A 102,231-nucleotide genomic window follows, 5' to 3' on the forward strand; every position below is an offset into this window, starting at 1 on the left:
ATAAATCCAGGTAGACTAGAGGAAATACCCTAAGCCCCCAGAGGGGAACCTGGGTAGGCAGCTCCTTCCACAACTGAGTACCAGCAGGTATGGCAGTAGTGGTGGGAGATGCCAAGGCCCTACCTGAGAGGGGCTCTGGAGGTCAGAGGGTGAGGCCTGCCCAGGAAGCACAGGGCAGAGAAGGCAAAACACAGAGGCTGAGACCAAAAAGGCTGGTGTTTTAATGGCAGCTGGGATAAAGAGGAGCAAAAATAGTAATTCTGGGGGGCACAGGGAACAGGCAGCCAGGTCCAGCCTGGCCCAACCCAGGCCAGCTGGGCCGAGGATGCTGGCTTCTTGCCCACGGGGCAGGGGTGTGTGGGAGGTGGCTGGAGCCCCAGGGACGGAGGCCCCTTGGAGAGAAAGAGGGATGACAGCCAGCTCAGAAGTCCATGGAGCTGTGGGCCAGGTAGTCCTTGCGGCCGATGTTGCTAACCTGCTTCGTCTGCATAGCCTCGAGTTTGGGGCAGTCGGTGATCCGATGGCCCAGGCCCCCACAGAAGGCACAGCCACGCTCTCCTGGGGGAATGGGGTAGCGGTGGGTGGGGGAGGAGGGTCAGCACGGTGATGGGGCCAGGCTCTGTGCCCCAGACCCTGGGCCCCCATCAGACCCCCAGGCCACTGAGGGGCAGAATGGACTTGTTCCGTGGTGTTCCCGTCACGCCCCCATTGGACTAGTGTCTCCCACCCCGTGTCACCTCCAATGTCCAGCATGGACTCGTCCCCGCAGTGCAGTACTTGCAGCACGGGTGGAACCTTCTGCTTGGCCTCCAGCAGCAGGGCTTTGAGATCCATCAGCACCGACTCATCTGTGGGGGTGGCGGGGAACCATCAGATCCAGCCCTGGGCCCTGTAGCCAGGACCTGGCTGGTCATAGGTGGAGGACCCAGGGGACAGCCAAAGGTGGCCCTGGTGGCAGACTCACCACAGGCCTTGTTGATGAAGGTAGTGGCAATGCCTGTGTTTCCTGAGCGCCCAGTGCGGCCGATACGGTGCACTGCAGAGAGAGGGAACAGAGCATCTGGCCCACTGCCCAGGGGCTGGGACCTAGGCCGCAACCCCAGCCCCCCGAACAGCCCACCATAGTTCTCGATCTCCTCAGGCATGTCATAATTGATGACGTGCTGGATGGCAGGGAAGTCCAAGCCCTTGGAGGCTACGTCTGTGGCCACTAGGACATCCTTCTTGCCCTCCCGGAATGCCTCAATGGCCTTGGTTCGTTCCTCTTGGTCTGGGAAGGGTCAGGTAGGAGCTATTAGAGCGACAGCAAGAGTCTGGGGAGTAGTGGCAGGCCGGCCAGGTAGGGGAAGGGATAAGATGAGGGGCTGCTATGGCAGCGGGGTCCATGCCTATGCACGTGCCACGCTAACCTTTGCCCCCATGGATGGCCACAGCCTCAACCCCCTTGAGGAGCAGGTACTCATGGATGGCGTCCACATCTGCTTTCTTCTCTGCAAAGATGAGCACCTGTCCAGGAAAGCCAACTCCAGTCACAGGGGCTGACTCCTGGGCACCCCCGCAACCTTCCGCCAGCATGCTGCCCCTGGGCTAGCCTGGCTGGCAGCACTCACGGGCGGCGGTGTCTTCTGCAGGCACTCAAGCAGGTACACCATCTTGGCTTCCTCCTTCACATATTCCACTTCCTGCCACCACCAGGATCAGGTTAGGTGGTCCTGAGAACAGGCTCACCAGCCATGGCCCTGCCACAGAGGATGGGCCCCCAGTCCTGGCTAGGAGGTGACCAGAGAGCCTCTTGCCAAGGGCTGGGTACCATGAGAAGGCTTCCTGCTAAGGGCTGTGGCTGTGAATGAAACCCCTAGTGCCCACAAGGTGGCCCCCCACCCGGCTCCGATCAGCTAAGGGAGCCTCGCCAGATCCAGCCCTCACAGGTGAGACTGCCCATCAGGAGTGCTTGCCCACCTGGATGACATCCAGGCTGGCAGCCCCGGCACGCCCCACATTGATCGTGACAGGCTTTACCAGGGCGCTCTTGGCAAAGTTCTGAATCTTCTTAGGCATGGTGGCACTAAAGAGTAGAGTCTGTCGCTGGCCCTAAGGAAGAAGAAGGCTGGGGCTGAGGGCACGTGGGGCCTGGGGAGCCTGAGGGGCTGGGACAGTGGGTGGGCAGCACAGGGCCTTAGGGCCCTCCAGAGTTGAATGTGGTGTGTAGGGGGAAGGTGGCAGGAGCGTCCCGGCCAGGTGGGGAAGGGCACCTTGAAGTAGGAGAAGATGGTACGGATGTCACCCTCGAAACCCATGTCGATCATGCGGTCAGCCTCGTCCAGGGCCAGGTAACGACAGATATCCAGGCTGACCATCTTCTTCTGTAGCAGATCCATGAGGCGCCCAGGGGTGGCCACCATCATGTGCACACCACTGGGGACCAAGGAGGGACACTGACAGCAGGGCCACCTGCTAAGCCCTACCTAGAGGCCGGCACTCCACCTTGTTCTGCCCTCCAGCCTCTTTCCTATCTCTCCTCACCTGACGCTCCTTGTCACTGCCACCACCTTGCTCTATGGACGGCACAAGGCTCTCCTGGAGAGCGCTGCAACCTTCTCGACCACCACTCTGTTCCACTGCTCTACCCGAGCCATGTGGTCACCTCGGCCCCACACACCCTTCCCCCAGGTCACTCCTCTTGCCCCCAGGAGGACGGTCCTAAATCTTCAGATAGGGCTCAGCCTGTGCTCCCACAGCTCCCTTTGTAGACCTCAAAGGCTCACTTTCGTAGTACAATGAGCTCATCTTTTCCATGTCTGCAACCTCCCTGACTAGCAATGCCTATGAAACAGGAACTGGGTTTGGTCTGTTTGTAACCCTGGACATCTAGTGATGTCTGTTGGGAACTGCACTGTGTGGAAAGGGCACAGGTCCAGCCATGCCCCAGAGCCTCAGCCTCCTCAATGGGTCACACTGAACAACCCTGACCTTCCTGGACACCCCGGGGCCCCCACCTCTTTGCCTTCTGCCTGGAATGCTCCGGCTCTTTGACCTCCCAGATGCCCCCGTTCCATCTGCTGTGTTCCCACAGTACCTCACCACATCCCTCTGTCCCACCCCAACCAACCTCCCCATTAGACTGGGGCTCATTGAGGGCTGGGCCCATGAGAGGCCTCTGCAAGGATCTGTCGAGTGGCTAAAGCAAAGGGTCCTTTAGCTTGTCTAGGCAGCGACTTTGGGGAAGCCCTTGGGGCGGGGGTGCCTATACTCACTGTCGGATGGTCTCCATCTGCTCTTTGACAGACATGCCCCCGATGCAGAGAGCACAGCGCAGGAGTGGAGAGCTGTCCTCCTGCAGCAGGCGGCAGTAATACTCCAGGATGCCGTGGGTCTGCCGGGCCAGCTCCCGCTGCAGGTACAGGGGCAGTGGCTGGCACCAGAAGGTGGCCCCATCTGCACCCTGTCCTCCAGGCCAGGCTTTCTTACCGAGGGGCAGATAATGAGTCCATAGGGCCCTTCACGCTTAGAGAAAGGTAACCTCTTCTCTTGCTCCAGGCAGAACATGATGACCGGCAAAGTGAACACCAGTGTCTTGCCTGAACCCGTGAAGGCTATGCCTATCATGTCACGGCCAGACAGACTGGTGAGAGAAGAGAGGCCTGAGGGTCAGGTTCACTGGAATACAGGGACTACTTGTCATCTAGCAACCACTCCTCCCCAGGGCCACCAGGTTCACACTCACATGGTGGGAATTCCCTGGATCTGAATGGGTGTTGGGTGGTGGATGCCCTTCTTCTTCAGGCCTCTCAGGATGGCTACAGAAAACAACACTGGCATCATCCTTGTGTCTCATAGGTACTCCAACAAGCCCCCAAAGCCAAAAAGTTGGCACTATGTCCTTCACGTTACAAATGATGAAACTAAGACCCAGAAAGAAAAAAAGAAAGAAAAACAAACACGCAGACTTGTCCAAGGCCTCTAGGTTAAGCAGAGGCAGGATTCACACCCAGGTCTGTTTAAGGCCGTCATCACTTGCCCACCAAAGCTCCCTAATGACAGAAATTGGTAAATATGAACAGTTACAACAACTGAAAAAGGAGAATAAAGACAAATCTCTCCTTCCCAAATCCCTCATCCCCACTGACTAGACCCAGTGCTGCAGTTGCTGGGCTTGGTGAGGGCTAGGCTGCAACCTTGCAGATATTTCCCTATCAAGATGTGGTGTTGCTCCCAGCTCCCAGGCACCTGCAGGAAATTTCATTTCCTTGAAGCTCTTGATGGGTGGTGGGATACCATCTCCTTCCACCAAGATGTGGTACTTCTTCCGTACACGCTCATGCCGCTCTTCAGACATGCTCAGGACGTAACGGGGTGGTGTCCAACTGTGGGTGGGTGGCAAGAGTCAAGAGAGCCCCTGGGCACAGCTGGCTTTGGGGTGTTCCCGCCAGTCTCCACCACATACTGTCTGAAGTAAGTGTGACTGACTTTCCAGACTGGAAAGACATACCTAGTTTTGATTGGATCGTCATACGTGATTCCCTTAGCCATCTCCTTCACTGACATCAAGGCTGAGGAAACAGATGTGGCTCAGGGCTGGTTCCTGCTTCCCAGAGGCCAGGCCCTTTGAAATATAACATGCCTAGGACTGGGGGAGGAGGCTCAGTCCACCTCCTCTCTGCCCTAGCTACAGCCATACCTCGACCCTCAGCCACACTCTCCAGGATCTTCTCCTCTTCCTTCAGTTGCTTCTCTTTGGCAGACTCCTTGCGGGCTGACCAAACAAGCAGAAGATGTCAGAGAGACACAAAAGCAGTGCACCAAGCTGAGCCTCCCGCCTGCTGCCCAGCCCACCTTCAGCCTTCTCTTTGAGGTGCTGGTGCTGATCCAGGAGGCTGACGTTGGACTGAGGGCCCAACGGGATGTCGTCCTCATCTCCCCGCGCCTCGCTGCCGCTGTCCTGCTGCTCCTCTTCCGCAGCTCCCTTGCGTCTTCGCTGCAGCAGCTTCTGGAGCTGAGGTTCCACCAGCGCCCCACAGAGCCGAGCCCAACGCACAGTGGGGCATCGGGCCCAGGGGCCTGAGTCAGGATCCTGGCTTTTGGGACTGGGTTCTGTGCCCCGAGGCGCACAGCTGCCCCACCCCTCAGATCAGGTCGCCAGTTCCTCGTTTGCCTGGGGACCACGCTCCCGTGTACTTGACACTTTACTCCGCAGACCGGGGACCACCCCCCATCCCACCGCCAAACCCCCATCTCCTGCCCTCGTTCCACCCTCGAGCCGGGGCCCTCACCAGCAGTTGCCGGCGCTGTCGCAACGGCACGTACGGCACGTAGTCCTCGTCGTCCTCATCGTCTGCCTCGGAGCGGCTTCCTGTGGCAGTCGCCTCGTCGGTGCGAGCCCGCTGCAGATACACACGAGTCAGACCCGGACCCCCGCCCCCCACTTCACGATCGCTCGCCACCCGCGCGGACCCCCACCTGGCTCCCACCTTCCGCTCGGGTTCCGATTCCTCCATCCTCTGCTGCACGCATGCGCACCGCGGTAAAACCCCCGCCTCGCCTATGATGAGATCCAATCAGATGTGAAGAAACGGACGTCGGCGCCTAGCAACGACCTCTAAGTGCCGGATCGCGCAGAGGGACAAATTTTCTCCTGAGCCCCTGTCTTGCGGTGTGGCGTCTCCGCCCCCTGTGGGCGGCTACGCAGCTGTTGCCAGGGCTGAGGGCGAAAGCGTCAGGCAAGGCATTGTGGGACGCTGGAGGACTTGCAGCACGCGCTGAAGGCGCAAAGCGAATCGGGTTGAGTCGTGGGGACCGCTGATCCCGAAGACGGCGGTGTGCTGGGTCCCCAGCCTCGCCCAGGGCGTGACGTCACCCGGCACGCCCCCGCCAGCGGACACTGCGCCCTCTCGTGGCCGGGGTGCGGTGGGACCCAGCCAGCTGGGATCCCGACCCGCTCTCTATCCCGCCCCCATTAACCGGCGCGGGCCAAGGAGGGCAGGGCGGGGCTTGAAGAGAAAGTGACTCAACACACGCTGCCGCTCTGACTGGTGTTCTCATCTGTGTGAGACGCCTATGTTCAGAGTGGTGAGGGATAAACAAAATGATGACGGTGGGTTTTAACTGAGGGCCTGTGTATGTATGTAAACGATTATTTAATGTAAATGCTGTAACAGAACTCAGAGTGTGACTGGGGAACCAGAGAAGGCTTCGAGGAGACCTGCATCTGAAGTTACAAGGAAGTGTGGAATCTCAGAGCTGGGAATTCAAGAGAGGGAGAGGCTTCCTGATAGAGGGTCTAGCAGGAATGAAGTTCTGGCCATGTGCAAGTTCCCAGGGAACAAAGTGATCACGTGGCCCGTGTGGGGTTGGGTAGTCAGAGCTAAGGCTTTAAGGTAGACCCAGAGCATGCAGGGCCAAGACTGTCAGGGTGATTTCAACTTCACTGGGAACTTTTAAAGACGAGTGATGGGTCAGTGCTGTTTTCTTCCTTCATATATTAAACATGAGTATGTGCTGGGCATTGTGCGTAGTGTCGAAGCAGATAAAAGATGAACAAGACACAAACCTGGCTTGTGAGGACCTTACAGATTAGGTGAGGAGACAAACACAGATAACTGGTTTTGAGATTAAGAAATCTCTAAGACACAAAAGGTACCACTTTTGGAATTAGCATAAACGCAGGGCAAACTTGATTCTCACAGTAAAAGTGGCTTCTCAGTTGAAAGAAAGGGATGTGAAAGTTACGGTGGAATTCATGAACAAAGTGTTAACTGGGAAGAGGGAAACAAGTGAGCAAAAGTCAGAAGCCCCAAGGGTGCCAGGCCTAGCTGGAGACTGAGGTCATCAGGTGTGGAGAGAGTGTGCCAGAGGCAGGGGCCGGGCTTAGAGGGCCCTCAATGCCATTCTCAAAAGTCTTCTTTCTCTGTATGTAAAGTGGCTGCTTGATCAGACCTGCAACTTTGAAATGATGAAGCAGAATTTTAGATAGTTGTGAGAATTCAATTGCAAGGCAGGAGCCTAGTGTAAGAGCTGAAGGGAGAGAGGAGCACAGGTAATAAATACACAGAGAAAAGTTTCACAGAAGTGTCCACACTTCCTTGGGGATTGGCCAAGGGACCAGGAACTGTGAGCCCATGGTTAATGCTGTTTTACCTCTTTGGAAAAGGAAGCGCTTGTATTGGGGCGGGGCGGGGGGGGGAGAGAGAGAGACAGACAGACAGAGAGACAGAGACAGAGAGAGAGAGAGAGAGAGAGAGAGAGGGAGAGAGAGAGAGAATATATGTGTCCAACCTTGGAGGAGGGAGGGACTGGTTTCCGATTCTGCTCCCAACACTCCACAAAGGGCTCTTAGTGACTGCGTCGCCACTACCACTGTCGCTCCACACATTGAGCTCAGGCTAAGAGTTGGTTATAGTAGGAAAATGGAGAGGATTCGGGACAAAAGTGTGTGTGAGGCATTTCTAGCAAACTATTATATTAAAATCTGAATTCACTAACCAGATCCACGGTGGGGAGGGGGGGATGAGATAGTTCATTACTCTCCTAACTCTCAACTACTTAGGCTGCACGTCCATTCCCATTGTAAAGTCAAATCCAATTTATAAAAACTCCATTTACCACCAACTTCCCCTGACAACTCCAATCGTCCAGGCTATAGATGCACAGTTCACAAAGTCCTCAAGGCTTCCCCTGATACCTTCTCAAATCAGCTGCACAGAGATCAAGTTGCACCCCTCCAACTCATCCATCTTGAAGGGAGGGAAACTAAGACAGTGTGGGGAAGGGGTTGCTCAGGGTTTCCATACCAGAGTCCTCCCAATGGGTGAAATGGCACAGATGCTGCTGGCATACAGGCCTATGCTCTAATCCTAGTTGGTCAAACTGAACTCAGTAGAGTCACCTTCTTGTCTGAGCTTTAATTTCCACATCTGTAAAATGGAATAACAGTCCCACTTAGCATTGCTTCGAGAATTAAGCAGAAACGATGCCAACCTGTTGACAGGTAGCACATGCTCAAGAAGGTTAATGACTAAGAAGGACTCCAATGCTTCTGAGTACATCCTTCACCCTCACTCCCCACCCAGACAAGCGAACCACCAACATACCAACTCTGTGTCCAAATGTTGCTTTATCTTTCGGCAGGAAAGATCTTCACAGTATCAAAAAGAATTGAAAAAACAAGTAAAACAAAATACCAAACACAAAGAAAGCAGTGTTGGGCCAGCAGTACCATCAGCCCCCAAACCCAAAGGCCAGCCCAGCCCCCGGGCTCTGAATGTGGAGGCTGCGTAGCACCAGGAAGCGGTTCTGCAGAGGTCCTGAGGGGCCCCAGCACACACGGCATCAATTCAGCTTTTGGTTGGTCCGGGATGGCAGGGAGGGTCTTGGGCAGGTGGGTGGCGATGTGAAGGAAAAAGGTGTAGACCTTCAGCTGGCAGTCAGGGTCTCAGGACACCCTGAAGAAGCTTGATCTGGCAGGGGCTGAGAAAACAGAAGAGCATGGCCACACGGTGAGCAATGGCTCCCACCCTAGCCTCCTCATGCTGGCTCTGAGTCTCCACAGGTGCCCATGGAGGCAGGAACAGCTGCCTACTATTTTTGTCCCCTGGGCTGAAAACACTGAACAGACGATCACCTCCAGCAGGGGATGAAGGTTAAGTCACAGTTGGGGGACAGAGCCCCGGCCCCAGTGAACATCATCCTAAATCTCAAGGAAAGTGGACAACACTCGAGGAGCCCACAATGCTCTGCTGTAGGCCAGGGTGGAATAAGAGGCCAGCCTCTGGCATTGCGCTCCTGTTGACAGTGAAGAGGCCACCTATGCACTCAGGCTCCTGCCTCAGGCTCCAGGTACATGGCCCGGGCTGGGTCCCGAGTCTGTGCCAGCACTGCTTTCTTAACGCACTTGGGGCTCACAATCACGCTATGAGGAGGGTGGAGAAGGTCAGAGGAGAGCATTCACTGGAGGGGAGCATCCCCTGTCTTGAGAAAGAGATCAGCCAAGAGGGAGTGGGAGAAAATTATGGCTGGATGAGGTTTCCTAGATGACAGGGGCATTGGGCTGTAGGAGGAGGTGTGACCCGTTTTCTCTCATGAAGGGCAACAGATGAAGGTGCCTGGGGTCCTTGTAGCTCCTGGTTCTTGTAGAAGTGGTGAAGAAAGGCAGGAGGGCAACCCAGCCCTAGCAGAAGCTCCTGGGGGCATGGATGTATCAGTCTGGCAAAGGATCAGGAAGCCCAGGCCCACAGAGCAGAGGGGATGAGGTGAGTCTGAGGACAGTCCTGACTCTGGGGTAGTACAAAGGTGCCATAGGGAGCCCAGCCCTGAAGGCTGCCCCTGGGAAGCTGAGGTCAGTGTCAAGGGTGGGGGGATCCTCACCCAAAACGGGACTCGGGGACTCAGCCCAGGGTCCAGAAGTCTGTTTCCCTGGCACTGGAAAGAGGAGGAAGAGGACAGGTGAGGACATCCTCCTGGGGGGTTACTGAGCTCAGCCCACTTGCCCCAGCTTCCTGTTGCCTTGAAGGCAGCTGTGTGGTTGCCAGCCAGAAAAGGCCTGACCCCAGGGACGCATCTTAGGGTGAACTATGGCACTGCATAGCCATTAAGCCCCAAGCCCAGGACCAAGGCCTGCCAGACAGCCATCTCTTTTGCCCTTGGTTCCCAGCCCACCACTGCCTTCTCAGTTTTCAGCCTGGAACATCATCTGATATGTCAATATTTCAGACAAAAGGACCCTTGCAGGTGACTGGGAGAGGAGGCCAGAGCCCAGGTTGGGGCCAAGCTCTTCTTCCAGGAGGCGGTTTCACTACCAATTTCCTCGTGGAATCTGTCCTGTTTGGGGAAGAGGGCCCACCTATTCCTCTATGCCTAAATGACTTCCAAGGCCTTGGTCTAGCGTCGCTGCCCTGTCACTGTTCCCTTGGGGCTGTGTCCTTTTCGCATGGCTTCAACTCGGAAGCACCTTGGTAGCCTGCGTGGAGAAGCCAGGCCAGGCAAACGAGATTCAACCCTCAGGCTGATAATGTCAGGCATGGGGGCAGCCCTCTGAGGCCCATGGCCTCCTGGACACTTTGGGAGGCAGCTGGTGAGGGAAGTAGAGGCCTGGCAGTGATACCCCAGGAGATGGCAGGGCTGGAAGGGCCCTTCAGGAACACAAGCAGGAGGGCTCTCAGGAGAAGAGATGTGGCCAGCCGAGCACCTAGTCCAACTCTCTATGCCCCAGAGCATGAAATGGCCTGGCAGGGGCACAAAAGGTGGCACAGCATGGGAAGAGAGGGTGCATGCAACACTTGAAGGGGGTCTCTATACCTCACTGAGCTGTGCTGGGAGTGGTTTTCTTGAGGCTGAAGTTGGTCCAGTTCACGGCAACTTTCTGACGCGTTTGCTTTGCAGAATCCAAACAGAACCTGTTAGGTTCGGGAGATGCCAGAGAAGCACAATCAGAGGTTCCCTCCTCTCTCCATTGGACCCTCTTCTAGACCTGTGTGTCATGGTCACTAAAGAAACCAGGTCAGCTCTGCACAACCCCTCTGGCTCCCAGGTGTTGGGGTCTAGCAGTATGGGGCTTCCTGGATGAGATGCCCACAGGCCCAGGGGACAATGTGTAAAGAGAGTGACAATGCCTTAGGATACAGCCTCCCTCCTCACCCTGTATTTTACTCTAGCTATACTGAGATGCCTTCTGTTCCTTCAAGGATGATGTGTTTCTTCTGCCCTCAAACTCTTTTCATTTTACTTGGCCCACTCATTCCTATTCCTCAGGTTTCAGCCTGGTTACCACCTTTTTTGGGAGGGCTGCCCTGGCCACCCCACCTCTCAGCTTGGCCATTCCTAGGCCCTAGCCCCATGCCCTTACTCCTCGGACAGCACTTATCACTGGATTGTATGTTTATGGCTCTCTCTCCCCACCTAGATGGACTGTGTTTGATTTGCCTCTGCCCCTCAAACTCATCCCCGGCAGAGCAGAGGAAGTGCAGGTGAATAAAACTGGAGAAAGCCCTTGTTCTTGGGGTCTGACATGCCTCCTGTTCCCTGACCCTTGCACCTTCCCAGATGACCTGTCCTGCCAAATCATCCTGGCTACCTGTGTCCCAGCAGATAGGCTGGTGGGAGAGAGCCAGGAGGGGCTGGACAAGTTCTCCCTCCAAGGGCACATGGCTGAGGGTGAGGCCTTTCCGAGGCTTGAGTGTGTATGTGTGTCGGGGGGGCCCTGGAGTCCACCGTGAGCGGGAAAGCAGGCAGCCTCATACCTACCTCTTGAAATACTCCACCTCCCGGTCAGTCTCATCCATCTCCACCCCATCCATGTCCTTGGGCAGGAACACATCGTCTAGGAAGACACAGCCAGGAGGGCTCAGTGCTCACAGCCAGGCGTCTGGGTCATGCTTTTGGGGCAATGCTGCTCACATGTGAGGACTGCCCTCCACCCCATGGCCTGGCTGGGTGGGGGGGTCAGCCACTCAGTTCCTGGTGCACTCACCCAAGGAGGAGGCTGACTTCTCCTGCTTGTTGCGGCTCCGGCGGCTGCGGGCCTTGCCCTGTGGCAAGCTCTGTGGCCTTGCTGGGCCTGGGGGCTGCACAGACTCCTGCTCCAGAGGCTGTGCCTTGGCTTCACCTGGCCAGTTTTGCCAGGAGCTGCCCTTCTCCTTGTCAGCTTTGGGGCTGCTAGCCCAGCCTGGTCCTGGTCGGGTCCCCTGGCTCCCTTCTCCAGCCTCGGCACAGCTGTCCACTCTGGGAGGCTCTGGGGCCTTGCTTGGCTGCTTGGGGCTGGGGGTCTGGCCCTTGGCACTGGGAGTCTCAAGGCAGGCTGGGGACTGGGGAGCTGGGCTCACCTTGCTCTTCTTGGCCTGACTACCCTGTCTCTTGCCCTTCCGTGGCTTGCCACCTGAGGCCACAGGCTCAGGCAGCTCCTGCTTGCAACCAGGGACCTCCTTTACACTTAGCTCCTCAGAGCTAGGGTTACCTGGCTTGGGTGTCTTGACCCAGATCACCCGGGACAGGTTGGGCACGGTGTTGAGTCTCCTCACTAGCCCATTCTCAGGGATGATACCAGGAGGGGGGCCCCTCACCTCTGTCCATGGTGGGTGGAGACTTCTCATTTCTGCCCATGGTGGGGCTGGCTCGCCTGGAGCATGTAACATATGGTTCTGAGGGGAGCCCAAAGTCAAAGGGGACAGGTCAAGGTTAACGTCAGGCCGTTGCTCTGAGGAGCCATTGAGGTTTGAGGGGGCTAGACTCTGAGGCTCTGGCTCAGCAGCCCCCTCTTTAGTGAAGCCATTGCTGTTCATGCTGAGCTCACACACACTGAAGCTGGCGCAGATGGAGTCCTTGACAGTGTTCTTGATCTCCTGTAGACGGCTGCTCAGAAAGCTGTTGACCCGATCCAGCTCCTGATCGGGCCACTCCAAGAGCCTCTCCCTGGTAGGCCTCAGCTCCCGGCTTCCAGAAACACTACGATTTGCCTGCTTTAGAGCTTCTGCTGCCAACTGGGCCTTCTCCTTTTCCTGCCAATACAAGAGGCAGTTTCCGCAGGGCCTTGGCAGCTGCCAGGCACAATGCGACACCTGACATGTCTGCCTCTGGCCCAGCTTTGCCACTAACTGGCTAGAGGCAGGGCCTGGCAATCCTGGCCTGCTCACCCTGCAGTAATGAGGATGAAATGCAATCAGATAGGTACATATCCTGGGGATGGAGGCAGTTATACCCACAGAGGATAGGGTTTTTACATCTTGTTCATCCAGGGCCCCAGTAGCAGTTCTAGGGCCTAAAAAAGCTAAGGCGGCTAGGACTCAAAAGGGATAGGATCTGCCTCCCAGGCATAAGCTTAAACAACTCACTCACTTGCTGAGTCTCAGTGGACTCATCTGCAAAATGGGGACAATAATTCTGGAGTGAAGACCAACGTGGGGATGCATTAAGGAAGATGGCTGCTACAGAGGCATTCTCTCCAATTCTGCAGGTGGTAGGGGAAAAAAAGCCATGACATCAGGTAGGTCTTTCAAGAAGAAAGATGTGGGGTTGTGAGACTACCATGGTAGATCAGACTGCTCTGGGTGGCTGGGAATGTGTGTGCCCTCCTGATGGCGCATAAGGGAGGCTATTGGAGAGGGCCAAGTTCCCACAGGAAGGCCACTCAGTGCTTAGTTGGCCTCGGGCAATCAAGGCCATGCCTAAAGCATGCCCAGTGGCATACAACAGACAGCTACATGTGGCCCCTACAGCAAGATGTAAAAGCAGCCCCTTTGCCCAGGTGAGGACCAGGAGGCTGAGGAAGGCTGGACCCTGCCATTCAGCATTGACAGAGTCAGATCTGGAGAGCGAAAACATGTCTGTGGGCTCTGAGTCAGCTCACCCCTCTGCCTAACCTCAAGGCACCAGCAGGCTAAGGAGGCCTTTAGAGGGAGATGGGAGACAGTTGTCAAAAGCCAACGGGGGGCTTCCCTGGTGGCGCAGTGGTTGAGAGTCCACCTGCCGATGCAGGGGACACGGGTTCGTGTCCCGGTCCGGGAAGATCCCACTTGCCGCGGAGCGGCTGGGCCTGTGAGCCATGGCCACTGAGCCTGCGCGTCCGGAGCCTGTGCTCCGCAACGGGAGAGGCCACAACAGTGAGAGGCCTGCGTACCGCAAAAAAAAAAAAAAAAAAAGCCAACGGGGACAAAGTGGTAGTCATGTGCTAGGAGCCAGATGATTTCACCATTTCACCTATTTCAGGCTGATTTGGGAATGGAGAGGGAGAAACAGGATGAGTGAAGTGAGAAAAGAGGTCTTGCGACCACCTCAATGTCAACTTAACAGGTGACCCTGTGCCCCAGGGTTATTTATTCTCTTAAAATACTAGCTCCACAACTGTGGGACCTTGGACAAATCACTTATTCTCCCTGAACCTTAAAATCTCCATTTGCAAATTTGGGAGAAAAACTGCCAACCTATATACGTCAGAGGGTCATTATGAGGACACCTGAGTGGGTGTGTGCCCCTTTCCCTGGGCACTAATAAGGCTGTGCCTTGGCAATGTGGTACTCAGGTGAGGAAGAGAAACAGTCTAGAGCAGCTGTGTGCCGTGGAGTTCAATGCTACAGAGCTCTGAGGCCATGGGGATGGACAAAGGACTGGAAGGCCCTTCACACTGCTCCTCCTCTGCACCAGAACAGCTTTGCTTTTATTTGTTAGGAATTGAGGTTCCATGGAAGATTTCAATTGCAGAAAAGAGTTTTGCTGCTCTACAAAAGACTGAAAACTACTGGTGTAGAGGGAGTGACGTGGAATCATGTATAATTTGGTAGTGAGAGAAGGAGAAAGCACAGAACCACGCATTTTCTGCTATGTACCATGAGCCTGGTACTTCCCCATGTTGTCTCACTTAATCCTCACAACTGCCCTTGCTGTGTCGTTATCCTCAATTTACAGATGAGGAAACTCATCTTTGGAAAGAATAAGGAACTGGCCCTAGATTACATGCTAATTAAGAGGCAGAGTTGGGAAAGCACACCCAGGGGTGATCTTCAGAAGTTCTTATGTTTTTCAATATCCTTTGACAATCATTTTTTGACTTGTGATTCTATGAGGCACTGGGAATTCAGCCATGCGTGAGACAGTCTCTGCTCACTGACTTGAATCTGCCAGGGGAGACGGACATGCAAACAGGCTGTTTAATTCTGAGTGCCAGTGACAAGAGGTACAGGGAAAAAAGCACAGAGTGCTCTGGGAACCCAGACTGGGCCATCAGGAGGTGGTTGCCAGAGAAGGCAGGATCTCACTGAGCACTGAAGGGTGAACAGGATTATCCTGGGAAGTGTGAGACAAGCACTTTCTAGACAAAAGGAAATAGAAAGGCTGGGAAATGGGAACAGGCGAAATATTTAGGGAATGCAAACATTCAGAGGGACAGCTGGAGCACAGATTTCTTCTGGTGGGGGGGAGTGGGCAGGAAGGCAATAGGGGCAGACTGAGAGATGAAGCTGGAAAGCTAAGCAGGGGCTGGATCCTCAAGAGCCCTGCAGGCCATGCTTGAGCCTGGATTTGACCCTAAGGGCAATGTTCAGCCACGGAAGGCTTTTTAAGCAGTGGCAGTAGGGTGTGAGCTACTTGGGAGGTAGCACAGCCAGGACTTTTGGTTACGGGGCGGGGAGAGAGAATGAGATGAGTCATGAAATCAACATCAACAACCACTACTGCTGCTGCAGCAGCTACACTGACCAAGCGTTCACTCTGCCCAACCTTTCTGTGCATCACTCCATTTTATTCTTGCAAAAGCCTTGAATTAGGTTCTACGGTTATTCTCATTTTATGGAGGAAGAAACTGAGGCTTAGAAGTTAAGTGATTTGCCCAAGGTCATACAGCAAACATGGCAGAGCCAGGTTTCAAACTGGGGTCCAATTCCAAGGCCCACTGCTCTCCATCACCATGATGTAGTCCTCCCAGATGGCACCTGGGGTTCTGGTTCAGGCAACTGGGTGGATGGTAGTGCCGTTAACTAGACAGACAACGGAGAAGGAAAAGCGGGCTCTTTGGACAAAGATGACAAGCTCAGTTTGGTATATGCTGAGTTTGGGTGCCTGCAGGACATGTGTGAGGAGGTGCCCAGCAGCAGGAGATGTCACCATGAAGCACAGGGAGGAAATAGGTGGACATAATGACCTGGGAGGCAACACTATCTAGATGGCTCTTTCCCAGGGACCTGTCCTCAAGGGGGAGGGCCAGGCAGAGGAAGAGGCGCTCACAAAGGAGGCAGGACAGAGGGCAGAGAAGAAGAGAGAAATGTGGAGAATGTGGCCTCCCCATTGCCCTTTCCCCACCCCCACTTGGCTGAAGTTGGAGGAGCCAAAGAAAACAGTGTTTGAAAAGGAGAACAAAGTGTGAGATGTTGCCTAGTGGAAAAGAAGATGGAACAGGAGAGAATGATTTGGCAACAAAGAACTCATTGGTGGCTCTGTGGAGCAGTGGAGGTGGAAGACAATTTGCAGTGAGCTGACAATTGCAGAGTAAATGCAGATGACGTTTTTCTGTGAAGAGGAAAGAGACTGGGGTAGTGTGAGGTTGTATGCTCAAAGGACAGTCTTCTTTCAAAAAAGAGAGTACTGGGCACAGTGAACTGCTGACGGGAAACAGCCCAGAGAGGCTGGAGCCACACAGCAGGAAGCCGGTGTTAGACTGAGGAGGAGGAAGGACTGCACAGGCCTTAGGTAGGAAAAGGGCTAACTCTTCCCTCATGACAAGGAAGTCTGCAGGTGGGGTGGTAAGACATTGAAAGAGTGCCTGTCCACTTGGCTTTTAATCCTTGTTGAAACAGTAAGTAAGGTTATCTGCCAAAAAATAAGGTGGGGGTGGGGAGAGCCTGGCAGTTGGAGCAGAATGGAGGTCTGACAAAGGGACTGGGGAGAATGGAAGTGACGAGGAGCCAGAAGACTAGAGAGCAGCAAAGTGGGGGCTCAGGCACTCGGGAGACCACTCGGCCTGGGTGCCACAGATAGATTCAATCCAGTGCCTTCCTCAAGGTGTAGAAGGGGAGAGGCAGGCTGGGGTCGAACCCAGGACTGGTTTTTCTGAGCGGGTGTAAAGGAAGGGCAACGGCGCAAGGAACTAAGAGGACTGGTAGGAGAGTGAATGAATGATGGTCAAGGTAAGGGAAGGACAGGTGACAGTCTTCAGTGGATGAAGAGGAGTGGTGGTGGGAGGTTGCAGATGACACAGCCAGGGGTTGGTTTCAAAGGAGCAAGGGTTAGGACATGAGAGAGAGAGAGAGTCATGGTCCAGAAATTGTATGAGGGAGCAAAAAAATACCCAGCTTTACCTGTCTCCCCAGGTGGGTAGTGGGTGGATGGTTCTTGGTGGAAGCTGTGTTTTTGATGGACTGTAGTTAAGTCTGGGAGGTGGAGGAGGGGTACTGGGGAGGAGGTTGATGTATAAACAGATAATGACCATGATCGCTAGTTATAGGATATCAGAACTACCCGCTTCTGTGTTTGTGTTGTATCTTGGCCTCTAGACTGGGCAGGGCAGACAGTAGCTGTGCAGGAAGTTTCTGAACGAGTAGAGAATGATAAAAGGCAGACTAGAGAGACGTGCGAGGTGCAGCCGTAGCACAGCGGAAGATATTACCTGAGGAAGACTGCAAAGAAGGAAACACGTGAATTGGGCTTGGGAGGAGGTTTTCAGAAGGAAAACGAGGGGGCAGACATGAAGGAGAAAGGATATCCAGGCATAGCGATTTATGAAAAGCACACCAGGCCTGGGAACTGTGAAGCGTACTTGCTGGGACCTAACTAGGAACCACTGCCTTGGGAGGCCAGGAAAGGCCAAAGAGACCACTGTTGCCCACTGCACACTTCTGGCCAGGCAATGCTGGCCAGGAGACAGAAAATGCTGACCATTTTCTGAAGGCAGTGGTGGGACCCTTTGGCTTACTACTTCAGGCTGCAGAGAAGGGGTCCTGGTTTGTCCTTTGGTTTGGAAAAAGATGGAGAATCATTGCTGCTTTCCAGAGCACCAGGGCTGTTTGACCACCCAGGACCTGGAGCTAGCTAGTTGTCAAACCCATTCTCTTCGGCTGAGCTCCTGAGTGTGGCACTGTGCAGACAAAGCTGAGGGCAGGCAGGCCAAGAGGTGATGGGGTGGCAGGGGTTGAGCCATCAAACTGTGGTGCTTGCCTGGCAGCAGGGTTGCCCAGGAATAGCTCCCCTGGTTCTATCCTCAGCCTTCTGGGAGGAGCTCACTCAGCCCTCAGGCTGGGTCATTCCCATAGCTTCAATTACATCCCCATGCCAGCAACTCCCAGACCCACACCTCCATCTCCGCTTGGACGTCTCATGAGAATCTCTGAGTCACCGTGTCCCAACTGAATTCCCAGTCTTCTGCCAATTCCACCCTTGCTCATTAAAGGTACGCCATCCTGACAGTCACCCTAGCAAACACCTGGAAGATAATCCCAAACTCCATCATCTCCTTGTCCTGCAATCAGATCACCTGCCTCCTCTGAAAAACCCATCTCTCTTGCTCCAGGCCCATTATCAATCATTCCTCTCCTGGTTCTTGGTTCTCCAGCCTGGAGTATTACCCCTCCAGGCTACCTTCCATACTGTCACACCGTAATCTTGGGATGCAGATCTGGCGAGTGCATTCTGTGATTAAAGCCCTCCAGCGACCACCCCACCCCCCTGCAGCTGCAGGATCAAGTCAAAGCCCAAGAGGCCCTTCCCTCACCTCCACTATCTCTCCTACCTCTCTTGGGTTTGAGCTCTGGCTTCACAAAGGTGCTGTGGACGTGCTATTCCTGCTGCCAGGAGGGCCCTCCTGATGAATCCGTACTCACCCCCTACAACTCAGCTCCCAAGGCAGCCTCGTTGTACAGCCATTTCCAGCACGCCCAGGCAGGACGGGGGGCTTCCCTCATCCCAGCACTTGTCACACACTAACGTGCTTGTCCAGTTTTGTGTCAGTCTCTCCACTGGACTGAGTTTCTCCAGGGTGAGAACTTAACTGCATCATATTTTAGCGCCCAGTATTTGCAGAAGTGTTTGCTGAATGAATACCTGACTGAAGCAAGTCCTGGGGCTTTGAGGAATCCAGCAAGCGGCTTCTGACGCTATGACTTGTTTTTCCTCCAATCACTGGCCCCCAGGCTCCCTCACCCTGATGCCTCCCAAACTTATTCAGACCTTCCCAGAGCAGAGAGCCGCCAGCACCATTCATGCCCCAAAAGTTCTGGGGGTTGGGGCGAGGGATTCCTCGGGGAGAAGAGGTGGTAGAGCTGGGCTCCCGCCACACCCACCTTCTTTTTCAGTTTGTGCCGGGCCCGCTTGGCGGCCCTGGCGCTGTTGGGGACTTTGGGCTCCGTGCTGTTGATGAATTCCAGCAGCTCATCCACATCTCGGTGGTCCACGGCAGGCTCCCCAGGGATCCCGCCCAGGGCGCCCCCCTTCATGGGCAGCTCCTCTTTCCGCCTGGTCAGCCTTGAGCGGAGCTTCTCTCGGATCTCGGTATAATTCCGACTCGTCGGGGCAGCGGGTGGCTGGGGGAGGGGGAGGTGCTGACGTTACACCCTGGGCCTGTGAAGCCCGTAGCACTCCCACCCGCCGGCACCAAACGTGGTGAGAAGCGAGACAACTGTTCTTTCTACCACAGCCACTAAGGCCAAATGGCTTCACCCTCAGCCAGGCCCGGAGCCAAGGCAGTGGTGGGTGGAGGGAGTGAGAGGTACGCAGCAGTGTTGGGAGCACAGTAACTTGGGAGCCAAGAAAGCAGGTTTGAGCCCAGGCTTTGTCACTCAGAAGCTGTATGACCTTGGGCAGGTTCACTGAGCCTTTGTGAGCCTCAATTTTGTCATCTCTAAAATGAGGATAACAACCGCTAGCTCAAAGGTGACTAGCCATGTAATTACTTTCATTTCTTCTGTCCTCAACTGCTCTCCCTTAGCCAGCAGCCCTTCCCTCTTCACCTTATGAGACTTCTGAACTGCTTTCTCCCCGTCCAGAGACAGCATGTACTCTGCTCTGAGCCTCCTTCCTGGCACCACCTGTGTTCACTACCTGTCCCTCGGCTGGCTCTCACACTGGGGACTGAGAGCTTTTGCTTCCACTCTGCCTTCATCATGCACAAGCCTTCACTTCTCTGTGATTACACACGTATACATACTCATCAGAATCATAGCTTTCCTCTGCCACCTCCTTTCTTTTTGCCTAAGGAACAAAAGTGAATCTTAAGAGAAACCATGAGAAGAGCAAAGGCAGCAAAATGTTGAGAAATCTCTACCTCACCAATGTGCTGTGAGGATCAAGCGAGTGGACGCTGGTGGGAGGACTCACAGGGTCCAAGCACAATTATTAGCCCCATGAGCAAGGGGGCCTTGGGGAGAGCAGGGTGCTCCTCTGGCTCCCTTCGGCTGGCCACAAGCCAGCTCTGGCCTGGGCGGGGCGCACTCACCGCATTGTGGCCGAAGAACTCACAGTAGCAGCAGTCACAGAACTTCCCATCTCTCTGGTGGGTGGAGGATGAGGTGCAGGAGCTACGCTCTGAGCTGCTGTCCTCTTCCTCGCCCAGCCCCTCGTCTGCCTCGCAGGGCTGGGGTAGCTGGCAGGTCAGGCCACTATGGGTAAACTTGTGCCCCTTGCACCCAGGGTCCCTGCTGATGGGGAAGAAAGACAGGCCCAAAGGTGAGGAAGGGAAGGACAGGAGCAGGCCACGAGGAGCCCAGGAAGCATCCCCACCATCACCTTCAACTGCCTCATCCCACAAAAGCCAAGGCAGTCAGACCAAATCAGAACCTCACAAAAACAGGGCAAACACTCTCTCTGTCCCTCAGGGCCCAGCTCAATGGCGCTATTCTGGAAAGGTTCCCTGTGCCTCCTACCCACGCCTACCATGTGAGCCTCCTGGACTCTGAGGACACCAGGTATACCTCTATCCTACAATCACGCTTTATAGCAATGGTCTGTTTACCCATCTTTCTTTCAGATCAGATTGTGTATTCCTCAAGAATAGGGACTATGCCACTTCTATTTTTGGGCCCCGGTGTGTAGCATAACAACCTTGTACACAGTAGGTGCTCAGTAAGTATGTGTCTGAACAGATTAGTGGACTGATGGCTCCCTGGAACATCCAAAGGAGGTCAATGTCCTTTTACTAAGGCCCTTTTTTCCCCATTTTGTTTGTTTTTGGCCATGCCACGCGGCTTGTGGGATCTTAGTTCCCTGACCAGGAACTGAACCTGGGACCCTGGCAGTGCAAGTGCCGAGTCCTAACCACTGGACCACCAGGGAATTCCCTCTAAGGTTCTTATGATTGAGTCTGAATCACTGGACAGAGCTGCCTTAGCCATGGGGCCTTGAAGTTAAGAAAGCAAATGTGCCTTGTGGGCCACAGACTCTAAGAGCTACTATTTGCGCCAGATACTGTATACAGCATATTATTTCTAACAATCCCCCAAATCCTGCAAAACAGGTGCTGCCATCCCCACATTGCAGTGGAGGAGGTCGAGGCTCAGAGTGCTTCACTGCTTTGCCCAAGGATCAGCTAGGACTCAGTCTGTGTACACAGCTCATGCTCTCTCACTGCACTGCTCTGCCTGTGGATTTCTGGAAGCACCCTGTAATATAGACTATTTTCCCAGGGTAAGGAAGAGACAGGCCTGCAAGGTCCCAGAATTGGAGCCAGAAGAGTCAGAGCCCTGGGTTGGCCATCAGCAGTAGGAGTGCCCCAGGGCTAGGGCCAAGGGAGGCAGGAGGAAGGGTGGGGCAAGGAGCAGGGGTGGGCCAACAGTCCTACTCAGCCTTGAAGCAGTTACAGAAGACAGACCAACCATTGCCCTTCTGCTTCCCATAAGAATGTGGGAGTAAAATCTTTGAGGGGGGGGATGAAACAGGAGGGAAAGGGGCAGGGCACAGCCTTTGAAAGAATGACATAGCCCAAGGACATGACATAAACTGATTAGAATCAAATGGGTCCAAGATGGCACACTAGTTAACTTCCACTAGACCTTGAGCCTCTGTATATGCTTACTGTAACACATCAGCAAGCTAAATGACATACCCACAGGCACCATAACAGTTCCAAGATGGACCAAAAGGATCAAAAAGTGGGCTCTGGCCCAATTCCTGGAAATCCCCGCCCCTTCCCAGAAGAGCTGGAACACTCCTCCCACTCATTAGCCTATGAAATTACCCACCCCTATAAAAACTGACAACCCCCATACTCTGGGGCCTTTCTCACCTTCTGAGATGGGAGAAGGTGAGGGAGGTTCCACGGGGAAGGAATCATTATCAAGGTGCTTAGAGGACTTTCCTGGCAGTCCTGTGCTTAAGACCCGAGCTTCCACTACAGGGGGCATGGGTTCAATCCCTAGTAAGGGAATTAAGATCCCACATGCCACCAGGCATGGCCAAAAATCACACACATGTGATTTACAATATAAAAAGATAAATCTATCTTCTCCAAAAAATTGTATCTTTCATATATATATTAATATAAACTTTCTCAGTACTTAAGAGTTACTTCTAGGAATCTATCTTAAGGACAGAACTCCTGACTCAAACAGATTTGTGTGCAAGGATGCTTATTACAGCCTAGTCTATAACAGTTAAAAACTAGAAATGCCTAAATATCCAGGAATAGGGGAATGATAAACTATGCGAGAGCTGTACAATTAGACACTATATGGCCACTGAAAAGTTTTCTGAAGAATTTTAACTGGGGAAGTGATCATGGTATACTGTTAAAAAATAAACACACAAAAATATATAGAATGTGGACCTCGTTTTGTTATTTATATATATTATTTATATATAGAAATATCACGGGACTTCCCTAGTGGTCCAGTAGCTAAGACTCCGCACTCCCAATGCAGGGGGCCTGGGTTCGAATCCTGGTCAGGGAACTAGATCCCACATGCCACAACTAAGAGTTCACATGCTGCAATTAAAGACCCTGCATGCCACAACTAAAGATCTCGCATGCTGCAACTAAGACTCAGCGAAGCCAAATACATAAAAAAATATTAAAAAAAAAAAAGAACATCAAGAAAAAATGTACTGCAGTGTTAAAGTTTAGGTTGCCAGGAATTTTATACATTTCTAAATTTTTCCAAGTTTTTAAATAATAAACACATATTTCTTTTATAATTGAACAAACTATGGAAAAAACATAAACACATTAATTTCTATCCCAAAGGTACCCTTTGCAAAGTTTCCCAAAACTCTTTTAAGTTCAAGCTGTCAGGGAGTTTGCTCTTTGCGCCACTCACCTGTGAGTGCTAGTGAGCTGCTGAGAGCTGGGCGGTGGGAGGAGGGGCCCGCTGCAGTGCCCGCTGCAATGCCCACTACAGGGGTGGCTGCAACCCGAGAATGGTGGAGGCATCTTCAGGAGCGGCATGCTAGTGGAGGGAAGGTGGGGGCTCTGACATGGCCCTGGGGTGTGGGGGGCAGCAGCCATGGCAATAGGGCATTCTGAAACCTGGGCAGGGAAAGGTGCTGCCGGGGTGGTGGGCAGCAGGTGCGGGTGGGGTGGTGAGCCAAAGGATCCGGGGTGAGATGGGATCAGCAGCGCTGGCTGGGGGTGGTGGCCGGTGGGGCTGTTAGGTGGAGCAGTGAGGTCTGAGTGCCGGTGGTGCTCCGAGATGGGGAAAACCTCACCTGTGGGCGGACGGGGGAGAGAGGTGTCAGTGGGAGCCCAGATCTTGGGAAGGAAGCCCAATGACTCGTTGCTGCAGCATCCTGCTTACTGTGACCATAGGGAACATGCCTGGGAACAGCCTTTCAGCATGGTGGACTTGTGAGCTTTCGGAAAAGCCCAGCAGTAGCTTGGGCTGGAGAGATTTCTCTTTAGGCAGCAGCTAGACAGGCTGAAGTCCAGGCCTGAGAGAGAAGGCACCAGGAATGCCAGCCCCATGCAAGGCCACAACACCTCTGCTGGCATAAACAGGGGATACATGTTCTGTCTCTCAGTACCTCTTTAGGACCTGCCTGTCAACAGGCATTCCTCAGGCCCAGGGCAGGATCTACAGAAGCCAGTGGAGCAGCAGGTTGAGGCTCTGCCTCTGGGCCATGTGGACTGAGGCAGCCAGGGTATGCCAGACTCCCGGGTGGCCCCAGATTTCAGAGGACAAGTGGGAAAAGGCTTTGATGACTCTCTCTGGCTTATGCACCAAAATAACTGGAATTATGCATTACTCAACTCACAATTCTGGGGGCAGCACCCCTTTGAAGAATTCAGGTCCTCCATTTAGAAGCAGACAGTAATTCATATTTACACAGTACATCAAAAACCCAAGATTTTTTCTTTGGGTCACTAAGTGTTATCTCAGAGTCTAGAAAAGGCTTACATAGCTGCAAAACTGGCTAATAATCAAGGCAGCTCACACTGCCTATCTCTTGTGGATGGAAGTGCAGTGCTTTTATAAAAGCACCCATGCCCTAGATGGAGAAAAGGAGGCACCCAGGCCCTCTGTGCTGCTGCAGGAGTCAGGTGATCTGATTCCTAATTCCCTAAAGGCCCTTTCAGACTTCACTTTCTGTTCAGCCAGTGCTTACCAGGTCCCCTCTTGGATCCAATGGGAACAGCTATCAGAGCCAGTCCTGGGGAAAGGATTCCCACCAAGACAGTCAAGGGCTAGATTCCCTGCTTGGCTTCCACCAGAACAGCTCCACTTTTACTTATTGGGTTGGCCAAAAGAGTTTGTTCAGGTTTTTCCATAAGATGTTATGGAAAAACCCAAACGAACTTTTCGGCCAGCTCAATATTTTAATAACCGATCTTCTGATTGTTTGAACAAGCAGTTAGGAAAACAGAGCTCTCTCCACTTATGGGGCCTGGCTGTCTTCCGAGCTTGAAGACTCACCAGGGATGGAAGGAGGACTCCCGAGAGAGCTGCCTGGCATGGCCCCACTGGAGTGCGGGGAGTTCCAGAGGCCCGAGAGCTTATGTGCTGACAGGAACGAGCTGGGATCCCAGTCCCCTGAGTTCCCATGGCAGGAGGACGACGAGGATGAGGACGATGAAGAGGAGGACGAAGAGGAATGAGAGTCACCCCCACAAGACTGCGATTCGCAGGATGTGTGTGACAAGGAGATCTGGGGAAGGGGGAAGAAAAAGGCTCATGGTAAAAGGGGAAACATCAGAGCTAACCCTCTGCTGCCTCAGCTTCCCCAGGGACACCTCCTCCTCCAGGCCCCCATGCCATGGCCAAAGCACAGTTCCCACAACTAAAGGTTCAAGGGCAAATGCGGGCCAGGCCTTTGCCAAGAGGGGCTGTGGTGCTCCCAGTGAAGTATGTGGATATGATGAGAGAGATTCTGGTAATGGCAGAGACTGCCTGTTAACTGTGGGCCTTTGGGGAGTCCTGAGAGCTGGCAAGGAGAGGAACAGTCTTTAAATTAGGAGTCCTGAAGCTGAACTGATTCTGGGTAAAAGGGGAATAAGAAACAAGGAGTCGGACCTCTGTGATTCAGGAGATAGCACTTGGACAGCTTCTAGGCATCTTGGAAGCCTTCTAATGGAGGCACATTGCAGACCCTCAAACTGACCTTTGCCCTCCATATCATATTGGTTGGCTTTTGAGCTGCCAGAGAGCTGAAGGCAGCACAGTCACAGGGAAGGGTCAGGATCTCAATCTACCAGTACATCTGAGCCGGCCCTCACACTGTGCACTGTCCTCAGGGGCTGGTGGGCTGCCTGAAACCTCTCTTTTCTTCCCCCAAATGTGAACCCAAGCTGCTAATGCTGTGTGGATGCAGCCCAGCAGCCTCTTGGCACTTGGGCATAGGTGCTGCCTGAGGAGAGCCACCTGAGAGGACAAGGCAGCAACGGCTCAGCAGCCTGACTTCTTTGGGCAGGCAGCGCTCCTGCATTCAGGGACCCCTTCTCAGCGGTTACCTACCGCCACTGCATGTTCTCGACCTGTCTGCCTTTCATCTTCCTCCATGCTCTTTCGGCAACTCTGGCAGACCCATAGAGGCATCTCGCCTAGGAGATTCTTGACGAGCTTTGGCATGAAGTCAGGGGGCAGCTTCTCACCCTGCAACACCAGTCCATTTTGGGAAGGGCCTTCTTCCCAGCCTTTGCGTTCCCGGTGACACAGCAGGCAGCAAGTCTGCACAGACTGGCTGGAGGTGGGGGGAACCTGTCCAACAGACAGAAACAGGGTTTCCCAGAAGGGGAAGGGCTCTGCTTAGAAATAATATTAACAATACTAATGACATCACTTATTACGTGCCAGGCACTGGGTTAGGCACTTTATTTACCAAATTTTAGTCCTTGTAACAGCTCTGCAAACTAGGTGTTATCATTCTTCTCTTTTTTTTAAAAGAAGAAACAAATTTCAAGAAGTTAAATAAGTTGCCCAAGGTTATAGAGTTAGTGAGTGGTTGAACTAGGATTTGAACCCTAGTGAGGCTGACTCCAAAGCTCATGCTCAAATGCCCTAATGCCCCGATGTCCCCAAATCTTGAAGGTTAATGAGAAGATGGCCCTTCCTTCTCTGGCATGTCTGGGAGACGCCACAAACCTTGGGAGTCTGTGAAGTCTACAGACCAATCCCCACCTGAAAGAAAAAATGTTTCAGTTAATGCAGTTTGGGGGAACATGTGGGTTTCCTGAAGAGCTGCACAATTCCATTAGGATCACAGCAGCATTTTGGAGGAGCCAGTCAAAGAGTTATCAACTCAGTTGAAAACTGAGTTGGAGGGTAAGGCAAATCCTGGTGCTTCTGAGAGGCAGTGAGGTATGGTGAAAAAAACCCTGGGCTTCGGGGGTCAGACTGACACACATTCTAATCCTTCCCTGACCACAAATTAGCTGGGTGACCTTGAGCAAGTTATTGAACTTCCTGAGCTCTGACTTCCTACCTACCTTGCAGAGTTGTGAGGGTTCGTGCCTAGATAGGGAAAGTGCCTAGCCCTGTGTGTGCCGATAGCATGGTCCCAGTACACGGTAATTATTATTTGGATTTTGTTTTTCCCTTCTAGGACAAACTTTACCTAGAAATATAAGTCTACAGGTTTTCTGTCACATTGAGGGGTACTGACTGGGAGACTGATTGTGTCTAATGACCCCAATTAATGGCTTTCCTATATCCTGCAACTTTGTACTATAGTCCCTTCTCACTCTGACAGTCACGTCACTTTCTTCAGCCAACGGGATGTTAGCAAACATGCTGCCAGCATAAGCTTGAAAAGTGTGTATGCATTTCTACTTGCCTCCTTGCATGGCTGGGCTTGCTCGCTCTCGCACCCGTCATGCCATGTAAGCATGACCAGGCTAGCTGCTGGAGGGATGTGAGAGACATGTGGGGAAAACTGAGTCTTCCCAGCTGATTGGCCAGCAGATCAGATACACGAGTGAGCACAGCTGAGATCAGCCAAGTAGGCCGCGATCAGCAGAAACACCCAGTCAACCCAGAGACTCATGACAAATAATAAATAGTATTGTTTTAACCCACTAAGTTTTGGGGTGGTTTGTCACACACAGTAGTTAACTGATATACCTTCCAAACTTACCCACCACTAGGTAACAGGTATTTGCAGAGGCCTAAGCAAAGGAATTAATAAGAGTATTATTTTCATCCTACCAATAAAATAAATGGCATCATGTTTTTCGAATAAAATCACCTTCTCACAATAAGTTGGCATCAGGGTATCCTTAAATCTGTAATGTTACAATTACACTGACCTGGGTCCCTGGTTTCTAGAAAAAGAAAGGAATCAAACAGTAGTACCAGAAGCATACTGAAACATTTACAGAAGTACAAGGACCTTGGAAAAGAGTACCAGAGAGAGAGAGAAAGAAAGGAATCTTACATATGGAACTCATGTGAGATGCTGCCTAAACAGTCCGTGCCAAGGGGACATTTCAGTGAGCAAGTCGGCTGCTTAATGGCAGTTGCAAAAGAATATAGGCTTCTAGAACCCACTGGTGATGAGTATCTCATGGAAAGAGTGGAAGGCTGATGGAGAAGGATGGTGTTCAGATAAGTTATGGCAAGAGAAGCCTTTCTGAGATGTGTACCCAGGAAACTTTCCATAGCTACAAAATGCCACAGTAACTCCAGAAGGAGGAGATGAGGTCAATGCCCAAGTCCCTTTCCCTGTGAGAAACAGAAAAGTAACCATATTTTTAAGGCAAACACCAGGACATGTAATTTTACTACAATGGAGTTTCATTTCATTTCAGTGTTAGGTTCTATAGTTATTACATAAGATGAAAATCTTGTATGAGTAAAATTATTCTCGAAATTTTTTATATGGCCTGTAAGGTACAGTATATATGGTTTTGTAGGTACAACCAAGAATTCAAATGTATAATGTAAATGACAAGGTGTAATAAGTGATTTTTTCTGTTTTCTTTTAAAAGTGAAAACAGAATTCTTATAAATTAAATATGTAATCAATGTGACTGTACTTAGTGCCAAAGTACTTGTGGGAGGTGCTGGGGTGTAGCAGAAACAACACTCACTTTGGCATTAATCCTGGGCCTCCATCACTTACCAGCTGTATAATGCTGGGCAAGTTCTACTTATTCTACGTCTCTCCATCTATAAAATGGGATTAAGTCCTGACTTGCAGAGTTGGCTGTGAGCATTGTGATAAAGCACCTAGTGCCAGGCATATATGTTGCTCAACATATGGCACTAATTATGAACATGATGGGGGCAATGGGAAACAGTATTTAAAATCAGGATTACGATTGAAAATATAGAATATACAATCACTGTATTTTAAGAGAATGCAAGAGTCTCTCACATGCAATGAACTGAAGGTGATTTTTAGGCATCTTAATCTGTCCTCACTCCATGAAGTCATTCCTTAAGTTCCCCAAATACTCCCTGTACTCTTATGTCATGTCTTTGCTAAAGGGGATCCTCTGCCTAAAACCCCCTTCCTCCCCACATTTACCACTAAGTAGAAGGGCAAGGCTTAAATAAGGCCCAGCTTAGATCCAATCTCACCCAAGCTTTCCTAGAGACTCCCTCTTATAATTCACCTCTCCTTCCCATATCCCCACAGCACATTGTGCCTTTGTTACAACATCTGTGCCTTCCACTTAACTTATTTATCTGTCCCTTCTACTAGATTGTGCTCTTAGAAGGCAAGTACCAGATCTGATTCTTGTCTGGATCCCTCACAGTACAGCACAGGGCACAGGCTCAGCTGGGCACATAGTGGCTAAATCAGATTTGTTAAGTGTCCCCATGGCAATACAGCTGGCAGGCAGTTTGGTGAGACATTGCTTGAAATTACTGTTTCCCACAGAAAAAGGCCATCTCCCCACCCTGGACCTCCACCCAAATGGTTACAATCTCAAGTGTGGAAGAGTGGAAGATTGCATTCCTTGGGGATTACAATGAGATTCCACATTCATGGAAATAACATGACTTTCCCTAGAGCCAAAATGGTACACATGATAAATAAGAATAGCCATCAATGGAAGTGAATTTACAGGGCAGGCTCTTTCTGGTTAAAGGAAGAAACACAGGGCCTGGAAAGCTAATTAAGTACAATCTGAAGCAGGGATATACCACCTACATTGCATAAGGTTGCCCAGAGGATTAAGTGACATTAGAGATGCAAAGCACTTAGCTCAAGGGATCCATACAGGAGGTATTCAATCTATCATCTATGCCCCTTGGCTGGTCTGTTCTTAATAAGTCTACACTGGAAACTAGCTTATCCACTGTCTTGAGTTTGGTATACTAGATTCTTTCTTTCTAGGCCCAGGTAGTTCTGGGGGCCACCCTCAGAGCTGTCTTAACTCTAATCTTTGGTGCCTGCCCCTGGGTAAAACTCCCAGTGGAGCCTGGGGACTTTTCCCTCTGACATTTTCATCTCTACTTTAATTGCCAGAGGGTTGTTTGAATTCCAATCCCTGGAGATATTATATACAGTTAATACTACCAGATTTTTCAAATTTTTGCTTTGGCAGAGAAAAGCTCTTGGTTCACAGTTCCCTTTGACTGCAATCTCCTGCCATTTTCCAAATTCCTGGCAATCATGACTTCTTATCCTCTGTAGTCAATTCAGGCTTTCAACTAGCTGTTCTCAAGCTGTACTTTTCAGCACCTGGCACAGTATTCCCACATGAATAACATAATCAATAAATGTTTATCGAATGAATGAAAATTCCAACCATGTTTCTTCATCATAAAGGCTGATGGAACTGATTCTTAAATCCAGAAACCCTGGGCAACAGCTAACTATTACTTCTTACCTCAGTTTAAATTCAGAGCCTCTCCAGATTCCAGTCTAGCCTTAGGTAAAACATGGAGGAGAAAAAGGAAAGGTTCTAGTGGTTCTCTAGATTTGGGATCTGCTCAAAAAAGCTCCAAGATAATTCTGCTTCATTCTCTGAGCAAACCCCAAATCTCTGGACAGTGTGGGGTTACTCACACAGGGGATCAGTGTTGTAGCACGCACAACCCCAGAGCAGTCAATGAGCCAGGGGAACCCTAGACTGTGGCCACTCTCAGCCCAGGAGGCTGGCATGTGCAGCCATTAAAACCAGTGCCTGCTCCCTCGCCTGGCCAGGCCCAAGACTTTTCTTCTTTGTCTGAGAAGCATTATGCTAAGACATTCTAGTTTTCCTGTGAAAAAAGAGATAAAATCAAAGAAAGGGGAAGACAGTTTTTTCATGGAACACCATTTTTACTTCAAAGAATGACTGACAAACTATGGTTATTCAAACCTGGGTTACTGGCAGACATTTTCTCAAAAAATGACCAAAACGAGCGTGTCACTTCAAGGAAAACAACTCTGTATTTATGGTCAATGATAAAATTCAAGTTTTAGGAGAAAATTAGAATTTTGGAAAAGTTGTATCCACAACAATGAGCTTGACAGCTTCCCAATACTTAAAGACTTTATGATGAAATTGATGGTGATATTAACAAATGTTATCTTTTGATATTATAAAATGAAACAGGAAAACATTTGGAAGATCTACATAACTCAGTGAACCTACTTTCCAAATGATCAAAGCATAATGTTACAGAATCATGCACTGGTATAAAGTCCACTCAAAGTGTCAGGTGAACCAACAGATTTTTTTTTTTTTTTGGAACCAACCGATTTTAATGTAAATGAGTATAAAGACTTTATTGATATGGTCTCAGATTCCATATTGCAAAGAAGAATACCAACAATCGTCTGGACAGGCTATCAAAATACTTTTCTCTTTCCAACTATGTATCTGTGTGAGGTTGAATTTTTTTTTTTAACATACTTCAATCAAAATGTATTGCAACAGACTGAATACAGAAGCATATATGAGAATCTAACTTCTTTCTATTAAGGTAGACATAAATTTGCAAAAGTGAAAACAAGACCATTTTTCTAATTTGTTTGGAAAATTATTATTTTTAATTTAGAAGTTGTTATTTATGTTAATGTGATAGGTTTAATATTGTTATTCTGCAATGAATTAGTAACTAAATATTTTTAAACTTTCTCAGTTTTAATACTTAATTTGGTAAATATCAACAGTTTAACCAACAAAAGCTCTTTCGGGTCCTCAAAATGTAAAAGGGTCCCAAGACCAAACCCTTTCAGAACTGCTGATGTAAAGCATCTAACAGTGCCTGTCACCCAGTGAGTACACTATAAGCAATAGTGATTATTAACAATCATATAGCAGTTCATGGCATATCTGGATAGCTCTTTGGGGGCATGAGTAAACTTTGCACTTCAGACTTTCTGGCCACAACTTGGGAATTATGTGTCACTAGGCCAGATGGCTGTCAAGGACTGCTCTTGAAGCTGGATCTAATTTCCAGAACCAAACCTGCTCTCATTCCTTTCATGGATTCTTTTTACTCCCAAGAGTTTGTGTATGTTTGAGACGATTCCCCCAAGACACATGCTGTATCTAACCAGCAGCCCTGCAATAGTTTCCAAATTCTATTCTGAAATGGCCCAGTAGAGCACTCTACTCTCAAGTCACCCAACTCCAAAAGCCTCCTTGTCACTGAGGCAGGGAGAGGACAACAGTTAAAATTCCCTTCCAAAAGCAGAGAAAATGATTAATCCCCAGCCTAGAAAAACTTATCAGCCCAGTCATTACCACTCACTCTTCCGTTCACCCATTCATTCCCTCATTCAACAAACATTCTCAGGGCCCCTACCTGGTGCCAACCATTGTGCTAGGTGCTGTGAACCATAGAGTTCCTGCCTTAAGAACACATGCATAAACCAGGCAGGTTCATGCACGGGGTTGTCAATGCTCCCAAACTCCCAGGATGCCTCATATTCATTTTGGAGAATCAGGCAGGAACACATTAAAATAACATACAATTATAATAAACAAAATAATACATAAATTAAAAACTGATTAGGACATTGGGCTTCTCTACTTAATATTAGCTTATTATGTGCCTTCTCACATACCTATCCAGTTTGAGGATCTCTTTCCTTTACCTCCTCTTTCCTACCTTAGTCTCTCTTTGATCTCTAGGCTCCTTTCTGGTGGAGCTCGCTACCAGGGCACCCTTTGGCCCCTGGCATTTATAACTTGGCCCCAGCTGACCTCTCCATACTCCATTTCCACGCTTAACACCTGAGAGCCATAGGTTCTATTCATACTGTTCCCCAGATACACCTTGCCCCTTCAAACCCCAGCACCTCAGCTTTACTCCTCAGGAAATTCCTACTTATCCCCTAAAATCTTGGTCAAAGGTCGTTGAAGCTTTTGCTGGACCAGGCTGAGTAGAATTATTTCAGTATAGCACCTATCACATTGTGCCATAGACATATCTTCTGCCTACTCCAAATCCTGGTAGAATGGGAGCTCTTTGGGGGCAGGGAGTAGACTGCGGCCATTTAAGTGTATCCAGGAACTAGGCTTGGCTTGGGTCTGGCACATAGTAGGCATTCACTGAATAAATGAACGAATCCTTAAAGCCCATCTGGCTCATGTCTCAGCTGCTCTACACAAAGGATAGAAACTAAAACACAGCCAAACCAGCCCCTTTCCCGACATACCATGTTGAAAAGGCATGGCTGCGTCACTCCAGGCCACTAATGGGTAAGAATCTCAGACCATTCTACTGCTGGCCATCAGAGGTGTAGTTAATTCTTAGGGAGCTGATACAACCTCAGTGCCCTGGAGCTTTCACCCGAACTCCCACTCAGGCTGTTGGCTCAGGTCCTTCCAAGAGGTAGGACAATAGTTTCACAACATAAAGCCATTTTGTGGAGAATTCTCTTCGGTTGTACAAGCTGAGTCAAGGATAGGGCAGTGAGTCTTTCTGACCCCAGGGGCCCTCTACCCGCCAAGGCTAGTTCATCTGTCAAACCTGCCTCCTGGGTGTAATCAGCCACAGGAAGGCCTAAGCTGCTTCTTATTTACCTGGAACCTTGGGCAAACCTTATTACCGACTACTCTGTAATGGCAACACAGAGTTCTCATGGGTGGAAGAGTATGAACTTTGGAGACAGACTGTTGTGAGTTCAAATCCCAGTTCTGCCATTTTCAGTATGATCTTGGATTATTACTGAATTTCTTTGAGCCTCAATTTCCTCATTTATGAAATGAGAATAAAACCATACTTCACAGAGTGGTGAGGACAGAAGGAAATAAATTATATAAAGTACCTGGCCTGGGCCTGGCACACAGTAGGTGCTCAATACCCGTTAGTTTCTTTCCTCTTCTGTCCTGGAAGAAATGACAGGGAAACTTACTAAGTGAGACTTGCCCAATCCAAAGTTATTACTTGAAGCACAGGACAGAAGACTAGACAGGTGACCTTCAAGGTCTCTTTGACCCCCGCCACCCCCCCCCACCCAGCCCACATTCTCTGGCTGCAACTTCCTAATAAGAACCTTCAATATTTCCGGGCCCTTCTTTCTGCCTTAGTTTCCCTATATCTATTCACTTCAGAATGGAGGGGGAAACCACAAAGGGATCTGGATAGCTAAGAGCCTTGGGTAGGAAATAAAGGACAGGTGGCCTATAGGACTGTACCATGTTCATCCACCTAGAGTCTGAAGGATGAGGGTGGGAACATGGGCACAGAACTGAAGGGTGCAAACACTGGGCCTTTCCCGGGACACAAGCATGCCTCTCCTCAGTCCTTCTCTGCTCTGCATATTCTGCCACGAAGAACCATTAACCACTCCTTCCCACAATATCCATTCCCCTTCTCCAATACATAAGCACTCACATCTTCACTCACACTGTTCCCTCTACCTCTTCCTTTTTAGGCTCAATTTGGGTGTTACATTCTCCTAAGTCCACAGGCAAAATAAACTGTGCTTTGCTCTGGGATGCCCTAACACTTTTTTACATGTCTCTTGTAGAGAGCTTATCACGTGTATCATGATTATTAAAATCTGTCTTCTCCACAGAAGACAGCTTTTCAAGGGCAGGGCCTGTGTCTCATGAATCAGTGCATCCCAATCATTCAGTAGAGGTGGCAGCACGTGTTTCCATACACGAAGAAAGATTAGCAGTTGGAGAATATGGGCAACAACTGGAGAACTAGGAAAAGTTTGTTTTTTTAAAAAAACTAAGGCTGTTTCTTCTCCTGCTTATGGAAAAGCTCTCTTCTCCCCCAGGAAGCCCCATTCTTTAAAGAATAGCCTAGGCCTCCGCAAAGATCCCCATGGCACCCTCAGTTCAGCAATTCCCAGACCCAGCCACACATCAGAATCACCTGGGGCAATTTAATAACAATAGATGCTGGGCTTCAGACCTAAAGACTCTAGGTCTGGGATACGGTCCAGCAAAGCACAAGGGATCTGATTATTAGTTAGGCTGGGGTGAGGGAGAGGTAGAGGTAGAATCAAGCAATCACAGCTGCCTCTCCCACTGAGAATTACTTCCATGCTATCAGAGAGAATTTAATGAAGCACATCACATTCACTTTCCTACTTAAAACCTTTCATTGATTCCTCATTGCCTACAGGATAAAGCCCAAACCTTTTGGTTTTCAAGAACCTGCTAAACTCTCCAGCCAGACCTCTCACCACTCTCCATAAGCTGGGCAGTTCTGGCCTCTGGGTCTTTGTCTATGCTGTTTGCTTTGGTTAGACACTTTCTCTCACCTTCTCTGGAGGACCTTCTACTTGACCTTGAAGCCTCAGCTCTGAGAAGCTTTTTCTAGGCTATCACGTCTGTGCATCCTCAGAACAAAGCATCTATAATAATCACAGCTACCACTTGTGCTCAGTGCTTGACATGCAGTACTTGCTGAACCCTAGTGTGAGCCCAGCATCACTGTCATTTTATACATAAAAAAAACCTAAAAGGCTGAAATACTTCTAAAAGCATGTACTAGGATCTAGGATTTGACTCAACTCAGAGGAAGCAATGCTCTTCTAGCCTAACTGCAATTATTATATGTATGTTCTTTAGACCATGAGCCCCTGTGGGCAGGGACCATGTCTGATTCACTTCTGCATTCCCAGCTAGCCCAGGGCCTGGCACAGATCAGGTGTCCATTAGTGTTGGTAGAATAAATGAACGCCAGGTCAGGTGAGAGGAAGGCTGGGCATGGTGTGTGTGCAATGTGCCTGAATGAATGACTGCCAGCCTGGCCTAGCAGTGCGGGCAGATAAGAAAAAAGTGCTAGAAACCTAACATCTCTTTTATTATAATTTAGTTTAACAGCCATTCATTGAACACATAAGGACCATGCGTAATAAATACACCAGAAATGAATTAAAACATAGCCCATGCTCTCAAAAATTCTAGGTTTAGTAAGTAAAGGTGTTAGGACCTTAATAGTACATCTGATATCATTTATTAAGCTTATAGCTCTGGGACATTTTAAGGAAATTTTAAATTTTAATTATTATTATTATTATTTTTTGCGCTGTACCGCATGGCATGTGGGATCTTAGTTCCCTGACCGGGAATTGAACCCATGCTCCCTGCATTGGAAGCTCGGAATCTTAACTGCTGGACCAACCAGGGAAGTCCGGAAATTTAAAATTTTAAAATCTTAGTAGGTAAGTCTTCATCTTCAAAAGACTTTTGGCATTTCTACATAGTGAATCTCTACTGGCTTACAAAGAACCAGAGGAGACAAGGATCTCTCCTCAGTACCATTTCTTCCTACCTGCAATGAAAATGGCTGGGTGGGCAGTGATTTTAAGGGGGAAGTCCCAGGGTATAGGGATTATCTCATTCATCTGTGTGCCCCGAATAAAGGCCTTGGCACAGAGATCGTTAATACTTGCTGAGTGGATTAAACATAATGAGATGATTTTAATAAAGATACTGGCTGATCATCTGCTCCAGTCCCATGAGGGAGCAGGTTTAACTCTGAGCAGTGGGGGAGCCAGGTCTCTAGAGTTCCTTTAAACTAGGCTGGGCAAAGTCCCAGGTGATGCTGTAGAGATGAGAAATGGGAAGGGCAGGATGAGCTCAACCCCCACCAAATGCCAGTTTACAGTCTAGCAAGTCTCCTGGGGGTTTACTGAGTGTGCACCTGGACTACAAGCTGAGTGGTCCAAGAGAACTAGAGACAGCCAGCAGAGCTGGCAGGTGAGAACACTCAGGCTTTGGATGGCCAAATGGCTCCCTGCCACACGTCACGTCCAATTCTAGCTCTGGCGTGAGGAGCACTAGGTGCTATGTGGGTTGCTCCACATTCTCTGGTGAAGCTCTAGAAGAGGCTTAAAGAAGAGAAGAAACATGCCCACAGCAACAAAGCTAAGAGAATGAGCAGGAAGCTCACCCCAAGTCTGCAACATTAAATACTATGTCTCACTGCCTCCTCCAGCTGCTTTGTAAGTTGGGTGTTTTTTTTTTTCTTTGCTAAGAAGGCTGTAACTGTTTTAGTCTTCTTGTGAAATAAATGAGGATTTGGGTTTTTAGTGAATGTATCAATGTAGTTTAGTGGCCTAATCAATTAGAAGTAAGGACTTTTGGGATTCCAATTAAGCTCAAAGTCCTGCATTTAAATGTGTACAGGTTATGAAAATGAGCAAAGGAAACTGGATGCAACCAGTGGCCTATAAGCCTTAACTCAGAGGAAGTAATGATCTTCTAAGCCTTACCGCAAACTACTATAAACCAAACTCATTTACTCATTTGGTCTCTAGACCAAATAAGCCCCTTGTGAGGAGGGACCACGGCTGATTCACTTCTGCATTTCCAGCTGGTCCAGGGCCTGGCACAGATCAGGTGTCCTTCATATGATAAAGAGGGCAGACACTTCTCAGAGACTGCAGATTACTGCCTCCTGGAAATGTGGGCCCAGGAGCACCAGATTTTAAGAGATGGCACAAATCCAGTTTTGCAGGAAACCTTTGATTTTTAAAAATACTGGCTCAAATCAAAACAAAAACAGAAACAAAACTACATGTGACTTGAGGCATTTAAACCTGTACTGAAAGTACAGGTACTGAAACCTGGACTGAAAGTGATCTCATTTGCCATCTTTGGCTTCAGTTTGGCATATGACACTGAATTTCACCTTACTTACCCACTCTAAGTATTTAAGATAGGGTTCTAAGTGGTGGTGGGAGCCAGTGATCCTCACCAAAGGTATGCCTGTGGGTAGAGCAATGACTGATCCCAATTCTTTCAGCAGGTGCTTTTCACCAAGGCACAAAGGCCTGCTTCTGGCACACAGAACCCCCTTCCCCAACAAAAATGGGGCACAATCAGAGGAGTTTGTCAGTTTGTTTCACCTATTGTGGCTAGAGTAAAAAAATGCCTTGTTAAATACCCCACAGTACACAGAGTGTCCTGTTTTTGGTGGTAGTGGGGGCACCTATAGTAGGAGTTATTTGGGCAAATATTTAGTTTCTCTGAGTTTCTGTTTCTTCATCTGAAAAACGGGGTTAATAGTATTTATATCCTTCAGTTCATTCATTAAAATTTGTTAACCACCAGGCATAGGGGTACAATGGTGACTGACTTGGTTCCTGCACTCTCAGAGTTTACATAGCAAAAGCAGACCAATAATTACACCAATAGCTAACTCATCACATTTGTGCTAAATGCTGAGAGAACACGGGTGGTGGGAAGGTATGTAAAGTGCCTAGTATGAATAAATGAATGAATTGGCAGGTCAAGCAGTGCAGTAGGTAGGAACCTACATGTTAAAGTTGTGTCCTATATAAAAACTAAATGGTTAAGCCATCAACCAAACTTTCTGGCCATGAATACTATAGGCTGGTTAAGTGGCAGGGGACCCTGAATGGGAAAGAGAGAAGACAACAGCTTCCTGGTTCTCTCCTCCCCCACTATCCCCTTCTGGAGAACAGCACTCCCAGGGGGCCCAGAGAAGGGAAAGAGAAAGCTAGAGGAGAAAGCAGCTTCAGGGTGGGATGTCAGACCAGGCAAGGGTGGGGTCCAACCTGAGGAGTCAAATCCTTTGGAACCAGTCTCAGCCCAGGGTAGGGGTGAGGATGAAGGTGGGGCTTCTGACACTCAATAAGTGGTGACATCTTCATTAATTAAAAATCTGATTGTGATCTGAGACACAAAGGAGACCAGTGTCAAAACTGGGTTACAATAAGTACAGCTTCTCAACGGATTCATTCTCTCTCATTCACCTAGTTATTCCTACTCTGTGTCAGCAAGGCCCAGGGCTAGGTGTGGAGGACCAGAGATAGATGGCATGATCTGTGCCCTGGTGGAGTTCAAAGTTCGGGGGGGGGGGCACAGACACATCAACAGACTATCTCATTGTAGAATGGGGAGTGCTACCAGAGGGGAGCACAGGGGGCTGTGGGACAGAGGGGGCACCTCACGCAACTGGGGAGGTTAGGGAAGGCTTTCTGGGAATGGTACCCCAAACAGCATCCCCACTCACATGCACAATTCCAGAGATTCTACTAGAAGGCTGTCAAGAGCCATGCCTTCTGGCTGCACCAGCCTCCCAGAGTCCCCTGCTGCCCGATGCAGTGTCTGCAGAGCCAAACGCATCTTCTGCCACGCCTCATCCTCATCCGGCGCTGCATCCGACCCTCCAAGACTCCTGCAGGAGCCTGCCTTCCTTGGCAGGCTCATCCAAAAAACCAACTCAAAACTCTTTTGTCAGAGCAAGCTTAGGGCGAGCCACCCAGCCCCAGGTGCCATAACCCTCCCAGAGCAACTGTGGCTCATGCCACCCCAGCTTCGCAGTGAACACCGGCAGGGTACCTCCTATTATCTCCTTTGCTCAAATGAAAGTGACCTTCTCCCAGGTGGCAAACTGGAAGCTTTGGAGAGTCCTTCTACTGCTCACTCTCAGCAAGATTCGCCAAACCCAGGGATTTGAGGGTCTGGGTGGGCCGCCTTGTAGGTCGGGGGTATACAGGGGAGAAAGAGCAGGCTTTGCTGGGTTTCCACCTCGGTGCAGGAGACCCACCAAATAGTTTTCTGGGCAGCCTGGCTGTCTGCTGCAACTGCTCCGCTGGGCAAGGAGAGGAGGGAGGCCCCGGGAGACATATGCTGGGGGCACAGCTGCTGAGGGGGCAGCGAGGGGAAGGGGTGGAGCCGCTCCCGGGGGGAGAGAGAAGAGGCTGCAGCCTTCCAGGCCCCAGCGCCCCGAGGTGGCCTATGGGTGGGTGGGGAAGCAGGTGGGCCCAGGGGAGGTAAAGGGCACAGACCTAAGCTGTAGCCTCAAGATTGGTGCGCGGTCCCAGTGTGGGTGTGCGACCAGAACGTTTCCCGGAGGCGGCGGGAGAGGGCAGGAAGCCTGGTCTCAGGAGAACCGGACGTGCCGTGCCTCGGCTTTGGACCAAAGGATCCAGACTCCACTCCCGCCTTGGGGGAGAAAGCCTCAGCCCTGGCCCAGGGGGTAAGGCTCTGGCCCCAGCCGGGGGAGGATGGTCCATCCCCAAACCCGTCCCGGCCCCGCTCCGGGGAGGTAAAAGAGCCCGAGCAGCCAGACTTGCCTCGCTCGCTCCTACCTGGGGACCGGGAGCCAGACTGGGGTCGTCCTCCTCCCTGGGGCCGTCGCGGTAGGGCTCCGCCGGCGCCTCCGGGGGCCCTGCACCCGCTCCTGCTTCCAGGCTCGGCGGCAGCGGGGGCTCCGGCGCCTGGGGCTTCTGCGGCCCCGCGGCCCGCGCCCGCTCGCGCCGGCCCGCGCCGCCACTCGGCCTGCTCCGCCTCCGAGTCATGCTGCTGCTCGCGCCGCTCCCTCGCTTCACTCGCGCCGCCGCCTCCGCCTCCGCCGCCGCAGCCGCCGCTCCCCTCGCAGGACAACAGCCAATATGGCGGCGCCCGGCTCCCCCTCTGTCGCTGCCAGCAGGTCAGAGGGCACGCGGAGTCCGCGCCGCCGCACTAGCCCCCGAGGCTGCCTGCGCCATTTTGAGTAAGGTCACCACCCGGAGTTCCGCGGAAGAGTGAACCTGGTGAGGAAACGCCCTCCCCATCCTAGGATCCAAGGGATGAGACCTGCGCGAGGGGAGGGTGTGCGCTGTAGTAATCGTGCTGCACGGCCCTGGGCGCTTAATAACTGTTAAATGGATGCGTGAATTCGTAATTTCTGTAGTGCTACGCTACTTTCACAGCCATGACCTGACTCCTTGTACCTACACTGAGTGGCAGGTACAGTAGTTCCCATTTTGCAGCGGAGAAAACCGAGGCTGCAAAAGGCGAAATGGTTGCTCAACATCAGCCAGCCAGAACTCATGGGCTCGTGGACAGCCTGAGCTGAAAGGCACAAAGGGATTGTCTAGATTCGTATTTTCAGTGTATGGTACACGGGGGGTCTAGCGTTTGGTGCTTGGGAAAGCGAGACTCACCGTCTCAGTCTGGTGGGGAGAGTGGACACTTAAATACACAATTACAAGTGTGATAAAGATGAGATGACTGGGGCATGTACTAGGTCAGTGTCCAAAAAAGTGGTATGTGTGCGAGAGGATTTTGAGTGGTACACAAAGGAACATTTAAAAAATGTAATGATTATGTATTTCATTGTTAAAACTGGGATATTTTCCCTCCCTTTCTTTTTTGAATATATGACATGCGTATAGTACAAATTTTTAAAAATAGTTTTGAGTGCAACTTGTGTCATGCCAGGGCCAGTGGTGTCCTGAAACCATATGGTGGTTATATGTAGAGTTGCTGTTGATCCATCAACAAGGGCAGAATTCTGACATTGGCCCAACCCAAGGGAGCAAGGACTATTTTGAGAGGAAGGGCTAAATGGAAGGCCCTGGAGCTCTCCCTAACTGCCAAATGAAAAAATAATACTTCATCTCATTACAGGGATTAGCACCGCCATCAAAGATTTGAAAGATTCAGGGTGATTCCCACTATATCAACATTACCTCTTCAGTTTGTCCAGAACAGAGGATAGATGGTATTTTTTCCCATTCATTTATTTTCTTTGTGGTAAAATTTGAGTAACATAAAACTTATTGTCTTAACCATTTCTAAGTGTACAGTTCATTGGTATTAAGTACATTCATATTGTTGTGCAACCATCACCACCATCTATCTCCAGAACACTTTTCTTCTTGTAAAACTGAAACTCTGTACTCATTAAATAACAACTCCCCATTCTCCTGTCCCTTCAGCCCTTTGCAACCACCATTCTACTTAAGAAAACCTCCCCCTTTTCCCTACACCCCAGCCTCTGGTAGCCACTATTCTACTCTCTGTTATTATGAGTTTACCTTTTTTATTTTAATATTCCACATATAAGTGAGATCATGCAATATTTATCTTTTTGCGACTGGCTTGTTTCACTTAAAATGTCCTCTAGTTTCATCCATGTTGTTGCAAATGGCAGGATTTCCTTCTTTTTTAAAGCTGAATAATATTCATTTATATTTTATATATATATACTTTTTGTATATTCCTCATATATATTCCTATATATATTGTAGATATTTATATATTCCTTTATATACATATACACATATACAGATATCTATCCATCTATATCACATTTTCTTTATCCATTCATACATCAACAGAGAAGATCTATCTATCTATCCATCTATCTATCTGTCTATATCACATTTTCTTTATCCATTCATACATCAACAGAGAAGATAGGGCTTCCCCGGTGGCACAGTGGTTAAGAATCCACCTGCCAATGCAGGGGACACAGGTTTGAGCCCTGGTCCGGGAAGATCCCACATGCTGTGTAGCAACTAAGCCCATGCACCACAACTACTGAGCCTGTGTTCTAGTGCCCACAAGCCACAACTACTGTGCCGGCGTGCAACAACTACTGAAGCCCTCGCGCCTAGAGCCCGTGCTTCGCAGCAAGAGAAGACACTGCAATGAGAAGCCCGTGCACCGCAACAAAGAGTAGCCCGTGCTCGCTGCAACTAGAGAAAGCCTGCGTGCTGCAACGAAGACCCAATGCAGCCAAAAATAAATAAATAAAATAAATAAATTTATAAAGGCAATAGTAAAAAAACCCCAAAAAACAAAACCAAAGAAGATGGATGGTCTTAAATCATGACCGAGCATTATGATAAACTCATTCTGGTAGGCCAGTGCAATTGTTGGCCCACAATTATAGGTCTGATCAATGCTTTTTTTTTTTTTTTACGGTACGTGGGCCTCTCACTGTTGTGGCCTCTCCCGTTGCAGAGCATAGGCTTCGGACGCGCAGGCTCAGCGGCCATGGCTCACAGGCCCAGCCGCTCCGCGGCATGTGGCATCTTCCCGGACCGGGGCACGAACCCGTGTCCCCTGCATCAGCAGGCGGACTCTCAACCACTGCTCCACCAGGGAAGCCCTGATCAATGCTTTTTTAAAAAAATATATTTATTTGTTTATTTGGCTATGCCAGGTCTTAGCTGCGGCACGTGGGATCTTTGTTGCAGCATGTGGGATCTAGTTCCCTGACAAGAGATTGAACCTGGGCACCCTGCATTGGGAGCATGGAGTCTTAACCACTGGACCACCAGGGAAGACCCTAGTCAATGCTATTTATTCTATACCAAACCTCAGAAAAAGTTTGTGTTCCTCTGGCAGGGGCAGCAGTAGACCTTTACTGTCTTGCTTCAGGGGTATGTCACTCTCTGGACATACCCAGTTTATCGGAATTTTTGACCAAATCACCATTTCAGTGGATATCAGGCTAATCTACTGTGATGCTGATGACAATATCCTGAAGGACCTTGAGAACAGGAAGTAGCAGATACCCTAGATGATTTGGTAAGCATGATGTGTGTGCCAGAGAGCAGATAATAAATCCCACGAATATATAGTGGCCTATCTACTCAGTGAACTATCTAGGGTTCTGGGGTGTGTTTTGATATTCTGCACCAAATAAAGGACAAGCTGCTGAACATCACACTCCTGACCACTAAGAAAGCAGTACTGTACTTGGTGGGCTTCTTTACTTGGTTATAAAATATACCATATTTAGGTATATTATTTTTACCTATTACTGGGTCACATGAAAGCTATCAACTTTAAGGGGGACCATACAAGGAGAGAAGGTTTTCTTACTGGATCAGGCTGCAAAGTAGGTAGTTCTGCCTTTGGCCCTTATATTCAGGCATTGGCTTTTGGAGCAAAGTTATGACCTTGTTCAGCAGTTGTTTTCCTTCTGAGAAACATCTCCTGGCTTGCTTCCCGGGTATGTGGAAATTGGATGCCTGACCATGGCATAGCAGGTGACCACGTGACCTGAGCTACCATGTTATCTGATCTACCTAGTCATAGAATTAGGGGTAGCCAGCAGTACTCCATCATGAAGAAGAAGTGACATATATGGCCTCGGTCCAGCAGGCCCTAAAAGCACAAGTAGGTTGCCTGAGCAAGTTGTTTACATTCCTCTCCTACTGATGTTCATGGTCTCCTGGAGAGTTGTTTGTGATGGGTTGACTAAGGAAGAATAATCTAAAGCCCTGTTTATAAACGGCTTTGCACATTATGTTGGCTCCAGCCGGCAATGGATTGTTGGGGTCTTCCAGTCTTCCTCCGAGAAGGCCTGAGGGACCTGGAAAAGGGAAGTGTGCCCAGAGGCCCCAAAGTAAAGATGCACTGATTCCTAGCCGTTGGATAATGGTTTAGTCTGTTGGTCAGGGACTTGGAAGGAACCAGACTGAAGGCTTAGTGACAAGAAGTTTTGAGGAAGATAAATGTGGATAGACTGCCCAGAATGGCTTCAGAGCATAGAGTTATTAGTGTGCCAGATGAACATTCACCAAAGGGTCTCACTACAGAAGAACTTCTTAAGAGCCTGGTGGGCAGCTTGACTCCTTCTGTGGCTATCAGGCAGTCTCCTTCCCTAGCCATCTCAGGACTTGCTCCGTGGGTTTATGTGAAAACTGGCCCAGTATTACGGACTGCTCCCTCCCACGGCTGGCCTACTCTTTGTGCTGAACCCAATTTGCAAGCCTCAGGGAACCAGCCTGAGCCCCCAGGTGGAGCCTTACTTTGAGGGAAACAGCCAGCTATCTCATGGCAGGGAGATTACATTGGGCTCTGTATTAGTCAGGGTTGGCTAACTGCTGTAACAACTGACCCCGACATGTCAGGGGGTTAAAACCATAATAGTTTAGTTCTTGTTCATGTCACAATTCAATGCTGGATGAAGGGGACTTTACTTCATGCAGTCATTCAGAGGTCCACTCCCTCTCTGTCTTGTGGCTCTGCCCTCATCCAGGTTCTCTCCATTCAACGAGAGGATGGTAAAGATAGAGCGAGGGTTGCCTGGGCTGTTTTTATGAGCAATACCTAGTAATGACTATACATCACTTTCACTCACATTCTGTTGGGGAGATTTCAGCCACATGGCTCCACCTGACTGTAATCTTTCCTTCCCACTCCTTCCCCTCTCCCCAGGCAAACACTGATCTGCTTTCTGTCTCTATGAATGTTCTATATTTTCATACAGTATGCACTCTGTTTTGCCTGACTTCTTTCCCTCAGCATAATTACTTTGCAATTTATCCATTTCGTAGTGTGTATCCATAGCTCATTCCTTCTTAGTACCGAGTGGTATTCCATTGTATGGAAGTACCACAGTTTGTTTATCCATTCAATATTGATGAATAGTCATGACAGACCTTTCTCATACATTTAATTAACTTATTATACTGCTCTGAGGACTGGAAGAAAATATTTTTAAAGCATGTATGCAAGGTACTAAAATCACATCTTTTGCCACTGCTTACATTTATATATTTTTTTAATATGCTAACCTTAAAATGTGTGAGAGCAGGGCCAGCTTCATGGATGTACAACCTGCACAGCCACTCAGGGTCCCTTATTCGGAAGGGCTCTGAGCTTGGCTTAACTTTCTGCCATCACCTTCTTGAAATTCTCTCTCTCTTTTTTTTTTTGGCCATGCTGTGCAGCATGGAGGATCGACCCTGTGCCCCCTGCAGTGGAAGCGCAGAGTCTTAACCACTGGACCGCCAGGGAAGTCCTTTGTAATTCTTTATAATGTTTGAACAAGGGACTCACATTCTCATTTTGTACCAGGCACTCCAGTTTATGTAGCTGGTCCTGAATGAGAGGGTGTGTAGTTTTTGAAACTGTTTTTTGGGGGCATGAAGCAAAAGTTTGAAGGCCACTGGCCTTGACTGTCAAGTCTGTAAGAGCTTGGGCTTTTGAAACACAGCATCCAGGATGGTTTGCAAGTTCTCCTACCTTCCACTCTGTGATCTACCTTACTCCTACTGCAAGGCAACAGTTACAGAACTAACTGCTTGAGTGGTGAGGAGGGAAGGGGAAACTATAAGGGTGATGCAAACCACATTACCAGATCAGCATAGTGTCCCATCTGCACAGGTGTGGTTGGGCACCATGGGCCTCACACAGCTAACTGAGGGTTTTACCCTTTCCCTGGGGTTGTGTTTAAGGCCCTGGAGTCTTATCTAGTACTCAGCTGTGAGTGTGTGTGTATGTGTGTGTGAGAGAGAGACAGTGAGAGTGAGTGTGTGTGTGTACAGGTGTATCTAGTTCTCAAGGTCATCCATCCACACAGGCATTCATGGAGATGTCATTTGTCCCCAGTGGCTGCTGCTGAGAACTGGCTGTTCTCACTCACATGTCTACTAGAGACCCCAGCTCTCTTCCTGCCTCATGAGAATCTTGGTGAGGTTACCTAAGGTTCTTTTTGCCTAGATGTGCCCCAGAGCCATCTCCATGCCCGGTTTTGCTGTTTCCCCAGGCAACCTTCCCCTCTATTCTTGGATTCTTTGCTTTTCCTCCGGCCTCTCTCTGTGCTCTCATCGCTTCCCTCCATCCTCCTCTTCTTTACTTCTGTGACGGGGGAGAGCCAAATCTGACTACATGTTGGATCTGTTTCTTTTACTTTAACCTTTGCTTTCCACTGCTTTTGTTCACTAAAAGGATACTGTCTATACGTAATGGCCTAATAATGCCTCGGGGAACCCTGCCCCTCTGCCTGAATGCTAAACTAAAGTGCCTTTGTTCAGGGAAGCATCCTCACCCTGTCCACCTGTGGATGGCTGCAAGTAAGAAGAAATTAACACATCCCCTCCCAGAGGCTGGCCATTCCAGGGGATATTTACAAAACGTATAGCGTTTTTACTTTACTTCCTCATCTCCTCCCCCAGCCCCACCCCACGCCCGCACCCCTACCTCGTTCTATAAAAGAAATGGGCATCCAAACCCCGATAAGATGGTTTTTTGGAGAATTTAGTTGGCCATCTTCTCAGTCTGCCGGCTTTCCGAATAAAGTTGTACTCCTTGCCTCAACACCTTGTCTCCCGATTTATTGGCCTGTCTTCTGTCATGCGGCGAGCAGAGTGAGCTTGGACTCGGTAACACTTCCATTTCTCCAGACCCCTGAAGTCCTCCTTTTGGAGTATCTGGAGGAAGCCCCAGTAGATAACACTGTCTTCTTCTTTTTTTTAAAATATGTATTTATTTATTTATTTGGTTGCACCGGGTCTTAGTTGTGGCAGGCGGGCTCCTTAGTTGCGGCTCTCCGGCTCCTTAGTTGTGACTTGCAGGCCCCTTAGTTGTGGCACATGGGCTCCTTAATTGCAGCAGACAGGCTCCTTAGTTGTGGCATGCATGTGGGATCTAGCTCTCTGACCAGGGATCGAACCCGGGCCCTCTGCATTGGGAGTGTGGAGTCTTAACCACTGCACCACCAGGGAAGTCCCAATGGCACTGTCTTCTTGACTAGAGTTCTCTACATACTGGAAAATGAAGCAAAGGAGAGGCAGGTGGAGGCTGAATATTACCATATTACTGACAAAGACCAGGGCAGAGCATTTGCTCAATGTGGGCAACTGAACCCCCAGCCCCCAGTCATGGCAGTGCTAGAATGGGTGGACCTCCCTTCCAGAGCCCCTGGAGGGGTGGTGGATGTGGCAGATCCTAAGAGGAAGAAGGGCAGAACTGAGCAGAGCATGTACCATGTTCTTCCCAAGTACACAAGTACACTAATCAGATGAGTTCTCTCTCCTAAGAGCAGAAGTTTCCTGTCAGTGGAACCTCTTCACCCTGGGCCAGTTCTTCCTCCCCTCCCCTCCCCTCCCCTCCCCTCCCCTCCCCTCCCCTCCCCTCCCCTCCCCTCCCCTCCCCTCCCCTCTCCCTCATGAAGTTTCTTAAAACTTTTCAGGGACTTCCCTGGTGGTGCAGTGGTTAAGAATCCTCCTGCCAATGCAGGGGACACGGGTTCGATCCCTGGTCCAGGAAGATTCCACATGCTGCGGAGCAACTAAGCCCATGCGCCACAACTACTGAGCCTGAGCTCTAGAGCCCGCGAGCCACAACTACTGAGCCCGTGTGCCACAACTACTGAAGCCCGTGTGCCTAGAGCCCATGCTCCGCAACAAGAGAAGCCACCGCCATGAGAAACCCACGCACCACAACGAAGAGTATTTCCCGCTCACCGCAACTAGAGAAAAGCCTGCGCACAGAAACGAAGACCCAATGCAGTCAAATATAAATTAATTAATTAATTAAAAAAAAAACTTTTCAGCTGTGGCTGACACTTCTCTCCTTTGCCCTGAGTCCTTGTTGAAACCGAATCCAGAAATACTTAAAAAAAATCTTTTTAGGGCTTCCCTGGTGGCGCAGTGGTTGAGAGTCCGCCTGCCGATGCAGGGGACACGGGTTCGTGCCCCGGTCCGGGAGGATCCCACATGCTGTGGAGCGGCTGGGCCCGTGAGCCATGGCTGCTGAGCCTGCGCGTCCGGAGCCTGTGCTCCACAATGGGAGAGGCCACAACAGTGAGAGGCCCGCGTACCGCAAAAAAAAAGAGAAAAATCTTTTTAAAATAAAAATTTAAAACATAGACAAATGTAGACAGAATTCTATAATGAGTCCCCTTGCAGTCATCACCCAGCTTCCACAATAATCAACTCATGGCCAATCTTGATTTATCTATAAATTTTACCTTCTCCCCCCCATCCCAACTCCTGTGTTGTTTGAAACAAGTCCAACGTATCACACTGAAAAGACTCTTATTCTCTGCCCTGTCACATTCCACCCATGAGGAGCAATGAGCACAGAATGGACTAGCTGTTGGAAACGGGGTTGGAGTGAATTACTAGGGGAAAAAAAGTGGTAACATTATAAAGATATTATCCTGCCATAGTAGTTAGGCTGTTTCCATTTTCCTTGCCACAGTTGAGGTTCAAGGACTTATCATTTGTCTCTGGCAACAACCTTGTTCTTAGTTTCCTTGCTTTTCTCCCTCTGGATTACTAGTGTTTCTTCATGTGACCACCTGCATCAGAATCCCTCGGAAAACTTGTTAAAATGCAGACCCTGGGCCCCTCTCCAGCCCTGCTGAATCAGATTTTTTTTTTTTTTTTTTTTTAATTTATTTTTGGCTGTGTCGGATCTTCATTGCTGCGCACAGGCTTTCTCTAGTTGCAGCGAGCGGGGGCTACTCTTCCTTGTGGTGTGCCGGCTTCTCATTGCGGTGGCTTCTCTTGTTGCAGAGCACGGGCTCTAGGCGGGTGGGCTTCAGTAGTTGTGTCACGCGGGCTCTGTAGTTGTGACTCACGGGCTCTAGAGCACAGGTCAGTAGTTGTGGCGCACGAGCTTAGTTGCTCCGCAGCATGTGGCATCTTCCTGGAGCAGGGATCGAGCCTGTGTCCCCTGCATTGGCAGGCGGATTCTCAACCACTGTGCCATGAGGGAAGTCCCTGAATCAGACTTTTGAGTGTGGTTCCAGATGTTTTTTACAGGGAGCCCAGAATGATTCTGATGCACACTGATGTTGAGAACTGCTGTCCCAATCTAGCCTCCATGCTGTCCCCAGATAGTCTTCAAACACCAAATCTGACCATGTCACCCCCCACTTTGGACAACCAGGAGGCCCCCCAGACACACAGGATAAGTTCCAGGTTAAGGCCTGGTACTTAGGGCCCTTCAAGAGCTGGCCTTTGCGTGCAGCAGCCTCGCTCCCCACCACTCTCTCCCTTGAACCCTGGGTTTCAGCCCTATCATAAAACCTTGATGCGCTCAACACTGCATTCTCTCCCTTACCCCTCCAGGGTTTAATAAACGTGTTCTGATTATTCAAGGGCTGGGCCAGGCCAGTGTCTCTTCTTCTTGGAAGCCATCTGTGACTCATTCCTATGTACATTGTGGTAGAAAAGCTGGGGGTTCAGATAGACTCAGGTGTCCATCTAAGCTCTACCACTTTATGGCTATGTGACCTTAGGAATGTCCTCGATTGCTTTGGGTCTCAGTCTCACCATCTAGAGAATGGGGATGAAAGCAGTATCTCATGGGACTGTGAGACATAAATGGAGACCTTGGCACAGTAGGGAGGTAAAACTTAACCTCTGTCCTCTTAGAATCTCTGGCTGGTTCCAAGAATTAAATTGACATGGGACAGATTAAAAGAAGAAAATCATATAGATCTTTACATGGGAGCCCCCACAGGAAAAACAAAGATCCAGAGAAGTGGCCAGGCCTAAGTGTTTATATAGTAGGCTGGACAAAGAGAGACAGTTGTGGAAAAGTAACTAAAATACATGGAGAGGGACTTCCCTGGCGGTCAAGTGGTTAAGACTCCACACTTCCACTGCAGGGGGCAAGGGTTTGATCCCTGGTTGGGAAACTAAGATCCTGCATGCCGTATGGCGTGGCCAAAAAAGAAAAAATGGGGAGACTAAAGATGAATTATTTTAATAAGGTCTGTTTGTGCAGATTTCTCTTGGTCTCAACTTCCCATCTCTGGTGATAAGAATCTTTCCTCCTGGTACAGAGAGAGCATCTTTCACAAATTTTGTCTCCTGTTTTCAGGAAGAAAAGCGGAGGTCAGAGTACCCTTCACATACCTGCTATTTCTTCAAGAGCCTTTAGCTCAATAATTCTTATGCCAAAGTGGCATATTTGGGATGGCATATTCTGCCACTTTTCAGCACAGTGCCTGGCACATACAGTAGGGTGTTCATAAACAAGAGCTCCCAAACAAGGCCCTGGCCAAGAGAGAGTTAAAGGCCAGAGCATCTCAGATCACTCTGCTATCTAATGGAGCCCATGCTGTCAGAATTCACCTAATACAATGATTTATCATGACAATAACTATGAGGGCATCATAACAATGAGATCAGCACTGCTCATTGGCCAATATTAGCTCCATCACAGGGCACTCTGACTCCAGTTTTGTCCCCTTTGGCCCCCTGCCACCTTAGAGTGACTTTTCTAGTAAGTGTTATAATGTTGTAACCCAGGGTTTTAGTAATTTCCCATTCCAAAATAGCATTCCAGATCTGTCCTTAGACTTACACCCTTTTCCAGTTTTCCCCAAAATAGTCAAACAGAAGTAATAGGAAAAATTTTTCTATATCACTGGAAATTAGGAAGGGTCTCACGTATACCCTGAGAATATATAGTCATGGCAGAGTATGGATGGGGAGTCTGCTGGTGACACCCCACTCCCCCACTTCCCAGTCCCACTGATATCTCTTGGTTTTAAGTGGGGCCAGGAGATGAGAGCTCTAGTAGTCTGCAAAGGACGTGAACTCCAATGGACTTGGAGCCCACACCCAGGGACCCAAGTCTGTGGGCAGTGGGGATCTTGCACTGCTCACATCCAGAATGCCATTATGGGGATGGGGGCGTTCTGGACGAAGGTGAGGAGGTGGCTTCTTGAAGAGTAGTAAACTGGGGAGGTGGACTGTTTTAGCAACAAATTATACCAAAACTTAGTAGCTTAAAACAAAAATAGACATATATTCCTTAGTTTCTGGGGGTCAGGAATTTGGGAGCAGCTTAGGTGGGTGGTTCTGGCTCAGGGTCTCTCACAAAGTCAAGATGTTACTCAAGGCTGCATCATCTGAAGGCTTGGTGGGACTGGAGGATCTCTTCCCAAGGTGGCTCACTCACATGGCTATTGGCAGGAGGCCTCAGTTCCTCACCACAAGGGCCTCTCCACAGGGGGACTGGAGTGTCCTTGTGCACTGGTGGCTGGCTTCCCTCAAGTGAGAGAATCAAGAGAGCAAGGTGGAAGCATAATGCCTTTATGACTCAGCCTTAGAAGCCACATGTTGTCATTTCTGCAGCATCCTATTGGTTACATAGGTCAATACCATTCAGTGTGAGAGGGGACCACATAGGACCATGGATACCTGTAAAGAAAAATCATTAGGGACTGTCTGGGATGCTGACTACCACAGGGATGCTGTCTCAGACATACTTGTGTTGCCAAGACGTGGGGGAGGAGGAGAGGTCCCCCCACTCTCAGCATAAAATATTACACAAAATTTAGATACATTGTTCAGCTAGAAAAGAAGGAAGGGGCATTTTCAGAGCTAGGAGAAAGAGGAACACTGCAGTGAGTGAGCCTTGAAGGCCTGTGGCCAATGATGAGTGAATAAACCTTAGGGGTTGGGGTTCTCTGGCTCTAGGCAAGTCAGTGCACAGCAACCTTGACCTACAGGACATCATGTTGGTCTACTGCATGGATGATATCATGCTGACAGGAACAGCTTGGATTCCCCCTCATCAAAAAAAAAAAAGTTACATGTCTTTTAATATTCCTATTAATTGGCTTGGGGCCCTACTCACATTCCCAAGGATGTCCTCCTTCCTGTGGTAGGTCTGCAACTCAGTTGCCCTGGCTAGTTTGGCGTGCAGATGTTTATTGGATAGGACCCCAGAAAGCTTGGGGCATCTCCAGAAGCACCCCATTTTCTCTGGCTACTGTTGCTGCCAAGCCCCACTCTGTAGCCAGAGGTCCAGCAGGGGTGGGGTACCCTGTTCTGGTGCAGCTGGAGTGTCCTTAGGAAGCTGGGGTTCTGCTCCCATCCGTCTGCCAGTTACCACTTCTGCCACCATCAGTGGCTCCAGGAGAGAGAAAGTGATGGAAGGTTCAGGTTCTGGCTCACCCTGGCCATCTTTTCGAAGAAAGAAGCAGTTCTGCTGCTTTAGAGCCTCCAGAGACTCTCTGATGTTGGGCTGGACCACACTGGTAGCCTTAAATTTGGGAGGAGACTTCCTTTCCTCTATTCCAAAGCCTACCCTCATTTCCTATCCCAGAAGAGGGACATCACTTGGGGAGATGGGAGGAAACTAACCTGGCTATTTTCTCCTCTGCAGGTAAACCTTCGCAGTTAGTTACATGGGTGATGACCTCCCTCCAAAAGTCCTTTCTTGGAGGTCACCTTGTGGTAGAGATGTCTTGTACTTCTAGCCTGGTCCTCCAGGGCTGAAGATTTCCGCATACAAAATACCCCTTCACAGAGCTTGTGCATGGGATCAGTAGTTGTGCCTCGCGGGCTGTAGGGCGCAGTCTCAGTAGTTGTAGCGCACGGGCTTAGTTGCTCCACGGCATGTGGGATCTTCCCAGCCCAGAGCTCCAACCCGTGTCCCCTGCATTGGCAGGCGGATTCTTAACCACTGCGCCACCAGGAAAGTCCCAATGACCTAATGATTTTAAAGACAGAGAAATAGAATTTGAGTTACTTCATTTCTGTCATTCTACATGTGACCACATTTATTTCTGTTTAACATGTAAAACAGTGAGAGAGGAAAAAATGCAAACTGTGAGGTGTAATAATCTTGTTAGATTTTCGTTCATATATGAAGTATTTTATTAAGTTTGACCCATATCATTACAATTGATAGTTGTTTTAAATTGTTAATTTTTTTACTAAAAAATGAATCAAGAAGATAAAATATTTCATCAGTGGTATGATTTAGTAGTTGCCTCAAACCTTTTGTAGATGTTTTTATTTATTTAATATTTAAAATTGTGGCAAAATATAAATAACACAATTTACCATTTAGACCACTTTAAAGTGTACAGTTCAGTGGCATAAAGTACGTTCATAGTGTTGTGCAACCATCACCATTATCCATCTCCAGAACTCTGTTCATCTTGCAAAACTGAAAGTCTGTACTCACTAAACAATAACCTCCCCCTTCCCTCTCCCCCTAGCCATTGGGAACCACCATTCTACTTTCTGTCTCTATGAATTTGACTGCTATAAGTGGAATTGTACAACAGAGATTTTGGGTTTGTTCAAATTCATGTATCAGTTAATTTACTAACTAGTCATAGTAATAACTAGACATTTATTTACATATGATATTACTAAATCAGACTACAAGAAAGAGGAATACCGCCCCTGACATCTAGGGCTGGCCTGGCACTCACAAGTAGGCCTTGGTGTTCTGTTGAACATGACCAATTTCATAGGACCTCAACATCAGATGAGGTCACTATGTGACTGTGATGGATCAAGAAACAGGATTCCACTCAATAATCAGGTCTAACCACAGACAAAAACTTGACCATTGTCCCAACCTCCCAGAATGACCAGGCATCCTCTGGTCCTGGCACGTACGAGGGCTGCTTCTTTACCAATCACACCTTTAGCCTTCATTCATTCCTCCTGCCTTACAGATTGGATTTATTATACATCCTCTGGTCGTAAAATTACCCCCACTTCTTGACAGCATCCAATCCAGAGGAAAACCCACTGCCTTGAGCCCTCCTCCAAAATGCCTACAGGAGCCCTAATCCCATAACAAATTCTTTCCAACACCCTCTTGCTGAGTTGCCTCAGGGTTCCCCTGTGATGTGCATCCAACTTTGCTGAAATGAAAAACAAACCCCACTTGTTCAGTTGCGGGTGAGCTCTTGCTGGTCTTTGGCTGGAGGATGTTGACAGAATTGGAGGTTCACCAAGATTCAGCAGAAGCCCTCCCAACCTTGGACCAGGACCCTTGAATCAGTAATACTGTGTGCATCTGATACTCCTCCCAGTCTCTACCTATTTGAGGTGTCCATGGTCAGGAGACAAGCTCATGCTGAACTGAGATCTGATGTTTTGTTGAAATCCCTCAGCACTGAGTTTCTTTTTTTTTTTTTCCAGGAATAAGGCCTCTTGAGGTTGTTTTGGTTACTTGTTTCTAGCCTTCTAACACTTGTTCTATGGTCTATCTGCCTGCCCAGTGTCTTGAGCATTTTTTTATAAGATGAAAACTGTGTTTTTTTAATTGAGATGTAATTGACATATAACATCGTATTTGTTTTTTTTTAATATTTATTTATTTGGTTGCACCAGGTCTTAGTTGCGGCAGGCGGGCTCCTTAGTTGTGGCTTGCTGGCTCCTTAGTTTTAGCATGTGGGCTCCTTAGTTGTGGCATGTGAGCTCTTAGTTGCGGCATGCATGTGGGATCTAGTTCCCTGACCAGAGATTGAACCCGGGCTCCCTGCACTGGGAGCGTGGAGTCTTATCCACTGTGCCACCAGGGAAGTCCCAACATTGTATTAGTTTTAGGTGTACAACATAATGATTTGAAATATGTATATATTGAGAAATGATCATCACACGCCAGGATAAATTTAATAAACATCCATCACCACATATAGTTACATAATGTTTTTCTTGTGAAGAGAACTTTAAGATCTACTCTTTTGGCAACTTTCAAATATACAATACAGTATTATTAACTATAGTCCTCATTGTTGTACATTACATCCCCAGAGCTTATTTATCTTGTAACAGGAAGTTTATGCCCTTTTACCACCTTCACTCATTTTGCCACTCCTATCCTGCCGCCTCTGGCAGCCACGAATCTGTTCTCTGTATTTATGAGTTTGTTTGTTTGTTTAGAATCCACATGTAAATGAGATAATATGGTATTTGTCTTCTCTGACTTATTTCACTTAGCATAATGTCCCCTAGGTCCACCCATGTTGTCACTATTGGCAGGATCTCCTTCTTTTTTATGGCTGAAAAATGCTCCTCTGTGTGTGTGTGTGTGTGCATGTGTGTGTGTGTGTGTTTGTTACCATGTCCTGGATTTACTGTAAATAATGCTGCAATAAACATGGGGGGTGCAGATATCTTTTTAAGATAGTGATCTTGTTTGCTTCGGATGAATACCTAGAAGTGGGATTGCTGGATCATATGGTAATTCTATTTTTAATTTTCTGAGGAACCTCCATGATGTTTTCTGTAGTGGGTGCACCAACTTACATTCCCACCAACAATGCACAAGGGTTTCCTTTTCTCCACATCCTCTCCAGCATTTGCTGCTTCTTGAGAATGAAAATTCTATGGGAGAGATGGGCATAACCCTGATAAGTTCATTCTCTAGTTGGACATTCTTTGTCTTGGGTCATCATTTCAAAACCTTGTAAAGATTTCCTCCTTGATCTTGTCCTTGTATCCCTGAGAACTATTTTGTTTAGCTTAGTTTGCCTAGAATTAGGAGGTTGTATCTGGCTCTGATGGGTGCTGATTGATTGGCCTTTGGCCAAGCTTCAGAGAAATAAAGTTACACATGAACCATCCTTATGGACCATTCGGTTCCATGGGCTCTTTTAAAAAAGGACTTCTTCCTGGTCGAACACTTACCTGCTGCATGCTTTCTAACCACAACACCACCAACTTGTACTTAGTTTTCTGACTGCTCCAATTTCACCAGTGACAATTTGGAATTGCAGTAGCCACTTTGGGGGGCTTTTAAAAAATTTTTAATTTTATTTATTTATTTATTGCGGTACGCGGGCCTCTCACTGTTGTGGCCTCTCCCGTTGCGGAGCACAGGCTCCGGACGCGCAGGCTCAGCTGCCATGGCTCACGGGCCCAGCCGCTCCGTGGCATGTGGGATCTTCCCGGACCGGGGCACGAACCTGTGCCGCCTGCATCGGCAGGCGGACTCTCAACCACTGTGCCACCAGGGAAGCCCACTTTGGGGGGCTTTTGACATTGAAAAGATTGTTCATTTAAGAGACACCTTCAAGCAAAAAACAAACTCTCATGAAGAGATTGTCTTGTTTGTTGAAAAGAGAGATCATTTTATTTAATGTAGGATGAACTCCATGCCTCCATTTCCATACCTCGGGGATTAGTAAATGTGGGCTTTCTAATTGTAAGGCTTGAGAAATTTGTCAAAGGCCCAAGTTACTCTCTAAACCAGCTGTAATGTGGTTTCTTCTGTTTTTCTGTTTCTAAAGTTCTTCCCTTCCCTTGCAGAGGAAACATAAGTAGTCTTTTAAAATAACAATTTCAGATTGGTCTAAAGCCAGCTGCTTCTCACTTTTTCTGTTCCTCTCTCTTATGCTCTCAGTAAACTTAAAGATTACCATTAAAATGGAAAACAAAACAAGACATTCGGTTGTTATGTGCACACTCTAGAACTATCTAGTCCAAATAAATAGTAAAAGTTGTCTAAAACAAAATTATTCAACTGTGTTTTTTATGTGTGTAGACACTCGAAAGTCTATGTGCATAATAGCCTTTGTTAAAAGACAAGAAGAAGCTTTAATTCCAAGATAAAAGAGCTTTGGGCATGGTTGAGAGTCTTGGAAAAGTAGTTTACCATATAAAAATAATGTCAACACAATATTCTGGTTTGTACATGACCAGGGTTAAATTTCTCATGATTTAAACTTTCTAAATTTCCTGATTCATTTTATGAGGTACGTAAGTTACCACTGTTTCCATAACCTGTTTAAAATGAAAGATATGTATATAGTTTTATGTCACTAAATGAAATTATAATGTTGGATGTCTTTTTTTATTGTGGTAAAATATACATAACATAAAATTTTACCACTGTAACCATTTTTAAGTGTACAGTTTCGTGGTACTTAGTACATTCACATTGTTGTGCAATCATCACCACCATCCATCTCCAGAACTTTTCTTCATCCCAAACTGAAACTCTGTACCCATTAAACACTAACTCATCATTCTCCCCTTCCCCCAGCCCCTGGGAATCATTGTCCTACCTTCTGTCTCTATGAATTTGGCTATTCTAGGTACCTCATGTAAGTGGAATTATACAATATTTGTCCTTTTGTGTCTGGCTTATTTCACTGAGCATAATGTCCTCAAGGTTCATCCATGTTGCAGTGAATGTCAGAATTTTCTTGGTTTTGAGGCTGAATAATATTCCATTGTATGTATATGCTACAGTTTGTATATTCATTCATCCACTGATGGACATTTGGGTTTTTTCCACCTTTTGGCTATTGTGAGTAATGCTGCTATGAACATTGGTGTACAAATATCTGCTCAAGTCCCTGCTTTCATTTCTTTTGTGTATATACCCAGAAGCAGAATTGTTGGGTCATAACGGTAATTCTACATTTAATTTTTTGAAGAACTGCCATACCATTTTCCACAGCAGTTGCATACATTCCCACCAGCAAAGCACAATAGTTCCAATTTCTCCGCTTATTGGCCATTTGTATATCTTCTTTGGAGAAATGTATATTCAAGTTCTTTGTATATTTAAAAATCAGGTTGTTTGTTTTTTTGTCATTGATTTGTAGGAGTTCCTTATATATTCTGGATGTTAATCCATTATCAGATATATATAATTTTAAAGTATTTTCTCCCATTCCATGACTTGCCTCTTTACTCTGTTGATTTTGTCTATTGATGAAAAAAAAATTTTTAATTTTCAAGTAGTTCTATTTATATAGTTTTTCCTTTGTTGACTGTGCTTTTGGTGTCACATCAAGAAATCATTGCCAAATCCAAAGTTGTGAAGCTTTTCCCCAATGTTTTGTTCTAAGAGTTTTATGGTTTTAGCTCTTATATTTAGGTCTTTGATCCACTAAAAAATAATTAGCTTCGTTAATTTACGTTATTAAAATTTTACTTTATTTAGTTTTTAGTCATGATAAAAAAACATAAAATTTACCATCTTAATGATTTTTTAAAATATATCATTTTATTTTATTTTTTATTTTTTTGGCCATGACGTGCAGCTGTGAGATCTTAGTTCCCCCACCAGGAATTGAACCCACGCCTTCAGCAGTGAAAGCGTGGAGTCCTAACCATGGGACTGCCAGGGAATTCCCCATCTTAATGATTTTTTTTAAAAAGATTTATTTATTTAATTTATTAGTTTTGGCTGCGTCAGGACTTAGTTGCAGCTCATGGGCATTTCGTTTTGGTGCGCGGGCTTCTCTTTAGTTGTGGCGTGTGGGTTTTCTCTCCCCTAGTTGTGGCACGCAGGCTCCAGGGCATGTGGACTCTGTAGTTTGTGGCCCGCAGGCTTTCTAGTTGAGGCGCACAAGCTCAGTAGTCGTGGCACGTGGGCTTCGCTGCCCAGCGGCATGTGGGATCTTAGTTCCCTGACCAGGGATCGAAGCTGCGTCCCCTGCATTGTAAGGCAGATTCTTTACCACTGGACCACCAGGGAAGTCCCTCTTGATGATTTTTAAGTGTACTGTTTAGTAGTGTGAAGTACAGTGTATTCACATTGCTGTGCAACTGATCTCTAGAATTTTTCATCTTGCAAAACTGAAGCGCTATACCCATTAAACAGTAACTCCCCATTTTCTCCTCCCCACCAGCCCCTGGCAACTACCATTCTACTTTCTGCACCTATGAATTTGACTACTCTAGATATCTCACACAAGTGGCATCACACAGTATTTGTCTTTTTGCAACTGGCTTATTTCACTTAGCACAATGTCTTTAAGCTTCACCCATGTTGTAAGCATGTGATATGATTTCCTTCCTTTTTTAAGGCTGAATAATATTCCATGGTATGTATACATTGTATTTTACTTATCCATCCATTCAATGAACACTTGTGTTGCTTCCACCCCTTGGCTATAGTGAATAACGCTGCTATTTTGAACATGGGTATGCAAATATCTCTTTGAGATTCTGCTTTCAATTATTTTTAATATACAGCAGTAGGATTGCCAAATCAATATGGTAATTCTATTTTTAGTTTTTGAGGAGCTGCCATACCATTTTCCATAGTGTTGTGCTGTTTTACATTCCCACCAACAATGCACAAGAGTTCTAATTTCTCCACATCCTTGTCAACACTTGTTTTCTGTTTTGTTTTGATTGTAGCCATTCCAGTGGGTGTGAGATGATGTCTCATTATGGGTTTTTTTCCTTTTAAACAGACTTTATTTTTTAGAGGAGTTTTAGGTTCACACCAAAATTGAGCAGAAAATGCACTGAGTTCCTGTAAACCCTCTGTCCCCACACAGAGCAGCCTCATCCACTTTCAACATTCTGCACCAAAGTGGTACATTTGTGACAATCGATGAATCTTACATAATTATCACCCAAAGTCTATAGTTTCATTAGTGTTCATTCTTGGTGTTGTACATTGTATGGGTTTTGATAAATGTAGAATGACATGTATCTATCATTATATTATCATACAGAATAATTTCACTGCCCTGAATATCCTCTATGCTCAGCCTATTCATCCCTCCTACCCTCCCCTCCTAACCCCTGTAGTCACTAACCTTTTTACTGTTTCCATAGTTTTGCCTTTTTTAGAATGTCATATAGTTGGAATTGGAGAGCAGATTAGGCCACCCCAAGAAATCATCCTTATTGTCAGGGATAGGGAATTCAAGGCTGAGAAGGCTCTATAAACAAATTTTGTTTCTTTTCATTAATTTGCTACCCCAAGTCCAAACCCCCTTGTTTTGTCAGATCTTCACAAGTAATTGTTTCTTTGTCTAAAAGGTTAAGAAGCAACCTGCTTTGGTAACTTCTCTGAGTCTCACATTCCTTCAAGCACTCATATGTACAAATTAAATTTTTCTCCTGTTAATGTCTTACGTCTAATTATTAAACCAGCCACGAAACCTAGAAGGGAAGAAAGGAAAAGTTTTCCTCCCCTAAAGAATAATACAGTATGCAGCCTTTTAAGATTGGCTTCTTTCACTTAGTAATACACTTTTAGAAAAAAAATTTTATTTATTTATTTTGGTTGCTCTGGGTCTTAGTTGCGGCATGCGGGATCTTCGTTGCGGCATGCACATGGGATCTAGTTCCCCAACCAGGGATTGAACCCAGGCCCTCTGCATTGGGAGTGCGGAGTCTTACCCACTGGACCACCAGGGAAGTCTCTTAGTAATATACTTTTAAGGATCCTCCATGTCTTTTCACGGCTTGATAGTTCTTTTTTTTAGTGCTGAATAATATTCCATAGTTTAGATATACCGCAGTTTTTTTTATTCATTCACCTACTGAAGGACATCTTGATTGCTTCCAAGTTTTGGTAATTATGAATAAGTCTGCTATAAACATTCATGTGCATGTTTTTGTGTGGACATAAGTTTTCAACTCATTTGTGTAAATATTAAAGAGCATGATTGCTGAATTATATGCTAAGAGTATGTTTAGTTTCATAAGAAGCTGCCAGTCTTCCAAAGTGACTGCATCATTTTGAATTTTCACCACCAATGAATGAGAACTCCTGTTGCTCTACATCCTCACCAGCATTTGGTGTTGTCAGTGTTCTGGATTTTGGCCAATCTAATAGGTGTGTAGTGGTATCTCATTGTTGCTTTAATTTGCATTTCCCTATGACATGATGTGGAACATCTTTTCATATGTGTGTTTACCATCTGTATATCTTTGGCAAATTGTCTATTCAGGTCTTTGGCCCATTTTTAAGTTGGATTGTTAGTTTTCTGTTGTTGACTTTTAAGAATTCTTTGTATATTTTGGATAACAATCCTTTATCAATATGTCTTTTGCAAATATTCTCTCCCTGTCTGTGGCCTGTCTTTCCATTCTGACAGTGTCTTTTGCAGAGCAGAGGTTTTTAATATTAATTAAAATGAAATTATTATCTATTATTTATTTCATGGATCATGACTTTAGTGTTGTTTCTTATAAGTCATTGCCATATCCAAGGTCATCTAGTTTGTCTCCTGTGTTACCCTCTAGGAGTTTTATAGCTTTGTTGTTTTACATTTAGGTCTGTGATCCATTTTGAGTAAATTTTTTTTTTTTGCAGTACGCGGGCCTCTCACTGTTGTGGCCTCTCCCATTGTGGAGCACAGGCTCCGGACGCACAGGCTTAGCGGCCATGGCTCATGGGCCCAGCCGTTCCACGGCATGTGGGATCTTCCCGGACCAGGGCACGAACCCGTGCCCCCTGCATCGGCAGGCGGACTCTCAACCACTGCACCACCAGGGAAGCCCCCCCCATTTTGAGTAAATTTTTGTGGAGGGTGTAAAGTCTGTGTCTAGATTCATTTTTTTAAAATTTAATTTTACTTTTGGTTGCGTTGGGTCTTCGTTGCTGTGTGCAGACTTTCTCTAGTTGCAGCAAGCGGGGGTTACTCTTCGTTGCAGTGCATGGGCTTCTCATTGTGGTGGCGCATGGGCTCAGTAGTTGTGGCTCACAGGGTCTAGAGCACAGACTCAGTAGTTGTGGCGCACGGGCTTAGTTGCTCCGCAGCATGTGGGATCTTCCTGGACCAGGTATCGAACCTGTGTACCCTGCACTGGCAGGTGGATTCTTAACCACTGCACCACCAAGGAAGTCCCTAGATTCATTTATTTTGCATATGATGTCCAGCTGTTCCAGCACCATTTGTTGAAAAGACTCTTTTCTCCATTGTATTGTCTTTGCTCCTTTGTCAAAGATCAGTTGACTACATTTATGTGGGTCTATTTCTGGGCTTTCTACTCTCTTCCATTACTCTATTTGTCTATTCTTCCACCAATACCACACTGTCTTGATGACTGTAGCTTTGTAGTAAATCTTGAAGTTGGGTAGTGTCAATCCTCTAACTTTATTCTCTTCCTTCAATATTGTGTTGGCTATTTTTCTTCCAGTTACTTCATTTTTACTAGTTCACATTTTCAGCAGACAAATCAAGGTGCAAACAGGGTCTTTTACCCTTCCATAGAAACTTTAGAATCAGTTTATTAAAGTCCATAAATTAATTTGTTGGGATTTTTATTGGGATTGTGTTGAATCACAATCCAGTTTGGAAGAACTGACATTGTGACAGTATTGTGTCTTCCTACCCATGAATATGGAATATCTTTCCATTTATTTAGTTCTTCTTTGATTTCTTTCATCAGAGTTTTGTAGATTTTTCTCATATAAATCTCGTACATATTTTGTTAGATTCATACCTATTTCATTTTTGGGGGTGCTAATGTAAATGATACTAGATTTTTTCTTTTCTTTTTATCGAACTATAGTTGATTTACAATGTTGTGTTAATTTCTGCTGTATGGCAAAGTGATTCAGTTATACATATAAATACATTCTTTTTTATATTCTTTTTCATTATGGTTTATCACAGGATATTGAATATAGTGCCCTGTGCTATAAAGTAAGACGTTGTTGTTTATCCATTCTATAAATACTAGTTTGTAGCTGCTAACCTGGAACTTCCACTCCCTCCCTCCCCCACACCCCTCTCCCCTTGGCAACCACGAGTCTATTCTCTATGTCTGTGAATCTGTTTCTGTTTCATAGATAAGTTTATTTGTGCCATATTTTAGATTCCACGATGATATTATATTTTTAATTTCAAATTCCACTTTTTCATTGTAAGAAAACAGCTGACTTTTGAATATCCATCTTGTGTCCTGCAAACTTGTATCTTGCAACCAGGATCACTTATTAGTTCCAGGAGTTTTTTGTTGTTGTTGTTGATTCTTTCAGATTTTCTACATAGATGATCAAAGTTTGTTTGATCATGGGGAAGCCAACCTTGGAGAGCTGAGCGTGAGGCAGGGTGCTGGGCTGGTGGGCTGGCCCCGGGCTCCCTGGCTCAGGCTCCTGACCCCACTTCCACACGGAGGCATTTCTCAGGACAACTGGCACAAGCGCAGCAAGACTGGGGGCAAGAGAAAGCCCTACCACAAGAAGTGGAAGTATGAGCTGGGACACCCTGTTGCCAACACCAGGAGTGGCCCCCGCCGCATACACACAGTCTGTGTGTGAGGAGGTGACAAGAAGTACTGGGCCTTGAGGCTGGACGTTGGGAACTTCTGCTGGGGCTCAGAGTGTTGTACACGCAAGACAAGGATCATTGATGTTGTCTATAATGCATCCAACAATGAACTGGTCCACTCTAAGACCCTGGTGAAGAACTGCATCGTGCTCATTGACAGCACACGTACCAACAGTGGTACGAGTCTCACTATACACTGCCCCTGGGCCGCAAGAAGGGGGCCAGGCTGACTCCTGAAGAGGAAGTGATTTTAAACAAAAAACGTTCAAAAAAGAAATTCAGAAGAAATATGATGAAAGGAAAAAGAATGCCCAAATCAGCAGTCTTCTAGAGGAGCAGTTCCAGCAGGGCAAGTTTCTTGCATGCATTGCTTCAAGACCAGGACAGTGTGGCAGAGCAGATGGTTATGTTTTAGAGGGAAAGGAGCTGGAGTTCTATCTGAGGAAAATCAAGGCCCGGAAAGGCAAATAAATCCTCTTCCCTCCTATCTTAGCTCATGTAATAAAGGTGTTTATTGTTCTAAAAAAAACCCCAAAACTGTTTGATCACAGAAAGTTTTATTTCTTCCTTCTCAATCTGAATATTTTTATTTCCTTTTCTTGTCTTATCATATTAGCTAGGCTTTCAGTATGATGTTGAAAAACAGCGGTGAGAGGGGACATCCTTGCCTCATTTCTGATCTTAACAGGAAATCTTCGAGTTTCTCACCACTAGGTATGATGTTAGCTGTAGGGTTTTTTGTAGATCGTCTTTATCAAGATGAGAAATTTCCTCTCTATTCTAGTTTGCTGAGAGTTTTTTTAAAAAATAAATTTATTTATTTATTTTTGGCTGCGTTGGGTCTTTGTTGCTGTGCGTGGGCTTTCTCTAGTTGCGATGAGTGGGGGCTACTCTTCATTGCAATGCACGGGCTTCTCATTGCGGTGGCTTCTCTTGTTGCAGAGCATGGGCTCTAGGCACGTGGGCTCTGTGGTTGTGGTGCACAGGCTTAGTTGCTCTACGGCATGTGGGATCTTCCCGGACCAGGGCTCGTACCCATGTCCCCTGCATTGGCAAGCAGATTCTTAACCACTGGGTCACCAGGGAAGCCCATCAAACATTTATTTATTTTTTTTATTTTTTTATTTTTTCGGTACGCGGGCCTCTCACTGTTGTGGCCTCTCCCATTGCGGAGCACAGGCTCCGGATGCGCAGGCTCAGCGGCCACGGCTCATGGGCCCAGCCGCTCCGCGGCATGTGGGATCTTCCTGGACTGGGGCACGAACCCGCGTCCCCTGCATCGGCAGGCGGACTCTCAACCACCGCGCCACCAGGGAAGCCCCCAAACATTTATTAATAGTTCTAAACCTTTTGTTTCTCTGTAAAAGGAAGCCAGTGTTCAGTAATTAATGTTTCAGTATCTTATTTTATTTGGAAACGACCTAGTTATTTAATAAACTTCCATCATTTAACTTAATTTAGCACAACTCTAAATTTTCATGTTGTTGAATATCTGGAGAGAATTTTTTTTTTTTTAGCTTCAACCCCATGTGGCATGAAGGATCTTAGTTCCCAGACCAGGGATCGAGCCTGTGACCACTGCAGTGGAAGTGTGAAGTCTTAACCACTGGACCACCAGGGAAGTCCCTGGAGAGATTATTTTTAGATGGACATTCCTAAAACATAATTATTCCTAAAAAGTTCACCCAAAACTCTTATCTCATTTGCATTTTCTTTCCTTAAAAGTTTCCTCACATTGAGTTTCTCCAGCAGTCAGCCACAAAGGGCTTATGGACTGATGAGATCCTGATCTCCTTAGCTCTCACCCATGGCGAAGTCGAGCCTGAGGCAGCCAGAACCCCTGGGCCACTGGTCTTCAGTAGCAAGCATCCTCATCCATTTACCCCAGGGTGCTGAAAACTATTTCATTTTCTACACATGCAGTGAGTGAAAATGGCTGAAAAGTGGTGAGAAGAGCTAGTTTCTCCATTTCCCTGGCCCTGAACCAGATGGCGGAGTAGAAGGACGTGCTGTCACTCCCTCTTGTGAGAACACCAGAATCACAACTAGCTGCTGGACAATCATCGACAGGAAGACACTGGAACTCACCAAAAAAGATACCCCACATCCAAAGACAAAGGAGAAGCCACAATGAGATGGTAGGAGGGGCACAATCACAGTGAAATCAAATCCCATAACTGCTGGGTGGGTGACTCACAGACTGGAGAACACTTATACCACAGAAGTCCACCCAGTGGGGTGAATGCTCTGAGCCCCACGTCAGGCTTCCAAACCTGGGGGTCCGGCAATGGGAGGAGGAATCCCTAGAGAATCAGACTTTGAAGGTTAATGGGATTTGATTACAGGACTTTGAAAGGACTGGGGGAAACAGAGACTCCACTCTTGGAGGTCACACACAAAGTAGTGTGTGCATCGGGACCCAGGGGAAGGAGCAGTGACCCCAGGGGAGACTGAACCAGACCTACCTGCTAGTGTTGGAGGGCCTCCTGCAGAGGTGGGGGGTGGCTGTGGCTCACCATGGGGACAAGGACACTGACAGCAGAAGTTCTGGGAAGAACTCCTTGGCGTGAGCCCTCCCAGAGTCCTCCATTAGCCCCACCAAAGAGCCCAGGTAGTCTCCAGTGTTGGGTTGCCTCAGGCAAAACAACCAACAGGGAGGGAACCCAGCTCCACCCATCAGCAGTCAAGTGAATTAAAGTTTTACTGAGCTCTGCCCACCAGAGCAACAGTCAGCTCTACCCACCACCAGTCCCTCCCATCAGGAAACTTGCACAAGGCTCGTACATAGCTTCATCAACAAGAGAGGGCAGACAGCAGAAGCAAGAAGAACTACAATCCTGCAGCCTGTGGAACAAAAACCACATTCACAGAAAGATAGACAAGATGAAAAGGCTACGTACCAGATGAAGGAACAAGATAAAACCCCAGAAAAACAACTAAATGAAATGGAGATAGGCAACCTTCCAGAAAAAGAATTCAGAATAATGATAGTGAAGATGATCCAGGACCTCGGAAAAAGAATGGAGGCAAAGATGGAGAAGACACAAGAAATGTTTAACAAAGACCTAGAAGAATTAAAGAACAAACAAACAGAGATGAACAATACAATAACTGAAATGAAAACTACACTAGAAGGCATCAATAGCAGAATAACTGAGGCAGAAGAACGGATAAGTGGCCTGGAAGACAGAATGGTGGAATTCACTGCAGCGGAACAGAATAAAGAAAAAAGAATGAAAAGAAATGAAGACAGCCTAAGAGACCTCTGGGTCTTAAACACATTAAACACAAAAGCATTTGCATTATAGTGGTCCCAGAAGGAGAAGAGAGAGAGCAAGGACCCAAGAAAATATTTGAAGAGATTATAGTCGAAAACTTCCCTAACATGGGAAAGGAAATAGCCACCAAAGTCCAGGAAGTGCAGAGAGTCCCATACAGGATAAACCCAAGGAGAAACACACCGATACACATAGTAATCAAATTGGCAAAAATTAAAGACAAAGAAAAGTTATTGAAAGCAGCAAGGGAAAAACAACAAATAACTTACAAGGGAACTACCGTAAGGTTAACAGGTTATTTCTCAGCAGAAACTCTACAAGCCAGAAGGGAGTGTCATAATATACTTAAAGTGATGAAAGGGAAGAACCTACAACCAAGATTACTCTACCTGGCAAGGATCTCCTTCAGATTTGATGGAGAAATCAAAAGGTTTACAGACAAGCAAAAACTAAGAGAATTCAGCACCACCAAACCAGCTCTACAACAAATGCTAAAGGAACTTCTCTAAGTGGGAAACACAAGAGAGGAAAAAGACCTACAAAAACAAACCCCAAACAATTAAGAAAATGGTCATAGGAACACACGTATCGATAATTACCTTAAACGTGAATGGATTATATGCTCCAACCAAAAGACACAGGCTTGCTGAATGGATACAAAAACAAGACCCATATATATGCTGTCTACAAGAGACCCACTTCAGACCTAGGGACACATGCAGACTGAAAGTGAGGGGATGGAAAAAGATATTCCATGCAAATGGAAATCAAAAGAAATCTGGAGTAGCAATACCCATATCAGATAAAATAGACGTTAAAATAAAGAATGGTACAAGAGACAAGGAAGGAAACGACATAATGATCAAGGGATCAATCCAAGAAGAAGATATAACAATTATAAATATATATGCACCCAACATAGGAGCACCTCAATACATAAGGCAACTGCTAACAGCTATAAAACAGGAAATTGACAGTAACACAATAATACTGGGGGACTTTAACAGCTCACTTACACCAATGGACAGATCATTCAAAATGAAAATAAATAAGGAAACAGAAACTTTAAATGACACAAAAGACCAGATAGATTTAATTGATATTTATAGGATATTCCATCCAAAAATAGCAGATTACACTTTCTTCTCAAGTGCGCACGGAACATTCTCCAGGATAGATCACATCTTGGGTCACAAATCAAGCCTCAGTAAATTTAAGAAAATTGAAATCATATCAAGTGTCTTTTCTGACCACAATGCTATGAGATTAGAAATGAATTAAAGGGAAAAAAACGTAAAAACACAAACACATGGAGGCTAAACAATATGTTAGTAAATAACCAAGAGATCACTGAAGAAATCAAAGAGGAAATTTAAAAAAACCTAGAGACAAATGACAATGAAAACACATGATCCAAAACCTATGGGATGCAGCAAAAGCAGTTCTAAGAGGGAAGTTTATAGCTATACAAGCCTACCTCAAGAAACAAGAAAAATCTCAAATAAACAATCTAACCTTACACCTAAAGGAACTAGAGAAAGAACAAACAAAACCCAAAGTTAGCAGAAGGAAAGAAATCATAAAGATCAGAGCAGAAATAAATGAAATAGAAACAAAGAAAACAATAGCAAAGATCAATAAAACTAAAAGCTGGTTCTTTGAGAAGATAAACAAAATTGATAAACCATTAGCCAGACGCATCAAGAAAAAGAGGGAGAGGACTTAAATCAATAAAATTAGAAATGAAAAAGGGGAAGTTACCACAGACACTGCAGAAATACAAAGCATCCTAAGAGACTACTACAGGCAACTCTATGCCAATAAAATAGACAACCTGGAAGAAATGGACAAATTCTTAGAAAGATATAACCTTCCAAGACTGAACCAGGAAGAAATAGAAAATATGAACAGACAAATCACAAGTAATGAAATTGAAACTGTGATTAAAAATCTTCCAACAAACAGAAGTCCAGGACCAGATGGCTTCACAGGTGAATTCTATCAAACATTTAGAGAAGAGCTAACACCCATCCTCCTCACACTCTTCCAAAATATTGCAGAGGAAGAAACACTCCGAAACTCATTCTATGAGGCCACCATCACCCTGATACCAAAAGCAGATAAAGATACTACAAAAAAAGAAAATTACAGACCGATATCACTGATGAATATAGATGCAAAAATCCTCAACAAAATACTAGCAAACAGAATCCAACAACACATTAAAAGAATCATACACCATGAATAAGTGGGATTTATCCCAGGGATGCAAGGATTCTTCAATATACACAAATCAATCAATATGATACACCATATTAACAAATTGAAGAAGAAAAACCATATGATCATCTCAATAGATGCAGAAAAAGCTTTTTTTTTTTTTTTTTTTGCATTACGCGGGCCTCTCACTGTTGTGGCCTCTCTCATTGCGGAGCACAGGGTCTGGACGTGCAGGCTCAGCGGCCATGGCTCACGGGCCCAGCCTCTCTGTGGCATGTGGGATCTTCCTGGACCAGGGCACGAACCCATGTCCCCTGCATTGGCAGGTGGACTCTCAACCACTGCGCTACCAGGGAAGCCCCAGAAAAAGCTTTTGAAAAAATTCAACACCCATTTATGATAAAAACTCTCCAGAAACTGTGCATAGAGGGAACCTACCTCAACATAATAAAGACCATATATGACAACCCGCAGCAAACATTCTCAATGGTGAAAAACTGAAAGCACTTCCTCTAAGATCAGGAACAAGACATGGATGTCCCCTCACACCACTATTATTCAACATAGTTTTGGAAGTCCTAGCTGTGGCAATCAGAGAAGAAAAATAAATAAAAGGAATGCAAATTGGAAAAGAAGAAGTAAAACTGTCACTGTTTGCAGATGACATGATACTATACATAGAGAAGCCTAAAGATGCCACCAGAAAATGACTAGAGCTAATCAATGAAATTGGTAAAGTTGCAGGATACAAAATTAATGCACAGAAATCTCTGGCATTCCTATACACTAATGATGAAAAATCTGAAAGAGAAATTAAGGAAACACTTCCATTTACCATTGCAACAAAAAGAATAAAATGCCTAGGAATAAACCTACCTAGGGAAAAAAAAGGCCTGTATGCAGAAAACCATAAGACACTGATGAAAGAAATTAAAAATGATACCAACAGATGGAGAGATATACCATATTCTTGGATTGGAAGAATCAATATTGTGAAAATGACTATACTACCCAAAGCAATCTACAGATTCAATGCAATCCCTATCAAATTACCAATGGCATTTTTTACGGAACTAGAACAAAAAATCTTAAAATTTGTATGGAAACACAAAAGACCCCGAATAGCCAAAGCAGTCTTGAGGGAAAAAAATGGAGCTGGAGGAATCAGCCTCCCTGACTTCAAACTATACTACAAAGCTACAGTAATCAAGACAATATGGTACTGGCACAAAAACAGAAACACAGATCAATGGAACAAGATAGAAAGCCCAGAGATAAACCCACGCACCTATGGTCAACTAATCTATGACAAAGGAGGCAAGGATACACAATGGAGAAAAGACAGTCTCTTCAATAAGTGGTGCTGGGAAAACTGGACAGCTACATGTAAAAGAATGAAATTATAACACTCCCTAACACCATATACAAAAATAAACTCAAAATGGATTAGAGACCTAAATGTAAGACCGGACATTATAAAACTCTTAGAGGAAAGCATAGGAAGAACACTCTTTGACATAAATCACAGCAAGATCTTTTTTGATCCACCTCCTAGAGTAATGGAAATAAAAACAAAAATAAACAACTGGGACCTAATGAAACTTCAAAGCTTTTGCACAGCAAAGGAAACCATAAACAAGACGAAAAGACAACCCTCAGAATGGGAGGAAATATTTGCAAATGAATCAATGGACAAAGGATTAATCTCCAAAATATATATGCAGCTCAATATTTTTTGTTTGTTTATTTGTTTGTTTTTTACGGTACGTGGGCCTCTCACTGTTGTGGCCTCTCCCATTGCGGAGCACAGGCTCCGGACACACCGGCTCAGCGTCCATGGCTCATGGGCCCAGCCGCTCCGTGGCATGTGGGATCTTCCTGGACCAGGGCACAAACCCATGTCCCCTGCATCGGCAGGCGGACTCTCAACCACTGCGCCACCAGGGAAGCCCCAATGCAGCTCAATATTAAAAAAACAAACAACTGAATCCAAAAATGGGCAGAAGACCTAAATAGACATTTCTCCAAAGAAAACATACAGACGGCCAAGAAGCACATGAGAAGCTGCTCAACATCACTAATTATTAGAGAAATGCAAATCAAAAGTACAGTGAGGTATCACCTCACACCAGTTAGAATGGGCATCATCAGAAAGTCTACAAACAACAAATGCTGGAGAGGGTGTGGAGAAAAGGGAACCCTTTTGCACTGTTGGTGGGAATGTAAATTGATACAGCCACTATGGAGAACAGTATGGAGGTTCCTTAAAAAACTAAAAAGAGAATTACCATATGATCCAGCAATCCCACTACTGGGCATATACCCAGAGAAAACCATAATTCAAAAAGACACATGCACCCTAATGTTCATTGCAGCACTATTTACAATAGCCAGGTCATGGAAGCAGCCTAAATGCCCATTGACAGACGAATGGATAAAGAAGATGTGGTACATATATACAATAGAATATTAGCCATAAAAAGGAACGAAACTGGGTCATTTATTGAGACATGGATGGATCTAGAGACTGTCATACAGAGTGAAGTAAGTCAGAAAGAGAAAAACAAGTATCATATATTAACGTGTATATGTGGAAACTAGAAAAATGGTACAGATGAACCAGTTTGCAGGGCAGAAACTGAGACACAGATGTAGAGAACAAATGTATGGACACCAAGGGGGGAAAGCGGTGGGGGGGTTGGGGTGGTGGTGTGATCAATTGGGCGATTGGGATTGACATGTATACACTGATGTGTATAAAACTGATGACTAGGGCTTCCCTGGTGGCGCAGTGGTTGAAGAGTCCGCCTGCTGATGCAGGGGACATCGGTTCGTGCCCTGGTCCAGGAAGATCCCACGTGCCGCGGAGCGGCTGGGCCCGTGAGCCATGGCCGCTGAGCCTGCACGTCTCGAGCCTGTGCTCCGCAACGGGAGAGGCCACAACAGTGAGAGGCCCGCGTACCGCAAAAACAAAACAAAACAAAACAAAACTGATGACTAATAAGAACCTGCTGTATAAAATAATAAATAAAATTTAAAAATTAAAAAACGTTTCTTCACATTGAGTTATATTCCTTGCTGACAAATTTGTAACAGATATAACAAGATTTTATTTAGCTTATATTAAACCTAGGCACAATAAAAGTATCCTACTTAATGTTGATGACTCTAAAAAAAACAAAAAACAAAGAAACAATACTATATCACTTCATGGGTAGTGCAAGTATCTTATAACAACAAAATATTTCTAATTCCTCTTTCCTATCCCTGTATCACTGCTATCATTCAGTTAACTTACCTCTAAGCTATAATCATTGAGTATCTTGTTGCTTTATTATCTTGAATGAACTGTTATCTATTAAATCAATTAAGAACAAAAAACTTAAGGTTTTCATTTTACCTTCACTTATTTCTTCTCTAATGGAGATCTCTTTATGTAGATCCAAGTTTCTGACCTATGTTGCTTTCCCTCTTTCTGAAGAATTCTATTAACTCTTTTTTGTTTGTTTTTGGCTGTGTAAGATCTTAGTTCCCTGACCAGAGATGGAACCCATGCCCCATACAATGGAAACACGTAGTCTTAACTACTGGACCGCCAGGGAAGTTCCAATTAACATTTCTTGCAAGGCAGGTCTACTGTCCACAAATTCCTTCAAGTTTTGTTTGTTTGAGGAAGTCTCTATTTATGCTTCATTTTTGAAGGATAGTTTCACAGAATTATGAAAATATAATATAGAATTCTAGGTTGGTGTTTATTTTCTCTCAATACGTTAAATATTTCACTTCACTCTCTTCTCACTTACATAGTTTCTGAGGAGTAGTTGGGTATAATTCTTATCTTTGCTTCTCTATAGGTAAGAAGTCCCCCTTCCCCCAGTTTTTTCAAAATTTTTCTTTATCTTTGATATTCTGCAGTTTGATTATGATATAACAAAGTATAGTTTTTGTTTCTTTTGTTTTTGTTTTCAGCATTTATTCTGCTTGCTGTTCTCTGAACTTCCTGGATCTGTGGTTTGGTGTCTGACATTAATTTGGGGGAAATTCTCATTCATTAATGTTTGAAATATTGCTTCTGTTCTTTTCTGTCTTTTCCTTCTGGTATTCCTGTTACACTTATATTATACTTTTGGTTGTTATCCCACAGTTCTTGGATAGTCTATTTCATTTTTTTCAGTCTTTTCTCTCTTCTCTTTCCAGTTTTGGAAGCTTCTATTGACATATCCTCAAGCTCAGAGATTCTTTCCTCAGATGTGTCCAGTCTACTAATGACCCATCAAAGGGATTCTTCATTCTGCTACAGCGTTTTGGATCTCTAGTATTTCCCTTTGATTCTTTCTTAGAATTTCCACCTGTCTGCTTACCTTATGCATGTGTTCTCTTATGTCATCTACTTTTTCCGTTAGAGTTCTTAGCATATTAGTCATAGTTATTTTAAATTCATGATTTGATAATTCCAGCATCCCTGCCATATCTGACTCTGATGCTTGCTTTGTCTCTTCAAATGGCATTTTTTTGTCTTGTAATATGCATTGTAATTTTTTTGTTGTTGAAAACCAGACATAATGTACTGGGTGAAAGTAACTCTGGTGAATAGTCTTTTAGGAATGTGGTGGTAAGGTGTCAGAGTAGGAGAAGCATTCTGTAGTCCTATGATTTGGTCTCAGTCTTTCAATGAGCCTGTGCTCCTGGGCTGTGAAGTTTACAAATGCCTCTTAGTACCCACCCACCCCCACCCCCCAATGGTTGAAGTTAGGTATTTTCCTTCTCCCAGTGTTAAACACTGATAAAATCTCAGTAGGTTAGGCTCTGGTAAAATAGTTTTTCTTGAGGGCAGGCCTTGTTAAGAAGAAAAGAATGCTTTGGCATATGTCAAAATGGTTACTTTTCCACTCCCCCTGATGGGAGCCCAAGGAGATTTTCCCTGATATTCAGGGGGATTCATAGACACTTAACCTGGTTGAGCTCCTGTGGATTAAATTCACAGAAGTGAGGGCCCCCTCTGGAGTTTTTAATTTTCAGACTTATCCACACTGAGCATCTAGCAATTTGTAAATTACAGTTCAGACTTTCCTACCCTGGTACTGGTTCCTGAGGAGGTTTCTGCTTGTGGGTTTCTGCTACAGTAAGTTGTGATTATTTGTATCCACTTTTCTGTCTCTCCAATTTTGGGGGCTGTGGTTTGCCCTGTGACCTTGCTTCTTTGACAGATCTAAGAAAAGTTGCTGATATTCCAGTGTTTTTTTCTTTCTTTCTTATTCTTAGAATGGAGTGTTGATTTCTAAGCTCCCTACATGCCAGACTGGAATCACTGTGATTTTCATTTGCATTTTCCTAATTATTAGTGTGTTGAGCATCTATTCATGTGCTTGTGCACCATTTGTATATCATCTCTGAAAAAATGTCCGTTCAAGTCCTTTGCCTATTAAAAAATTGGATTATTTGGGTTTTTGTTGTTAAATTGTAGGAGTATATATATTCTATATATTTTATATAGATTTGTAAATATTTTATCCCATTCCTTAAGTTTCTTTTTCACTCTGTGGATTGTGTCTTTTGATGTACAGAAGTTTTAATTTTCATATAGTCTCATTTATCTATTTTTTCTTTTACTGTCTTGTCACATCCAAGAAATCATTGCCAAATTCAAAGTCATGAATATTTTCCCCAATGTATGCCTCTAGGAGTTTTATAGTATTAGATTGTATATTTGGGCCTTTGATTTGATCCATTTTGAGTTAATTTTTGTATATGGTGTAAGGTAAGGGTCCAACTTTATTCTTTTGCATGTGGATATCCAATTTTCCCAGCACCATTTGTTAAAGACTATCTTTCCCCCAGTGAATAGTCTTGACACCCTAGCTGAAATTCATTTAACCATATGTGCAAGAGTTTATTTCTGAGCTCTCTATTCTATTCCATTGGTCTATATGTCTGTGTTTATGCCAGTACCACATTGTTTAGCTTTGTAGTAAGGTGTTTTTTGTTTTGTTTTGTTTTTTGGAGGTGGCATCAGCCTTTATTGTGGGGTCTGCACAGTAGGTGCCAGGCCCCTTCTGCTGAGGGAAGGCTGAGACTCCAGCCTGGACCGACCATCCAGTCTCCAATGAGCCCATCCTCCTGTGCACGGGGATCTGGGTCCTGTGGGGTAACTCTGCCTCCATCACCCCCTCCCACGTGCTCGGGTGCGTTGCTAGTCAGGAAGCAGGAGCCAGGGCGGGTGGCGGGTCACCTGGTGCAGCAGGCCTGGGGCTCGGGCCCTGGCCCGGCAGCTGCAGAGCCCCAGCTGGAAGCAAGGGCCGTGGCCCCGGCCATGCCACCCTCAGGCTCTGGGTCCAGGCTCTCGTAGATGGTGGGCAGCGAGGTGCGCTGGCTTAGCCTACGGCTAAGGCCAACCAGCAGGGGCTGGGGCAGGGAGGCCACATCCACGTTGTTGCCCAGGCCCACCCGGGCCAGCACCGGGAACTTGGTGGTGTCCTTGATTGCCTCAGTGAGCTCACGGGCGGTAGCCCGCGGCAGCCGGTTGCTGTTGAGCAGAAGCTGGGTGAGGCGGGGCAGCGTCCAGAGGCTGGGCAGCAGCCGGTGCAGCAGCTCATCACTCAGCCCCGTGAAGCTCAGGTCCAGCACTGCCAGCCTGGCGCCCTGGCTGCCCAGGTAGCGCATGATATGCTGCACGTCCCGCACCGACAGTTGTATCCCCGATAGGTTCACGGTCTCCCTTGCCAGCAGAGTCTTCTGGAGGTTGCTCTTGAGGCAGCTCTGGGTCTTCCTTCGGGGCAGGCTGGACCCCTGCTGCCGCTTGGAGTGAGGGGTGAGGTGGTAGATGAGCTGCCGGCAGGTCTTGTCTGAGGACTTCCAGAGCTCATAGTCCTGCGGGGGCAGCGCGACTTGGGGCACTGCAGGTCCCGGGCCAGGTTCACAAGCAGGTCGTGGGAGATGGGGTCCACCAGATTGAGGAAGGCCACATTCCTGTAGAGGATGTCTGTGAGGAGGGTCCCCTCGAGGCCCAGGTCCTGGCGCAGGAGGCGCAGCAGCTGCCGGGCGCGCGCCGGGCGCCGCTCACGGAGCGTCGACTGGATCTCGCGGAGCCAGCGCACCTGGCGCTCATAGGGCGCCGGCCCCCACCCCGCCTCCGCCCCAGCCTCCGAGCCCGCTTCGGGCCCGGGCCGCCGGCCCAGCCGCGCCCCCAGGGCCGCCGCGGGGCGGGCGCCGAGCCGGCCTGTAATAAGTTTTGAAACCAGAAAGAGTGAGTCCTCCAACTTGTTCTTCTTTTTCAAGATTGTTTTGTCTTTTTGGAAGTTCCCTTGAACTTCCATATGAACTTTAGGATGGATTTTTCTACCGTGCATAAAATGCCATTGGGATTTTGATGGAGATTGGGTTAAAAATGTAGATCACTGAGTATTGTGGAAATCTTAACAATACTGTTTTCTAATCTATGAACATGGGTTGTCTCTCCATTTATCTATGTTTTCTTTCATTTATTTCAGCAATGTTTTGTAGTTTTCAGTGTGGAAATCTTTTACCCCCTTGAATAAGCTAATTCCTAGGTATTTTATTCTTTTTGATGTTATTGTAAATGGAATTGTTTATTAATTTCCTTTTGTGGTTGTTCATTGTTAGTGTATAGAAATGCAACTAATTTTTTAGTGTTGATTTTATACCTTGCAATTTTGCTGATTTCATTTATTAGTTCTAAGAGGTCCCCCCCACTCCCCGCTTTGGTGTGTGTGTGGAGTTTTCTACATATAGTATAATGTCATCTGTGAATGGAGATAATTTTACTTTCTCTTTCCCAATTGGGATGCCTTTTATTTCTTTTTCTTGATTGACTGCTCTGGTTAGAACTTCCAATTATATGTTGAATAGAAGTGGCAAAACCAGGTATCCTTGTCTTATTCCCCATCTTAGAGGAAAAGTCTCTCACCACTGAATAGGATGTTAGCTGTGGGTTTTTCATATATGACTTTTATTATGTTGAGAGAGTTTCTTTCTATTCCTAGTTTCTATAGTGTTTTTATCATGAGAGGGTGTTGAATTTTGTCAAATGCTTTTTCTGCAACAATTGAGATGATCATGTGTTTTTCCCCTTCATTTTGTTAATATGTGTTCTACATTGATTGATTTTCATATGTTGAGCTATCCTTTATTCCAGGAATAAATCCCACTTGGCCATTGTGTATAATCTTTTAATATGCAGCTGAATTCAGTTTGCTAGTATAGGCATACCTCGTTTTACTGTGCTTCATTTTATTGTGCTTTGCAGATATTGTGCTTTTTACAAATAGAAGGTTTGTGGCAACCCTACATCAGGCAAGTCTGTTGGCCCCATTTTTCCAACAGCATTTGCTCACTTCATGTCTCTGTGTCACATTTTGGTCATTCTCACAATATTTCAAAAATTTCATTATTATTATATTTGTTATGGTGATCTATAGGAGTGGTTTTGTTTTTTTTTTTTTTCTGGCTGCTCCGCGCAGCTTGTGGGATCTTAGTTCCCCAACCAGGGATTGAACCTGGGCCCCAGAAGTAAAAGTCCTGAGTCCTAACCACTGGACCGCCAGGGAATTCCTGATGATGAGTGATCTTTTTTTTTTTTTTTTTGTGGTACGCGGGCCTCTCACTGCTGTGGCCTCTCCCGTTGTGGAGTACAGGCTCCGGACGTGCAGGCTCAGCGGCCATGGCTCATGGGCCCAGCCGCTCTGCAGCATGTGGGATCCTCCTGGACCGGGGCACGAACCTGCGTCCCCTGCATCAACAGGCGGACTCTCAACCACTGCGCCACCAGGGAAGCCCCGATGAGTGATATTTGATGTTACTACTACAACCAGCTGAAGGCTTGGATGATGATTAGCATTGTTTAGCAATGACATATTTTAAAATTAAGTTGTGTACAATTTTTTTTAGACATAATGCTATTGCATACTTAATAGACTACAGGATAGTATAAACATAACTTTTATATGTACCAAGAAACCAAAAAATTTGTGTGACTCCATTTATTGTGACATTTGCTTTATTGTGGTGGTCTGGAACCAAACTTGCTTTATCTCCAGTTCTGCCTGTATATGTTGAGAACTTTTGCATTAATGTTCATAAGGGATATTGGTCTGTAGTTTTCTTTTCTTGTAGTATCTGTGCCTGGCTTTGATATAAAGGCAGTCTTGGCTTTATATTGTCATTCTATGCGTTAAGAAGTAATCCCTCTTCTTCACTTTTTTGGTTTTAGTTCTTCTTTAAATGTTTGATAGAATTTTTCAGTAGAAGTTTTCAGTGAAGCCATCTGGCCTATCATCTTTATTTGTCAGGAGGTTTTTGATTACTGATTCAATCTCTTCATTAGTTATGAGTCTATTCAGATTTTCTATTTCTTTGTAATTCTGTCTTGGTAGATCTTTGGTTTCTAAGATTTCATCTAGGTTATCTAGTTGTTGGTACAACTATTCATAGCATTCTCATAATTCTTTTGTTGATTATCAAGAGCAATGTCCCCATTTTCATTTCATTTCTTGTTATTACTGAATAATATTTCATTATATGGCAGTATCACAGTTCATTTACCCATTTGCCTATTAAAGTACATCTTATGTTCCTCCAAATTTGGGGCTATTATGAATAAAGCTGCTATAAACATCTATGTGTAAATTTCTGCGTGGACATAAGTTTTCAACTTATTTCAGTAAACAACAAGGAGCGTCATTGCTGAATGAAATGGTAAGAATACATTTAGTGTCTGTAAGATACTGCAAACTGTCTTCCAGTTAAATCACTTTAGGTAGATATAAAAACCATGGTTTTCCACCCTTTTTGGGTACTGTGACATTTGTTTATTAACTTTATTATATATATAACGTTCAATAGAAGAAAGTTTTCACTTTCTGCATTTCTTTTCTAACTACCATAATTATTCATCATGATTGTTCTTGAAAATATTTTTCTTATGGAGGAGAGGGGTGTTAAAATATTATCTATTCCAGGTGTGAAATATGCTAGGTTCCTCACTGAAGGAATGAGATCTCCTTCAACTGCCTTCAAATATGTGTTCAAAAGTCATTTCCTCGTTCTGAGGCGCACCCTATTTAGAAATTGCTTTCTCACAAATTTAGATAATATTCATGGTTTATATAAAAGTCAAGAATGTTAATAAAATATTCCAGGAAACATTTTAAAGAATCCAAGACTTAATTTTTTTAAAATTGCTTTCTCATACCCCTGCCAACCCTCTAGCACTCTTGTTGCCCTTACTCTGGTCTACTTTTTATTTTTCAATCTTTCTTATCGCTTCCAAGCTCTCATACAATGTATTTATTTTTTATGCTCATTGTCTATTTGTACTACTGGAAGGTAAACCCATGAGGACAGGGATTTTTGTTTGGTTCCATGATCCTTCCCAAGTGCCCAGAAGTGTCTGGCACATGATATATGCCCCATAAATATTTGTTAAAAGAATGACTTCATGACTCTCCCTGGGTGGATTGCACAGTGGTTGCAACCTAAGGATATGGCCTGACAGACCTTTCAGAGTGAAGTGTCAAACAGCTCCATTATTCCATTGTTGGTTGGTCCTCCACCCTCTTTCCCTGATCTTTGAGGAGTCAGATTCTGTTTGGCGAACTGTCTTCTTGGAATGTGCTGGAGGTGGCTTTACCTATCAGATCTCTTTTGTGGATCACCTTGATTTTTCCTATCCCACTGTCAGCCTGCACATCGTACACATGTAGGATTCTCAGTTTCCGATAGAATGGGACAGCCTGTCTACCAGTCAGCCATTTGGAGCTTACTGGAATAGCAGGAGGCCACAGCTATGCAGGGCTCACGGAAGGAATTCCTCCTTCAGGACTTGTCAGACCACAAGGGACCTTTTGGATCTCAAGACATCAACTCCTTTTGGAGCTTGGCATTAGGTCCTCCATCTCAGGAAGGAGACTCAAAACAAGGCCTGGCCCAAAGCCAGTCCCCTCTCCCATACTTCAGTTCTGCTCCCAGGATGGGGAACAATATCATTCTTCCTTCCTCCTACAGCATTTACATCAAAGTGTTCACCTTCCTGGGACCCTTGCTTGCCTTCACATCAACTTGGCCCCTAGCAAGGGAGGACACCCAATTAAGCAAATGAAAGTTCCCTTCTTCAGATTGATCCCACTTGTTTTCAGAGTGAACTGTGTGTCATGCTATGTTAAGACAGCTCATGTGTCCAATTGCTGATGTCCACTTAGTGACACTGCTATGCCTAAGATGTTACAACTTCAGTCCAAGTAAAATGGATCAGCTCTACAGCACAGGGATTGGTGGCTGCAAATTTTCTCTGGCACCTTTTGCATAGTAGTGTGGGTTTCTTCCATGGACTTGGGCTGGCTTGATCTCAGGATGGGTTTTCAGGGTACACTTGATATTGTGAAATAAAATTCATATTTTATGGCAAGACAAGAAAAATTTAAATATAAAAATTTTATCTGCCCTTTGGCCTACTCTGTGCATTGTGTATCTGCATTATACATCAACCAAAGCTTCCCCATTGGCAGAAATACCTGCTCAACAATGAAGAACAATATTCTCCTAGCATCAACAAGACAACTCCTTAAAGATGACATTCCTTCCTGATCTTGTAAGGGGCCACGATGATGCTTTGATCTGGACTGTGTAAACTGTCATTTAATGTACAGCCCTCTGTCTCAAAAAACTTATATAATTCTGCCTTGACTTCTAACAGGAGGAACAGTTCTCAGAGCTTTCTGAGATGTTTTTCCTGGATTATAATCGTCAATTTAGCTTGAATTAAATTTTCCATTTTTTTCTTAGATTGACTGATTAATTTTTTTGTTGACAATATGACCTGATGAGGTTAAAACCCCAGGTGTGGTACTGTTCCTCCTTTCTGCCTTCATATGTATTGCTTTCTAAGATGGGACTGTGTGTGTGTGTCTGTGTGTGTGTGTGTGTGTGTGTGTGTGTGTGGTGTTTGTTCCCCTACCAGTGAAGAAAACCTTATTTTCTTTAGTAATGTACCTCATAAGGAAGCTCGCCTTGCCAAGGAAGCGTTCATTTTCTTGCAGATGACAAAACTGTCTCCCTGGAGGAAAGAATATTCTTCCTGGCAACATAATATTGCCCTTTAGGAAGCCATAGCCCTAGAACCATCACATAAGGAGTGTTTGACACTTCCTGGGCCTGGCTCATCTATAGAACTGGCTTCACCAGGGATCTTAGGTCTCCCATGAAGTTACTTCTAGCTCCCACTTGATTTTCTTTGATTTAAAAAGATCATTCAGATGATAGAGTGTCTGTGTGTTTCCAGTTTGTCCCATTGCAAAAGAATGCCATTTATTCATTCAGTAGGCCTTTGTTAGCACTCCCTCCATGTCACAGCTCAGCTTGGTGATGGGTAAACATTTAGAAGAAAAAGATACTGTTCTTGGCTGAGGAGCTCCTGATCTAGAAAAGGGAGCACAGAGTGACAAGCCATTGAGTGCAATGTGATAGGGGCTCACATTAGGGACGCACGGTGGTGTGGGAGCCCAGAGGATCTGGGAAGGTTTTATAAGGGAGAGAACTTTGAGGTGAGCCTTCAAGGGTGTGTAGGATTTTGTTATGCTGGGGGCGGGGGGGCGCGTGGCGGGATAACTCTGCAGTCAGAGGGAATCACCAGTGAAAAGTTCAAAGTGTGAAAGGGTATTTGATGTTCCTTGAATAATACAGTGAGAAACCCCATGAGATTTGAGTGTGGAGATGAGAGTGGCTTTGAATGAGAGGTGTGTACTTTCTTCTATTGTTTATGGTGAGCAGCTGAGGGCTGTGAGTCTAGCTGGCAGGTAGAATGAGAGTACAGGCCCAATCTGTATTGGGAGGTGTTGTGGTAGAATTGATCCTGGCCCAGTTTCTTGCTGCCATTTCACCAGGGAATGCAAACTCAACATCCAGGGGCTTGGGCTCTTATTCTTTTTGAGCTCCAATCTCCCCATCAACTGCGACAGGCACTTATATTTGAAAGTTAACAGTGATGTCTGTTTGCTTACTTGCATAGCATTTTGCAAAGAAACAGCAACTACCATCTGCCAGGTGACCTTTGTTTTTTAAAGAAGATGTTGGGGGTAGGAGTTTAGTAATTTATTTATTTATTTTTGCTGTGTTGGGTCTTTTTTTCTGTGCGAGGGCTTTCTCTAGTTGTGGCAAGCGGGGGCCAGTCTTCATTGTGTTGCGTGGGCCTCTCACAATCGTGGCCTCTCGTTGCGGAGCACAGGCTCCAGATGTGCAGGCTCAGTAGTTGTGGCTCACAGGCCTAGTTGCTCCGCAGCATGTGGGATCCTCCCAGACCAGGGCTCGAACCCATGTCCCCTGCATTAGCAGGCAGATTCTCAACCACTGCGCCACCAGGGAAACGCAGGTGACTTTTTTTTTCAGTTAGAATTTTGGGGCAAAAAAATATGCATGGAATATCTGCATATGTGTATGTAAAAAAATCAAACAATCTTTATTCTGAAATATAACATACATAGAGAAAATGTATATTTACAGTTGAAAGAGGAAATAATAAAGTGAATAGCTGCATACTCATCTCTCAGGTTGGGAAACAGACTGTTACCAGAACCATAACTAATCTATTTGTCCCTCCCCCACAAACCACTCAATGTCCCTAACCTCCCCCAGATAACCACTAGCCTCACTTATGTATGTCTTCTTTGCTTTTCTTTGTGGTTTTACTTCTATGTATGTACTCCTAAAGAATGCACTGTATAGCTTTGAAAACCCGAGTAGTAAACCCATCTGTGTAAGGAAAGGGCAGTATGGCCACTGTTAAATGAAGCTCCAGAGGTTACACTGAACAGAGATTCTGAGGCATACCTCAGAACTTCCCTCTCAGGGAAGGTGGTGGGGAAGATCGTGAGTGAGTCTTGGAGGGTCTCATCACAGTTGGGAAATCCCACAGGGTTCCGGAGTTTCCAGGTGCTGCACATCTGGCAGCATTATGATAGGAGGAAGGGGCTATTTCTATGTGGTGGGCTGAGCGTTCTCAGCTGATGCAGGCAGCAGGGCATGGAACAGAGCAGGAACTTTTCCTGTATAACCAAGTACAGATGAAAATCAGGACCAGGCTCAGTAGGCCGTGTGTATTCCGGTTATAAAGACGGTGCAATGAAAGTCAGCACCAAGAGATTCTCCTTCAACGTTCTCCTGGGGATTTTCATCACTTCTTTCCATGTTGGGTCTTCTGGTTCTTCTAACCCATCTCTTCCCCTTTCTTGTTTATCTCTTTTGTTTTTGTGGAGAACATCACAGTAACCTTTCAAGAAAAGATGCTTGGGAGGTCAATTTTTAGACTTTGAATGCCTGAAAATATCCTTATTCAACCTTCCCCCTTGACTGCTGGTTTGTCTTGGATATGAAATTCTAGGATGGAAATAATTTTCTTTCAATATTTTGAAATGATTACTCCTTTGTCTTCTTCCCTCCAGAGTTGTTGTTGATAAATCTAAAGCCATTGTGATTCTTGATGTTTTTGTGTATGACTTGGTTTTTTCCTCTTTTCAAGTTTTTGGAATCTTCTATTTGTCCCCAGTGTTCTGGAATTTCACAGTAACTTTCCTTGGTGTGGGTCTGTAGGTTTTTGAAGCTTTCTTCCAACCTTCAAGTCAAGATCTTCAGTTCTGGCAACATTTCTAAAATTATTATTATTTTTTGTGGTTGTTGATTATCTTCTCCCCTCCATTTTCTCATTTAGGTGGTTGAGCTCCTGGAGAGTTTCTCTCATTTTTCTCATCTTTTCCAGCCCTTTTTTTTTTGCCCTCCTTATTGAGAGAGTTTCTCAAATTATCTTCCAACTTTTACATTGCATATTTTCCATTTATGCTTTCAGATTTTGAATTTCCGAGACCTTTTTTTCTTTTTCTGAATCTTCATTCCTTCCTTCCTTTCCCCCTCCATCCCTCTCTCCCTCTTTTCCTTCTATCCTCCTTTCTTTTTTAAAAAATAGCATTGTTGGTCTTCCCTGGTGCCGCAGTGGTTGAGAGTCTGCCGGCCGATGCATGGGACACGGGTTCGTACCCTGGTCCGGGAAGATCCCACATGCCGCGGAGCGCCTGGGCCCGTGAGCCATGGCCGCTGAGCCTGCGCGTCCGAAGCCTGTGCTCCGCAACGGGAGAGGTCACAACAGTGAGAGGCCCGCGTACCGCCAAAAAGAAGAAAAAAAAATAGCATTGTTTTTGTTTTAAGGATATTTATTTTTTTTAAGCATGACATTTAAAAATTTTTATTTAGTTAGTTATTTTTGGCTGTATTGGGTCTTCGTTGCTGTGCATGGGCTTTCTCTAGTTGCGGTGAGCCGGGGCCACTCTTCGTTGCAGTGCGGCGGCTTCTCATTGCGGTGGCTTCTCTTGTTGCGGAGCACGGGCTCTAGACGTGTGGGTTTCAACAGTTGTGGCTCGCGGGCTCTAGAGTGCAGGCTCAGTAATTGTGGCGCACGGGCTCAGGTGCCCCCTGGCATGTGGGATCCTCCCAGACGAGGGCTTGAACCCATGTCCCCTGCATTGGTAGGGGGATTCTTAACCACTGCGCCACCAGGGAAGTCCCAAGAATATTTAATTTTTTAAAGATTTCAATGATAGTTTTTTAAAATCTTAATTAAAAATTTACATACAGTAGTATTCACTATTTTTGGTGTATAATTTGAAGAGTTTTAACCCATGTATAAAATATTCTCCCTGCATAGTGTCTATTTCCTCCAGGTTGCTTCTTTTCTCTTTTGTTTAAATGTGTTCGACATTTTTCTCAGATGTCTAGCAATTCCTGGCTCCCTGCTCATGATTAAGAATGGGGCCTAAGATACTAACTGGGGACTTTTTGAAAACATGGTGGCCCTTGTCAACTGGGAGCTTCACTGTGGGTAATGATGTGGGCCAATTGTTTGGGGTCAGATTCCCCAGTGAGGAGCCCTCCAGACTCTTGCATTCAGCATTTAGTATGTTTTTGGTATTTCCACCCTGTCTTATTCCTTTAAATATATTTTTATTACTTATTAGCTAATGACAGTATCTAGTTACTATTCTGCTGGGAAAGATGAGAAAATCAACATATTTATACTATCTTCCACCATTTCTGCCTCTCCTTTACTGACTTTACTGAAGATGGTTTCTTTGATTATTTCGAAGTCTATTTCCTGGAACCAAAGTCACTGCAGTCATTTTTGGCTCAGTTGTACATGTGAATGTATTCAGTGCTCACTACTGACTTTGTTGCTGTTGTTGCTAGTTTTTCTGTTCATTTTGGCTGAAAATTGTCTTCTAGGACAGTGATTTTCCAACTTTTATGTTCTTAAGGTTCACCTGGAGATCTTAAGACTCTGGTTCAGTAGGTCTGGGACGGGGTCTGAAAGTCTGAGTGTCTGACTGACATCTCCCAGGTGAGGCTGATGCTGCAGATCACACTGCAAGTGGCAAGATTCTAACAGGCTCTTCATGAGTTCTGAAACTTTGAAAACATCTCTCTGATGCCTTGATACTTGTGTGAAATTTGGGCATGACATTTTTGGTCACATTTTTTTCCTCAATGACTTTGCAGACATTGCTGCACTATCTGCTGATGGTGAAAGTTTTTTGGAGATTCTGAAGGTAGCTTGATCTACCCCTTGCAGGTGGCTTGATTTTTGTGTGCTTGTTTCTTTTTGGCCTGGAAGCCACAAGATTGTTGCTTTGCTTTATCTTTGAAATTCAGTGTCTTTGCAGGTGATGTCTCAGTGCTGACTGATGGGTGAGCATCTTTTCTGGGATGTGGTGTGATGCTCTTTTAAATCCGTGGACTCAAAGTTTCTTCTGTTTTGCAAGAGTTACCTGAATCTTTTTGTTTTATTTTCATCTAAATCATTTTTTTAAAAATTGAGATATAGGACTTCCCTGGTGGCACAGTGGTTAAGAACCTGCCTGCCAGTGCAGGGGACATGAGTTCGAGCCCTGATCCGGGAAGATCCCACATGCCATGGAGCAACTAAGCCCGTGTACCACAACTACTGAGCCTGTGCTCTAGATTCCACAAGCCACAACTACTGAACCCACATACCACAACTACTGAAGCCTGCGCACCTGGAGCCCGTGCTCCGCAATAACAGAAGCCACCGCAATGAGAAACCCACACACCTCAACAAAGAGTAACCCCCGCTCATGGCAACTAGAGAAAGCCCATGGACAGCAACGAAGACCCAACGCAACCAAAAAATAAATAAACTTAAATTTAAAAAAATTGAGAGATAATTCGCACACTATTTTAGTATATTTATCCTTTTAAAGTATACAATTCAATGGTTTTAAAGTATAGTCACAAAATTGTAAAATCATCACTACTACCTAATTCCACAACATTTTCAACACCCCAGAAAAAACCCCATTCTCCTTATTGGTCACTCCCCATTCCCTCCACCCCCACCACTGGCAAGCACTAATCTACTTCTGTCTCTGTGGATTTGCCTATTCCGCACATTTCACATAATTGGGATCATATAAGATGTGACCTTTCATGTCTGGCTTCTATGGTCTGCATAATGTTTTCAAGGTTCATCCATGTTGTAGCATATATCAGAATTTCATTCCTTTTTATGGCTGAACAGTGTTCTGTTGTATGGATAGATCACATTTTGTTTACCTGTTTATCAGCTGATGGACAAGGGTTCCTGCCACTATCTGAATCATTTTTGAATATTTCTTTTTTTCTCTTGCTTATCTTCTTCAGAGATTCCAACTATTTGTCTAGTGGGATCTCTTTTGTTCTATGTCTGCCATTTTTCTCTAATCTTTTTTTCTGATTTGCTCGTTTTCAATTCATCTTTCTTAATATTTTCTATCCTTTTCTCTCTGTCCCTGATTGTTATCCGTAATACCTCATCCCCTCTTCATGGCTTCATATGTGGCCTTTATTTCAGGGATAGTCAAATTCTCCTCTCCCTCTTTTTCCTGAGCTTTGGTAGAAAAAAAATGTTTTCATTTCTTTCTGCTGTCCTATCATTGCTTCACCAAGCACCTGCGATTCAGCTTTGAGACCTTGCATGATGGAGGTGATAGTTTTAGTATACTCTATGAGTTCTTGGGGGCGTATCTTTGCTTATGATGCTTATCTTTTCTATGACAAAATCTTTTGGAGAGATGTTCTTCACTTGTTGATTTTTCCTTTTTCTTTTTTTCCTGCAGTATAGATTCTTTGCCTATTAATTTTGTGGTTGAATTCTTCTTGGATGAGCTGTTTTCACAAGGATGGTGTGGGGAGGAGCCAGGGTATTTGCATTATTTCATGGAGAAGCCTCATAAGACAGGTGTGTGTGATTGAGGCTGCTGATCTCTCCTCTGCTGAGCTAACCAAGAGCGGCAGCTGCTTCCCCTGGAGCCCCTCTCTACTCCCCATGTTAGCCAGGCAGCAGTTTGCCAAGTCCTGCATGTAACCGCTTATCTCTCTGAGCACCTTATCTCCTTCCACTCTACTGTATCAAATGTTCTTGTTTTGTCCCAACCCCCACCCCGGGTTGGCCACCCACTTGCATGGGTCTGTCCTGCACTGGTCCTGCCTTGAAGGTCTCTGTGGATGGCCCAGTGTTCCCTGCCCCTGGCAGTTTTTCTCATTTTATTTCAGAGTTTGGAGTTAGAGGTTTTCCCTCATTTAATCAAAGACAGAGAGTTGCTGTTTCTCATTTTCTTTTCTTTTCTTTTTCTTTTTTAATGGATATGGGTGCCTTAAAAAATCTTTTTTAATTTAATTTTTTAAATTTTTACTATTTTCATTTTTGGCTGTGTTGGGTCTTCGTTGCTGTGCGCAGGCTTTCTCTAGTTGTGGTGAGAAGGGGCTACTCTTCCTTGCAGTGTGTGGGCTTCATTATTGCGGTGGCTTCTCTTGTTGTGGAGCATGGGCTCTAGGAGTGAGGGCTTTAGAAATTGCAGCAGGCGGGCTCAGTAGTTGTGGCGTGTGGGCTCAGTAGTTGTGGCTTGCAGGTTCTAGAGTGCAGGCTCAGCAGTTGTGGCGCACAGGCTGAGTGGCTCCGAAGCATGTGGGATCTTCCCGGACCAGGGATCAAACCCGTGTCTTCTGCATTGGCAGGTGGATTCTTGACCACTGCACCACCAGGAAAGCACGTGTTTCTCATTTTCTTTGCTGCTTTTGATGGGTTTGGGAGAAGAGGCAGACAGGAAGTCATTAGGAATCCTTTCTCACATGTAATTCCAATAAAAAGAATGACGAAAAGCAAATTAAATACATGTAAATTTCTGAATTCCGTTAAAAATCTTTACAGGGATATCCCCCACCCACACACTCCAGTTTATGATAGTAAAAATAAACGAAATGCCCCAATGTCTCTAAAACCAAATTTCAACTGTATTATATAGTTCATGTTTTAAGTCAAACTATGCCAAACATTGCTTCTGAATTTGGAGAAAATTCAGCCATCTCCATAACATGGTAGAAAACAGTTATCTTACAGAAAGGCAGAAATACTACTTGATATAAAGGAGCAATGGGTGTAAAACACTTGGCAAAGTGTTGCTCCCATTTGAAATCAACATTGGGTTTTTCTCTTTGCCTCATCTCCTTCCCAGTCACATTGGGGACCTGGCCAGGCTGGACCAGGTCCTGGGCAGATACTGTTTTGGAGGGAAATGGAGCTCTCCATCAGGATTGGGCCCTTAGGACAGTCACTGGGACAGCCATCTCCCACCTGGTGCTGTTTTTGGCACCAGCAGGTCTGTGTCTAATTGCCTGTGGCTTGGGCCTCTCTCTCTGGAGCACTGTGACCTGGAGGGGCCCAGAGCTCTTTGCAGGGCTGATAAGAGACTGGTAATACCTGAAGTCACAATCTCAGGGCTCTCAGCCTTGTGTTTTCCAGCTCAGCCTCTAAAGCCAGTTCTCCAGGCCATCTGGCCTCTGTCACCACTTTGCTTGGTGTTCTCCACCTATGCCCACCCCCTGAAACGGCTACTGGAGTCCTCACAGCAGCTTTTTCACAGTCTTCCCCCCAGCTTAACTGAAATCTGGCTTCCCTCCCCCGTTGACCCTCATCCTCCCTTGCCCTGAGCCTCTTGGTGCAGAGCTTGCATTGGAGGGTCCAAATGCTGCTGCCCCTCCCTGCAATTCTGCTCTGCTGTCCTTCTGAAATCCTGTTTGGGCTCATCACCCTCCCCCGCACCACTCACCACCACTTTGGGAGTTCTGGGGCTGTGGCTCTTAGCTTCTGCTCTATGCCTGGGAGATTTCCAGGGCCCACCCTGCTGTGAAGGGTTACCTCTGTGGCTCCCCTGGCTGCCCACAGCACACCGGTCACCCCCAATATGGCCCTGACTCCTGGGCATAGTTCTCTTTATGTGATTGTCTCTACAAGCCCCCTGGAAGCTCCGCTCCCAAGATAGAGTCTTAGTCATCTGTATCCCATTGTCAAAGTTAGGGGCAGCCTATTGACCAGCACAATCTGTTTTAAGAATAAACAAGACTGGAAGTTAGGAATGTAGAGAAAGAAGCACAGGCTCTGCTTCCCTCTGCTGTGGCTCAGCGTGCCCCTTCCCCAGGCTGGAAGCTTTTCTCCATCTGGCAGCCTCAGGGGACACTTCCTTGCTCCTCCTTCCTCCCTCCATAGCCCTTAACTTCCAGGACAAGTCCTGGGGCCCTGTTTCCAGTTTTCCTTTCTGCTTAGGGAAGGAGACTGGAGGCCTGCGCGGCCTGTGGCCGGTAGTGGGCAGGCACCCTCCCAGCTGGCAGGGGATTGCTGCCTCCCCTCCGTGCCTGGCGCCGGTTTTGGAGGCTCAGGTGAGATTAAGTAAGGGTGCATTGGTGCTGAGCCCTGAGCCCTGCTCTGCAGCCTCCAGTGAAGGATTTGACTACTGACCCAAGTAGGGTACCTGCCATGCGGAGGAAGCCTCACGCGGACAGGAAGGGATGAGGCTCCTGAGGTGGTGAGGTGTCTTGCCTCTCCTTTGGTGAGAGGCTCTTGGGGGCCAATGAGGAGGGAGGCCAAGCAGGGGCATGGGAAGAGCTCGAGAGGGAGAGTTGGGAGCCCAGGTTGGGATCCCCTCTAGGCAGGTATTCATTGCTGCGTGCTGTCAGCTCTTCCAGTCCCAAGGTCACAGGTAGAGGGAGCAGATTGTCTGGGAACTTTCCTGGGACTAGAAAAGAGTGGGTGGTTAGTCAAAGAGTTGTGTTTCACCAGGTCTGATTCTTCCACCCATTTATCCCTGCAAATATACAGAAGTAAAGAAATACAACAATGGACTCACATGTACCCATTCTCTAGATTGAATAATTACCAAGATTGTGCTGTATTTACTTTGTTACTTTTTCTTTGCTGAAGTATTTTAAGGCAAAGCTCAGACATTTTGCCATGTCACTTCTAAATACTTTGTTATGCATCTTTCAAAAATATGACAGCTACTTTCATACCATAATGCCATTATCATACTTAACAAAATTAACAATGGTTCCTTGGTATAAACTAATATCAGTTCATAGTTGAATTTCTTTGGTGTAGTTTTACTACTGTTTGTCATGTAAGACCCAACATTTGGTTGTGATAGCTCTTAAGTCTGTTTTGATGGACAGCATTCTCCCTTTTATTCTGGGTCAATGACATGTTGCTGACACTGGTCATCCTGTATAATGGCTCTCAGACTCTCAATCTGTTTATCTGTATAGTAGATAGTGTTGCTGCCCTGCCAGATTCCCTTTACTGGCACACCCAACATTTTTTAAAAATTAATTAATTAATTTTTATTTATTTTTGGCTGCATCGGGTCTTAGCTGGGGCATGCAGGATCTTCGTTGAGGCATGTGGGATCTTCTGTTGCGGCGTACGGGCTCTTTGTTGTGGTGTGTGGGCGTCTCTCTAGTTGTGGCCTGCGGGTTTTCTCTCTCTAGTTGTGGCACACAGGTTCCAGAGCGCATGGGCTCTGTACTTTGCGGAACGTGGGCTCTAGGCTCTAGTTGAGGCGCACGAGCTCAGTAGTTGTGGCCCACAGGTTTAGTTGCCCCACAGCATGTGGGATCTTAATACCCCGAACAGAGATCAAACCCATGTCTCCTGCACTGTAAGGTGGATTCTTTACCACTGGACCACCAGAGAAGTCCCTGGCACACCCAACTTTTGTCTGCAGTGAATGTTGGCTGTAAGGGCTCACAGCTGCCCTCTACTCAGGGCAATTGCTTGTAGAAAGTTGCTCTTAGCCTACCCGAGCTCACTCTCTTCATGGCCCGCAGCCAGTGATTGACAGGGGTACTAAAGCCTAGCTTCCTTGAGCTGAGGAGGGACAATACTGTAGTGGTGCCCATGCTCCAGAGCTTTCCAGGGGACTAGGCAGAGCCTAGACTTCAACTGAAAGCACTCATTGCCTCAGCTTCTTCCCCTGTCCTACTCTGCCTCCCTCAGTTCCTTGCAGGTTTCTTTTGAGAGCACTTGCATGACAATCCTAGGATCAAACTGTGCTTCTAGGAGACCTAAGTCTATTTTCTTCCTCAGAGTGTCACTTAACTTTTACTTTGATTTCTTGAATACCTACAAATGGAAATGAACTCTGGAGGCCTAGTCAGAAGCAGGTTCAACTCTTTATAGCAAGATTACTTCATCATATTGTAAGCCATCTGGAGGCATGGGGGATCAATGAATTCAGTCTGATCTCTCTGTTGTGAAGTTCTCTATCAACCTCTCATCTAGACACTCCACCCATTGATTATTCCCTGACTCAGTTACTGCACTAAGGGTGGGAAGGAGGATATTTTTCTAATTCTTTTTCTAACATCATTTCTTCCACATTTATCACCTGGAATATTTCCATAGGGAAGAATTTTCCCCGATCAATGAAAGCGATTTGGTTGTCCTGCAATGCAATTTATTCAGGAAAGGTTAGTTTCTTTCCTGTTAATTGACAATGCTCAGTAAAGAGGTGATGCCCTTTACTTCCTGGTTCTGTTACCATTATTACTCATGTCATCATTTATTTCAGTATCAAAATATATGTGTATAAAAATTGAGATAAAACTCATATAACATAAAATTCACCATTTTAACCTTTTAAAAGTGTACAATTCAGTGGTTTTTAGTATAATCACAATATTGTGCAACCATCATCACTATCTAATTCCAGAACATTTTATCACCCAAAAGGCAACCCCACCCATTAAGCAGTCACTCCTCATTACTCCCCAGCCCCAGCCCCTGGAAACCATTAATCTACTTCCTGTCTCTATGGCTTTGCCTATTCTAAACATTTCATATAAATGGAATCATACAATATGTGGCTTTTTGTGTCGGGCTTCTGTCCCTTGGCTAAATGTTTTCAAGTTTCATCCGTGTTGTAACATGTATCGGTACTTCATTATTATTCATTCACTATTGACTGATATTCCACATTTTGTTTATCCATTAATTGGTTGATGGATATTTGGGTTGTTTCCATTTTTTGGCTATTAGGAATAATGCTACTATGAACATTGAGGTACAAGTTTTTGTGTGAACATATCTTTTAAAGTAGCTAGAGGTAGAATTGCTGGTCATATGGTAACTCTATGTTACCTTTTTTTTTTTTTTTTGGCTGCATCTTTGTTGCTGCATGCAGGCTTTCTCTAGTTGCGGTGAGTGGGGGCTACTCTTTGTTGTGGTGCACAGGCTTCTCATTGTGGTGGCTTCTCTTGTTTCGGAGCATAGGCTCTAGGTGTGCAGGCTTCAGTAGTTGCAGCATGTGGGCTCAGTAGTTGTGGTTCGCGGGTTCTAGAGCGCAGGCTCAGTAGTTGTGGCGCACAGGCTTAGTTGCTCCGCAGCATGTGGGATCTTCCCGGACCAGGGCTTGAACCTGTGTCCCCTGCATTGGCAAGCAGATTCTTAACCACTGTGCCACCAGGGAAGCCCTATGTTACCTTTTTAAGGAACTGCTAAACTGTTCTCCACAGCCTCTGTTCTGTTTACATTCCCACCAGCTATGTGTGAGGGTCCCAATTTCTCTACATCTTCATCAACACTTATTACTTACCATTTAAAAACTTATGTCCAGTGCTTCCCTGGTGGCGCAGTGGTTGGGAGTCCGCCTGCCGATGCAGGGGATGCGGGTTCGTGCCCCGGTCCAGGAAGATCCCACATGCCGCAGAGCGGCTAGGCCCGTGAGCCATGGCCACTGAGCCTGCGCATCCGGAGCCTGTGCTCCGCAACGGGAGAGGCCACAGCAGTGAGAGGCCTGCATACCGCAAAAAACAAAACAAACAAACAAACAAAAAATTATGTCCACTCTGGTGAGTGTCAAGTGGTATCTCATGTGGTTATGACTTGCATGTTCCTAATGCTAATAATGTTGATCATCTTTTCATGTGCTTATAGGCTATTATATATCTTTGGAGAAATTTCTACTTGAATCCTTTGCCCATTTTAATTTTTATTGGATTGTTTCTCCTTTTGTTGTGGAGTTGTAAGAATTCTTTATAAGTTCTATCCAGACTAGACTCTAGGCTTTCTGCTGTCTTGATGCTATCCTTTGATGTACAAAAGTTTGAAACCCCCCCATTTATTGAGATATATTGACAAATAACATTGTGTAACATTGTATAAGTTTAAGGTGTACAATGTGGTGATTTGATATACATATATTTTGTGAAATGATAACCATATTAAAGTTAGTTAACGCATCCATCACCTCATATATCTACCATTTGTGTGTGTGTGTGTGTGTGTGTGTGTGTGTTTGGTGAGAACATTTAAGGTCTATTCTCTTAGCAAATTTCAAGTATACAATACAGTATTGTAAACTATGGTCACCATGCTGTACATTAGGTCCCCAGAACTTCTTCTAATTGCAAATTTGTATCATTTGACCAACATGTCAAATCTCCCCATTCTCCCCACTCCGAAATCCCTGGCTACTCTCTGTTTCAATAAGTTCAGCTTTTTTAGATTCCACACATAAGTAAGATCATACAGTATTTCTTTCTCTGACTTACTTCACTTAGCATAACACCTCAAGGTTCATCCATGTTGTCACAAATGACAGGATTCCCTTATTTTTTATGGCTAAATAATATTTGTGTGTGTGGGTGTGTCCATATCATCTTCTTTATTCATTCATCTCTAGACGGACACTTAGATTGTTTCCACATGTTTGCTATTGTGAATAATGCTACAGTGAACATGGGGGTGCAGATATCTTTTCAAGATAGTAATTTTATTTCCTTTAAATATGTATCCAGAAGTGGAATTGCTTGATCATATGGTAGTTCTATTTTTAATTTTTTTGAGGAACTCCATACTGTTTTTCTTTTTTAAAAAAAATTATTTATTATTTATTTTTGGCTGCTTTGGGTCTTCGTTGCTGAGCGCAGGCTTTTTCTAGTTGTGGCGAGTGGGAGCTACTTTTTGTTGTGGTGCACGGGCTTCTCATTGCCGTGGCTTCTCTTCTTGCGGAGCATGGGCTCTAGGCACGCGGGCTTCAGTAGTTGTGGCTTGCGGGCTCTAGGGCGCAGGCTCAGTAGTTGTGGCGCACAGGCTTAGTTGCTCCGCGGCATGTGGGATCTTCCTGGACTAGGGCTGGAACCCATGTCTCCTGCATTGGCAGGAGGATTCTTAACCACTGCGCCACCAGGGAGGTCCCTCCATACTGTTTTAAATAGTGACTGTGCCAGCTTACATTCCCCCCAACTATGCATAAGGATCCCTTTTCTCCACATCCTCTCCAACACTTGTTATCTCTTATCTTTTTAATTATAGTCATTCTAACAGATATCAGATAATATCTCATCATGGTTTTGATTTGCATTTCCATGATAATTAGTGATGTTGAGCATCTTTTCATGTACCTTTTCATCTTTCATGTACCAATCATCATGGTTTTGATTTGCATTTCCATGATAATTAGTGATGTTGAGCATCTTTTCATGTACCTGTTGGTTATTTGTATGTCTTTGGAAAAGTGTCTTTTCAGGTCCTCTGCCCATTTTAAAATCCAGTTTTTTCTATTGAGTTGTTTGAGTTCCTTATATATTTTGGATATTAACTCCTTATCAGATACATGGCTTACAAATACTTTCTCCCATTCCACAAGTTGCCTTTTCATTTTATTGATTGGTTCTTTTGCTGTGCAGGAGATTTTTAGTTTTATACACTCCCACTTATTCATTTTTGTTTATGTTGCATGTGCTTTAGGTGTCATATTTAAAAAACTTGTTGTTAAGACCAATGTCAAGAAGTTTTTCCCTATGTTTTCTTCTGGGAGTTTTAGAGTTTCATGTCTTATGTTTAAATCTTTAATCCATTTCAATTTAATTTTTGTGTGTGGTGTAAAACAGTGTTGCAATTTTATTCTTCTGCTTGTGATTGTCCAGTTTCTCTAACTATTTATTGAAAAGACTATCCTTTTCCCACTGAGTATTCTTGGCTCTCTTGTCAAATATTAGATGAATGTATATGTGAAGGTTTATTTCTGAGCTCTTGATTATGTTTCATTGGTGTATGTCAGTACTATACCATTTTGATTACAATAGCTTCATAGTATAGTTTAAAATCAGGAAGTGTGATGCCTCTAGCTTTGTTCTTCTTTCTTAGGATTGCTTTAATTATTCAGGGTCTTGTGTGGTTCCATATGAATTTTAGGATTTTTTTTCCCATTTCTGTGATGTCTTTGGAATTTTGATAGACATTGTATTGAATCTATAGATGGCTTTGGGTAGTATGGAAATTTTGTGGTTTTTTGTTTTTTTGTTTTTGCGGTATGCAGGCCTCTCACTGTTGTGGCCTCTCCCGTTGCAGAACACAGGCTCCGGACGCGCAGGCTCAGTGGCCATGGCTCACAGTCCTAGCCGCTCCGCGGCATGTGGGATCTTCCTGGACCGGGGCACAAACCCGTGTCCCCTGCATTGGCAGGCGGACTCTCAACCACTGCGCCACCAGGGAAGCCCCAGTATGGAAATTTTAACAAAATTAATTTTTCTGATTAATGAACTTGGGACATTTTCCCATTTATTTGTGTCTTCTTCAATTTCTTTCACCAAAGTGTTATAGTTTTCAGTGTATAGATATTTAACTTCTTGGTTAAATTTATTCCTAAATGTTTTATTTTATTGTGAATGGGATTGTTTTCTTTATTTCTTTTTATATATTTCATTGTTAGTGTATAGAAACACAACTGATTTCTATATGTGGACTTTGTATCCTGCAACTGCACTGAAATCATTGATTAGTTCTAACAGTTTGTGTGTGTGTGTGTGTGTGTGTGTGTGAAATCTTTAGCATTTTCTATATATTCGATCATATCACCTGCAAAGACAATTTTACTTCTTCCTTTTCAGTTTGGATGCCTTTTATTTCTTTTTCCTGCCTAATTGTTCTGGCTACGACTTCCAGTACTATGTGGAATAGGAGTCGTGAGGGGGGCACCTTTGTCTTATTCCTGATCTTAGATGAAAAGCTTTCAGCGTTTGACCACTGAGTGTGATGTTAGCTATGGGCTTGTCCTATATGGCCTTTATTATGTTGAGATATGTTCCTTCTGTACCCAATTTATTGTGAGTTTTTATCATGAAAGAATGTTGTATTTTGTCAAATTTTTTCTGCATCTATTGAGGTAATCATATGATTTTTTTATCTTTCACTCTATTAATGTGGTGTATCATATTTATTGATTTGCATATGATGAACCAACCTTGCATCCTAGGGATAAATCCCACTTGAACTTGATGCATGATCCTTTTAATGAGCTGTTGAATTCAATTTTTTAATATTTTATTGGTAATTTTTGCATCTATATTCACCAGAGATATAGGCCTGTAGTTTTCTTTTAGTGTCCTTATCTGGTTTTGGTTTGAGGGTAATGCTGGCCTCATAAAATGAGTTTGGGAGTGCTCCCTCCTCTTCAAATTTTTGGAAGAGTTTGAGAAGGATTGGTGTCAATTCTTCCCTAAATGTATGGAAGAATTCACCAGGGAAACCATCTGGTCCTGAGATTTTCTTCATTGGAAGGTTTTTGATTACTGATTCAATCTCCTTACTTGTTATAAGTCTGTTCAGATTTTCTATTTTTCCATGATTCAATCTTTGTAGGTTGTATGCTTCTAGGTGTTTATCCATTTCTTCTAGGTTGTCCAATTTTTTGGCATATAATTGTTCATAGTAGTCTCTTTGATCCTCTGTATTTCTATGGTATCAGTTGTAATGTCTCCTCTTTCATTATTGATTTCATTTATTTTTATCTTCTCTTTTTTTCTTGGTCTAGCTAAAGTTTGTTAATTTTGTTCATCTTTTAAAAACCAGTTCTTAGTTTTGTTGATCTTTTTTATTGTTGTTATGGTCTCTATTTCATTTAATTCTGCTCTGATCTCTGTTATTTCTAACTTCTGCTAACTTTAGGCTTAGTTTTTTCTTTTTCTAGATCCTTGAGGTGTAAAGTTAGGTGGTTTATTTGAGATTTTTCTTTTTTTTAATATAGGTGTTTATCACTATAGACATTCCTCTTAGAACTGCTTTTGCTGCATCCCCAAAGTTTCTGTATATTGTTTTTCCATTTTTGCTTATTTCAAAAATTTTTTAACCTTCCCTCTTGATTTCTTCTTTGATCCATTGGTTGTTCAGGAGTGTGTTGTTTCCTTTTTACATACTTGTGAATTTTCCAGTTTTCCTCCTGTTATTGATTTCTAGATTCATGCCATTGTGGTACAAAAAGATACTTGGTATAATTTCATTCTTTTTAAAATCGCTAAGACTTGTTTTGTGACCTGTACTGATCTATCTTGAAGAAGGTTCTGTGTTCACTTGAGAAGAATGTGTATTCTGTTCTGTTGGATGGAATGTTCTGTATATGTCTGTTAGGTTCATATGATCTAAAGTGTAGTTCAAGTCCAATGTCTCCTTATTGATTTTGTCTGGATGATCTATCCATTGTTGAAAGTGGGGTATTGAAGCCCCCTATTATTATTGTATTGTTGTCTATCTCTCCCTTCAGATCTGTTAGTGTTTGCTTAATATATTTAGGTGCTTCAGTGATGGATGCATATATATTTACAATTGTTATATGTTCTTGATGAACTGACCCCTTTATCACTGTATAATGACCTTCTTCGTCTTTTGTACAGTTTTTGGTTTAAAGTGTATTTTGTCTGATATAAGTACAGCTACTTCTGCTCTCTTTTCATTTCCACTTGCATGGAGTATCTTTTTCCATTCCTTGACTTTGGGCCTATGTGTGTCCTTAAAGCTGACATGAGTCTCCTGTAGGAGGCTTGTATTAGAGCAGGGGTCCCCAACCCCTGGGCCATGGACTGGTACCAGTCCATGGCCTGTTAGGAACCAGGCTGCACAGCAAGAGGTGAGGGGCAGGCGAGCGAACGAAGCTTCACCTGCCACTCATCATCACTCCCCTTGCTCACATTACCACCTGAACCATCGCTCGCAATACTGCCTAAACCATTCTCCCCCACCAAACCCCTCCATCCATGGAAAAATTGTCTTCCACGAAATCAGTCCCTGGCACCAAAAAGGTTGGGGACCACTGTATTAGAGTCTTGTTTTTTTAATCCATCCAGCCACTCTATGCCTTCTGATTGGAGAACTTAATCCATTTACACTTAGAGTAATTATTGATAGGTAAGGACATACTAATGCCAGCTCATTGTTTGCTAGATGTTTTGTTGTTCCTTTATTCCTCTCTTGCTGCCTTCCTTTGTGAGTTAAATTTCTGTGCTGGTATGCTTTGATTCCCTTCTGCTTATCTTTCATATATCTACTATAGGTTTTGCTTTGTGGTTACCGTTAGCCTTACATAAAACATCTTATCGATATTACAGTCTGTTTTATGCTGATAACAACTTAAATCACGTACAACAAGTTTACTCTTTTTTCTCCCTTCCTTTTATGTTTTTGATGTCATAATTTACCTGTTTTTATGTTCTGTACTTATTAACAACTTATTATAGCTACAGTTATTTTAATACTTTTGTCCTTTAACCTGTATAGTAAAGTGGTTAATATACCACCATATTACAGTATTAGAGTATTCTGAGTTTGACTATATACTTACCTTTATCAGTATGTTGTGTATTTTCATGTTGCTAATTAGAGTCCTTTCATTTTAGCTTGAAGAACTCCTTTCAGCATTTCTTTCAAGACAGGTCTAGTGGTGATAAACTCCCTCAGATAAACTCCCTCAGCTTTGTTTGTCTGGGAAAGTCTTTACCTCTCCTTCATCTCGGAAGGACAACTTTGCCATATAGAGTATTCTTACTTGGCAGTTTCATCCTTTCAGCACTTTGAAAATAACATCCCCCTCTCTCCTGACCTGTTAGGTTTCTACTGAGAAATCCTCTGATAGTCTTATGAGGGTTCCTTTATAAGTTACAAGTTTCTTTTTTCTTGCTCCTTATAAGATTTTCTCTTTGTCTTTGTCCTTTGACAATTTTACTACAATACGTCCTGGAGAAGATCTCTTTAAATTGTTTGGTGACCATATGAGCTTCATGAACTTGGATAGCCAAATCTCTTCCCAGATTTGGGAAGTCCTCAGCCATTATTTCTCTAAGTAAGTTTTCTGCTTCCCGCCCCCCTTTTCATTCTGAGATTCCAATAATTTGCAGATTGTTTCTTTTGATATTATCCCACGGATCACATAGGCTTTCTTCACTCTTTTTCATTAGTTTTTCTTTGTTCTCCCTGACTGGATAATTTCAAAGGTCCTGTCTTCTAATTCCAGATTCCTTCTTCTGCTTGATCCATTCTGATGTTGATGCTCTCTATTGCACTTTTCGTTCACTCATTGTACTCTTCAGCTCCAGAATTTTGATTTGGTTCTTTTATATGATTTCTCTTTGTTAACGTTCTCATTTTATTTGTGTAACATTTTCCTGATTTTGTTCAATTGTCTTTCTATGTTTTCTTGCAGCTCATTGAGCTTCCTTAAAACAACTATTTTGGGGCTTCCCTGGTGGCGCAGTGGTTGAGGGTCTGCCTGCCGATGCAGGGGACGCGGGTTCGTGTCCCGGTCCGGGAAGATCCCACATGCCGCGGAGCATCTGGGCTGGTGAGCCATGGCCGCTGAGCCTGCGTGTCCGGAGCCTATGCTCTGCAACAGGAGAGGCCACAACAGTGAGAGGCCCGCATACCGCAAAACAAACAAAAAAACCCAACTCTTTTGACTTTTTATCAGGAAAACTATAGATCTTCATGTCTTTAGTATTGGTTACCAGAAGATTATTGTGATCCTTTGGTGGTGTGATAGTTCCTTGATTTTTCATGTTCCTTGAAGTCTTGTGATGCTGTCTTCACATTTGAAGTAGCAGTTACCTCCTCCAGTCTTTACTCATTGACTTTGGGAGAGAAATACCTTCTGTCAGCCCTGCTAGGGATTCTGAGGTTTCTGGATATGCCTACTCTACATTCCTTGTTGTCTCTTGTGACAGAATTCTTAAGCTTATATGCCTTCTCTCCATCCTGCAATGCACCAGGCCAGAGGCTGACAGACTCTCTTTTGCTTTTGCAAGGATAGAGCTAAAGCTCGAGTTTGTGGTCTCTTCCTGGCCAGCAGATTTAGGCAAGCTTTCTACACATGTTCACTACTGTCTGCCAGAGCTTGCTCTCACCACCATCAGGAGTGCATTCAGGGAGATAAGCCACAGGGAGGTGTGTAGATGAGGCACATGGAGCATCGGCAGTGCCTGTGGGCCATTTGGAAGGATTCAAAGGTAAAGTGTCCCCAGCAGCTCATGACAGTTAGTAGGACCCATGTCCCTTTAATGTCCTCTGAGGGTCCTATGTGCTCTCACCGAGCCTCTTCCCACCCCCATGTCATGTAGCTCACAACTCAGTACTCTGGATGGAGCAAGAGAGAAATGACCTCTTTGACAGGATCTCACACTGCTGGAGAAGCTGGGTGCTCACTCACACACTCTCACTTTACCCTGAAGGAGAAATCACTGACCAAGAAAATGATTTCTTAGCATTGAGCTGTGCCAGTTTGGGGGACAGGTAATGCAGGTAAAGTCAAACTGTTCCTCTTACCCTCTCCAATGTGTCCAAATGTGTATTTTTCTGCTCCAACTATGTGCTGGAATTTCTCTTCTGGAAACCTGGATTTCCACAAAGTCTCTCTTATTCATAAGTGATTGTCTAAGACAGTGTTCTCCAGGGAGAGAGGCCCACTCCTTCCTCATAATCTTTATCATGCCTCCTGGATATGCACAACTGTCATTTTCTCACATTTATGTCAAGTCGAGTGTTGCAAAACAGCTCCAAGCTCTTTCATCCAACCAGTTTGCCTATCCAATATATCCCAAAATTTAAACTACAGAAACTGTGGCACTGTTACTGTTGTCAAATAATTTGAAAAAAAATAACACACAAAAAGGACAAACAATATACTTGCAGGTCACCAGTCTTCAGCCTCTGATAACAGCCTACTTCTAGTTGTCCAACTTGCAGTAGGTATATTCACTTCCATCCGTTGTTTGATCTAACTTTCCTCCTGTCTTCATCTTACTCATGCTACACTTATTTTCCTGATTCCTTTCTTTTTCAAAGTCTCTGTCTTACAGTGTTATATATTCATGGGTATTGGATTATATTTTGAATTATATTGAAATCTTTTGTACATTTGCATCTCTACAGGCTCCATTTCCCCAAAATGGAATTCATTCCCTATTCTTCATATTTAAACCATTTCATCTTTCAATGTTCTACTCATGTACTCTCTCTTTTATAAAGACCTCCTTGGCATCCCTTTTCCCATTCATCAATCCATCCATCCATCCATCCATCCATCCATCCACCCAGGTCTCACCCCATTCCGAATTCTGAGAGCTCTGAGTACCCCATTTGTTAGATCACATGGGACCTTATCAGGCGTACACTTCTTACTCTTTGTCGTGGGTTGAATGATGGCTCCACAGAAGACATGCCTATGCCCCAACCCCTGGACCCTGTGAATATGAACTTATATGGAAAAAAAGGTCTTTGTTGATATAATTAATTTAAGGACCTTGAGATGAGGTCATCCTGGCTTACCTGGTTAGGTCCTAAATCCAAATGACAAGTGTCATATGACACAGAAGAGGGGACACAAGAGGAGGAAATGGAGGCAGAGATTGGAGTGTTGTAGACAAAAGCCAAGTAATACCTGGAGCCACCAGTAGCTGGAAGAAGATGAAGGATTCTCTTCAAGAGCCTTTGGAAGGAGTGCAGCCCTGCTGATACCTTGATTTTGTACTTCTGGCCTCCAGAACTGTGAGAGAATAAACTTCAGTTGTTTTAATTTACCATGTTTTATGATAATTTGTTATGGTAGCCACAAGAAACTAGAAATTCAAATGGCCAGCTCTTTAAAATCAGAGGCAGTGTGTTTTACCTCTTTGTATGAGGTCTTTCCTCTACCTGGAGAAAAGTAGCCAGAACAGAGAAAAGAACACCAAGAACTGAGTTGAATTGACCAGGTTTCAGCATGGCCCATCCATTATTAGCTGGCTCTCTTTTCTAAATCAGGGACACATGCCATTTCCTCTACAGAGTGACTGTGAAGGTTTCATGTGGAAATGGATGGGGAACTCTCTTCTACTGTGTGTGTGCAGCTCTCCCATATACTCACTGTTGCTCTTTTGTGACTTGTTTCCCTATTGAAGTGTCAGGATAAGGTCTCACCTCTGTGGGTAGAGGACAGGGTTCCTCTGAAAAGGATGGTCATTCTGGGGTTAATCACTGGGGAAGAGGCAAGTCCTAGACATGAAATCATAAATTAGAAAGCAGGCTGCAGGCAGCCTCTCTGGAGTTGGGATTTTGCTATAGTGGCCTTCTTTCAGCTTCCCCAAATAGCCATGTGCTTTTTTGTTTTAGGGCTTCTGTATGTGCTATTCCCTCTAGCCAGAACATTCTTCCCCCAGCTAACTCCTATCCTCTGTCTCAGTTCTAAAAAGCAGCCTTCCATTACTACCTAGATTAGGCCAGGACTCCTGACATATTGCCCTTAGCCCATGCCCTTCTCCTCAGAAGTATACATCACCCTACGTCTTGTTCAACATTCTGCCTCATTTGGTGTCATACCACAGGTTCCATGGGCAAGAATGTGCCCACCTGGGTCTTGTGCTTCTCCTGCAGCAGAGAGCAGAGCACCCTCCCCACCCCCACCCCCAGCTTCAGATAAGGGAAGTGACCCTAAGGTCACATTCTCTGGTTAGAGGTTACTCTCCAGTGGTCCCCGCCCCCAGCCTTCAGTTAAGTCTCACTTACACTTTCTGAGGCTAATTGTGGCCAGACACACCAGTGAGCAGCACCCCTGAGGCTTGCAGTCATCCCTCAGGAG

General features: G+C 45.7%; 3 protein-coding genes and 1 pseudogene across 13 annotated transcripts; 1 reads left to right on the forward strand and 3 right to left on the reverse strand.

The window, feature by feature from the left end:
• Positions 1-215: 215 nt before the first annotated feature.
• Positions 216-5,637, reverse strand: DDX41 (DEAD-box helicase 41). Of its 2 annotated transcripts, XM_079916929.1 has the most exons (17): positions 5,469-5,637; positions 5,271-5,381; positions 4,834-4,993; positions 4,679-4,753; positions 4,490-4,550; positions 4,228-4,364; positions 3,725-3,797; positions 3,469-3,622; positions 3,255-3,391; positions 2,253-2,415; positions 1,960-2,091; positions 1,611-1,682; positions 1,410-1,506; positions 1,121-1,270; positions 965-1,036; positions 738-848; positions 216-558 (listed from the first exon to the last, which is right to left on the reverse strand). In XM_079916929.1, the coding sequence occupies exons 1-17, from the start codon at positions 5,493-5,495 to the stop codon at positions 422-424; spliced, it is 1,869 nt and encodes a 622-aa protein (XP_079773055.1). In that variant the 5' UTR covers positions 5,496-5,637; the 3' UTR covers positions 216-421. The 2 variants fall into 2 exon arrangements, with proteins under 2 accessions (XP_079773055.1, XP_079773056.1); XM_079916930.1 differs by lacking the exons at positions 4,834-4,993; positions 5,271-5,381; positions 5,469-5,637 and having other exon boundaries at positions 4,490-4,603; positions 4,679-4,755.
• Positions 5,638-7,482: 1,845 nt separating this feature from the next.
• FAM193B (family with sequence similarity 193 member B) lies at positions 7,483-39,740 on the reverse strand. Of its 9 annotated transcripts, none has more exons than XR_013827557.1 (11): positions 39,307-39,740; positions 25,347-25,589; positions 24,309-24,540; positions 22,716-23,103; positions 19,901-20,102; positions 18,750-18,989; positions 11,462-12,485; positions 11,236-11,311; positions 10,291-10,388; positions 8,088-8,463; positions 7,483-7,910 (listed from the first exon to the last, which is right to left on the reverse strand). XR_013827557.1 is itself a non-coding variant. In XM_079916564.1 (11 exons), exons 2-10 carry the CDS (start codon positions 37,861-37,863, stop codon positions 10,292-10,294), a joined length of 2,598 nt encoding a protein of 865 aa, XP_079772690.1. In that variant the 5' UTR covers positions 37,864-37,885; positions 38,226-39,006; the 3' UTR covers positions 7,483-8,463; position 10,291. The 9 variants fall into 9 exon arrangements, 8 of the variants coding, with proteins under 8 accessions (XP_079772690.1, XP_079772689.1, XP_079772688.1 ...); XM_079916564.1 differs by lacking the exon at positions 39,307-39,740 and adding exons at positions 37,768-37,885; positions 38,226-39,006 and having other exon boundaries at positions 7,483-8,463; XM_079916563.1 differs by having other exon boundaries at positions 7,483-8,463; positions 19,901-20,099.
• LOC307184926 (small ribosomal subunit protein eS8-like) lies at positions 39,515-63,009 on the forward strand (annotated as a pseudogene). The gene is made up of 2 exons: positions 39,515-39,647; positions 62,328-63,009. The product of its transcript is annotated as a small ribosomal subunit protein eS8-like (transcript).
• An 11,194-nt stretch (positions 63,010-74,203) lies between these two features.
• Positions 74,204-90,172, reverse strand: LOC307184927 (leucine-rich repeat-containing protein 75B-like; the record flags this gene model as incomplete). Its single annotated transcript, XM_079918676.1, is given in 3 exon segments — positions 74,204-74,845; positions 74,848-75,194; positions 90,154-90,172. Coding segments are annotated over 3 exon segments (1,008 nt in total).
• Positions 90,173-102,231: the final 12,059 nt, after the last annotated feature.

Source organism: Stenella coeruleoalba (assembly GCF_951394435.1).
Source record: "Stenella coeruleoalba genome assembly, chromosome: 3".
In the NCBI taxonomy this organism is placed as follows: domain Eukaryota; kingdom Metazoa; phylum Chordata; class Mammalia; order Artiodactyla; family Delphinidae; genus Stenella; species Stenella coeruleoalba.

Bases quoted from the DNA above. Each gene is read 5' to 3' on its own strand.
- FAM193B (XM_079916562.1), bottom strand. From the start codon at position 39,516: ATGACTCGGAGGCGGAGCAGGCCGAGTGGCGGCGCGGGCCGGCGCGAG. The intron at 23,104-24,308 runs GTGAGTCTTCAA...GTCCGCCCACAG, and splicing joins GAGTCCTCCTTCCATCCCTG to GTGAGGTTTTCCCCATCTCG. The intron at 20,103-22,715 runs GTGAGTGGCGCA...CTTCCCCATCAG, and splicing joins CAGCTCACTAGCACTCACAG to CAGGGACCCTGGGTGCAAGG.
- DDX41 (XM_079916929.1), bottom strand. From the start codon at position 5,495: ATGGAGGAATCGGAACCCGAGCGGAAG. The intron at 5,382-5,468 runs GTGGGAGCCAGG...GTGTATCTGCAG, and splicing joins AATCGGAACCCGAGCGGAAG to CGGGCTCGCACCGACGAGGC. The intron at 2,416-3,254 runs GTGAGTATAGGC...CTTGGTCCCCAG, and splicing joins CAGATGGAGACCATCCGACA to TGGTGTGCACATGATGGTGG.